The 114,630-nt window shown below is 45.8% G+C and overlaps 1 protein-coding gene, 2 long non-coding RNA genes and 2 pseudogenes across 5 annotated transcripts; 4 read left to right on the top strand and 1 right to left on the bottom strand.

The window, feature by feature from the left end:
* The first annotated feature begins 4,573 nt into the window (after positions 1 to 4,573).
* LOC140844913 (UDP-glucuronosyltransferase 1-2 pseudogene) lies at positions 4,574 to 5,891 on the top strand (annotated as a pseudogene).
* Positions 5,892 to 10,348: 4,457 nt separating this feature from the next.
* LOC140844912 (UDP-glucuronosyltransferase 1A1 pseudogene) lies at positions 10,349 to 12,652 on the top strand (annotated as a pseudogene).
* Positions 12,653 to 29,307: 16,655 nt separating this feature from the next.
* Positions 29,308 to 41,109, top strand: LOC108386962 (UDP-glucuronosyltransferase 1A1-like). Its single transcript, XM_073217959.1, has 5 exons — positions 29,308 to 30,449; positions 37,198 to 37,329; positions 37,963 to 38,050; positions 38,337 to 38,556; positions 40,797 to 41,109. The coding sequence occupies exons 1-5, from the start codon at positions 29,586 to 29,588 to the stop codon at positions 41,092 to 41,094; spliced, it is 1,602 nt and encodes a 533-aa protein (XP_073074060.1). The 5' UTR covers positions 29,308 to 29,585; the 3' UTR covers positions 41,095 to 41,109.
* Positions 40,469 to 101,965, bottom strand: LOC108401993 (uncharacterized). 2 transcript variants are annotated; one of them, XR_012123450.1, is made up of 6 exons: positions 101,758 to 101,965; positions 99,835 to 99,946; positions 59,515 to 62,197; positions 51,977 to 52,062; positions 50,893 to 50,965; positions 40,469 to 48,693 (listed from the first exon to the last, which is right to left on the bottom strand). It is a non-coding gene; the product is annotated as an uncharacterized lncRNA (long non-coding RNA). The 2 variants fall into 2 exon arrangements; XR_012123451.1 differs by having other exon boundaries at positions 40,469 to 41,042; positions 101,758 to 101,927.
* LOC140844920 (uncharacterized) lies at positions 81,295 to 93,000 on the top strand. Of its 2 annotated transcripts, XR_012123456.1 has the most exons (4): positions 81,295 to 83,361; positions 83,478 to 83,540; positions 89,700 to 89,841; positions 92,464 to 93,000. It is a non-coding gene; the product is annotated as an uncharacterized lncRNA (long non-coding RNA). The 2 variants fall into 2 exon arrangements; XR_012123455.1 differs by lacking the exon at positions 92,464 to 93,000 and having other exon boundaries at positions 89,700 to 90,457.
* Positions 101,966 to 114,630: the final 12,665 nt, after the last annotated feature.

Raw genomic sequence — 114,630 nt, 5'->3', positions numbered from 1 at the left:
ATGTCCACATCTGCAGTAATCACCGGCCAAAAGCTTGAGAAGTGCCGAAGGGCTGAGGCCTAAGTCACAAGCTCTATACCAAAGCTGGGAGTGGGGCCTCACCCCAAGAGCCTGTGAGAGTCCAGGAGGGGTTACTGGGATGAATCATTTCCTAATGGTTTTCCACACTGCACACAATTTACGATGTTTTGTATTTAGATGTCAGATTTTTCATTAATCGTTTATCTTATAAATCCGGTATCATACATAGTTCTCTGTGTCCTATTCAGAGTTTCAGTAAATGTGTGTGGATCCGCCCCTGCGTTCTCTGGCCCTCCTTTGGGCTGTCTGCTGCGAGCACCCCCTAGTGGACATTTCCGTGAACTGCCGTTTACATTTGCCCTGCCTCAATACAGCTGCATTTTTGATTCAAGCTCTCACCTTGTATAAATGGCATCTGAACAGGACTCCCTGGGTCCAGGTGGACCCCTTAAATCATTCCCTACTTCTCTGCAAGTGATGTACTTCAGAAACACAAACCTGGCTGCTATGCAACACCTCTTCAGTGACTGCCCCAGCCTTCAGCATGAACCCCAGGCGTCTGGTTTGGCATACAAGCTCCGTGTTGACTGTTCCCTAGTTATGGGTTGAATTGTGAGCTCTAACAAAAAAGATGCATTGAAGTCTTAACTCCCAGTACTTCAGGATGTGATGTATTTCAAAGCAGGTCTTTACAGAAGAAAAACCACATTAAAATGAGGTCATTAGGTTGGGCCCTAATCCAATATGACTTGTGTCCTTATAAAAAGGGGAAACTTGGATACGTTGACAGCTGTGCATGGAAGGAAGATAATGTGAAGTCACACAGGGAGAAGACAGCCACGTGACTGAAGGAGCACCGGGGACCGACAGCCAACACCAGGGGCTGGGAAAGGCATAAAAAGACTCTCCCCTCAGGGGTTCAGTGGGAGTGTGGCCCGCCTGACCCCTGACTTGGACTCTGCTCTTCAGAATGTGAGATGTATACATTTCTGTTGTTCTAAGTCCCCCAGTTCTGGACACAGTTACAGCCACCCTAGAGGAAGGGAACAACCCCTCTATCCTTTCAGTCTCCTGCTTCCTGCCCTTGCACACTGTACAAGTCTCCCAGGTCATATTTTTCTCTTACCATTATGAATGCTTCCTGCCATCTCCATGCCTCTATGCAGGGGTTGGCAGGGGACAGCAAAGCGCTTGGGAACAAATTTTAGCGGGGTGATATAATAGGTGAAAAAGCCATAAAAAATGGTTGTCGGTAAAGGTAGTCTCCCTCATGCGGTTCCCCACTCAGCTGTTATAAATGTCCTCTGGAGGAACGGGCTGGGGTCTTTCTACTGTGGTGCAGGAGGGATGCACGGAGGCAAATGGCTCTGCATCAGCGATCAGGAGAGACCTGCTGGCCGGCGGGGTCCAGTGCCCTCCATCGGAGCGGACCTTCCGGTGTCTCTTCCGTGGCTAAGGCACGCTTCCATCCGGTGCTCGGCCGGGCTCGGTTGTGTCCTTGGGGACTCTGAGAACAAGATGCAGTGGGCAGAGGTGTTTGACCTCTATTCCCAGTGGCCGGCATAGTGATGTTCTTTGCACTTCTATGTGCAGTTGCTGCCCTACCTTGGTAACCAGTGCCTGGTACTAGGCTCAGTTGTACAGTATAGAGAGCGCAGTGGCCACGGGCACTCATAATGGCAGGGTGGAAACACAGGGGCTTGTCAGCCCTGTTGTCCCAGGGTGGTGTGACTTCGCTATATCTAGGGGTGACTGAGGGGCTGGCCACTTTTTGCCTACATGGGGACAAATCGGATGTGGTCAGTGTCCCTGTGAATGGGAAGGACCTGTGCAGAGGTGAGGGCAGCAGCCTGAGACAGGGTGCTAAGAAGGGAAGGGAAATCCTGCTCTGGATCTCGGCTACCCTCACTCTCCCATTCCATCCACTGTTCCTTCCCCCCCTTCCATTTCTGCCTGCTTTTGATTGTTCTGTAGTGCCTTTGGAGAGCATGTTAAAAAAACCTTTTCCAAGAATTTATAATCGTATTTGTGGGAGCATTGCTTTGATGGGAGCTATTCCTTTATTACCAGAAGCCAGAAATGCTTCCTTGTGAATTTGAAAATATTTTTTGGTCTTGTTAAAAATCCCAGTGAGATTTTGTTTGGGCTTGCATGAATCTTGTAGTTTAATTTAAGACAAAAATCAAGGGCGTTACAATGTTAAATCTTTCCATCCTCTTCATTTATTCCATTTAGATTTGTATGTTTAATCAGAGCAGAGAAGGCACCGCCACCATGACCAGCCCCGTCGCTAGGCCGCATCTTCCTGCTGGCTTGTAGTATTTCTGTCGGGTTGGGTTGTAAACACGCGGCAAACATTCACAGTGAGGGACACTGGAGATGGTGCCCTGGGACACCGTCGGACAGGCGCCCACTGTACTTGCCGTTGTACGACAGAGACTTCCGAGTTCTTCACCAAACCAAAGGAAAAAAAGCCAGGAGCTGGGTGCTTCTGCCTCTAGGTATGGTGGTGTCTGGAAACGTGGGTGCTTCCCTTGCTAACGATAAGAAAAGCATCTTCCGCAGCAACGAACGTCACCTCCCACTCACCGTCACGCGAGCAGCTTCCCTCCTATACATTGAAGCCGCTTTGCATGGCTGTGTGTCTGAGTGAATTTGGGACTGAAAAAAATGGGATTTGGCCTGTGAGTAGGACAGAAACTGAGCCTTGGAAAAAACATACAGCTACGTGGCTGGGACAGAAAAAGCATCCAGAGCAAGAGAGTGGACAACTTGGTGTTGGAAAGCAGCTAAGGAAACCAGGATCTGGCCTCCCAGCCTACCGAGAATGGTCACACCGAATGCTCCCTGCACAGTGGCAGCTAGGGTCACGTGCGAGGTGCCCTGGCATGCACATATTTGCCCGGGGTGGGTTGGGGAGGGGCATCTGTTCTCAATGTGGATCCCTGATGGAGGTAACCTCCTCTCAAAGGGAAGCCTCAGCGTCTCCTGTCACGGGGGCCTGGGCCAGGACGTAGCTATGGCAGATGCTGGGGATACAGAACAGCACACTTGGTGAGAAAGACAGCCCGAGGAGCCCACCCACACCGTCCCTAGGTGCCCCGGACAAGGTGATGTCAGCTTCTTGCTGAGCACATGTGGAGTTGCTTTCTGGAGCAGGGCCAGCCTCATAGGCACACCACCCATGCCACTGCACAGGGCCCCACCCTCCAAAGGAACCCACAAATTTTATAGCTCTCCTTGTTCTGGAGGAGCCCGTCCTTATCAGGAGTTAGGACTGTAAATGACCTTGGAGGAAAGCCTGAGCATAAACTGCACGATGTAATAAAGGCCTGGGTAACCCAATCCCTAAACAGTAGCAGACTGGAACCATTAGCATCCAGGAGAAAAGAAATTCAGACAAGGCCCAATCTGAGGCCTGAGGACGTCTGCCTCCTGTCCCTGCTGAGCAGGGCCTGTGGGGAGGGGCTTTCTGGCCTTACTGCATTATTGCTAAGTGTTGTCTGGCCTAGTTCTTGCTTTAGATAACAGCACTTTGTTCTATGAGGTCAACATGGAGTTTTCAGCAAACCTTTGTGTGGTCCTCATCAAGCCTCTAGTTCAGGATTCCTCCACATATTTCCATACTGGAGAGCTGCCTCCAATGAGGCAGATTCTTCCCTGAACATCACAAGAGATGTCCTTGTATGGGAAAGGAACAAAACCAGGGAGCCAGCATCCCCCTCCCTATTTAAAGAAAGCTGTCTTAGCAAAGTTATATGTATTTTCTGGATGGGCTCCGTGTTACTTACCCATGAAAAGGGGTAAAGAGTTCTGGAGTTATAATTAAGTCACACAGAGCAGAGAGGTTATGGCTGGGAGGAGGGCCTTGGTGTCCCCTCTGAGCTCCTGCCCAGGCCCCCGTGACAGGAGACGCTGAGGCTTCCCTTTGAGAGGAGGTTACCTCCATCAGGGATCCACATTGAGAACAGATGCCCCTCCCCAACCCACCCCGGGCAAATATGTGCATGCCAGGGCACCTCGCACGTGACCCTAGCTGCCACTGTGCAGGGAGCATTCGGTGTGACCATTCTCGGTAGGCTGGGAGGCCAGATCCTGGTTTCCTTAGCTGCTTTCCAACACCAAGTTGTCCACTCTCTTGCTCTGGATGCTCTTTCTGTCCCAGCCACGGAGCTGTATGTTTTTCCCAAGGCTCAGTTTCTGTCCTACTCACAGGCCAAATCCTATTTTTCAGTCCCTTTAGAACATGGTTAAGAGAGAAGTGGGAGGTGATCAAACGAGACAGGTGTCCACAGCCTTGTTCTGGGAATTGGATGAAAAACAAGAGAGTGAACTAGAATGTTCCCCGAGAGAGCAGCAAAGTCAAATGAGTTTTCCAAGATAAGGCAGATTGATCTCTCTCTGGGTGGAAGCAGAAGGGCAGGGCCAGAGGGGAAAGGCTGGAATAGATTTATTCTGTAATGATTAATGTAAGGAGGGCACGCTGCCTTCCAATTACATGCAATTCTGCTAAGTGGCTCCAAGATAAAATGAAGACAAACAAAGTAAATGTAGGAGGCGCAGCCTGATCGGGGAAGTGAGCTGCTTTCGGCTTCCGCCGAGATGAACGCGGGACTCCAGGTTCCTGGGCCCGTGCTGGCGGGGGTGTTGCTCTTCCTGTGCGCTGGGCCCTGGGCCGAGGGCGGGAAGGTGCTGGTGTTCCCCGCGGAGGGCAGCCACTGGCTCAGCATGAAGAAGGCCGTGCAGGCGCTCCAGGCCAGAGGCCACCAAATAGTGGTCCTTGCGCCAGAGGTGAATATGCATATCAAGGGAGAGGACTTTTTCACCCTGAAGACCTATGCTGTCCCATACACCCAGGATGAATTTGATGACCTCTTCTTAAGCCAGCGTCAAATGGTTTTCGAAAGAGAACATTTTCTGAAGACATTTTGGAAATCTACAACAATAATGAAAAGTTTTAGTGAACTTATTTACAAATCTTGTAAGGATCTGCTGTATAACAAGGACTTGATCAGGCACCTGAATGACACTTCCTTTGATGTGGTTTTAACCGATCCTGTGTTCCCATGCGGGGCATTGCTGGCTGAGTACCTATCGATTCCTGCTGTGTATTTTTTGCGTGCCATTCCATGTGAATTAGATTTTGAGGGCACACAGTGCCCAAAGCCTTACTCATATATTCCTAGATTTTTAACACAAAATTCAGACCACATGACATTCCTGCAAAGGGTAAAGAACATGCTCTACCCTCTGGCTCTGATGCACATTTGCCAATTTTCTTATGGTCCTTATTCAAGTCTTGCTTCTGAAATTCTTCAAAGAGAGGTGTCGCTGGTGGATGTTCTCGGCTCTGCATCGGTGTGGCTGTTCAGAGCAGACTTTGTGTTCGACTACCCCAGGCCGATCATGCCAAACATGGCCTTCATTGGGGGCATAAACTGTGCCAACAGGAAGCCATTATCTCAGGTCTGTATCAGTTCCAATCAGTGTTCCAGGGGGAACACATTTTTTTTAAACCTTCCTTCCAGGGGCTTACTTATCTACCAATCTTTGTACAGATTTCTACTTTTTATTATCCTTCTAACAGTCTTTGAGAAGTTGTTAAAGTGCCTCCACTGGTGGAGTAAAGCTCTGCATTGGTCACCAAGCAAAATGAGAGGCACAAGGGAGGGCCAATGACAGGACCAACAAGCAAGGGTGTCATTCAACCAAGATCGTCCCTTTTGTAAAGGCACTGTCTTCGTGGCTGTGCACTCTTCTCCAGCTGTGCAGCTGCAGGGAAATTGAACTGGGAACTGATCGAGCGGGGTGTTTTGCTTGTGGGTGTTCATTAGGAGGATAGACGAACTAGCGCATTGCATTTGTTGACCTGATAGTTGTTAGCGGTCCTATCTCGGAAGGGACTAAGGTATGACCACAGGAGACACAAACACCCAAAGGAAGCGGAAGTTTCAGAGATCAAAAGCTAAGTGCAAGAGAGACCATGCTGGGGATGATGGGAGCTCTGTGATGGGAGAAAGAAATAATTGAGTCCAGTTTTCCAGAGATGAGCTGCGCTGACAAGACGTTTCCTGACCAAGAGTTGGTGTCTGGTGTGTAATATGGGGACGTCCCAGGGATGGACTGCGTATCAGATGGCTCTTCTCCTTGGGATGCTAAAGTCATCGAAGGAGAGTGGAAGGGCTTAGGGAAGAGATCACACTATGAGCCTGTAAACCCAGTCAAGGTGGAACAGTGATGAAATTAGTCTAAAAGGTGACGGGCTCCTTAGAAGGGGCTGATCATAGCACCAATCCCACCCAACCCCACCGTAAGCTTCCATGGGAGGAAATAGCGTCAGAGGCAGCTTTTACCCCTGAATACTTGGGTTTAATTGAAATAGGCCTTTTGGGAGCTGTTTTCTTTATCCACTGAGTTAGCCGTCTTTTTTTGCCTATTTATGCTGTGTTCACTTAGTACTAACTTTTGTGACTCTAGATCTTTTATAGTTTTTGTAGTTTTACTTCTGTATACCTCTTTTTATTAATGTGAATATTACTGCAAAGGACTCTAACATCACATTTCTTTTTGCCAAAGCCACAAGGAATCAATTGTACTTGGTTTTCTTTTTCCTTTATGCAATACATTTATTCACTTGTAAAATATATATGTTCTATTAGATTTATAAAAATTGAATAGGAAGTCATTTAAAGAGGAATTTTTGCTCTTTTAACTTTTTCTATGTGAATATATTATGTAGAGTTAACTGCATTGGTTCAAATGCTCACTCCCATTTTTCTAACCGAATGACCAGAATGGGCAGGTGACCTAATCATTTTAGCCTCAATATTGTCAATATGAACACACAATGAATATTATCTATTATGATTATTTAAAGGGTGCCCAGCAGGACAAGATATGTCATCTGGAGACCTTTAGATATGCTTATACCAGTTTTTTTGGAACATGAACATCATTTACACTTAAATTCTCAAGTATCATACACTACAGGTGAACTGTTATCATTTTCCACTAAACTCTTTCTCACTTTGGGATTTCGTCATTCCTTATCTTTTGGTTTGGTGTGCTCTTATGTGTGACTCCTCTAGTTTGTAGAAATTCTCTCCAAATAGGAAAGATCAAAGTTAGAGGCTTTTTACTCTGTTGATTTTTTAAATACACAAATTAAAAAAAATTTTTTTTCATTTCATTAAGTCTAATTTTCTTTATTATCTAATTTTCTTTATTATCTGTACTTTTGGTGTCATATTCAAGAAATCACTTGGGAAATTTAATGTCATGATTCTTCAACCTCTCTTTTCTTCTAGTTTTCTAGTTTTAGGTCTTATATTTAGGTCTTGCAGTGGCGGTCGATGTCGTCCCTTTTCTGGGCATCCGACAGCACCTCGTAGGCCTGCGCCGCTTGCATGAATCTCCTCTCGGCCGCCTCCTTGTTCCCAGGGTTTCCGTCGGGGAGCCACTTGGGCGCCAGTGTGCGGTCGGCCTTTCTGATGCTCTCCGGGGAGGCCCGGCGGGGCACGCCCAGCACCTGGTAGTGGTCCAGCATGTCGGCGGCCGGGGAGGCCCAGCGGCCACGCGCTCCACAAGGGCCGCATCCGGGCGGGCGTGAGCGCGACGCGGCCCGGCCGCCGGGGAAGGGCGCCCCTGTGGCGCAGCGCCCGCCTCCCTGGGTCAGGCCGCCTCCCGCAAGGCCGTAGCTGTGGATTTCTCCACTCCCGGCGGGGCGCTGTGTGTCGTCTACACGCAGGTGCGGAGGCCCCGCCCACCCTGGCTCCTCCCACTCGGGGCTCCTCCCACCCGGCGCAGCCATGATCTCCAAACAGGACTGGGAACAGATAGAGTGAGGGCTGCCTTAGAAAATGATTCTCTTGAAGGAGGCTTTATGTCAGGCTTACCCTGGGCGCTGCTGCAGGGAAGAGCCAGGGGAGGGAGTTCAATCTGATCCAGAGTTCAAGGACGGTCCTATCATTTGTCAAGGGCAGTTTTCCAACGTTTTGGCCCTGTGGACCCTTTTCCTTTTGTTTATGTGGGTTGTACCTACCAGTACTTACTCCGTTAGAAATTAGAACAATCAAAAACATTCACTAGGCAATTCCCTTACAATAAACCCATTTCACAGTGACTTCGGTTATATTTTTCCTGGGAAAATATTTTTCAGAACCGAAAAATTTAGTCAAGAGTGACTTCATTTTGCATTTTTTTCTGGCTTAATAGAAGAGAGCTGGATTCTTATATCTGTGTCTCCTTTCAATCTGTTGCTATATCCCATGTCATGTCCTAAACTGGGATACTTGTCTGTCCACTTAGGAGAGAATGAGAGTGAAAAGGCAAATATCACTATTACTGAAATAGTTTTGACCTTGCAAAATTCCCAGAAAAAATTCTTGGGTATCCCCGGTGCCCTGATCGATGTTTGGGAACTGCTGGTCTCGTATATCAAAATAATTCCAATTTGCAGGCCATGTTCATAGCGCCATGGGTCACTGGGGTACACTGGTTATTTCCAATAAACCGCTCTATCATGAGCAGTTTTTTTTTTTTGGCATTTGCTAATCTCTGACATCTACATATGGTGACAGAGACAGTATATACTGTGTATGTATCAAAGCAAAGAATATAGTGTGACATGTACGGCAACACCAGTAAAGGTCACTTAGTTCTAAGAGGAAGAAAGGGAAAGTGGCTCCAAACAAGTGCTGTAAATCCCCAGAACAAGCTGCTGCCGTGACCCTGAGAGACCCTCAGCCCTGGACGGGGCACTTCCTAAGCACATGGTAAGCAGCAGCAGGGAGCTGACTGGTCGCAGAGTCCACTGTGCGCAAAGCCAAGTGGGAAAGCGCAGAACCTGCTTGGGGAAGGTTAAGTGACCCCAAAGGACTGGAGGCAAAGGGGCAGAGGCAAGGGTCAAGCAAGTGGAGGGGCTGGAGAGGGGAAAGGCCTTGGACAGGAGGGCTGGAGTCCCGTCCAGGGAGTTTGGAGAGTCAGGTCCAGGAGTCTGAATTTCACTCTGGGCCCTAGGAAGCTGTTGACCAAGGTTTCAGGGGAGCGGGACGGGTGGGTCCACACAGGGTCAGCTGGTGCAGGGAATCAGGGGGATAGGGGTTGATGGTGTTAAAGGCTGAGATCTTGAAACAGGACCTTGGCAGCTGGGCCAGAGACAGTGGTAGAATGACCCAGATTCAGCACTTGCTTGCTTGGACATGGGGCCCAGAGCAAAGGGACAAGGGAAGTCACAAAGCACACAAAAGCGTTACTAGGTGTTTACTGTCTGCAGATCCTTGGACAGCACCTCGGCGCCCTCCTTGTAAGGCAGAGCTGTGACCCCAAAGTGCCCAGGTGCACAGAGGCCTCACAAAGTTTTACAACTCTGCATGAGGCAGGAAGGTCATAAACTCATTACCGTGGTGACTGTGTGTTTACAGCCTGTTTACTCTGTGTAATCTGCAGGTGAACTCTCATGACACTGAGGCTTCAGAGAGTCATCCCCCTTGGTGTTTAACTGGACTGTGAATTTCAGGACTGCAGATAAGAGCACACCAGTGAGAATCAGCGTTGCTTCCTCTCTTCTGCTCACCCAGCACGTTGGTCCTGGAGAATGGCCAGCTTGTGGGATGGGGTGGGGAGCTTCAGAATGCAGGTGTGGGGGCATATGCACGTATGTGCAGTGTGTGGAAGCACATGCAAGACAGGAGGACTGAGGAGGAAGGATAGTGGCACAGGGAAAAGGGACTCCACCTACATATTCTAAGTCCCAGGATGTTCCAGAATGAGACAGGCCCTCTGACCGTGCCCCCCAGGACATCAAAGCTTTAAAGTTAGCAGTTTCTCCACAACCCTCCTAACAGGTCCCCAATCACTGGGTGGCCAGTGATGTCCATGGTCAAAATATTTGGATCTGTGCTTTCATTCTAGGCTTGTAGAGAATGGCAATGAATCCCAAATGGAAAGTGAGATGCTCCATGTATTTCACCTGGGTGATGATGGTGGGGATCACAGTTTTGCTTTTGACTTGTAGCTGGTTGTAAATTTTGGCCCTGGCCTCAGTGCTACTGTCTGGGCCTTGCTGGAGGCCATGGGCAGTTACAGTGAAGGGCCGAGTCTCTAGGGTCTCTAGGCTCTGATACCCCGGGGCGGGATCTCAGCTCCACCACCTAGTAAGTGCAGGCCTCTGGCAAATTGCTTTGTCTCTCTGTGTCTTCATTTGTAAAATGGGAATAATAGCATTTCCCTTCACAGGGTGGTTTTAGGGGATTACAGAAGATTTGTTGTGAACCGCTTAGCACCGTCTTTGGCATAGAGTAAATGCTTACTAAGTACTTTTCCTCTTGTTTTTGCCCATTTTCCCCTTTGCTTCAGCCCATTTGGGAAATTCAGTCCCCAGAATTTCCCAAATGTTTTCTTTCCCCGGGTCTGTGTGACGAGTATAGTTTAACTTACTTTTGCTTGCTCATCTGTTTTACTTTCTTATTTACCAAGTGTTCTCTCCCTGCCTCTGTGAATGAACACAGCTCTGTCCTGGGAAAGGCCTTCTGAGCATGCGTACTCAGGTGGGCTTCCCCTCCCCTCATTTCCTTCCCATGTGTTTGTTAGTTTAAATTGTCAATCTGACTCTTGTGATGGAGCATGAGTTCTGAGAAGGAAGGGACTCATCTGTGATGGCCTCTGGTGGAGCCACCAGGCCCAGGGCTGTGCTGCACACAATATATATTTGTTGGCTGAATGAATAAAAAAAAATTGTTGCTCTGTTCGCACAGAGCCCTGAGTGCATTGCAGAGAAGGACGTTCGTAAAGGTTTCCATGGGCCAAAGGTGGGCTTCCAATGGCATGTTCTTTTCTTTCTAAAAGGCATATTCATATTTCTATTTCATTTCTGGAGAGGAAGTCTACTTTGTCCTTACATAGCCTTTTCTCTGCTTGGGCAACATTCTCTTGGTCCCTGGAAATAACGAATTTAATGGATTCAAAGATGCTGGAGATGCTTTGCCTTCTGTTCATTCATGAATGGGAGCTGAGGTTCTTTCATCTGAAAAATTTTTCCATCTGAATTATTCTTTTTGCCTATTAAGATATCCAGTGACGCTCTGCCCTCCTTATCTCTAAAAGAAATCTTCCTGTCATCTTCATCTGACAGCTACAGCCACGTGACACGGTCAAACAGTAACTTGGTGCATCGATTAGTGCTTGCGCCGTGGAAGTAGAACAGGGCACACCTCTGGGAGGCGAAAGGCTTGGTGACAGGGCAACATGGCGGCAGGATCCCAGGGTCCATGGCCGCTGGTCCTGGGCCTGCTGCTGTGCGTGCTTGGCCCCATTGTGTCCCAGGGTGGGAAGCTGTTGTTGGTCCCCATGGACGGCAGCCACTGGCTGAGCTTGCTTGGGGTCCTCCAGCAGCTGCAGGAGAGGGGACATGACATAGTCGTCACAGCGCCTGAGGCCTCCATGCACATTAAAGAAGGAGCGTTTTACACCTTGAATACGTACCCTGTGCCATACCAAAGGCAGGACCTGGAGGAGACTGTTACCAGTCTTGGGCACAACATTTTTGAGAACGAGCATTTCCTGTGGCGTGTGGTCAAAACATACAAGAGAATCAAAAAGGACTCTGCTCTCCTCCTTTCCGCCTGCTCCCATTTACTGCACAACAAGGAGCTGATGGCCTCCCTGGTGGAAAGCCGCTTCGATGTCGTGCTTACAGACCCTTTCCTTCCTTGCGGGCCCATTGTCGCCCAGTACTTGGCTCTGCCTGCTGTGTTCTTCTCAAATATCCTGCCGTGCGGCCTGGATTTTCAGGGTACCCAGTGTCCCAACCCTCCATCCTATGTGCCCAGGGCTCTGTCCCTGAACTCAGATAGCATGACCTTCCTGCAGAGGGTGAAGAACATGCTCATCGCCTTCTCAGAGAACTTGCTGTGCAATGTGGCTTATTCCCCGTATGAACCGCTTGCCTCACAAGTCCTTCAGCGAGATGTGACTGTCCAGGACCTTATGAGCTCTTCATCTATCTGGATTCTCAGAGGTGACTTTGTGAAGGATTACCCCAGGCCCGTGATGCCCAGTATGATTTTTGTTGGTGGGATCAACTGCAACAGCCATAATCCACTCTCTCGGGTGTGTATGTGAGTGGGATCTTTACAAGTTTATATTCTTGCAAGTATTTTGGAGAAACGAACTTGCCACAGATAAATGCTGAATGAGCAGGCTGAGACACTCTCAAGTGTTCTCTTTTGTTAATTTCTATCTTGCACGTCTCCTGGGTCTGATTTGTAATTTATATCTGTCTTTGGCATCATCTTCTGGGTTATTTCTTTGTATGGGACACATTGAGACAGTATCATTTGGGCATTTTACTTTGTGTGCTCCAGGAGATAGTAATCAGTTAAATGCCACAAGGGTTAAATGCTATAAGCACAGAGCGTTGGGACCAGGGTACCTTGCAGAAAACAAATATGTGCTGCTTGCACCTTGCCCTGGGTTAGGTCAGGCACGTGTGATTCCCACATTGTTGAAATAATTCTTTATTTATGTACATTTATAGATTCTGACAGGGAAATTTGCCTGTATGGTCCAGGTTTAAGCTCCAGTTTTTAGATATTCTGATAGAAAACTGGATCCTGCAGTATCTTGGGTTCTAATAACTAAATACCCAGACAGTCAAGTACTGACACTGGGCATGAGTCACACTCAATACAACAGTTACATGCTAATTTATTTCCCTACAGAATTTACAGTGCGCAAAAAGTAGCATTCACATCCTCTTCCAAATCTCAACACAGGTGACAGAGAATAGCAAGAGCGGCTTCTTTGGATGAGGAGTTGCAAAACGTTCTCTGTAGAAGTGATATTTCAGTGGGTATTCATTTGTTTATTCTTCAACTATTGCTGAAGGATCTGCTGGCATCCCCGGTGCTTTCCAGATGCCAGTCTGACTCCTAATAAGGATCTATCGTTACCCTGGGAGAACGTTGGATCTTCTTCCCAGGGTGTCTCCAGTGTGATTCGTGTTTTAAGTGATCATGAAAATGTCATGACAAGGAGAAACTTTGGGTGACAGGAAGTATACCAAGTGAGAAATCAGGCACTGGGTGGATGCCTCCACCAGACTGCTGCATGACCAGACCCTGTCCTTGGGGCTCTGAGTCCTCCCCTGTTTCATAGAGATCTGGTGGCCCCTGCGGATTCCCTGGCACTAAGATTCTGACCCCAGTGGCCTATTGGACAACTGTGTGGCTGGCGTGGTCTGCGTAAGGAAGAAGGAGGTGTTGATTTTCTGAAGGCAAAATGAGAAAACCTAATGCTATAGAAAACCATTAATGATTCTTGTTAAGATAGAGGAAAAGGAAGAGGTGAAAGATTACCCAACCAACGGGCACATCTCAGATCAAAGGGAAAAAGCTAGTCAGCATGGCCAAGCTGGAGAGGTGTTAAAGAGAAATATTTCTGGCATCATCATGGAGGACCCAAAAGAAAACAATTGTGTTTCACTTCCACTTTGAAATGTTAAACTTTGGAGATGGTTGTGCCTCCTAGAAATTCTATTCAACATAGAAGGGCTTGTCTGTAAGTGTGCATGTGTTGGAGGAGGTCACTGAGAGGGGCTGACCAACAGCCGATACATGAGCTGGACCTGGGCAGTCAGAGGCTCCTCTCTCCACCCCCTGAGTCTCTGTCCTTGGAATGTGTGCTTTACCTGCCGTTCCCACTGTGGGAGCTGTTCCGAGCACTTAGCCTTGAGAGAGAAGGTGTTGCTGGGAATGTCTGGGTAGTATACCTGACTGAGCCCAGCTAAGGCCTCTACATAAGATTAAGATTTGATGGGTGAGTTCGGGGATCTGCTGGTCTTGGGGCCACCCAAGCCAAGCCAAGTCAATTCTCTTGCTTATTAAAGCTGCTACCTATCAAACTGGAGAAGCCCGTCTCTTTCTTCAGTCTCTCCCAGGTTCTGTGCATGGGCAAATTCATAATCCAACACTGAGTTTTTAGAGTATACTCTATGTATTCTAGGTGCAATCTTTTTACCAATTATATGTGAAGTATTTTTCTCCTGTTTTGTGGGTTTCCTTTTCACTTTTTTAATGGTATCTTTGAAGCACAAAATTTTAAATTTTGATCAACAACAATCTATTCTTTCATCGTTGTGCTCTTGTTGTCATAGGTCAAGACTTTTGCATATGTTTCCTTGTAATATTTTGGTAGTTTTGGCTCTTATATTTAGGCCTATCATCAATTTTGGGTTAACTTTTGTGTATGGTATGAGATAAGGATATAGTTGTTTTAAAATTATTTTGCACATGGATAGCCACTTTTTTCAGTGCCATTTGTTGAAAAGACTCTTCTTTCCCCTTTGAATTATCTTGGGGCTCTTGTGGATAATCATTTGACTGTAAATGTGAGGGTTTATTTCTGAACATTCAATTCCAGAAATACAATTGATTTTGCATATTGATCTTGTATCTTGTAACCTTGCTGAAATTGTTTATTTCTTCTAAGTCTTTTTTTTTCAGTGGATTTCTTAGGACCATGTCATCTGCAAATAGAGATACTTGAATTTCCCCTTTACCATCTGGATGAGCTTATCTCTTCTTTTTGCCTGATCCCCTGTGCAGAACCTCCAGTACAACATTGAATAAGTGTAGGAAGGCAGGACATCCTTGTCTTGTCCCTGATCTTAGGGGGAGAGGATTCCAATGTCTCCCCAGTAAACATTCTGGGGAGGTTTTTTTTATAGATGCCAAGAATACTTGATTGAGGAAATGCCCATCTCTTTCTAGTTTGTTGAATGTTCTTATCATACAAGGTGCTGGATTTTGTCCAATACTTTTTGTCTGTTGATATAGATAAATGTATGTTGTTTGTCCTTTAATCTAATGATATGTATGTTACATGAATTATTTCAAGGTTGAAACCAACCTTGTGTTCCTGGGATAATCACTCTTGATCATAGTGTATAATCTCTGTCTGCTGTGGGATTTGGCTTGATACTATTTTGTTAAGGCCTTTAAAACATATATTGACTTATAAGGGGAATAAGGGGCCTTACGATGAGCACACATAATGAGGGTGAGGGGGCACGGGGAAGGCAGCATAGCACAGACAAGACAAGTAGTGTCTCTGCAGCATCTTAAGACACTGATGGACAGTGACTGTAATGGGGTATGTGTGGGGGTTTGATAATGGGGGGAATCTAGTAACCACATTGTTGCTCATGTAATGATATATTAATGATACCAAAACAAAAAAAATTAAATTAAAAAAGGTTTATATCAATGGCACCTTAATTACAAAAAAGGAAAAATATTACAATAAATAAAACAGAATTCTAGTAAAAAAAAGATTGGCCTGTAGTTTTAGTTTTTATGAGGCTCTTGTCTGGCCTTGGTATCAGAATATTATTGACATTAAAAATGGCCAGGAGGTACTTGAAAAGATGCTTAACATCACTAATCATCAGGGAAATGCAAATCAAAACCACAATGAGATATAACCTCAAACTTCTTAGGATGGCTGTTACAAGAGACAAGAGATAACAAGTGTTGAAGAAGATGCGGAGAAAAGGGAACCCTTGTGCACTGTTGGTGGGAAAGTAAATTGGTTCAGCTACTGTGGAAAACAGTATGGAGTTTCCTCAAAAAGTTAAAGGTAGAACTACCATATGATCCAACAATCCCACTTCTGAATATATATCCACAGGAAATGAAATCACGCCTCAGAGAGATATCTACACTCCCATGTTCATTGCAGCATTATTCATGATAGCCAAGATATACAAATAATCTATGACATATATATATTTAGTTTTCTCTCCTACCTCCCACAAACATGTTTAAGTTGCACCAAGGCCCAGCTCAGCTATTTTGGCCAGGAGGCCTCTTCTCCCAGGACTGATCACATGCCCATTGTGTCTGCACACACCTACTTTAGGACAGTGACCATGTCTTGGGCATCTTTGTATACTTAGCTAGTGCCTGGCTTGTGGGTGGCAGTCAGTATATTCTCTCTGAGCTGTTTTGAACACTAGGCTACATACTGTTCCCCGACTACCCCCAGTATGCTGTTCTTTGCTGAAGTTGATTCCTCTGCCTAAAATGTGTCCTTCTACAAACAAGTTGTTCTTTTATTCATGTGTCCCTAATGATGTATTCATGTCTTTAGTAGACCATATCTTGTTGCACTTATGTGATTTGTTTATTAAATTTCTCCTAAAGGCAGGGATAGATCTTGTATTCCTGTACAGTTGATTTTTGAACAGCATTGGTTTGAACTGTGCACGTCTCCTTATACATGGATTTTTTTCAATAAAAATATTGGAATAATTTTTAGAGGTTGTTAGCAATTAAAAAAAGATGTTCTTTTTTCTAGATTATGTTATTGTAATACAGTGTATAACACATATACAAAGTGTGTGTTGATAGACTATATATGTTATCAGTAAGGCTTTGGGTCAACAGTAATCTATTAATAATTGAGTTTTTGGGGAGTCAAAATTTATACAAGTATTTTTACTGTGTGGGGGGTCAGTGTCCCTAATCCCTGCATTGTTCAAGGGTCAATTGTACATCCTTTGTACCTAGCATGGTGCCTGTCACATATTTGTGGAGTTGAATAAATACAAAAGTGTCTGTGAGAAATACCATGTTTTTCGATTTTTAGAGACTAGAAAATAGAACACACAGAAAAGTATGAAAAATATATATGCACATTTTATTAAGCTAATATGAAGTGGGTATCCTGCGCCTTATAACAGTCAAGAAATAGCGCCAATATGCAGACATCTGCCCTGGGTACCTGCTCGCTATCACACCCTTCCTACCTACTCCAGCTTCTCTGAAGATTATTTCCTTACTTCTCTGTGGTTTTGCCATCTGGGCATCTCTAAATAACACAGATGAACTTTCCTTGTTTGGGTACTTTATGTAAATATAATCATGTTGTATTAATTTTTTTATCTTGCTTTATCTTGCTGTGTTTGAGAAATGCGTGTTGTGTGTTCTTGCAAGTTACGGTGCATAAGTTTTCAGTTCTGAATAGCAGTCCATCACATGAATACACTGGGATTTCATTCACACATTCTACTGTTTACGGACACTGGGTTGGATCCAGCTTTTGACAATAGTGGACAATGGTACAACGGCCATTTGTTTACATTGCATGGGTGTTGTTAGAGTATATAGCTAGGGGCAGAGCCACTGCGTTGTGGCGTATATATATCTTTGATTAAAAATCATAGTGAGCAACCTTTTCCAAAGTGGTTGTACATGTTTAAATCTTCATCCAACTTGTAGGACAGTTCCTGTTTGCTGACATCCTTGCCTTTGCTTAGCACTGTCAGATTTAAAAGTTTTTGCTGGTTCAGTAAGTGTGCAATGGTATCTCATAATTTTGCTCGGTATTTACCTGATCACTGAAGGTATTGTTTAACTATACAACTAACAATGTTGAGGATCTCTTCTTATGTTTATTGGTATATATGTTTTTGCTTATTCAAGTCTCGCCCATTGTTGTACTGGGTGGTCTGTCTGCTTGTAAGGGTTACTTACATAATCTGGATATGAGTTCTTTGGTGGTTATCAGGTGTTACAAATACATTCTCCTGCTCTGTGAGGTGCTGTTTATTTTTGTTTGAGCATAGTACAAAAAACATCTTTGAATATGCTTCATTGTGCCCCTTAGGGGGCTTTCCAGAGGGTCAATGCCAGGAAATGGACTTGCTTGGTCAACCACATTTTAAGTGTCAATAAATATTAATAAGTTATTCTCCCTCCAGCAATGTACATGTGCACCTTTTCTTCATATTCTTGCCCACACTTACTTTCAGACCTTAGGTTCTTGTCAGTCCAATAGGTGAGAAGTATCTCATTTATTTGAATTTGCATTTCTCTTGTTAATGGGTCATTTAAACATCTTCATATGGGTGTGTTTATTTTTATTAAATTGACCAGTGAATAAGAGAGCTGGACTTGACCCCACTCATTCAATAGGATCGATACAACCTATGATCACATTAGCTCTTTGGGCACCCCCATGATATTCTGGACTCAATGAATTTCTTGGAGGACTTTCTGTTGCTTGCAATTTTATTGACTCAAATATTGGGAAAATCTCAGGGGATATCTGGCTAGGTGCGGCTTGCTGTAGGGATCAAACCATGGCACCAAGATCCATTTTCCATCTCTGTTTCATGGGTCTGCTCTCCTGGTGATGACTGCCTTCTCAGGGCCTTGATCCCCCAGCAGCAGGAGCTCCAGCCTGAGTCCTTTATGCAGGATTCTGAAGAAAGTTTTCTGCCTTATTGCCTGATTAAGGCACATGTCCACATCTGCAGTAATCACCGGCCAAAAGCTTGAGAAGTGCCGAAGGGCTGAGGCCTAAGTCACAAGCTCTATACCAAAGCTGGGAGTGGGGCCTCACCCCAAGAGCCTGTGAGAGTCCAGGAGGGGTTACTGGGATGAATCATTTCCTAATGGTTTTCCACACTGCACACAATTTACGATGTTTTGTATTTAGATGTCAGATTTTTCATTAATCGTTTATCTTATAAATCCGGTATCATACATAGTTCTCTGTGTCCTATTCAGAGTTTCAGTAAATGTGTGTGGATCCGCCCCTGCGTTCTCTGGCCCTCCTTTGGGCTGTCTGCTGCGAGCACCCCCTAGTGGACATTTCCGTGAACTGCCGTTTACATTTGCCCTGCCTCAATACAGCTGCATTTTTGATTCAAGCTCTCACCTTGTATAAATGGCATCTGAACAGGACTCCCTGGGTCCAGGTGGACTCCTTAAATCATTCCCTACTTCTCTGCAAGTGATGTATTTCAGAAACACAAACCTGGATGCTATGCAACACCTCTTCAGTGACTGCCCCAGCCTTCAGAATGAACCCCAGGCGTCTGGTTTGGCATACAAGCTCGTGTTGACTGTTCCCTAGTTATGGGTTGAATTGTGAGCTCTAACAAAAAAGATGCATTGAAGTCTTAACTCCCAGTACTTCAGGATGTGATGTATTTCAAAGCAGGTCTTTACAGAAGAAAAACCACATTAAAATGAGGTCATTAGGTTGGGCCCTAATCCAATATGACTTGTGTCCTTATAAAAAGGGGAAACTTGGATACGTTGACAGCTGTGCATGGAAGGAAGATAATGTGAAGTCACACAGGGAGAAGACAGCCACGTGACTGAAGGAGCACCGGGGACCGACAGCCAACACCAGGGGCTGGGAAAGGCATAAAAAGACTCTCCCCTCAGGGGTTCAGTGGGAGTGTGGCCCGCCTGACCCCTGACTTGGACTCTGCTCTTCAGAATGTGAGATGTATACATTTCTGTTGTTCTAAGTCCCCCAGTTCTGGACACAGTTACAGCCACCCTAGAGGAAGGGAACAACCCCTCTATCCTTTCAGTCTCCTGCTTCCTGCCCTTGCACACTGTACAAGTCTCCCAGGTCATATTTTTCTCTTACCATTATGAATGCTTCCTGCCATCTCCATGCCTCTATGCAGGGGTTGGCAGGGGACAGCAAAGCGCTTGGGAACAAATTTTAGCGGGGTGATATAATAGGTGAAAAAGCCATAAAAAATGGTTGTCGGTAAAGGTAGTCTCCCTCATGCGGTTCCCCACTCAGCTGTTATAAATGTCCTCTGGAGGAACGGGCTGGGGTCTTTCTACTGTGGTGCAGGAGGGATGCACGGAGGCAAATGGCTCTGCATCAGCGATCAGGAGAGACCTGCTGGCCGGCGGGGTCCAGTGCCCTCCATCGGAGCGGACCTTCCGGTGTCTCTTCCGTGGCTAAGGCACGCTTCCATCCGGTGCTCGGCCGGGCTCGGTTGTGTCCTTGGGGACTCTGAGAACAAGATGCAGTGGGCAGAGGTGTTTGACCTCTATTCCCAGTGGCCGGCATAGTGATGTTCTTTGCACTTCTATGTGCAGTTGCTGCCCTACCTTGGTAACCAGTGCCTGGTACTAGGCTCAGTTGTACAGTATAGAGAGCGCAGTGGCCACGGGCACTCATAATGGCAGGGTGGAAACACAGGGGCTTGTCAGCCCTGTTGTCCCAGGGTGGTGTGACCTCGCTATATCTAGGGGTGACTGAGGGGCTGGCCACTTTTTGCCTACATGGGGACAAATCGGATGTGGTCAGTGTCCCTGTGAATGGGAAGGACCTGTGCAGAGGTGAGGGCAGCAGCCTGAGACAGGGTGCTAAGAAGGGAAGGGAAATCCTGCTCTGGATCTCGGCTACCCTCACTCTCCCATTCCATCCACTGTTCCTTCCCCCCCTTCCATTTCTGCCTGCTTTTGATTGTTCTGTAGTGCCTTTGGAGAGCATGTTAAAAAAACCTTTTGCAAGAATTTATAATCGTATTTGTGGGAGCATTGCTTTGATGGGAGCTATTCCTTTATTACCAGAAGCCAGAAATGCTTCCTTGTGAATTTGAAAATATTTTTTGGTCTTGTTAAAAATCCCAGTGAGATTTTGTTTGGGCTTGCATGAATCTTGTAGTTTAATTTAAGACAAAAATCAAGGGCGTTACAATGTTAAATCTTTCCATCCTCTTCATTTATTCCATTTAGATTTGTATCTTTAATCAGAGCAGAGAAGGCACCGCCACCATGACCAGCCCCGTCGCTAGGCCGCATCTTCCTGCTGGCTTGTAGTATTTCTGTCGGGTTGGGTTGTAAACACGCGGCAAACATTCACAGTGAGGGACACTGGAGATGGTGCCCTGGGACACCGTCGGACAGGCGCCCACTGTACTTGCCGTTGTACGACAGAGACTTCCGAGTTCTTCACCAAACCAAAGGAAAAAAAGCCAGGAGCTGGGTGCTTCTGCCTCTAGGTATGGTGGTGTCTGGAAACGTGGGTGCTTCCCTTGCTAACGATAAGAAAAGCATCTTCCGCAGCAACGAACGTCACCTCCCACTCACCGTCACGCGAGCAGCTTCCCTCCTATACATTGAAGCCGCTTTGCATGGCTGTGTGTCTGAGTGAATTTGGGACTGAAAAAAATGGGATTTGGCCTGTGAGTAGGACAGAAACTGAGCCTTGGAAAAAACATACAGCTACGTGGCTGGGACAGAAAGAGCATCCAGAGCAAGAGAGTGGACAACTTGGTGTTGGAAAGCAGCTAAGGAAACCAGGATCTGGCCTCCCAGCCTACCGAGAATGGTCACACCGAATGCTCCCTGCACAGTGGCAGCTAGGGTCACGTGCGAGGTGCCCTGGCATGCACATATTTGCCCGGGGTGGGTTGGGGAGGGGCATCTGTTCTCAATGTGGATCCCTGATGGAGGTAACCTCCTCTCAAAGGGAAGCCTCAGCGTCTCCTGTCACGGGGGCCTGGGCCAGGACGTAGCTATGGCAGATGCTGGGGATACAGAACAGCACACTTGGTGAGAAAGACAGCCCGAGGAGCCCACCCACACCGTCCCTGGGGTTCCCAGGACAAGGTGATGTCAGCATCTTGCTGAGCACATGTGGAGTTGCTTTCTGGAGCAGGGCCAGCCTCATAGGCACACCACCCATGCCACTGCACAGGGCCCCACCCTCCAAAGGAACCCACAAATTTTATAGCTCTCCTTGTTCTGGAGGAGCCCGTCCTTATCAGGAGTTAGGACTGTAAATGACCTTGGAGGAAAGCCTGAGCATAAACTGCACGATGTAATAAAGGCCTGGGTACCCCAATCCCTAAACAGTAGCAGACTGGAACCATTAGCATCCAGGAGAAAAGAAATTCAGACAAGGCCCAATCTGAGGCCTGAGGACGTCTGCCTCCTGTCCCCGCTGAGCAGGGCCTGTGGGGAGGGGCTTTCTGGCCTTACTGCATTATTGCTAAGTGTTGTCTGGCCTAGTTCTTGCTTTAGATAACAGCACTTTGTTCTATGAGGTCAACATGGAGTTTTCAGCAAACCTTTGTGTGGTCCTCATCAAGCCTCTAGTTCAGGATTCCTCCACATATTTCCATACTGGAGAGCTGCCTCCAATGAGGCAGATTCTTCCCTGAACATCACAAGAGATGTCCTTGTATGGGAAAGGAACAAAACCAGGGAGCCAGCATCCCCCTCCCTATTTGAAGAAAGCTGTCTTAGCAAAGTTATATGTATTTTCTGGATGGGCTCCGTGTTACTTACCCATGAAAGGGGGTAAAGAGTTCTGGAGTTATAATTAAGTCACACAGAGCAGAGAGGTTATGGCTGGGAGGAGGGCCTTGGTGTCCCCTCAGAGCTCCTGCCCAGGCCCCCGTGACAGGAGACGCTGAGGCTTCCCTTTGAGAGGAGGTTACCTCCATCAGGGATCCACATTGAGAACAGATGCCCCTCCCCAACCCACCCGGGCAAATATGTGCATGCCAGGGCACCTCCCACGTGACCCTAGCTGCCACTGTGCAGGGAGCATTCGGTGTGACCATTCTCGGTAGGCTGGGAGGCCAGATCCTGGTTTCCTTAGCTGCTTTCCAACACCAAGTTGTCCACTCTCTTGCTCTGGATGCTCTTTCTGTCCCAGCCACGGAGCTGTATGTTTTTCCCAAGGCTCAGTTTCTGTCCTACTCACAGGCCAAATCCTATTTTTCAGTCCCTTTAGAACATGGTTAAGAGAGAAGTGGGAGGTGATCAAACGAGACAGGTGTCCACAGCCTTGTTCTGGGAATTGGATGAAAAACAAGAGAGTGAACTAGAATGTTCCCCGAGAGAGCAGCAAAGTCAAATGAGTTTTCCAAGATAAGGCAGATTGATCTCTCTCTGGGTGGAAGCAGAAGGGCAGGGCCAGAGGGGAAAGGCTGGAATAGATTTATTCTGTAATGATTAATGTAAGGAGGGCACGCTGCCTTCCAATTACATGCAATTCTGCTAAGTGGCTCCAAGATAAAATGAAGACAAACAAAGTAAATGTAGGAGGCGCAGCCTGATCGGGGAAGTCAGCTGCTTTCGGCTTCCGCCGAGATGAACGCGGGACTCCAGGTTCCTGGGCCCGTGCTGGCTGGGGTGTTGCTCTTCCTGTGCGCTGGGCCCTGGGCCGAGGGCGGGAAGGTGCTGGTGTTCCCCGCGGAGGGCAGCCTCTGGCTCAGCATGAAGAAGGCCGTGCAGGCGCTCCAGGCCAGGGGCCACCAAATAGTGGTCCTTGCGCCAGAGGTGAATATGCATATCAAGGGAGAGGACTTTTTCACCCTGAAGACCTATGCTGTCCCATACACCCAGGATGAATTTGATGACCTCTTCTTAAGCCAGCGTCAAATGGTTTTCGAAAGAGAACATTTTCTGAAGACATTTTGGAAATCTACAACAATAATGAAAAGTTTTAGTGAACTTATTTACAAATCTTGTAAGGATCTGCTGTATAACAAGGACTTGATCAGGCACCTGAATGACACTTCCTTTGATGTGGTTTTAACCGATCCTGTGTTCCCATGCGGGGCATTGCTGGCTGAGTACCTATCGATTCCTGCTGTGTATTTTTTGCGTGCCATTCCATGTGAATTAGATTTTGAGGGCACACAGTGCCCAAAGCCTTACTCATATATTCCTAGATTTTTAACACAAAATTCAGACCACATGACATTCCTGCAAAGGGTAAAGAACATGCTCTACCCTCTGGCTCTGATGCACATTTGCCAATTTTCTTATGGTCCTTATTCAAGTCTTGCTTCTGAAATTCTTCAAAGAGAGGTGTCGCTGGTGGATGTTCTCGGCTCTGCATCGGTGTGGCTGTTCAGAGCAGACTTTGTGTTCGACTACCCCAGGCCGATCATGCCAAACATGGCCTTCATTGGGGGCATAAACTGTGCCAACAGGAAGCCATTATCTCAGGTCTGTATCAGTTCCAATCAGTGTTCCAGGGGGAACACATTTTTTTTAAACCTTCCTTCCAGGGGCTTACTTATCTACCAATCTTTGTACAGATTTCTACTTTTTATTATCCTTCTAACAGTCTTTGAGAAGTTGTTAAAGTGCCTCCACTGGTGGAGTAAAGCTCTGCATTGGTCACCAAGCAAAATGAGAGGCACAAGGGAGGGCCAATGACAGGACCAACAAGCAAGGGTGTCATTCAACCAAGATCGTCCCTTTTGTAAAGGCACTGTCTTCGTCGCTGTGCACTCTTCTCCAGCTGTGCAGCTGCAGGGAAATTGAACTGGGAAGTGATCGAGCGGGGTGTTTTGCTTGTGGGTGTTCATTAGGAGGATAGACGAACTAGCGCATTGCATTTGTTGACCTGATAGTTGTTAGCGGTCCTATCTCGGAAGGGACTAAGGTATGACCACAGGAGACACAAACACCCAAAGGAAGCGGAAGTTTCAGAGATCAAAAGCTAAGTGCAAGGGAGACCATGCTGGGGAAGATGGGAGCTCTGTGATGGGAGAAAGAAATAATTGAGTCCAGTTTTCCAGAGATGAGCTGCGCTGACAAGACGTTTTCTGACCAAGAGTTGGTGTCTGGTGTGTAATATGGGGACGTCCCAGGGATGGACTGCGTATCAGATGGCTCTTCTCCTTGGGATGCTAAAGTCATCGAAGGAGAGTGGAAGGGCTTAGGGAAGAGATCACACTATGAGCCTGTAAACCCAGTCAAGGTGGGAACAGTGATGAAATTAGTCTAAAAGGTGACGGGCTCCTTAGAAGGGGCTGATCATAGCACCAATCCCACCCAACCCCACCGTAAGCTTCCATGGGAGGAAATAGCGTCAGAGGCAGCTTTTACCCCTGAATACTTGGGTTTAATTGAAATAGGCCTTTTGGGAGCTGTTTTCTTTATCCACTGAGTTAGCCGTCTTTTTTTGCCTATTTATGCTGTGTTCACTTAGTACTAACTTTTGTGACTCTAGATCTTTTATAGTTTTTGTAGTTTTACTTCTGTATACCTCTTTTTATTAATGTGAATATTACTGCAAAGGACTCTAACATCACATTTCTTTTTGCCAAAGCCACAAGGAATCAATTGTACTTGGTTTTCTTTTTCCTTTATGCAATACATTTATTCACTTGTAAAATATATATGTTCTATTAGATTTATAAAAATTGAATAGGAAGTCATTTAAAGAGGAATTTTTGCTCTTTTAACTTTTTCTATGTGAATATATTATGTAGAGTTAACTGCATTGGTTCAAATGCTCACTCCCATTTTTCTAACCGAATGACCAGAATGGGCAGGTGACCTAATCATTTTAGCCTCAATATTGTCAATATGAACACACAATGAATATTATCTATTATGATTATTTAAAGGGTGCCCAGCAGGACAAGATATGTCATCTGGAGACCTTTAGATATGCTTATACCAGTTTTTTTGGAACATGAACATCATTTACACTTAAATTCTCAAGTATCATACACTGTAGGTGAACTGTTATCATTTTCCACTAAACTCTTTCTCACTTTGGGATTTCGTCATTCCTTATCTTTTGGTTTGGTGTGCTCTTATGTGTGACTCCTCTAGTTTGTAGAAATTCTCTCCAAATAGGAAAGATCAAAGTTAGAGGCTTTTTACTCTGTTGATTTTTTAAATACACAAATTAAAAAAAAATTTTTTTCATTTCATTAAGTCTAATTTTCTTTATTATCTAATTTTCTTTATTATCTGTACTTTTGGTGTCATATTCAAGAAATCACTTGGGAAATTTAATGTCATGATTCTTCAACCTCTCTTTTCTTCTAGTTTTCTAGTTTTAGGTCTTATATTTAGGTCTTGCAGTGGCGGTCGATGTCGTCCCTTTTCTGGGCATCCGACAGCACCTCGTAGGCCTGCGCCGCTTGCATGAATCTCCTCTCGGCCGCCTCCTTGTTCCCAGGGTTTCCGTCGGGGAGCCACTTGGGCGCCAGTGTGCGGTCGGCCTTCCTGATGCCCTCCGGCGAGGCCCGGCGGGGCACGCCCAGCACCTGGTAGTGGTCCAGCATGTCGGCGGCCGGGGAGGCCCAGCGGCCACGCGCTCCACAAGGGCCGCATCCGGGCGGGCGTGAGCGCGACGCGGCCCGGCCGCCGGGGAAGGGCGCCCCTGTGGCGCAGCGCCCGCCTCCCTGGGTCAGGCCGCCTCCCGCAAGGCCGTAGCTGCGGATTTCTCCACTCCCGGCGGGGCGCTGTGTGTCGTCTACACGCAGGAGCGGAGGCCCCGCCCACACTGACGCTACTCCCACCCGGGCTCCTCCCACCCGGCGCAGCCATGATCTCCAAACAGGACTGGGAACAGATAGAGTGAGGGCTGCCTTAGAAAATGATTCTCTTGAAGGAGGCTTTATGTCAGGCTTACCCTGGGCGCTGCTGCAGGGAAGAGCCAGGGGAGGGAGTTCGATCTGATCCAGAGTTCAAGGACGGTCCTATCATTTGTCAAGGGCAGTTTTCCAAAGTTTTGGCCCTGTGGACCCTTTTCCTTTTGTTTATGTGGGTTGTACCTATCAGTACTTACTCCGTTAGAAATTAGAACAATCAAAAACATTCACTAGGCAATTCCCTGACAATAAACCCATTTCACAGTGACTTCGGTTATATTTTTCCTGGGAAAATATTTTTCAGAACCGAAAAATTTAGTCAAGAGTGACTTCATTTTACATTTTTTTCTGGCTTAATAGAAGAGAGCTGGATTCTTATATCTGTGTCTCCTTTCAATCTGTTGCTATATCCCATGTCATGTCCTAAACTGGGATACTTGTCTGTCCACTTAGGAGAGAATGAGAGTAAAAAGGCAAATATCACTATTACTGAAATAGTTTTGACCTTGCAAAATTCCCAGAAAAAATTCTTGGGTATCCCCGGTGCCCTGATCGATGTTTGGGAACTGCTGGTCTTGTATATCAAAATAATTCCAATTTGCAGGTCATGTTCATAGCGCCATGGGTCAATGGGGTACAGTGGTTATTTCCAATAAACCGCTCTATCACGATCAGTTTATTTTTGGCATTTGCTAATCTCTGACATGTACATATGGTGACAGAGACAGTATATGCTGTGTATGTATCAAAGCAAAGAATATAGTGTGACATGTAAGGCAACACCAGTAAAGGTCACTTAGTTCTAAGAGGAAGAAAGGGAAAGTGGCCCCAAAAGAGTGCTGTAAATACCCAGAACAAGCTGCTGCCGTGACCCTGACAGACCCTCAGCCCTGGACGGGGCACTTCCTAAGCACATGGTAAGCAGCAGCAGGGAGCTGACTGGTCGCAGAGTCCACTGTGCGCAAAGCCAAGTGGGAAAGCGCAGAACCTGCTTGGGGAAGGTTAAGTGACCCCAAAGGACTGGAGGCAAAGGGGCAGAGGCAAGGGTCAAGCAAGTGGAGGGGCTGGAGAGGGGAAAGGCCTTGGACAGGAGGGCTGGAGTCCCGTCCAGGGAGTTTGGAGAGTCAGGTCCAGGAGTCTGAATTTCACTCTGAGCCCTAGGAAGCTGCTGACCAAGGTTTCAGGGGAGCTGGAGGGGTGGGTCCACACAGGGTCAGCTGGTGCAGGGAATCAGGGGGATAGGGGTTGATGGTGTTAAAGGCTGAGATCTTGAAACAGGACCTTGGCAGCTGGGCCAGAGACAGTGGTAGAATGACCCAGATTCAGCACTTGCTTGCTTGGACATGGGGCCCAGAGCAAAGGGAGAAGGGAAGTCACAAAGCACACAAAAGCGTTACTAGGTGTTTACTGTCTGCAGATCCTTGGACAGCACCTCGGCGCCCTCCTTGTAAGGCAGAGCTGTGACCCCAAAGTGCCCAGGTGCACAGAGGCCTCACAAAGTTTTACAACTCTGCGTGAGGCAGGAAGGTCATAAACTCATTACCGTGGTGACTGTGTGTTTACAGCCCGTTTACTCTGTGTAATCTGCAGGTGAACTCTCATGACACTGAGGCTTCAGAGAGTCATCCCCCTTGGTGTTTAACTGGACTGTGAATTTCAGGACTGCAGATAAGAGCACACCAGTGAGAATCAGCGTTGCTTCCTCTCTTCTGCTCACCCAGCACGTTGGTCCTGGAGAATGGCCAGCTTGTGGGATGGGGTGGGGAGCTTCAGAATGCAGGTGTGGGGGCATATGCACGTATGTGCAGTGTGTGGAAGCACATGCAAGACAGGAGGACTGAGGAGGAAGGACGGTGGCACAGGGAAAAGGGACTCCACCTACATATACTAAGTCCCAGGATGTTCCAGAATGAGACAGGCCCTCTGACCGTGCCCCCCAGGACATCAAAGCTTTAAAGTTAGCAGTTTCTCCACAACCCTCCTAACAGGTCCCCAATGACTGGGTGGCCAGTGATGTCCATGGTCAAAATATTTAGATCTGTGCTTTCATTCTAGGCTTGTAGAGAATGGCAATGAATCCCAAACGGAAAGTGAGATGCTCCATTTATTTCACCTGGGTGATGATGGTGGGGATCACAGTTTTGCTTTTGACTTGTAGCTGGTTGTAAATTTTGGCCCTGGCCTCAGTGCTACTGTCTGGGCCTTGCTGGAGGCTATGGGCAATTACAGTGAAGGGCCGAGTCTCTAGGGTCTCTAGGCTCTGATTCCCCGGGGCGGGATCTCAGCTCCACCACCTAGTAAGTGCAGGCCTCTGGCAAATTGCTTTGTCTTTCTGTGTCTTCATTTGTAAAATGGGAATAATAGCATTTCCCTTCACAGGGTGGTTTTAGGGGATTACAGAAGATTTGTTGTGAACCGCTTAGCACCATCTTTGGCATAGAGTAAATGCTTACTAAGTACTTTTCCTCTTGTTTTTGCCCATTTTCCCCTTTGCTTCAGCCCATTTGGGAAATTCAGTCCCCAGAATTTCCCAAATGTTTTCTTTCCCCGGGTCTGTGTGACGAGTATAGTTTAACTTACTTTTGCTTGCTCATCTGTTTTACTTTCTTATTTACCAAGTGTTCTCTCCCTGCCTCTGTGAATGAACACAGCTCTGTCCTGGGAAAGGCCTTCTGAGCATGCGTACTCAGGTGGGCTTCCCCTCCCCTCATTTCCTTCCCATGTGTTTGTTAGTTTAAATTGTCAATCTGACTCGTGATGGAGCGTGAGTTCTGAGAAGGAAGGGACTCATCTGTGATGGCCTCTGGTGGAGCCTCCAGGCCCAGGGATGTGCTGCACTCAATAAATATTTGTTGGCTGAATGAATAAAAAAAAATTGTTGCTCTGTTCGGGCAGAGCCCTGAGTGCATTGCAGAGAAGGACGTTCGTAATGGTTTCCATGGGCCAAAGGTGGGCTTGTAATGCCATGTTCTTTTCTTTCCAAAAGGCATATTCAGCTTTCTATTTCATTTCTGGAGAGGAAGTCTACTTTGTCCCTACATAGCCTTTTTTCTGCTTGGGCAACATTCTCTTGGTCCCTGGAAATAATGAATTTAATGGATTCAAAGATGCTGGGGATGCTTTGCCTTCTGTTCATTCAAGAATGGGAGCTGAGGTTTTTTCATCTGAAAAATTTTTCCATCTGAATTATTCTTTTTGCCTATTAAGCAACCCAGTGAAGCTCTGCCCTCCTTATCTCTAAAAGAAATCTTCCTGTCATCTTCATCTGACAGCTACAGCCAAATGACACGGTCAAACAGTAACTTAGTGCATCGATTAGTGCTTGCGCCGTGGAAGTAGAACAGGGCACACCTCTGGGAGGCGAAAGGCTTGGTGACAGGGCACCATGGCAACAGGATCCCAGGGTCCATGGCCGCTGGTCCTGGTCCTGCTGCTGTGTGCGCTTGGCCCCATTGTGTCCCAGGGTGGAAAGCTGTTGTTGGTCCCCATGGACGGCAGCCACTGGCTGAGCTTGCTTGGGGTCCTCCAGCAGCTGCAGGAGAGGGGACATGACATAGTCGTCACAGCGCCTGAGGCCTCCATGCACATTAAAGAAGGAGCGTTTTACACCTTGAAGACGTACCCTGTGCCATACCAAAGGCAGGACCTGGAGGAGACTGTTACCAGTCTTGGGCACGACATTTTTGAGAACGAGCCTTTCCTGTGGGGTGTGGTCAAAACATACAAGAGAATCAAAAAGGACTCTGCTCTCCTCCTGTCCGCCTGCTCCCATTTACTGCACAACAAGGAGCTGATGGCCTCCCTGGTGGAAAGCCGCTTCGATGTCGTGCTTACAGACCCTTTCCTTCCTTGCGGGCCCATTGTCACCCAGTACTTGGCTCTGCCTGCTGTGTTCTTCTCAAATGCCCTGCCGTGCGGCCTGGATTTTCAGGGTACCCAGTGTCCCAACCCTCCATCCTATGTGCCCAGGGCTCTGTCCCTGAACTCAGATCGCATGACCTTCCTGCAGAGGGTGAAGAACATGCTCATCGCCTTCTCAGAGAACTTGCTGTGCAATGTGGCTTATTCCCCGTATGAACCGCTTGCCTCACAAGTCCTTCAGCGAGATGTGACTGTCCAGGACCTTATGAGCTCTTCATCTATCTGGATTCTCAGAGGTGACTTTGTGAAGGATTACCCCAGGCCCGTGATGCCCAATATGATTTTTGTTGGTGGGATCAACTGCAACAGCCATAATCCACTCTCTCGGGTGTGTATGTCAGTGGGATCTTTATAAGTTTATATTCGTGCAAGTATTTTGGAGAGATGAACTTGCCACAGATAAATGCTGAATGAGCAGGCTGAGACATTCTTTCGTTAATTTCTATCTTGCACGTCTCCTGGGTCTGATTTGTAATTTATATCTGTCTTTGGCATCATCTTCTGGGTTATTTCTTTGTACTGGACATATTGAGACAGTATCGTTTGGGCATTTTACTTTGTGTGCTCCAGGAGATAGTAATCAGTTAATTGACACATGGATTAAATGCTATAAGCACAGAGCATTGGGTCCAGGGTTCCTTGCAAAAAACAAATATGTGCTGCTTGCACCTTGCCCTGGGTTGGGTCAGGCACGTGAGTTTTCCAGATTCTTGAAATAATTCTTTATTTATAGACATTTATAGATTCTGTCAGGGAAATTTGCCTTTATGTTTGAGGTTTAAGCTCCAGGTTTTAAATATTCTGATAGGAAGCTTGATCCTACAGTATCTTCTGATCTAATAACTATATAACCACAGTCAAGTACTGACACTGGGCATGAGTCACACTCAGTAATAACGGTTATATGTTAATTTATTTCCCTACAAAATTTAAAGTGCGCAAAATGCAGCATTCACATCCTCTTCCAAATCTCAACACAGGTGACAGAGAATAGCAGAAGCGGCTTCTTCGGATGAGGAGTTGCAAAAGGTTCTCTGTAGAAGTGATATTTCAGTGGGTATTCATTTGTTTATTCTTCAACTATTGCTGAAGGATCTGCTGGCATCCCCGGTGGTTTCCAGATGCCAGTCTGACTCCTAATAAGGATCTATCGTTACCCTGGGAGAACGTTGGATCTTCTTCCCAGGGTGTCTCCAGTGTGATTTGTGTTTTAAGTGATCATGAAAATGTCATGACAAGGAGAAACCTCGGGTGACAGGAAGTATGCCAAGTGAGAAATCAGGCACTGGGTGGATGCCTCCACTAGACTGCTGCATGACCAGACCCTGTCCTTGGGGCTCTGAGTCCTCCCCTGTTTCATAGAGATCTGGTGGCCCCTGCGGATTCCCCGGCACTAAGATTCTGACCCCAGTGGCCTATTGGACAACTGTGTGGCTGGGGTGGTCTGGTTAAGAAAGAAGGAGGTGTTGGTTTCCTGAAGGCAAAATGAGAAAACCTAATGTTATAGAAAACCATTAATGATTCTTGGTAAGGTAGAGGAAAAGGAAGAGGTGAAAGATTACCCAACCAACGGGCGCATCTCAGATCAATGGGAAAAAGCTAGTCAGCATGGCCAAGGTGGAGAGGTGTTAAAGAGAAGTATTTCTGGCATCATTATGCAGGACCCAAAAGAAAAGAATTGTTTCCCTTCCACTTGGAAATACAAAAATTTGGAGATGGGCATGCCTACTGGAAATTCTATTCAACATAGAAGGGCTTCTCTGTAAGTCTGCAGGAACATCTCCAGTTACACTGGCCTTCTTTCTATTCCAGGGACATTCCCAAGTCTTTCCCAGCTCAGGACCCTTGAGCGTGTTGTTCCCTGTTTCTGGGATGCTGTTGCCTGAATTTGTTAGGTGTGTCTTATTTTTCAGGTCAGCTGTAATGTCACTTCTTCAGGGAGCACTTGTCTCTGAGACTGCATCCCGTGCTATTTCCTTTGTAACACATCAAATACTGCCATCATTTCATTGTCATAATTGCTTATTGACCATGTCCTGCATAAACGCAGAGGCAGGTACCGCTTCTGCTGGGCACTGAATCCTTATGGGTTTCATATATTTGGTGTCCCATAAATGCCAGCATCTAAGGCATAAATTCAGCAAATATTTGTTAAATGAATAAATGAAAATAGTAGTCATTGGGTAGGTAGCAATCCCCAAGAGTTCTTTATACTCCTACAGTTATAGACAAATATATGTATATGCACAGAATTTTGGCTGCTTGTTTTACAAAAGCAGTAATAATGTATCCCCAGTGCTCACGTATCAGAATGTCATAGATATTGCTCCAGTTCTACAAATTAACTTTTGTAACTGCTCCATATTATTTTATGATATTTGTGTTCCACAAGTTATTGTGTTAGCCATCAACTCTAGTTCCCAAGGAGGAACAGTGAAATTTGTACCCAGGGTTTTCTGTTGTTTCTTCAAATATTACCCTAACAAAGATAAAATATTCTATAATTTTCTTCAGGTTCTATACCTTTCTTATAAATTTTTCTTAAGTGTTTTATTGTTTTTTTGAGGGTCACTCTTATGAATGTGATATTTTTTCCATTTCTCTCTCCAGCAGGCTATCCAGTCATGATCCAGCCATCTGTCCAAATTATTGATTTTCATCATTTTAAAAAGCTAGCATGCCATCTTTGGTCCATAACCAAAATTTGTTTTTTTTCTCTTCTGAAGTCATACCACATATTGGTTTTAGTGAATCCACTAGAATCTGTAAAAAACAGTTGAATAATCTTGGCAACTGTGAGAATTCCTGTCTTGCTCCTAATTTTAATGGAAATAGATTTCATTTTATCCTTCTGCATTTAGGTTGTCATTGATTTTTTGGCAAATAGTCTATTTACTTAAATTAGTTCCTTCACTTTGGGATGTTTAATGGAGGCGGCTGCAGCACTATCATCTATTTTTCTTGATAATCACATTTTTTTGGTATCATTTATTGATACATTTTTCCCCCCTGTATTTGTCTAAGCAGTGAAGAGAGTGGGCCCCGTGCTGGCTGAAGCCCTGGGCGGCGCAAGCAAGCTGAGGCGTGAGGGTGTCTTTGTAAATTGTACCCGACAGTAGCCCTCTTTGTCCTACTTAATATTTAGTGTGAAATGCCACTTTTTCATAATAACATCATGATTCCTGTGCTGTCATTTTTTTGTTTACATTTTTCTCTAGTACGTCTTCAGTCCTCCTCTGTCTTCAAGCTTTTTGCCTTCTTTTTAAACGTCACCAAGCTGAAATTTTTAACCTGGCCAGGCAGATTCCTTTAACAGGTGATTTTTTTCCTGTTTGCACTTAATTTATTTATTATCTGATTGTAACTCTTTCAGTTTATTTTTATTTTGCGTTATCATTTTCCGTTTTCCTGATTTTTGCTGGTTTGCCAAGTTGCTATTTATTTTCTTTTTTCCTTTTTTGTTAATGAAAGAATGCTAGTCTACACTTCAGTGCCTCTAGGGGAGATTGTCCCATTCCTGACATTCTTGGTAAAGTCTTTATTTGATAAGCTCTTTAAAGACAGTCCATAGTGAGAGCAGAGCCTGGGCATGTCTTCTGGATGCCTGAAAGACAGAAGTTGGCAGAACAGCTTTGAGAGGAAAGGAACAAGATTTGGAATTCCCAGATGGCATTCCCTGCCCAGGGGGAGACCGTCTCTGTAACAAGTAGAGACTCGGAGATGACATCCACGCACCCATGTGGCGTCTGAGGAAAAGAGTCGAGCAGATCAATGGGAACAGAGACTTGATGACGAGGGGAAAGACTGACCACTAAGCTTGCAATCTTGCAGGGGGCCCTGACCGCATTATATGATGATGCAACATGCTCCCAACATGCCAAGGGCCTACGAGAAGGATTCTTGAAAGACAAAAGACTTTTAGAAAGGGATAATGTAACGCAAGTCTGGAACTAAAAATACTAAACTCTCAGCAAAAGATAGGACCCATGTGAAAAGCCCCACTGGAGAGGGTGATTGTGTTCGCGTCCAGAGGTGGCCTTTGTTTTTCTGGATGGAGATAAGAGGTGGAGATCAAGGGTTATTTTCAGTTAGCAGGTTGCTTCACTCTTTGGTTGTTCCAGAGTCTGTGAAGTCAGGGCAAGGCTTAGGGGACGCTTTACCAAGTACGGGGCGCACGTCACTATTACCGAGTCCTGAAGAGCTGGTGAGGGATAGGCTTCGGCCGTGATAACACAGTCTCTGCAGCTGGCCCCTTGGTGATCTGTAGGTGAACTCCCTGTCATGTCACTTAAACTTAGCCAAGTCTTGCTATTTAACTTTAGCTGCTTCTGGGTCCCGTTTTGTGTTAACCACACCCTTTGGGTGGCTGAGTGTGTGTGGGGGAGGCTGTTCAAGGAGAGCAATTAAGAGTTGGCCCTTTCGAGACAAGGTTAAAGTAGGAGTGGGTTTCATGGAGAGAAGGTCCTGGGAAATTAGGAAACCTCAGGAGAAAGTGCTTAAAGGATGCTTGGATAGGGGCTGTCTCTCGCCAAGAAAGAAGCATGTGGTACAGATCCTAGGAAAGACCTTGGGAAAACCACCCTCAGGATATTCTTGCTGCAGATCAGAAAGGCAGCATAGTCGGGGTGGGGGTGATGCTGGCCTCCCTGACCTTTCAGATGAGCCCAGTGGGAAAGGCCAAGACACTGCCGCTAGGAGCCAGAGGCCTCGAAGACAGCCTCGTGCTGGTGCGGACGGATAGACAGTGGGCTCCCCAGCATTTGGGCTTTACTGGTCACGCCCAGGATCAAGCTTGTCAGATCTCTCTTAAAAGCGTGTGTGCTGAGCCCTGTTGAGACTCCCAGGTCTCACATCCGGGGCTCCAGGTGTTCTGATTTGCTCAGGACTCTTCAGGTTGTAACCCCAAGACTCCCATATCCCGGGAAATCCCTCAGTGCTGGGCAAAGCCTACCATCTTATGTCATCTCTAGTGTCCTTGGCATTCTTTGGAAGCACGTAAAACCATTTGAGAGACTCCTGGGTAGTTAATTAGATCGCCACAAACCCACGGTTGGGGGAACATTGCCATACTTACACTTTGCTCTAGTTCCTCTACGTGGAATTGCCCCTGTGAGCCTGCAGGTGTGTGTTTCCTGAAGACCAAAGTACTCTGAGTTGTCTTTCAGGGTTGGGCGCAGATTAGGCTGAGCTAAGTCCATTGTCCAGGGTTGAATCAAGGTGCTTCTTGGCTCTCTTCCTGGGGACACGCACAGCACTCTTATCTTCAGGCTCCCCGGTTTCAGTGCTGTAGCTAATGCTGCTGACCTTCCGATTGAATTATCTTTTTGTTGCATCCTTTCAGAGCTTTTGACATCTTCCTTTAAAGTGGATTCCTTCTTATTTTAGGGATGAGCCCTTGATAGGTTGTAATCTGTAATCTGTATTTCCCAGCTGGGATTCCTGCCATCTGTTTGTCACCACGACACAGACGCCGACCAAAATCCCATCCTCTCGCTTCACCCAAGGGAACCACAGATTGTTCATTTTCCAGTAACTGTATGATTCATTATTAACTAGAAAATCACTCACAGTTTATACTTAAATACACCTAAACTCATTTGATTAAAAAAAATTCCTCCTTGTTAAGAAACATGAGCTTTATCAGCAGTGGGAAGGACTCGGAAGCAACCCAGCCCCAGTGTTCTATGAGGCTGCCTTTAATGCAGTAAGGCGACAAGCTGGTGTAATCGTGGTGGGCTTGTCATGCAGCCCTGTCTCTGTTCTTCATTCCTTATTCCCTGGGTCATCTGGCCCAGAAGTTTCTTTACAAACAAGTCCCATTGCTTTGTCTTGAGCTTCCTCCTTAAGTAGCCAAGGATACAATGCCCATAGGCACTCAGCCTTATAGCTCAATCTTCCTTGGATGATAGTGGTAGACATGTTGCTAGAAGGAATCTGCTTCTGGGGCAGGACATGAGCATCCTGTGCATTCATACAAGGGGTGGGTTGAGACTCAGTGCCTGTCTAGCCTTCCTACCAAGGGCTTTGGAAGTCAGGGTTTACTATGTACTTGACTCTCTCTGAACTGCACAGAAGGGGCTCAGATCATTGACACACACTTGGCAAGAGTTTCTGCCCCCCATTTCATATCTTTCATACCTAGGAAGGAATAATTTGCTTTTTACAGTACATTATGGAACCAGCAAAGAAAGATTCAAATATATTTCTGTACTTTCTTCTTTCTAAGGCAAGAAAGCTGACTTACGTTCTTTAGAGAGCTCTTCTCCAGGAAAGGTGGAAAAATACAACGTTGGGTGGTTTAATTTCAGCCCTGGGTTGATGTGAAAATGCTCTTTAATCATCCAAGTGGACTGGCTGTCCAAGAAGACTGTACTACCTGCTTCAAAGAAGCAGCTGTCAAAGGTCATCTTTACTATTGGTGGTTTTCCCTTAATCATGAGCCTAAGCCTTAACACTGTAACTTGGTGCTTTGACTGCATTCATTGTGTCAACACAAAAGGAATATTCCAGAAGCTTTGAAAAGTAATACAGATCTTTGCTGTAGATTTTCTTAAGGTTCAGTGCAGGAGTTTTAGAGTCCATAGAAAAGTGTTCTGAAATCCTCTTCGGACCGCGTCCCTCTCCCCCAAGGGTTCCTTCGGTGGGAGCTGCTCATAGGTGCTCTCCTCTCGCACGCTGCTCACTGCCCGCCCGCCCTCCTTCCTCACGGCCTTCTGCGTTCTCTTTTATCCTTCATCCCCAAAGCTTTTTCCTTTCCCAGCCACCTCAAGCCCGGGGGAAGCAGATGTGGTCTTATCTCTGATGGCTTTCCTTTTGGAGAATCAGCACATTACCTGGGTTCTGTGTCTCCAAGACCACAAGAGACAGCCCTGTGAGCGAGAAGCCTTTCTCCTTTGGAAGGGCGGGAGGAAGGGGGAAACTGTGGCACACACCAGTGCTTTGTGTCTCTACCACACACACACACTTAGCCCTATAGTCAAACTCTTAAGAGGAAGATACCTGATTCAGAGCTTAGTGTATGCAGTCACCAAAGAATACATGAAAAGATTAACTGGAAATTTATCTTTTGGCCCTAGGAATTTGAAGCCTATATTAACGCTTCTGGAGAACATGGGATTGTGGTTTTCTCTTTGGGCTCAATGATCTCAGAGATTCCAGAGAAGAAAGCCATGGAAATTGCTGATGGTTTGGGCAAAATACCTCAGACAGTAAGGAGATTTCCTTATATCTACCTTCACAAGAGTTCTAAGCCCAGACTCCCAGTTTCTAATTAATTCTATTAGATAGACTTTTGATTTGGTTTCCCTGCCATTCCCAGTTATTAATCCAAAGTTCTTCTTTTTGATATTTCACTCTCAGACGCACTGCTAAACCATGGTCCACTTTACTCAGAGGAGGTTTGGAGTCCAAAGAACGTGTCCTGAAATCCTCCTTGGACAGCTTTCCTCTCCCCCAAGCGTCCCCATTTTCTCTAAGAGACGCAGGTGTATCAAGGAGAACTTACTTTAAGAAGACTATGAATTGGAAGGTGTTTCTTCATATTGCGTAGGCGGATTTCTCCAAAGGGCTGTGTGTTAGGACACTGAATTCATTTTTTAGAGTTCTGCTTTTATAGTTCTATAACCACCCATCTTTCCCTTGAAGTGCAGAAAAGTGCAACACCATGAATATACAGCTTGATGAATTTTCACAAATTTACAGAACGTTACCAGTCCCCAAAGCCTTCTTAGTCACCACACTTCCCACCCCTTCCAAGGTTATATGCATTCAGAGGACTCCATTTTCTAGATACTATAGCAGATTTTTCTATGCTCTTTAAGCTCTGTTCTTGTCTCTGCAAGGTCCTGTGGCGGTATACTGGACCTCGGCCATCGAATCTTGCAAATAATACAATTCTTGTCAAGTGGCTGCCCCAAAATGATCTACTTGGTAAGTGGGGAGGATATGAGGTGTGGGTCAAAGCAAGGTTAAATTAAGAAAGCAGTATAGGCATGGCTGCTCTAAAGGATTGCTTTGCTAGAAGATATTATGGCCAGCGTATCCCACGTTGCTTTTTACCTAGTGGACAACTCAACCCACATTTTCTTCTGCAAACTTCTGCAAGGGCCACATTTGGACAGCACTGAGTCCTTAGAGATCTTTGAAGACCTAGATGAGGTCAGATTGTGAAGCTCAGTGACTTGACCACTGGCGCCCTGCCCTGTTTGCTTCCCAGGTCACCAGAAGACACGGGCTTTTATCACGCACTCCGGCTCCCACGGCATATACGAAGGGATATGCAATGGCGTCCCCATGGTGATGCTGCCCTTGTTTGCGGACCAGATGGACAATGCAAAGCGCATGGAGACCCGGGGGGCTGGGGTGACCTTGAATGTCCTGGAAATGACGTCTGAAGATTTAACAAATGCCCTGAAAACTGTCATCAATGACAAAAGGTAAGAGAGAATATGCAGAGGAATACTGCCTGTATTTTGGCCATGGAATTCACAATAAATATTCAACTGAAAAAGCAAATATGTAAAAATATAATTTACAAGTAAGATGATAGGGGTTATTAGTCATTTTATAAAAGGATGCTTTAATTCTGACAGAATGTACCACTGACAGCAATGATTTTAAATATTAATCTCCTTGGTGGATTTAAAAGTTCGATTTATAACAAAACAGTGTCACCATAATAGATATCTGATTAAATTCCCGCAAAGAGAAAACTATCCCATTACAAGAGGCACCGTGTCCACAAGATAAACACAAATCAGGTGCTTAGAAGTACGGCTTTCCCATCACTGAAACCTGTAAGAAACTTGGTCCATGGTGGTTTATAAATGAGGGGGTGGATTATATGGTATTACAAAGGTTTATAATAAAAGCAAAGACAAGTTTGTTCAAATGATGCTCTGAAAATGATTCAAAAGGCAAAGCCATCAGATCAAAGGATCTCCATGAAATGTGTTGTTACTGTCAACGTCACTAAGGCTGATCAAAATCTTATGGTAAGAAGTGGTGGCTGGGGTAGACTTCATCCAACAGTAATGTGTTTGTGTGTGTGTGTGTGTGTGTTGGGGAGGGTGTCAGCAGCCTTCACCTATAGTTGCTTCATTTTGAAAGACACAACAGGACAGATGTGAAGACACGAGTGTGTTCAGATGTGAGGAGACACTACATGTTGGGGACACACCGAGCCTGGACAAGGGAAGATGGGAAGAAAGGGTGGTGCTCACGTGGGTGTGGTGCCAATGCATAAAAAAGAAAAGTCCACATAAGTCTGGGTAAAGGTCTGGTAACCATCTGCCCAGCGCTGAGTGTGAGGTTCTTATCCTCTCAGCCCAGCTGGCCTCTTCTGGCGGCACAGCTTGCAAGCGTCAGGCTCCGTGGCTCACATTGAAGACGATTCAAACTTGTCTTCTCTCCACGTGCTGATGAAACTTGAGGTTTCTTGAGGTTTACGTTAGTAGTATAATTTTGAGCTTTTGCTTGGTGGTATAGACAACTGCTTGTAACCCAAAAATGACTTGGTAGAAGTTCTGTACTGCATTACTATCTTTTAAAGACATGAATCCATCAGTTATCAACTAATGACTAACTTCACCTATTCGTTTGTGAGCCAGCCCTATCTAATTGTGAATCTCCATGTTCCCAACACTCTAAGCTGGGACTATACCTACAGAAAATAGAGAGAAATAATGGATAAATTCAACATCAGATAAGCAAGCAGGCCATAACAGGTGCTCAATAAATATTGAATGAATGAGGGAAAGTTCCAAGAAAATCTTGTTTATAAGAAGATTTATATAAAAGGGAGATGTTTAAGAGGATTTATGGCCAAGTATTAATATTTCATTATAATAACATGTCCAAGTAAGATGATGGACATGTTTAAGGACAGCAATGATCAGAATTATTCCTGTATAAAAATGTCTTATTTTCTCTTTCTTTCTCTTTCTCTTTTTGTTTTCCTTCTCCTCTTTCTTCTCTTGCATCCACACTAACGGGGGGAAGCATCTCACCCATGTGGGATCTGGGGATTCTGATTTAGCCATCAGCACTGGCCAGAAACAACAACAACCCAGAAATCATCTTGCGTAACAGACCGCATAGGCACAGCTTCACGCTGCATGTCACACTTGGATAGTTCGGTGTTTCAACAACTGAATTGAAAGTGTACAGCACCTTGGAGAAGGCACTTAAAAATGGCTTTTACTTTGACTAAATGAGACTGTTTCCAACTACCAGCAGGAAACCATTCATAATTTGTGCCATGACCTTTTCCTTTATTTATTTATCTTATTACAAAGAATGCAAAGTCTATTTTACTACAAAAATATCACTAAAAAGAAAAGAAGAAAGTAGGAAGCAAATTTCAAATAATTTAATATTCTAATTTTGGATTCCAGTTTTCTACTTTCTTTTGGTTTTGTTTTAGCGATAAGGAATATTGTGTGTGTGTGTGTGTGTGTGTGTGTGTGTGTGTGTGTGTGTGTGTGTGTGTGTGTGTGTGTGTGTGTGTGTGTGTGTGTTTGAGGGCTTGGGTGTTCTTTCCTGACTGTAATAGAAATACATCTCCTCTACCAAGTTTCTAAAATCTGGTTCCGTTCTTAACTGGAAGCAGGCACATAGGGTGGGCGGTTCACTCCCGTGGGGGTTCCGCACATTCACATGCTGTCTTGCTGTTTAGCTATAAGAAGAGCATCATGAACCTCTCCAGCCTTCACAAGGACCGCCCCATGGAGCCGCTGGACCTGGCTGTGTTCTGGGTGGAGTTCGTGATGAGGCACAAGGGGGCGCCGCACCTGCGCCCCGCGGCCCACGACCTCACCTGGTACCAGTACCACTCTTTGGACGTGATGGGCTTCCTTCTGGCCATTGTGCTGGCAGTTGTCTTCATCACATACAAATGCTGTGCTTTCGGCTGCCGGAAGTGCTTTGGGAAGAAAGCGCGGGTTAAGAAACCTCACAAATCTAAGGCACACTGAGAAGTGGGTGGGAAATGGGGTGACCCAAACTTGCAAAGAGAGCCAGTGTTCAATTCATGTGATTATGAAAGGAATATTCAGCCATTCTAACATTCCTTTTTCACTTTATCAGGAGTGTTCTCCCTAGGATTTTGTATAACGTGTTTTTAGTGGCCAAGAAATATCTGTCTACTGCATGGATACACTAGGATTTATTTAATTGCTACTTCTGGGTGGATTCACTTTTATTTTCTTTTATATAAAAGGCCTCAATGAATAGCTTAGCTAGGTCTCAACACATATTCATAAAGACATCCATGGGAAAGGGCTTTATAACACAATCAAATAGCTCCCAGGTGGCATTAATTTCCCTGCAACTTGCAGGTAGACAAAGGGCAGGCTAGGAGGGGCTCTAAAAGCCAGAGCCCGCAGGAGAGAAATGCAGGTGCAGAAATGCAGGTACCCCAGAGTGTATTTTAAAATAAAACTATTGAATTGGCAGTCACACCTGAAGGCAGAGATATGTGAATATGAGTTAGGCTCCATTGGGGATCTCTGATCTGGACTACACCTGTCATCTTTCAAATGACTTGCTGAGAGAGAGGGTTGGACAGGCCACCTTCACTCTCCACTACTTTTCTTTCTCAGAAATAGGGACTGGTTTGGGAGCCCAGGTCTCAGAGATGGTCCCCCAGCTGCTGCTGAAACCACAGTTCTAATATTGTCATCTGACTTCTGTAGATGGTTGTGATCAATTCCTTCACCGATAATGGCAGCTTAACTTATGTTCATGCTTCACAGATGTCACTTGGTGTATTTAAAAAAGGAAATGTTTATTCTTATAGGGCATAGTGCTTGAAATAAAGCAAGGACGTAATTCCTTTATTTCAATAAATGAAAGTCTTTCAAGAACTTGTGTAATGTCTGACTTTTAGGGGAGAAGAATGGTGCACAAAATTGATGGGTGGCATCCTTGAAAGGATAATCATTGCTTGTGCCAAATGGATCTAAATTTGTTAAGTAGTGTCCGGCAAGTTTTATTTTCTGTGATATTTTCCACAATGAATGACATATGAATTCTTAAAAATTATATTTCTAAGGTGTACTTGTCTTCACTGTTGTTGCATTTATTTGTTGTTAAATTATGTGTTCTAATTATAAAGGTAGTGCATGATTATGACAGAAAATTTGAACACTATAGAGGTGCATGCATACACACACCAGAAAATAAAACTCTCCGGTAGTCACATTTCCCCAAAATACTGAACAGTCACCACTTTGGCAAATCCACATACATATAAAACATTGCAACTATAGCAAACACATCCAGTGCCTTTTTCTTCCCTTCTAACATTCCTTTTTCACTTTATCAGGAGTGTTCTCCCTATGTTTTTGTATAATGTGTTTTTAGTGGACAAGAAGTATCTGTCTACTGCATGGATACACTAGGGTTTATTTAATTGCTACTTCTGGGTGGATTCACTTTTATTTTCTTTTATATAAAAGGCGTCACTGAATAGCTTAGCTGGGTCTCAACACATATTCATAAAGACATCCATGGGAAAGGGCTTTATAACACAATCAAATAGCTCCCAGGTGGCATTAATTTCCCTGCAACTTGCAGGTAGACAAAGGGCAGGCTAGGAGGGGCTCTAAAAGCCAGAGCCCGCAGGAGAGAAATGCAGGTGCAGTGGCAGAGATGGGCCCTTGGGTGTGAAGGGGATCTGAGTGCGGCACCACAGCGCTGCTTCCCTGGGCAAATGGTTTGAGATATCCCCAGACTGCGTCCAGAGAGGTTCTATCAGTGTGAGAGAGCCACGTCCCTACACCCTCTTCAGTACAAATATCTTGAAAAAACTATCAGTTTGATAGGTGAAAAGTGGGATCCTCTTGTAAATTTTCTTCCTCTTCTTCTTACTATTGGAGATTGTATTTTTCCTTCAAACTGATGAGCCACTTGTCTTTTCTGTTTGGAGAGTCCCCTTCGCCTGTGTTCCTACAGGGGCAGCCGCCGAGGCCTCGTTAAGACTGCTCATTCCATTCATGAGGATGTGCTTCCGGCAGCCTGGACTTTCTCTACCTGCTCTTTGCCTTTCATTTCGTTCACACCTTGGCTTGTTTGCTGCTTTGTGTTACATACAGACATTTTCAATGTGTAGGCTTCAAACCGGAGCTGGGGTCCCGTGGATAGCTAGGTTCCTGACCGCAGCCCGTCATTCCTTTCCTAGGCTTCCGTTGGACACAGCTGTTCACCCCAGATCCCTCCCCATCTGAGTTCTTCAATGACTCGTGGACCGTGTCCGCCTCCTTCAGGGCCCTTCCCTGTCCACCCAGGGACCGTGTCCTGGCCTCTCTGCCCGCGGCTCCTTGCCGCCCCTACCTCTCAAGGGCCCTGGGCTGCTCTGACCTCCCACCAGCCCCTGCTCCTCTGCACCTTTGTGTTTCTAGCCCCTACGCCCTCTTGTTCAAAAGCAAGAAAACCAACTCAGGATACTAAGCAAAGAAGGGTCTTCTTGTAAGGTGACAGGCTAAGGTAGGACGTGAGGCTCACGGCCAAGCCTCTGTGGTGCTGGGTGGAGCCTCTGGCCTCTTCCGGTCTCTGCACGTCCTGCATCTGGCGTCCTCCACCCTCTTCTCTTGGCCTTCCCTGCTCCTCACTTCCCTGAGCCCTGGGCACTAAGGTCCCACAGGACCCACGGAAGATAGACTGGATTCTCGCCTACCCAGAGTTCTGAATTCCTGGGAGGAAAACGCTGATTGGTCCAGCTGTCTCCGCCTTGTCCAATCAGGAGTGTTGTGGGCGGGACTACACAGGAACACATTTACCCCAGGACCCTTAACTGTAGCCCCAGGGGTCAGGGAAGAACTCGAGAGAAGCCCCCAAATGTGTCCTGCACATACGTACATTATTTCCATTTTGTCCTCTTTCTGCCTTGGCTCACTCATGCATTTTAGCTCTCAGGTTTCTACAGACACAGTGTTTTCTCATTTTCAAGGTAGTTCCCATAGAAGCAGAGGTGGGGAGCTCTGCAGAGTGACAGCACATAGAAGTGGCTGATTCCATGAATGGATCGTATGTGAGGCAAATATTATTGTCATAATCTCAAAAACACAGGAAAGTATTTTCCTTTTGGAAAACGAAGCAGAGCCCACTTCTTCCTCCTTGACCTCATCGTCTTAGCGTCCTCTCCACATAAGGTGTTCAGGGGCACCTCACCTTTTGCCACGGCTTGTGCGCTCACTGTGTGTAAGTGGCCCCTCTCCCCACCCCTCCCGAGAGCCATCCCTTCCCAGTGTGACCTTGCAGCTCTTCTCATCAAAAGGAAGGATCTATTTCCCCACCTGTTGAGGCCCCGATGGCCTGTGACCTCAGCTGATGAAATGTGGCCGAGGGGACTGGTGCTACTCCATGTCTAGGCCTCAGGAGGCCTTCGTGTTTCTCTTGCTCTCTTGGAAGCCCGCGCAGCTGCTATAGGAACAGCCTGGGTCAGCCCTGCTGCACACAGGAGGCGTGCGTCCCTGTCACCTCAGTCACTCCAGCTAATAGCCTGCCAAGTGCCAGACACTTGGGGGAAGCCAGCCTTCACCCAGCCCACCAGCTGACTACAGATGCATGAGTGACCCCAGTTGTGCTTGGCTGAACGTGGCCCGGATCAACAGTGTCAGCTAAGTGAGCCAGAGTTCATGAACAGTAATTAATGGTTGTTTGAGTCATTAAGCTTTGAGGTGGCTTGTTACTCAACGATGGTTAACTGCTATATTCACTCCTGGCCCTAAATCCACACTATTTCACGTGCTGGGTCTTTGGAAGTTCAGAGGGACACCAGGGTCTACACACCCTTATATTCACCGCAGCATGGATAGGCCATTCCTAGCTGCACACAGCAAGCACACAGCCAGCGGCTGGGGAATTGCAAATATGTCCCTTGAATCATCTTTGAGAGAGAAAAGCAGGCCCAGATGGGACAGGAGCAGGTAGGGCAGAGGGGCCCTGGGAGCAGGGGCGTGTAATAACTGTCTTCTTGTGTCCGTCCCATCTGGGTCAGTATGTCTCCAAAGGGAAGAGAGAGGAATGATTCATGACATGTGGGGCGGAGCAAAGATGGGAACCACCCAGATCCCTGGATGTTAGAAACCGGCCACGGAGAGTAACGAGCCCCTGGTGCTACAGGTGTGCAAGCAGAGGCCGAGGAACTCCCTCCTGGCAGGATGCGCAAACTTCAAGTGGGAACTTTAACTAAGCCGTCTTGGAGCAAGTGGCTCTGAGCCCTGAAATGCATGGAAAGGTTTCCAAAGGCCAATCCTTCATTGCTCGATCTGATCTGCCGATCTGGACCGTCTCTCAGCCACAGGGGGAGTCCTTTGAGTCCCACCTTGGTTCAGGGAACCAGGGTCCTGCCTTCTTGTCTGTCCTTGAGGTTCTTTATCTCCCAAGTACTCTGCCAGTGGGAACCCGCTTCCCCACTCCGTAAGCCACCGAGTCCTTCGGGAGGTGGAGGCCTGTCCCCAGGACCCATCACCCCCACCTCCAGCTGCACTGCCACCGCCTCCCACTGTGGGCTCCTATGACTACATCGCCAGGGGGCTTGGATGTGACTCACCCGACTCCCACCACTTCCCTTTCCAGGCAGGCCACCCTACTTCACCACACATGTGGTAACAAAATGTTTAATGACAACAATGTGGGGTGCTTACTGCAGGGCCCTGTGCATTCAAGGCCCTCAGCTGACACAGACTCAGGGAGGCAGTTGGATCTCAGAGATCCAAGCGCCTGGGACTCAACAGTGATGATTCTGATGAACCCCCTCCAACCTGCCAGGAGACCCATTCCTTGTCTGAGTTATGAGTGAGGAGCCCACTGTCACTCTGACAACCCATCCTGCCACTGTCACATTCCTATTGATGTGTATTCGGTGAAGAACAGGGCTTTTTCTCATGGTGTATTTTTGTTCCATCCAGGAAAGGACTCTGAGTAAAGGTTAGTATTTAGGTCACAGAGTGGATGTTTTAAGGATTTCCAGAAGGGGAAAGTGGAGGATGGTGAAGGGCCCTAGGACTGAGTTTGAGGGTTGAGGAATTTGGGACAGGAGAAGAAAGGATCTGGGGGCTCTTAATCCTCCATCCTGACAGCTGAGTTGTTGCTTGTCAACCTTTAAGAAGCTGCTGATACTGTGAGAGCCCCTGGAGGGGAAAGGTGGGAGGTGACGAGGTAGCTTTCTCATCGATCATTCATTTCCAGTGTCTGGAAGAGGAGGGGGGAGGTCCTTCTTAACCGAGTGCATCAGTTAGCTATTGCTGTGCAACAGATTACCATGCACATAGTGGCTTACAACAATACCCATCCATTATCTTACAGTTTCCCTAAGTCAGGAGTCTGGGGTCTCACGGGCTGCACTCAAGGTGTCAGCTGGGCCACCTCCTTTCTGGAGCTCAGTTCTCTTCCAAGCTTCTGTGGTCGTTGGCAGGGTCCAGTTCTCCCTGTGATTGTAGGACTGAGATCCTCCATTCCTTGTCACGTGGCTCCCTACATAGGTAGTTTACGTCATGGCTGATCACTTTTCAAGACCAGCAGAACGTCTCTCTCCAGTCTTCAAAGGTGGAGTCTTGTCTGACATACTGAGGTCACGGCGGTGGCTCCCCATCAGCTCTGCCCTAGTCCATTGGTTCTCACCACGTCTTAGGCTCTGTCCACCCTCAAGGGGAGGCAATTATACAGGGCATGACTCATTGGGGTCCTCTTAGGGTGTGACAACACACCAGGTACTTTACAAATACTGTTTATCTCAAAAGAGCTTGAGGAAGAGATGGAAGAAACAGCAGTAGACTCAAATGGGGACCTGGCAGAGGCAGCAGAGGACCTGGGACCTCTGGAACGATGACAGAGGTGAGTCACCCCTTCCCCACATTCCTGCCCCATCTGGGCCACCAACTCCTTGAGGGCAAGTCCTAGCCATCAACTGAGGTCTCAGTGCCTCCACCTGTACAGTGGACAGGAAGGTCCACGACCAATCACACCTCCGGCACAGCTAGAGCTGCACAGGGGTCAGGGCGGACCGGGCACAGCAGCACTTCCTGTGATGCTCATCTCAGCCCCGCACCTGCGCCACCTTTCCCTCAGGTACTTTCCAACAAGTCACAAACCTCCTCGACATCATGGACAGCGAGTCAACAGACAGGCACAGCTGGGGCTGGTTCTGACACGCGGAAAGCACTGGCCTCTGCGATCATCACGGAGAAGGCACTACGAAGCCCTCTGTGATGAATGCTCTCATCCGCTGCCTGCAGGTGCCCGAGGTAGGGCCTCCTCACCTTCAGCTGTGCCTCTGGGACAGGCCACGGGGCTCCTCGCGTCCATCCTGTCAGCACACGAGTGACTATCACAGGCACCAGGCTTGGTGCTGGGGTACAGAGATGGGCAACACCAGGAGTTTCCATCTTTCTGAGGAACAACTGGGGCCTGGGGCTTTCTCAATTTCGAAGCTCCTCTATATTCTGATCCAGTGGGCTTGGGAGCCATCTTCCCAGGGCATGTGAGCCGAGTTACAAGGATAATGAGCAGGAGTGAAGTAGGTGGACATGGAGCAGCAAAGACACCCAGACCCAGAGCACAGAGATGCGTGGCCAGTGAGACTTCTTAGCTGTGGTAGGGCGCTGGGCCAGAGGGCGGTGAAGGGGGGACTGGACGCGTAATGGAACTGGGGTGGGCCTTGCGTGGCTGGGCCGAGTGTGGCCAGGAGCATCAGCACCCCCTAGAGGACTTCTTAGAATGCGGACTGCTGCTGGGCTCCAGCCCGAGAGGTTCTGGCTCAGTAGGTCCGTGGTGGGACCTGAGAACCGTTTATTCTGTCTGTAGTTGTTCTTTACTGCTGATCACAAGTCCTTTGCTGGGCATATGTAATGCCAGTATCTTCTCTCAGTGTCCATCTCATTTTTTCCCTCTCCTAAGAGTGCCTTTTGAAGAAAAGAGGTCCTTAACTTTAATAAAGTTCAATTTATAGGTTTTTGGCTATAAGGTCAACAATGCCCTTTCTGTCCTGTCTCAGAAATCTTTGACTACTCCAAAGTCATGACGATGTCCTCTTCTGTTTCCTTCTAAGTGTGTTTACATTACGTGTCACAGATGGATCCGCAATGTATCCAGGGTGATTTTCATCTTTGGTACAAGAGAGCAGTCGAGATCCATTTTCCCCTATGATCCCCTAATTGATCCAGTAAAATTTATTGAAGAGTTTATTAACCTCCCAATTCCTTGTTTGCCATGTCACTTTTATCACAAATCAAATGACTGTCTACGTGTGGTCTGTTTCTGGACTTCATTCTACTCCATCAGTCTGTCTGTCTGTCCTTTCCTGTACCCAACTACACCCTCTTCATTACAGCTGCGTAGCTGGTGAAGCTGGCAGTTGGTCACCTAGTGATCTTGCCTCGCCTGTCCTTGCTGAGCAGCAGGGCTGGCAGGTCCTTGCACCATGCATCTGAAGACCTTTGGGGATTTTAAGGAAGAAGTGGATTTTTCAAGATTTGAATTTTTGAAAGTTGGTCTGGGTCACAGTGCAGCATAGAAGGGTGGTCAGACCGGGTGGGCAGCTGTCGCTGAAGTCATGAAAGTTGTGACAGTAGCTGTGGGAAGAACGGGTTACCTGGAGTTACAAGGAGTCCGGCCCCACTCTCCCCACCCTGTGCTCCCTGCTCTCTCTACCCCAGCTGCTCTGGCTTTGTCTCAGCCCCACTTGCTTCCATGCTCCTACCTGCCACTGGGCCTTTGCACATGTGATTCCATCTGCCTGACATTCTCTACCCATTTGAGTGTGCATTTGAACACATGACTTATTACAAATGTTTTTAAGTGGAAGTTCCCACAGCAGGAAGCATAAAATAAGCTCAGTCAGCTTCAATGTATATAGGTTTGTTTTCATTTGGCTGTTAATGTCTTATTTGACAAGTTTCCTAGTCATCACATTGGTTAGATATAAGAAATAAGGCTGTATAAAATAAGACAAATATGAGTGAATTTAGGATAGTATACAAGTAAGAGGAGAGTCTAGTATCTTTTAGATTGTAGCATGTATACCACGAATTCACAGAATATACACACTACTAGTTTCATGAACTCCAGGAACCTACAGGCCATGCATTTCAGCTTTCTATGCGGCAACAACACAAAACCTCCCCATAAAGGCCTTAGAACCCTACGGACTCTATGGCCGAGCCTGACTTCTTACTGCGGATGACATTCAAGGAAAAGAAAAAACTACTTCCACACACAGATCAAATAGGGTTTCCTTCTTTAATTAAATTAAAGCAACTACTGAGAGTCACAGAAGGAAAGAATTCTGAAGACTAATCAGTCTTCTGCTCCCAAACTCCTCACACACTGCACACAGCCTTATTATACATAATGCATCCTTCCATGATAAAATAAAATCAGCAACTGCATAGTAGTTCAAAGCCTCTGGATAACTTAGGACTATGATGATAAACTACCCAGAAGAATTAGATGGAAAAATCTAGGTAAAGGAATGTAATTTAGTGAGGCCTCGGCTAAGAGAAAGTGTAAGAGGGAAAAGGATGAATCGTGATTCCCGTCTCAGTGTCGTCTTCACAACAAAGGTCTGTGAAGACTTTATTTCGATAGGAATTTCATAGGGAAAAAGACAGTATACGAAAAAGCCTAAATAATGTGTAACCAAATTGACACAAATGATAATCAGAAGTCAAATATAGGGTATTGTTACTGAATGACTGGACAAGAAAGGGATTGGAGCTTTGAGAATGATGCATCAAATGGATCCCATGAACTGAGCAGTATTGTGAAAATAAAACAAATGAAAACACCTCACAAAAATCATACCTCACACCAAAGAAAAACCATGTCCTATAACTTCCACTCAGATTAACTGTGGTAATTTTGTCCTATAAAACAATCACCTCTTCAAAAGGAAAACATAGTGAGAAGTTTGATAATCTAACTCAATTAAAATATTATTGGAGAATTATCTTGCTTTCTTATCTTTCTCAAAACTTAGAATACCAAAATGTAACAGTCAAATATACAGGCAAAATGACCCTACAATTAAGATAATTGTTGGTACCAAGTGTTGTTTTTATGTTCTGCAATAAAACAGTCTCCCAGACATTTAATAGTATGTCACTTGGTAAGTGAAAGTGTCCACAAAGTAACAGCAGTGAGAAGACCTAAAAATTATGCTAGTGAAGAGTCTGGCTGAAAGACAAAGATATGGATCATTTTGATCCAACACTAATTTTATTCCAAGTTCCTACAGAGCTGAATATAATGCTGACACCACCACACAAAAATTCATTGAGTTGGCAATAGGCAAAGCATGATGTCAGCCTCCAATACCACCACCCACATTACCACACAGCATGAACGTCCAATGCTTGAACTTCTTAGACTTTATGGCTAACATTACAGTAAAAACAAAAACCTTAGGCATGAGGCATCATTAGACATAGATGAGTTTAGTTTGGCATGGTTTGGCTCACATTAGTCTAGTACTTAAACAAATTACAGAAAAAACATGAAAAAATGCAAGCTTAAACATTACAATTTCCTAAATGTGCTACATTCTGCACCAAACAGACCCATATAAATAAGTCTTAGTCAACTCCAACTAATATTCAAGTAAATAACACCACTTACCCCTACCCCCTGCACACCCACAAAATGCGGGCTGACAGGAGACACGGACACACACACGCACACACCCATGTGGTCAGTCCTTACCTTCATGGCATACGGGCTGACGGGAGACATGGACACACACACACACACACACCCATGTGGTCAGTCCTCACCTTCATGGCAGGGGTTTCTTCAAGCAATCGTCGAGCTCGTCTCTGGCTTTTTAACAGCGCGTCTCTGGTGCCCCTGCAGAGAATACAGTGTGTAGCCAAGAAAAGCATTTCTCTTAGACTCACATCAAATGAAAAATTTCTTCATTTCTTTGAAAAAGGTACAATAAATCTCTAAATAACACTCTGTCATCCTGTACTGTCCTCAACAAACTCTATTCCATCAACAAACTCAAGTTTTTGGCAAAAAGAAGCATTCTCCCAGCATTATATTAATGACTATTAACATTAACAATTTGCCTTCTATTCCGTAATAGGATGGCCAAATGACATTTTTTAATTAACAGATTAATAACACTTTGTTTTAACATTATACAAATTTCATAAGCTATAATTAAAGGTGGAATTAAATTTTATTAAATGAAAACTTGTTCTCTGGAATTACTGGAATTTCTAAGTTAAAAATCTGATTATACTGGAGAGGAAGGCTATCTCCTGAATATTTATTAAGAAGGAACAAGAAGTTCATCAGGAATAAAACACATCTTAAAGCATAAAAACTATAAATAGCATATTTATCCTCTAATACCAGTGAAACTAAAATTACACAGTACATTTTAAAAAAAATTAGGTTGAACATGTTTTCATAAGCACTTCCACAAGACACTGAGAATTTCAAATTAGTCACCAATTCAAGGAATAAAGTGATATAAAATCTTTGTAACTGATCCAAAGTATTAGTACATTTGTTAAACTATAGCAACATCTTAAAGTAACTGATAATAACATAAAACACATAAACAACCCCAAAGGGCTTTCATTCCAAAATGGCAGAAAGGAGAGTTTGGGAAAAAATCAGAAGAATTCATCACATATTTTAAAGTAAATAAGGTCCAAACCATAGAATGGCATGCTGACACAGCACATTTTATCTCACTCACATCCTTTCCACACATAAAACAAAGTGCTGCCTGAGTTAAGATATTTAATTTTTCCTCTAGGTCCCACCCTTCACTTTTGTAAATACTGAATCAAAACAACTTCCCACATTTTATTAGTCCCAGGACCATTAGTTTAAGTGACTTACTTTTTGGACTCCAGTCTGCTCACACTCCTGACAAGTTTTCAGATAAAAACTCGGATTCTCTTCACTTCTTTTCTCATCTTCACGACCTGTGAGGAATAAGGCCAAAATTAGGGAGGCTCTTAATTCAAGAAGAAACATACTTTGTTTTGAGTCTTATTATAGATCACCAATTGAACCAAATTTTTGTTTAACTACATTCAGTTTGATGAAATCAAACCTCTTCCATAATCAGCAAAGGAATAAATCAACATTCTAAAAACATGTCTGAGGATTTAAGAGAAATAAGTTGTGATTTTTAAAAAGGTCACAGCATTCCCTGTGGTTAGTATATGACATCACCAGCACATCCTATTCCCGGATCATCATAAACGATGAGTTCCCTGAGGTCAGAGACCATCATGTTCATCTTCGTGTCCTTGTGCTTTAAAACAGAACTTCACCCATAATGGGGGACATTTAATTTCCTGAAGGAGTGTTTGTAACAACAATAACAAATATGTCAAAGATTGCATTGTATTTATTTATAGAGCACCTCCGCATTTATTTTTGGTAATATATTATCTCAAGCATAACTTTAAAAGAAACACCAAAAACACAAGGACATATACACACCAGATACATGCTTTCAATCATCCCATTAGAGAACAATGTTGAACTCTCGAACAAAAAACAGAACTATTGCCAAAGAGATGGAGACATTATAATGATAAAGAACTCCGTATTACGGCAGTGCTTACTACGAGAAGGGATGCTATCACTTTGAGTTTATGTTCCTCTGTCATTGTTAGGAGCCATACATCTTATAATTCTTCCTGTGATGTCCTTCTCCTTCTCCACTTGAGGAACTACATAAACTTCAGTTCAGATATAATCTCTCCTGTGAAACCTTCAATGATTTCTTCAGCTAAAACATAACCTGTTCTTCCTTGAGGTTCCCACCATACTTCAAAGGTAGGATCTCACTGGACTGTCACTAACTGCACATGTAAGGCCGCTTCTTCTATAGTCTGACCTCAGAGGACAGGGCCTTGCAGTATTTATACAGTGTTTTCTGTGCCTTGCAAGAGAGCCTGGCACACACAAGCCCTCCAATTCTTCTCACCAAAATAGTATTATCAACCTCATCCTGTTTCTTCAAGGCTCTTGGATTTAGCCTTAACAGCTCCTCTTACCTCCCATTAGTATCATTCATCCCTTATCCACTGAAGACATTGGCAACCAATTTACAATTTCTCTCCCTCCTACGTTTTGCCATCACTCTGGGTGAGGTGGATGTCCACTTGAATAACCCATCTGATATTACATCCTCACTTCTTTCTTCCTCTTTTCTAATGACCTAATCTTTTCCATCTTAGCCACCCACAAGTCCAAGGTCACACTGTAGCCCTTGTCATCACTAATAATGACTCAATTTCTAAAATCATGAATTCAAATACTCCACAATGAGATGACAACTTCCATCAGCTTGCTTATTCAACTTCATCCACCACAACCGTCTGTCACTTCACTGAAACCGCCAGTTCACTGACCCCTTTCACCTTCTTGCAAATAGTTAGGCCTTTTCATTTTCCTTTTATCCAGTTTGTGTACATGATCAACACTTGCCAATACCTTAAACTCCCTCTGGTTAATCCTGGATGAAAGCAACATTCTGAGTCTTTTCTCACAGCACTCCAGTAGGCAGGAAATACTTGACATTCTACAATAAATCCCCCAGGGCTAACCTTGACTGGCCTCTCTACACTTCCTAGCAACTCTACTGTACTTTCTTGGTCAATACACTCCACAACGACTATTTTAAACCTTCGTGTGCTTTCCTAAAACGTCTGAACTTCGTCCTCTTTTTTTCAATTTCATGGAGAAAATAAATATCAGATAGGAACCATCATTTTTTATTACCACAAATACAAATTTGCTTGCATCCTCATCCTCTATTAATAAATAAAGTTATAAGAAATACCCCTACACATATGTCAGGTTAGTCTCCTAATTGTGTTTTGGGAGCCCATCCTTTTCTGCCTGCCTAGAACCCTTTCTATAGATTACTCCTTTCCTCTAGCATTGTCAATCTCCTTAAATGGTTGTTTCATGGTGATTTTTAATCATGCCAGGATCATTTTCACTAAAGATACAACAAAACATCCATACTACAAAGTTGACTGGGTGCACCCTCTCTCTTCAACTGCCTCAGAGCTAAGCTTTTCAAGAGTTCAAACTATTTCATGCATTCCACATAATTCCAGTTTCCCTTCCCAATGGTCCACTTAAAGCTATCACAAAATTCGACAGGAATTTTTCAGACTTCATTTACTTGACATGTGGGCAGCACTGGACACTGCTGCCTGCCTCCTCCTCCTTGAAACGCTCGGTCCTCGGTTTCCAGGACAGATCACTCCCCTTGTTTTCCTCCTTCCTCTCTACATGCTCTGTCTTGGTTTTCTAAGGCTCACAGACCTCTAATCAGTCGTGAGTTCAAGGCCAACTCTTCTTTTCACAATATACTTTTGAACCCTAAAGATGTACATGTATATATTGTTTTAATTTGCCACCTAACCAAAGATGACTCAAAAATTTCTACCTTTGTCTGAGATCTTTCTTTTAGTCCAGATGTAACTATACAACTGCCTACCTGGTATTTCCTCCTGAGTGTGTTTAAAATTATTTCCAACTCACACTTGTCCCTCCCCAGTTATCCACAATTCGGTCATAATACATTATTTAACATGCAGATTCGATGTCACACTTTTACTTAACTCTCCCCAGTGGTTTCCACTTGCCCTTAGGATAGTCACATGGGCCTTTTTTATTCCTTCATACTCGCCAGGATCACATCTACCTCCAAGTCTTTACACTTGCAATATTCTCTGGTATGAATGCTCTTTCTCACTAAGTTAGCTTGTAAACATCTTATCCCTCTGATGTTGGCTCAACTGTCATTTCTCAGGGAAATATTGTCTGGCCTCCTGGAGAAGGTAAAACATTCCATTTATGAACACTTACAGTGCTGCTAGAACTTATCATGACTGTTAGTTTTAGTTTAATTTAGTTTAATTTTACTTTTAATCTAATTGTTTAATGTGTCTTCCTTCCAGTAGGTTATAAATTCCATGAAGGTCAAGTATCCATCTGGTTTTACTCAACACTGAATCTTACCACCTAACACAGTGGATGACATAGCAACTGTTCAATAAATATTTGTTAAATCAACAACCAGAAAGTTTGCAGTACTCACGTGTTCACTCACTGTTTCAAGTGCAGAGTATATACTAACAGAATGCGGAGTAATCAGGTTTCTATCCAACTAGGTATGTTAACCTCTTTAGAATTTGTTTCAAAGTTAGATCCACTTAGAAAAAATCACACTCTAAAGAGTCTCTTCAGTAAATGTTGTTGGGAAAATTGGATAGCTACATGCAAAAGAATGAAACCGGACCACTGTCTTACACCACATCCAAAAATAAACTCAAAATGGATTAAACACCTAAATATAAAACCTGAAGCTATAAAACATAGCTTTTATAGAACCAGAAGAAAACATAGGCAGAAAGCTCTTGAACATTCACATTAGTAATTTTTGGGGGGATGTGTCTCCCAGGCAAGGGAACCAAAAGCAAAAATAAACAAGTGGGACTATTTCAAACTAAAAAGCTTCTGCACAGCAAAGGAAACCACCAACAAAATGCAAAGGCAGCCTACTGTATGGGAGAATATATCTGCAAATTATATATCCAATACAGGGCTAATAAACAAAATATATAAAAAAAACTCATACAACTCAACTCCAGAAAAATAATAAGTAATCCAATTAAAAAGTGTGCACTGTACCCAGACATTTTTCCTAAGAAGGCATATAGATGGCCAACAGACTTGAAAAGACAGTCAACATCACTAAACGTCAAGAAAATGCATATCAAAATCACAATGAGATACTTCACACCAGTCTATCACTGTTAGAAACGTGAAAAAGTATGATTTTGACGGGGGGGAAGGAAGGAAAGAGAAATAAAGTGAGCGGGAGAAAACTGTGGTATAATAATGGAAATCCGATGTGCTGACAGAGAAGAAATAAAATGAAAGAGAAACGACAGGAAAAAATATGAAGACAGAACTGAAGGACAAATTTGTAGGTCATCACTAAGACTGACAAGCCCAAGCTGAGCCCTCCAACCAGCAAAAGAACGCACTTAATATAACCTATGAGGGCAGCAGGAGGAGTGAGGACTTGCGCACAGGAGTGCCCAGCACAGCTGCCCGAAGGGAGGCATCACCGAGACCCCAGTCGTGCGGATGCCCTCAGGTAGCCTGGGAATGTCACCTGCATCACCTCTTCGGTGGACAATGACACAAAAAGGGAACCACAAAGAGCAAAAGCTGGCAGTGTCCAACTCAAGGAGATTCCACGAAGAGTTCCCCTGCTCAGACTTCAGAAATCCAATTTGTAGGAATAACTCAATAATGGGGACAGATGTGTCATAACTAAACACTGAATCATGCAACTAAAACAAAACCCTTTCTGTGGTTCTACCTGCCACAGCAGCTAATGTAGGTCAAAGGAAAGGAAAATAATGTGTTTTACAAGGTGAATGCTCCTATCTACAGTAGATATATTTCTTAATAAACCACCTTTCTCATGTACGTAGACTTCTATAAGCTTATGGTCAATATGAATTTGCTTCTGAGAGAATGACCTATACTTGTGGGGTGACACAATGTCCGATCTACAAAGCTGAGAGCAAACGTAAAGGTAAACTCTGCTGTGAACCGACCCTCAGTCGGCTGTCAGCCAGCCATCTAGCGGGCCTCCTCTGGTGATGCCCTGACTGCCCTGCATTTTCATTAGCCTGCAACAAAGCGCCAGGGTTCTTCGGAAACAATGACTCCAAGAGCTACTACTCTCCTAGGGAAGCTTGCAGTACGAAGAAAACTGAGCTATTAAGGATCATCAAAATAATGCCTCGAGTTTTCATTCAACAGATAAGCACTGAGGATATGATCAGTTAAGCAAAAATTTACTGACATGCAGAGGGCATAAGAAATCTCTCTCACGTGCACACACACAGAGCAATGACCAGAAGTGCTAAATAAATGGTGCAACAAGAGCTTATAAAAGGGGTAAATGAAAGTCAAGAAAGGTTTCCCTGAAAAAGTGAAAAGTAAAGTACAAGTATGAAATGAAATGCAAGAATGAGCGGAAAAAGAGCTTCAGGTCTAAGGAACACCATGTGTGAAGGATCTACAGGGTGCTGTGCAGGACAACAGAAGGCGGCCAGCGCAGCTGAAGCACAGAGACTGCGTAGAACGTGGTATACGTGACACAAGGGGAGAGACTGGCCTTATTTAGACTGCTCCTCACCAAAACCAAGGGAGCCACCACCTAGGTTTCAAGAAAGCGGTGGGGGGAGGTCACATGATCAGATTTATGTTTTGAAGACAGCTCGCCAGCTGCACTGGACAGATCAGATCAGAGGTAGTGAAGGGTCAGGGAAAACAGCTGGGAGCTGGTGGGAGACGCAACCTAGACTAGGCTGAGGGTGCTGAGTAAACAGTAATGCAGAGATCTGAAAGATAAGAGTGGATTTGAACTCTTTTTCAGATACATCTTTTTCCCTTTAAGTTAATTCTTTTGCCAATTTTCTATGACACATTCTCTTTAATTTTCATGAGCTATTTTATACTAATGACAGCTGTTTATGTCATATTGCTGTATTTCTTTTTTCTAATTGGTTATCCTATTTTTTTCCTTTGGCATGTTCTTCAGTTTTTCTATAGATGTATCCATATTTTCTTCCCTTTGTAGTTTTTCTTTCATTTATTTTCAATTTCAACACCTTCCCTCCTCTCCACTTTATTCTGTCTTTTTTCCCCTCATCTTCACACTAGAACATAAAAAATTTGCTTCGGTGTAGGATGTGTATAGTTCATTCAGACACCCAGCAAACACGCACAGAGCACCTACGGGGTAGCGGAGAGACATCCACACAAAAGAGAAACAGGCACAAGTGTTCCCGAAGCAGAAAGCGCTCTGGCTGCGCACAGAACTGACACCTCGCCCAGACTGAGGAGAATGAGTCAAGACCCCCTGAAGGTCAGATGTTAACTGTTCTGAAGGGGCCTGGAAACTAAGAGCAAGGAGAAAGAGCCGTAAATGAAGAGTGGTGAATGACCACCGCTCCGACTCTCGGAGTCATTTCAGAATCGAAGAGGAAGCTCACTGGTGTTTCCCAGGAATTCCCAGGACATCACGCCAGGCGAGGTCTCAGACTGCCTCCGAGGTAATCAGTAACGGGGAAAGCCCACCAGATGTTCTCCCGAACTAGCACAAGCTTAATGTATGCTTATGAATATGTACTAAATGCCCTCACAGTTTCCCTTTTCAATATATTTAATATGAAATCTAGGCTTAAAACCTAGCAGCAAAGCAATAACGTATTTCAGTTTTATTTCCTACTTCACCCCACAAGTTCCCATCACTGGAGAGTTATCTATCCCCACACCTGCCAAGGGGCTTCCCACTCCCACCTCTTCTCTGCTTATTCCAGTCCCTCTGCCTGGAACGCCCTCTTCCCTTCCCCAATCACCAACTGCGGTTCCCGTGTAAGATCCTTAAAAAACAGGAACAAACATCACTCACCTCATTTTGCTCTGGGCATTGCTCTGCATCACAGGTGGGTGCGTCCTGCCCTTTCCTATCGGCGGGCGGCTCGCCTGACCACTGGAGTGCGTCCCACGCAACCACATAACGTGCGAGCAGTGACTTACTCACGGGCAGACACCTTCAAACCCGCTGAATAAAGACAACAAAAAACTTCCCTCGCTGCAGCTGTGACACCCTCGTGTGACCCTTGCTCCCCCAGATGACTTTAGGTCTTCAGACGACCTCGGACTCCCTTGAAGAGAAGCGGAAAGTGGAAGGACGACGGGCGCAGAAAGGTCGGCCTGCTGATATGGACACGATACGGTGGAGGTGAGGAGAGCAAATGCCCGATTTGGGGCTGGATTTACTGAAGAGAAAGAGAAGTGGACACAGCACGCACCAACAGCTTTCTCTTAAGATTTCGGGGAGAATGGAGGGAAGACATGCGGCAGCGAACACACAGTCATAAGCGACACGGTCTCCTGCAGGAGCAGCCGCGGGTCCCGAACTCCCCACGGGTCTCCATCCCGCCCCCCCTTCCGGCGGCCAGGAAACGCGGGCAACGCGGGGAGGCAGCGCGCCTCACGGACTCCGGTCAGCACGGCTCTCACGGCCTTGGGGGGCAAGCGCCACGGGCTGCGTGCACAGACAAGGGCACCGGGTGCAGGGCCTGAATCATCTCCCCAGAGCCCCCCACACGGACACCCACGGGCCGCGCGGCCAGACACACGCCCCTCGTGCGGCCGCCTGAGCCGAGGGGGGCGTTCCCACCGCCGCCCTGCGCGCCCCGGGACGCCCGGCCCCAGCCGCGCTCCCCGCCCTCCGCGCCAGACCGCGCGCCCGCCGGAGGGACGCAGGGGGGCCGTTCCGAGGCCCGAAAAGGTCCCCGGACCGCGGCACTTACCTCGCTGCTGAGGCTCGGAGTCGCCGGCCGGGCCACGACCGGGTCAGGACGGGCGGCCGCCGCCGCCGGCACGTGATCCGCGGCGGCCGGACGGCGGCTGGTGGCCACGCCTCCGTACGGCAAGCCCTTCCGTCCAAAACACTCAAAAATAGCTATTTTTGTCGTGAATATGCAAAAATAAACCCTCTGGTTTAAATATAGAACTTCATGTTTTATCCTTAAGTATTTAAGAAAAAGTTACAAATTCTGTCTCTGCAGTGGGATCTGTGTATCTGAAGGCTGAGGTCTAGGTTTAGTCTAAATTGTATTGCTAATAATTTGAATGTAATTAATTATTATTAAGATCAGAGGTATTTTACAGCATTAAATTCTTTCCTTCCTATGAACAGATACTAATTTCAAAATACTTATTTACTTCCTCTTATATGAGGCGTTTTGCTCAGAGCTCATTTAATTAAACTCTATTTAATCTTCCATTAAATCATATTATAAGGAAACATGCTGGGGTACTGGGACTAGACCAACCCTGGAGCAAAGTTTATCTAGAGTCTATTGATTGAATTTGGGATTGAGTTGCCAGCTGAATCTTCATCTTCTCTGAGCCAAACATATGAGGGGATTCCGCATTTGATCTCTGAGTTTTATTCTTTACTAGTTAGATGTAGGATTGAATGCCCTTCATAATGCACCTTTTTAAGGACCTACGTTTCCTTCAGCTATAGGCTCTGCATCTTGTCTTCCTCGCTTTTCTAGACCATAGCTCTCCATCACACTTGGGGTGCTATTATGTTTCCTTTTCCTTAGATGTAACCACTTATCCTATCCGATCCTACAGCCTCTGCCCTTTATCTGGACCAACTGTCCTGTTCCATGGTCTGCTTTTCTGCTACGTTTGTTGTGTCGGATCCATACCGTCCAAATATAAGTTGCTGTCTGAATTCCCTACTGTTAAATAGAGCTCCCTTGGATGTAAAAGAACTTGCATTTGTCACTGGCCTCCAGCTCTCGCTCCACCTCTCTGAAGTCATTTTCATTAAACTATTCTTTTTACCGGCCCTGCTCCTGTCATCACGTTGGGTCTTGTTCGCTTTCTTGAGCCCCATGCTGCTAACCAATATAATGTCCTGGTGAAATCCTTCTAACCGTCTGGGTTTTACACTATGCCAGACTGTAACTACAATGGGAAAATATGTTCCCAACCTGGGCAAATAACCTTTAAAGCCAAAATCAGCCAAAGGGAGAAATAAAGTGGGAGGAACCCATTTCTTGCTTACAAGCAGTTATCTACTTCTGCTTGCCCATGTCTCTCTCTTGCAACCCGGTGCAGGAGGGGCCCCACCAAACCTCTCGGGTCCAGATCTGCCTTTGCTCCCCCTTGTAATCACTTACTGATGTGGAGATGGACTACTTCTCTCCACCCCTTGGAAACACCTACTGTTTTGGAGATGTACTAAGGCCAGGCGAGATAATGTGGAAATAGTGCACATGGAGATTCTGGAAATATTGCAATTTTACCCACACAGACTTAAAATACAACTCAGATAAATACATTAAATTTCCACATTTCAGTATCTTGTACGTCAGTTGTTTTTAAATCTATCTGTGCCCATATAGGGTTATGTATACCTTTAAGAATCTAATGAGAATTTTGGACACTCTTAAGAAAAAAGTACGTGGAGAATTTATTTTGCATTTGGTTCCATGTGCTGGGAAGGAAAGGACTCGGCTCGGTGTTGCACGGAAGTCAGATACAGAGAGAAGAGAGACCAAAGTCAAGAAAGCAGAGTCAGTTTTAATGCAGAGCGGGCCTGCCTAAAATTAGACAGGCAGGTGTGGATGCTCATTCTGAGGCTTCTTTTAGGCAGTTTTGGCAGGGCAGAGAGGTCCTTGATTGACAGCTGTCAGCTCTCTAGGCTTGTTCTGATTGGTGAAATGGGGACAGGGGCTGTGCTGTGCCTGTGCCTCTCAGGTTTCTTATCTGGGGGGACTCTGGACATTTCCTGAGTCACCCCTGGACCCTGTGGCTTCGTCCGATTAACTCTGAGTCATTTCTGGCTTTCTGGTTCTATTTGATCAACTCCCTGAGTCATCTCTGGGGGGCCCTTTCTCCTTTCCATCCCTGTGTTTCTGCCTAACACATGGATCCTCTGAAGCCCATCAATACATCCTTAAAAAATCATAAATCAGTTTTGTGTCAAATGTCCAGAGACCACCTTCATTAGAAACACTTGAAATGTGGTTTAAAACTGCAGTTTCTTTAACTCTGTCAGAGACCTACCATTTCAATATTTCTAAAGTGGGAAATCATTATGTTTGACCAGCAATCCTGACACTCTTACATCTATGAGGCTTAACAAGTTGCTGTTGTAGGTCCTGGAGTAGGAACCATTTTGGCATGTTGGGCACGGATGGATCTTAGACACAAGGTTTGGAAAAATGTAGATAATAAATCTCCCAGAAATCAGAAGCAAGTCTAGAACTGACATTATTAGCAGTGGAACAAACTTGAATATAATGCAGGATCCATCATATCTACAGAACTCATGCTGACCTCGGTGAAACTCCCAGGGAAATCCATTGTGAAAAAGACTTGAACGTAGATTATGAGGTTCCAAGTAATTTGGCTCCTCTAAATACTTAGCATTTCCCTTTATGGTTCAGATTCAGTTTTCCATTACTCAACCTGAAAAGAAGATAATGAGAAAAGTCAAGGGTCAAGTAATTGTATCACCACCATAGAGAGGCAATGTGATTATTTAGCAATTACAGGAGAAAAGACAGGTCTCTGCTCTGGCTCGCCAGGGCCACCCTGACTACTCGCAGAACTCGCGCACTTTATACGGACCTTTCTTGCCCTTGCATCTTATCTATAAAATGAGAGAATGGGTGTCCAGTGTCCCTTCCAAGTCTAACTTTTAGACTATAGGGGACACTTAGCTTAACATTTATTTCTGCAATAATGATTCACCAAGCACTCAATAAATTTTGGAACTATTAAAAACGAGAAAGGTATAATTTTCACTTTATTCCTACCTTTGTAGATAAACATTTATTAATTTTGAAAGCTGAGATATCTCTTTTTTTGCCATGTGATCTAATTTTAAAAAGCCTTCTAATCATCTTATTATTTATATATAGAGTTGTTTGAATGGCTCATCAGATCGAACCGTTAATATTGTTATTCAAGTTTAGAATATATTTTAGTGGCCAACACTAAGTAATCCGTGGGATTCATAATGCTCTTCATTCTCTGATGTATTTTGATTGTTTGCTGTCTTCTGCAAAATGACAGCTCCATGGAAGCAGGAGGCAGGAGATTCCATATGCTCTGCTCACCACCGTACCTCTAGTGCTTAGAGGGATTCCCGGCACACAGTGGGTGTTTAATACATACTGGCAGATGAATGACTCAGTAATACATTTATTCCTACTTAAAGCTGAATGTATCACATTTTCTCAGAAAATGAGTTTACTATTCAAGTGCTAAATATCCTGCGATGTTTCCTTTGGACAAACACCAAAGGCACATTTGAGGGAAAACTAGAAACACACAGAAATATGCTCTATTACTCCCTCTGGATAAGAATAGCACCTCCTGATACAATGAAACATAACATCCTCTTAACTCTTTGCTTCATTAAAGAGGCAGTGGCCACCATAGGCCTTCCCATCAGAGCCACAGACTGGCTGGTAGGCAGATGGACAGTTGGTATGTCCAGTTGGGTTCTCGTTGCTGGTACTGCCAGTCTACAGTAATGTTTAAGACCATTAGCTGAGTATGGGAAACTTAATCTAATACTGATATTGTAATAAAATTAATTATTGATTAAGCATGGTGTTAAATCAATCATTCTGCTGGCCCTTTGTATTTTTATTTAATCCATGCAACCATGTTGAAAGGAAAGGATATTGTGCCCTATTGTATAGTCTCAGGCACACAGGGCATTTAAGTGACAAGCCCACAATGTGAGGATTCCATACCCAGGCTGGGATCCAGACCCTGAGTTACCTGACGCTGGGGCCCCTGCTCTGACTACACGCCAGGCTGCGGCCACTTTAACTTTGTAGACAAGCCTTTCCCCACCTGAGGAAGCAATAATTCAGGAAAAGTCACATACACGTACAAATACAAAACACAAATGGCCATAATTTTTTGAGCCTTTCTTATCTCAAATCCCATGAAAGAAAATGAATCAGGAGGTAGAATTTTGCAGAGTTCAGCTGAGCAGTACTTGAAGCATTTTCTCAGAATCGAGTTATAGAATGACAAAAGCCTGTGAGCATTAAGAAGCTTTGACTAGCAGATGAGGACAGAGACACTACACGGGAGGGTGAGGACCTTCGACAGAGGGCTCAGCGCTCGTAGGACGGAGGAAGATGAACAGGTCTCTTGGTCTTTTCCACTGGTTCTAGGTAACTGTGCTTTTCACACCAATCCATTACTTTCACTCACACATACTCTGTGAAATGGACAGGGTTGGCATCCCTGTTTCAGAAAAGAATATACAACTGAGAAATTTTAAGTGACAATCTAAACACTCAGAAACCTGCTGGTGGTGACATTAAGGTGTGGACGGTATGAGTGTCCCTGGGAGATTACTGCTTCCTGCCAGCCTCGACAGAGACCAGGAGGGACACGCATACTTCATTTGAAAGCGTGTTGAGGAATGGGAAGGTATGAGTTTAAAGACTCAGTTTCTGTTAAGATAATGTGATGTAGGAAGTGTTCTTGAAAACTGTATTGGATGTAATAAGTGTAGTGTCTAGGGTCGTTGTTAAATGGATTTAGGAGTCTGCTGGTTGGGAGAAAGACTGGCAAGGGAGGCCGTGCCCAGCAGGACTGAGAAGGGAAGAGATGAGCCATGCATGTGCACATGTTTGCAGTGATGACTTCCGAATATCACTTGTTCGCTCATCTGACAAATAGCTCACGAGAATCTATTATATACCTGCCTTGTTCTAAGATCTGGGGATATCATTTGAAAAGAAATGCCACTTTCTTTAAGGAGTTCATGATACAATGGAATAAACAAATCAATTACAGAGTGATATGACACAGTCTACACCAAAGGATATCTTTAGATTTTCCGATCTGAAAAGATACATCCACCCCTATGTTTATTGCTGCACTATTTACAGTGGCCAAGATATGGAAGGAACTGAAGTGTCCTTAATAGATGAACGGATAAAGAGGTGGTACATACACACAATGGACTATTACTCAGACACAGAAAATAAAGAAATCCTGCCATTTGCAGCAACATGGATGGACCTAGAGAGTATTATGCTAAGTAAAAGAAGCCAGGCAAAAAAAGACAAATAGCATATGATTTCACATATATATGTGGAATCTAAAAACAGAACAAAATGAACAAAACAGCAATAAACTCACAGACAGAGAAGTGACTGGTGGTCACCATGGGGGAGGCGTTTGGGTGGATGGGTGAAAGAGGTGAAAGGGATAGAGGCACAAAGTCCCAATCATAATATAAATTAGTCACAAGGATGAAAGTACAGCATAGGAAATACAGTCAATAGTTCTGTAACCTCTTTTTATGTTGACATAGTAAGTACACTGGTTGGGGTGAGCATTTAATAATGTATATAACTGTTGAATCACTATGCTGTACAACTGAAACCAATATTATATATCAACTAGAGTTCAAAAAATAAAAATATAAAAAGAGTTAAAAAACATGTGAGAACTAAATGCAAAGTGTGATCCTAGATTAGGGAAAATGCTTTACAGAGACGTTATTGGGACAGCTGGAAAATTCTTACTATGGATATGTTATACAATAACAATATATAAAAATGATAAATTCCTCTAATTCACAATAATATTGTGGTTTTGAAGAAAATGTCCATGTGCTTAAGTCATCCCTCAAGGGTTTGGAAATGAAAGGCTATGGGCTCTCTAACTTACCCTCAGTTGATTCACAAAAAAAGCTGATAAACAGGTAGACGGATAGATGATAGATAAAACAAATGTAGCCAGTTGTTAACAATTGATGAATCTAGATGAAGATACATGTGGGTATTTATTATATATATTTTTCAACTTTTCTGTAGGTTATAAACTTTCCAAAATAGAGTTTAAAAATCATAGAAAACAAGATAAATTTTCAAAAATCCAAAGAAAAAAAGACTCAATAGAAAAGTGAACAAAAGTTATTGGAAAAATGACTGATAAATATTTAAAAGTGAGATTCCATGTCATTAGTCAAGAGAGACAAAAATAACAGTAGAATACACTGAGTTGATGTAGAATACTATACAGCAATGAAAAGAACCAAATAGTTGCTAATCTTTGTAATGCAGCTGAAGCTCAAAATCCTAACAGTGAGTGGAAAAAAAAACAGACTATAAAAGTATATAGTGTGTGATTTCTTTTACATAAAGTGAAAAGATAAAAGCTCATTTATGGAGTCAGAAATCAGAGAGCATAGTACATAATCCAGCAATTCCACTTCTGGGCATATATCTGAAGAAAACAAAAACACTAATTCAAAAAGACATACGTACTGTCATTATTCACAATATCCAAAATATGGAAACGACCTAAGTGTCCCCCAGTGGATGAATGGATTAAAAAATGTGGTATATATATACAGTGGAATATTTTTCCTTTAGAAGGAAAGAAATTCTGTCATTTGTGATGATGTATATAAACCTGGAGGACCTCATGCTTAGGGAAATAATCCAGGCACAGAAAGACAAGCACTGCATAATTTCACTTACAATGTGGAAACTTAAAACATCTAACTCATAGTAGCAGAGATTAGAATGGTAGTTGCCAGGGGCTGGAGGGGTGGAAATGGGGAGATGTTGGTCAAAGGGTACAGAGCTTCAGCTACGCAGGATAAATAAATTCTGAAGGTCTAATGTACAGCATCGGGACATAACTCAGTTAATGGTACTAGATTGCATATTTGAAATATGCTAAGAGAGTAGATCTTACATGTTCTCACACACAAAGAAGAAATAACTTTCTGAGATGATACATATATTTATTAGTTTGATTGTGGTAATAATTTCACAGTGGATACAGTATAAAAATATCAGATTCAATACCATAAATATGTACAGTTCTTATTTGTCAATTCTATCACACAATAAAGCTGGAAAAAAAGAAATCAGGGGCACATGGGGACTTTTAGGGTGCTGGTAGTGTTCAGATTGCTACTCTGGGTACCAGATACACCAGTGAGTTCACATTGCTAAAGTCCATAAAGATTTGCACTTATTATCTGTTTTTTTCTGTATGTTATAATTCATTTAAAAAATACAAATACAATAGTCCTATACTAGAAGGAAAAACTCATATGAAAAAGCTTTTGTTTCAAACTCAAAAGAAGAAAAGTAAGCCGCTTGCCAGCTGACTTCACTCTCACTCTTTCCTGAAGTACCAACTGGATAATCCCTGTTATTAGCTCTGGGATTGTGAAAAGTGAGTCACGCTGATTCATGAAGCATAGTTTTGAGAGGAGCTTTGAGTAATTCCCACATGACTAGGAGCCTGGAGTTAATCACTGACTATTAAAGCACTGCAAGTGTTTGAATTAGTAGCCAACAAAATAAAACAAAACTTACTAAGACATGTTTTTGAACAGAAAATGGATACCTTGGACGTGCGTTCCAGACAAAACAAGTGTGTCATCCTGCTGCATCGGGCAGGAGTTCCACCGAGCACGTGAGAGTGGCCAGTGCAGCTGTACAGACAGCACCAGGCCGCCACACACTGGAATCTAGAACTTCAGTCTTGAGATTCATAATTGCCATACAATGGATTACTTTTTTGAAAACTCTATTATGAGTATCCTATAATTTGATTTTGCCCCTCAGCTTTGGTAGCTACTGACAGCAGAATGGAAATATTCGTTTGTCACCAAAGCAGTGCTATTAACCCAAAAAGAAGACAAAGTAGACCTTAAGAACGCATTCTGCAAAAATAAAGCTGCCAACCCAGTCTTGCCATTGTATTCTGCAGTTGGAGAAATGAAGGCTTAGAAACACTGTCCAGGAAGATCTCCTGAATGTTAGGGTCCAGGCTTCCGAGGCGTCTCCAGAGAACAAACTACACAGGCATAGAGATGTAAATTCAAGCAAAGTCTTTATTCAGCCAGCTAGCTGGGGTCCAAGTCAGCCCGATGCAGCGGGTCTCAGCAAGGACCCCGAGCACTCAGAGCCAAGGGTTTATATAGCAATTTCAAAGCACTTAACTCATAGCAATTTTCTATAACTATACATTATTCTTGCAAGACATATATCCTGGGGTTAAGCAAGGGCAGGGTAAGACTACTCCTCAATGGTTAGGGAGATTCTGCACGATAAGCATGGAATGTTTGTTTCTTCCTGCTGTGTGAGTGAATGAGACTGCGTCTCAGCATTAGCACCTGAACAGCACTCACTCTTTCCCTAACAAAGGCTATTAGCCGGTTTAAGATACAGGGACCTAAAGTGAGAAGCAGTATAAAAATAAGCAAGGGCCCTGCCAGGGTGGATATCAGGGTTGTAAACCATGGGGATTTAGTAAACTAGGATTCAAATAGCCCTTGGCTGGCCTCTCGCTCTCTCTTCCTTTGATCTGGTTTCTCTCTAAGTTTAGACATTGAATCTCTTACTATTCCGGAATGGTCTGCTGTTAAGGTTTAGCTAAGTTTTATTAGTTCTTTTTCCTGACTCTTAATGCTCTCTGCACTCCTTTACATTTCCCCCCTTTTCTTGATTAGACTGTGGAATCTTCCACAGCGGCATCTGGGTCCTGATACCTTTGACGAAGGACTAAGAGTTGGACAGTGTCAATTCTTTCCTGCACAAACTTAACAAGCCTGTTAATTATGCACGGGCTAATCGTAAACAGCAACAGCAGGATGACGAGCGGCCCCGCAACGACCGAGAGAAGGGTAGCAAACCAAGGCTTGTATTTGAACCAAGACTCAAACTAGCTTTCGCTACTTTCATATTCTTTATGCCTCTTTTCTAAATCTTTTTTCAGTTTGGCCAAGGAATCTCTGACTGCACCTGTTTTGTCTACATAGAAACAGCACTCTTCTCTTAAGGCTGCGCATAACCCACCTTCCTTTAAGAACAAGAGGTCCAGGCCTCTTCGGTTCTGTAGGACCACCTCGGACAAGGAGGTGAGGGATTGCTCTAGGTCTGATATTGTCTGTCGGAGTTGTTCTAGGTCTCTGTCGATTGCCAGCCTCAGGGCTGTGAGCCCCTTTTCTCGAGTTACAAGGGCTGCAACCCCCGTGCTTGCCCCTGCCATCCCTAGGGTGAAGACGGTCCCAATGGTCAGGGCGGTAACAACCTCCCTCTTGCTCCGGTGGGGGCTCAGCCTTTCTTCCCAATAAGAAAAGAGAGATTCATGAGAATGATACATTAGGCGAGGTAGAAGGGCCACCAGCACACAAAACTCACTGTTAGCATTGAACACAGAGGTGGATAGGGCCGGAGTGAGGCCTGTCTTTGAGCAGAGCCACCAGCCCGAGGAGGGTATAATCCACTTTCCCTGCTCTCACGTAGTGTTATTATAGGAGGAGCATAACTGGCTCTGGGTCGTCGGGACTGTGCCTACACACGTACCAACGACTGAGACTTGAGCGATTGTAAGTCCCCACGGTCTCCCGTCCCAGTAAGTGGGATGGGAGTTGTTGATAGTGTAGGAGCCATTTATCCCAATTGCCTCATAGAAGGGGGGTGAACCTGGGTAGCATAGCCAACAGGGATCGGTGAGGGAGGAAGTGGTGTGGTGAAGAGTCTCTACAACTGCCTGCACCATTTCCCACATGGGATTATCTAACCCGGAGGGGGTGCGCTGGGCCCATAACCCAGAGGTTGATGGACTCGGTCCTCTCTTGGGCTCTGGAGCAAGCGTTCTGGTCGGCATTTTCTCATCCTTTTTGCTCAGGCCCTTGTCCTGGATTGAAGGTTTCTGGGGATTTATAACCGAGTAGGGACCTACGGCAGCGGTGGGAGTTGACACGGTTAATTTAATGATGAGGGTCGAGCCAGCATGCCCCCCATATTTATAATACACCATTCCCCACGCTAGTCCATTTATCCAGCGCGATACCTCAGTGTTTTTGCCCGTCTCGGTGAATTGAACTCTTACCCAATCCTGGTCCGTTTTGTCATAAGCCTTGGTTTTGTAAAGGGTCATAGGCTGGTGACGAGGGATGCCCTTGTTGACATAAGTAAATTTGACAGAATCGATTTTTGTAACTGTCTATCTCCAATCCCCATCGTTTGAGGTTACACAGTCCCAGCTGGCACAAAAGAAGTCATGCCCCCCCCTCACAGTGCCTTCCTTTACCTGTTCCTGGGCAAGCATAAAACCCATGGGAGCGAGCCAAATTTGGAGGGATGGATCGGTAAACGGGGTTGATCTGTCGAAAGCAGAAATACAGGTCAGGCCACCAGGTTCCGATTGGCGCACTGTGTTGTGTGGAGTTGATGACTTCCCCATTGTCGCTATCAATCAGCATCCAGGTCAGGTTCCTTGGTTGATGGGGGTTGGTGCCTCTGATCCCCACAGATGTGGCTCCCGTGAAGATCCATACTAAGGAGCTTATTAGCAGGATCTCTTTCATCTTCGGCTTAAGTGTAGTTTTAGGGGATTGGCAGGATGCTGCTGCACCTTCCACTTTTCCTTACGGGACCCTGGGTCTTTATGAGGCAGGACTTTCCGAACGTGGGTGTGGTGTACCCAGGGAGCGATACCATCAACCTTGAGAGCAGTGGGGGTGGTAAACAATACAACATAAGGTCTTTTCCACCTGGGCTCGAGAGTCTTCACTTGATGTCTTTTGACCCATACTATATCCCCTGGGACTATGCCATGTTCCGGGCTCGGAATTTTCCCGCCCTCATAATATGCTCTGATCAGGGGCCAGATTTCTTGCTGCACTTTAGCAAGAACTTGCAACACATTCAGATAGTCAGGGGCCGGGTCCTCTGCATCGGGAAGCTGCACTCGTCGAGTTATAGGTGGAGGGGCCCCATACATTATCTCAAATGGAGTTAAACTATGTACATAGGGGGAGTTCCGAGCGCGGAAGATGGCTAAGGGAAGGAGAGTCACCCAGTCCCCACCAGTCTCCAATACCAATTTAGAAAGGGTCTTTTTCAAGGTCCGATTCATTCTCTCTACCTGCCCAGAGCTTTGTGGGTTATAAGCACAATGTAACTTCCAATCTATTCCCAAAGCTAGGGCTAGTCCTTGCAGGACTTTGCTAACGAAAGCCGGGCCATTATCGGAACCTATTGCTTCAGGGACCCCATATCTGGGGATGATTTCTTCAATTAATCTTTTTGCTACTACCTGGCTAGTCTCATGCTTGGTTGGAAAGGCCTCCACCCACCCAGAGAAAGTATCTACCATAACTAGCAAATACTTGTATCCATACTTCCCTGGTTTTATTTCGGTGAAGTCTATTTCCCAATTCCTCCCTGGAGCCCTCCCCCTTTCCCGGGTACCTGCTGGGTGCAGCCCTCTTGGGGCTGGTCTTAGCATTGCACAGCTACTGCATTCTTTCATGATCTGGCGAGTCACCTCATTCTGGTGGGGAAACACTAACTGCGCAGACTGGAAAAGGCTGAGCAGTTTTTTTCCACCTAGATGGGTGGACTTATGCAGATTAGCAAGCAGGTACTGTCCTAATGCTTCTGGCAAGATCAATCTACCCTCCTGGTCCCTACCCCAATGTCCCTCTCCAAACACTTCCCCCGGAACTTGTTTCCTAATCCACTCAAGATCTTGAGGGGAATACTCAGGTTTGGGCGGCAGTGCGGGCAGTTCAGGTATGGGTATTTCGAGGGCCGCAAGCACAAGAGAGTCCAAGAGGGCTGCCCTCTTAGCTTCTGCATCTGCATGGCTGTTGCCGATGGCCTCGGGTGTCTTCTTTGATTGGTGGCCCGGTACATGTATAACTGCTACCGCTTTAGGTTTTTCAACAGCAGCTAATAGTCTTTGGACTTCTTGCAGATTCCTCAGTTCCTTCCCTTCCGCGGAACGGAATCTTCTTTCTCGGTAGATGGCACCATGGACATGGACAGTGCCAAAGGCGTATCTGCTATCTGTGTAAACGTTGGCCCGCTTTCCTTCTGCTCTTTCCAGGGCCTCAGCGAGAGCAATAAGTTCCGCCTTCTGTGCTGAGGTGCCAGGGGGCAGAGCTGTGCTCCAGACAACTTCCCCATCGTGGGTTACTACTGCTGCCCCTGCTCTCCTGACCCCCTCCTGCAGAAAGCTGCTCCCATCCGTATACCAATTTAGTTCACAGTTCAGTAACGGTGTGTCTTTCAGGTCTGCTCGCACCTGGATAATTTCGGAAAGGATATCTCTACAGTCATGGATGGGGGTCGTCAGATCTGGGTCTGGCAGAAGGGTGGCAGGATTTAGGGTTACCGGGTCAGAGAAGGCGATTCGGGGAGAATCTAGTAGGAGCCCTTGATAGTGGGTGAGTCTTGTGTTCGTCATCCATTTTCCCGGAGGATGCTTGAGGATCCCCTCCACGGTATGTGGGGCTGTTATTCTCAGATTTTGGCCAAAAGTCAGCTTGTCTGCCTCTTTTACCAGTAGAGCGATGGCTGCTAGGATACGCAGACAAGGTGGCCACCCGGAGGCCACTGGGTCTAGCCGCTTGGACAAATAAGCCACAGGTCTCTTCCACGGGCCCAGCTTCTGAGCCAGAACTCCTTTAGCCACTCCCTTCTTTTCATCTACAAACAGGATAAAGGGTTTTTCTGGGTCTGGCAGAGGTAGGGCGGGGGCCCGGAGGAGAGCTTCTTTTAGTCTGTCAAATGCCTCTTGTTGTTCCTGCGTCCATTGCCAGCCCAGCCCTTCTTTGGTTGCTTCATATAGTGGTCGGGCTATTTCTGCGTACCCTGGAATCCAGAGCCTGCAAAACCCGGCTGAGCCAAGAAATTCTCTCACTCCCGGGGGTGAGGAAGGGACGGGGATAGCCAGGACAGTTTGCTTCATGGCCTGCGTTAGCCACCTGGCCCCATTAGATATTGTGTACCCCAAGTAGACTACTGACCTCTGACAGATGTGGGCTTTCTTGGCGCTGGCTCGATATCCCAGTTCACCTAGTTCAGCCAGCAAGTTCCCCGTGGCTTCTTCGCACTCTTCACGGGTTTCTGTGGCCAGCAACAGGTCATCTACATACTGCAACAACGTCACGTGGGGGTGGCTCCTGCGAAAGGGCTCCAAGTCCTGCTTAGGGCTTCATTGAATAAGGTGGGAGAGTTCTTGAAGCCCTGAGGCAGTCTAGTCCAGGTAAGCTGCCCTTTTCTTCCTCCCCCTGGCTCTTGCCACTCAAAGGCAAACAAAGGCTGACTAACTTCAGAGAGTGGAATACTAAAGAAGGCATCTTTCAGGTCCAGAGTAGTATACCACACATGCATGGGTGGCAGGTGGCTGAGTAGGGTGTAAGGGTTGGGCACTGTAGGATGGATGTCTTCTACCCTCTCATTGACTTTCCGCAAGTCTTGCACTGGCCTATAATCTTTACTGCCAGGCTTCCTCACTGGAAGCAGAGGCGTATTCCATGCAGATTGGCAGGTCTTAAGGATTCCTGTCTCTAACAGTCTATGGATATGGGGTGCTATCCCTTTCCTAGCCTCTTCTGGCATTGGATATTGCCGGACCCGGATGGGTAGAGCTGCGGCTTTGAGTTGAACAACGACCGGGGATAGGTGTTTAGCGAGACCAATTCCTCCGGTCTCGACCCATGCGGAAGGGAACTTCTGTACTCAAGAGTCTATCTCTCCCCAGCCCCCCTTTTCTTGATCCGCCTGAAACAGACGATGTTCATCGGCCAGGGAAAGAGTTAACACATGCTCCGGTTGTACGGGCTGCCCTTCTTTGTCCATGATTTTTATCCCTTCGGGTTCAAAATGAATGCAAGCCCCGACCTTGGTTAATAAGTCTCTGCCCAGCAACGGTGCGGGGCTTTCGGGTACAACCAGGAATGAGTGAGAGACCTGATGCCTTCCTAGGTCCACTTTTCTGTTAGTAGTCCAGGCACATTTCCTGGACCCTGTCGCTCCCTGGACTATACTTGTGCGTCCTGGGTTTAGGGGGCCGTGGGCCTGGTTGAGAACTGAATACTGTGCCCCCGTATCTACCATAAACCCAATGGGAGTCCCCTCCACACACAGGGTTACCCAGGACTCGGGGAGGGGTGCCGAGCCCCGTCCCCATCAATCCTCCTCTCCTAGGTGCAGGGTCTTAACAGGGTTCCCTCTCCCTTGTTCCCTCCTTTGGGGGCACTCCCTCTTCCAATGTCCATATTTCTTACACAGGGCGCACTGATCTTGTCCTAGTCGGGATTGACGGGGTCCTGTTCCTTGAGGTGGCCTAGGGCCTTCCTTCACCCCGGCCAGGAATATCCTGGCCATCTCCTCCCTCTGCTTCTTGTTCTCCCTTTTCTGAAATTCTCTGTCTTCCTTCCTATTTTTCTCCTGCATTACCCATTTCTCTTTCCTCAGCCTTTCTTCTCTATCTTCCGGAGTTTCTCTAGCATTGAAGACCTTCTCTGCCTGCTGCAGCAGCTCTCTAATAGAGATCTCCCCTAGGTCCTCTCGCTTGTGGAGTTTTCTCCAGATATCGGGGGCTGCCTGGCTGATGAATGAGAGGACTACAGCTGACCTATGTTCCTCTGCTTCCGGGTTTATGGGGGTGTACTGCCGGTAAGCATCAAACAGCCTTTCCAGATACACAGCTGGGCTTTCCATTTCCCCCTGAACAATAGTTTTTACCTTAGCCAAGTTAGTGGGCCGTCTGGCGGCCGCATGGAGACCGGTCATCAGAGTCTGGCGGTAGACCCGGAGACGCTCCCTACCTTCTGCAGTTCCGAAGTCCCAATCTGGGCACGTAAGTGGGAACGCCTCGTTGATGATGGGCTGGAGGGTAGTGGGTCTTCCATTTTCTCCGAGGACATTTTTCCTGGCTTCATTGAGGATACGCTCTCGTTCTTCCATTGTGAAGAGAGTGCGGAGTAATTGCTGGCAGTCGTCCCATATGGGACGATGGGTAAACATAATGGACTCCACTAGGCCTATAAGACACTTGGGGTCCTCTGAGAAGGGAGGGTTCTGAGTCCTCCAATTATAGAGGTCACTAGATGAAAAGGGCCAATATTGATATTGCTGAGCAATGCCGGTACCGATGGCGCGCACAGGCAGAACCGGCACTGCTCCTTCTGAGGTGGAGGAGGGAGCCTCCCCTTCTTGTTCCCTGGCCCCTCGAGACCTTAGCTGCATTCCTCCAGTTCTACCTGGCGCCCAGCATGGGGCCAGGGCGGGGGAGTGTGAGGAAGCTCTTTCCGGCCTCCCGCATCCCTCTGCTGAAGAATCTGGGGAATCTGCGGCCGCCTGGTTCCTGCTGGGTTCCCCAGCCTCGTTTTCTATCCTCCCGGCAGCTTCACCCCCCTCCTCCGCATACGGGGGTGGCTGCTCAATCGGCAGAAGGGGGTAGAGAAGAGAACTGTCGGGGAGGACAGGCGGTGCACTTGGGCGCACAGGATTTCTGGCCCTGCGATCAGAGGGCCTTGATTTTTCCTGGGCAACTAGGACGGAGGTCTTTTGTGGGTCAGTATGAGGTTTCTCCACCAAAAAGGGCTCCAACCAGGAAGGGGGATTCTCGGCCAAATTTTCCCAGACAAGAATATAGGGAAGTTGGTCAGGGTGGCCCTCAGGACCTGGCCGGGAGATAATGGCTTTGATCTTGCCAATAAGGTCCAAAGAAAGAGACCCCTGGGCCGGCCAGCCTACTCCGAAGGAAGGCCACTCGACTGAGCAAAAGGTGTTGAGCTTACCCTTCTTGATGCCAAGGCTCATACTTAAGGCCTGTTCCTTGACCTTGGGGAAATGGGAGAGGATCAGACTCTTAGGAGTAGCCTGAGTCTGACCCATGGTGAGAAAGAAGAAGAAAAAGAATATGAGGGAGACAAAGGCGAAGGATGAAGATGCCACTTCAAACAAAATGACTGTTGTATGTGCTTCTGAACGGGTGCCTGTCGTTGCACAGTTTTTCTTCCATGGGGGGGGACGTGAATTTATCTGGGATTCGCGGCTGTGACCCCCTTATCCTGTCAGGGGAGTCTTCTAGCAGCGGGCGCCCTAATCGCTCTTAATTGCCCGACCCGTGCCCACGGGGAATGATGTAGTGGCAGAAAGGAGGAACGGAGAGAGCAGGAGAACCTTAGAACAAGGAAACTTAAAATGAGAAGTGCAAAAAGAAATATAAACCAAAACCAAAACACCGTAAAACAATCAATGATAACACCAAACACACACACCACATCTGACCGCACTCGTTCGGACCGGTCCTTCTCTCACTCTGGTGCGCACCACATTCACCACTTTCAGGGTCCTCAAAAACTCTCGTAATTCTCCCAAAGGGCGTCCACTCGGACTGCCGCAGGGTGACGAGCTCTATCTTTTCCTCCTCGGGCGCCAGTTTTCTGCCGATCGGATTTGCCTTCCTAAGGCCGAGTCACTTGGACCCTAGGGCCAGGATTGGTTACCTGGACTTTTACCCAGGGTCGCTAACCTGGGGGCCGGGACTACCAGCCCGGACTTCCTCACTCGGGACCACTAACCTGAGACCATACACGGGATGGCGACTCCCGCTTTATAATGGATTTATGCAGACACGAGGGGGCGACCCTCGAATTACACTGCCCCGTCCGGACAATTAGACCTTGCCTCCAGCTGTCCTTTGTTCTCAGGGAAGCCGCTCGAATCCCGGACGAGCCCCCAAATGTTAGGGTCCAGGCTTCCGAGGCTTCTCCAGAGAACAAACTACACAGGCATAGAGATGTAAATTCAAGCAAAGTCTTTATTCAGTCAGCTAGCTGGGGTCCAAGTCAGCCCGATGCAGCGGGTCTCAACAAGGACCCCGAGCACTCAGAGCCAAGGGTTTATATAGCAATTTCAAAGCACTTAACTCATAGCAATTTTCTATAACTATACATTATTCTTGCAAGACATATATCCTGGGGTTAAGCAAGGGCAGGGTAAGACTACTCCTCAATGGTTAGGGAGGTTCTGCACGATAAGCTTGGTATATAAGATTAACTGACTAAGGTTAGCTGACCAAGGGTCACAGCTGCCCACCACCCGGTGCTCATGATTAACTTGTTTTTCAAGGCCTTACCCAGGCCCAGGGTTTTTTGTTTTTGTTTTTGTTTTTTTTCCCTCTGAGTCACACTCTCAGAAAATGGTTTCTAGGTTTCTAAGATGGCTATGCTTATGCTAATTTACTAATCTTACTAATGCTTAGATTCTACCTTTCCCCACTTTCCTTTGACCATTCCAATCATGGAATGTTTGTTTCTTCCTGCTGTGTGAGTGAATGAGACTGCGTCTCAGCATTAGCACCTGAACAGCACTCACTCTTTCCCTAACAAAGGCTATTAGCCGGTTTAAGATACAGGGACCTAAAGTGAGAAGCAGTATAAAAATAAGCAAGGGCCCTGCCAGGGTGGATATCAGGGTTGTAAACCATGGGGATTTAGTAAACTAGGACTCAAATAGCCCTTGGCTGGCCTCTCGCTCTCTCTTCCTTTGATCTGGTTTCTCTCTAAGTTTAGACATTGAATCTCTTACTATTCCGGAATGGTCTGCTGTTAAGGTTTAGCTAAGTTTTATTAGTTCTTTTTCCTGACTCTTAATGCTCTCTGCACTCCTTTACACTGAAAGTCTTACTGAGCACTTGGGTGGGTTCCCATGGTTTGGGGTCCCTCCATGTCGGAATCTCGGTTGGCCAGTACACCCAGAGCTACTCAGCTCCATCCTAACCAAATGCAGCAAAATGTGGAGTGTGATACCTTTATGGTCATCCTGGCAGCAAGTGTATACGAGATGGCAAAATGTAAGCAGAAAGTGACTTTGTGAGCCTGGAACCAGTCAAAAAGGAACTCCCTGGGCGTTCTGAATGACTGGAAATAAAAGGAAGAAAACATCTAGCAGAGAACAGAGCTCAGATGTGTGGGGGCACCATTCAGGGGGGATGGGTTTGGACCTTGGTTCTGCCTCATTCTGATCGCTTGACCTTCAGTGAATCACTTGATCTCCTTGAACCTCAGGTTCCTGATCTGTAAGACGTGGAGGTCGGGACCTGCTTTGGGATGACGGGGAAGATTAAGGAAGTGGTACATGTGACAACACTGTACACACATAAAATACGATCATTTCTCTCTGATCTACCCCGGCCACTTCTCAGGTCCTGAAGGTCTCACTGGGAGGCTGAGTCCTGCAAAGATCCCGACCCGTCCTTAGCTGGGCATATACCTCTTCCGGAGGGTGGTATGAATTGAGCCAGTGTTGTTCCTATGAACAGGATTCCCTCCAGGGCATCACAGCCCCTGAGGGTCTGGCATTTCCCCAGTGCTTCCTGTTGCTATTGCAGTTGACGTAACAGGCCTTCTACACGGGTCCTGGATTTATTTCCCAGTGTCCTTGTCCAGTTGGTTTAGCTGATTCCCATTACTCTGGCAGGTGCTGATGTTGTACAGCTCACCACTTCCTTCTCCCTAGGGTTCTGCTAGGCTGTGGGCTTCTGCCCAAGGCTGAACCTCTAGAAACAGACACAGTAATTCCTGCAGTGTGGCTTGAAGTGCCCTAAAGGTCAACATCATCTCTACTCAAGTCCAGACTCGCTAAGTACCAGGTAAGTGTGGCCTTAGTTCTGAATAATCATCAGTGACAGCGCACAACAGCAGGTGTTTACTCAGCGCCTGAGTCTGTGGGCCGGCGGAGGGATAGCGAGAGGGGTAGGCAGCCCAGGCCTAGCTTGGCTGGAGGTGGCTCTGCCCCACTTGTCCCTCCTCCTCCTCCTAGGAGCAGCAGGCCACCTTGGTCATATATCCCCATGGGCCACGGCAAAAGTGCTGGAGGCACAAGCAGACCTACACATGCGCATTTCACGCCCGCTGCATCCAGTCAGCTGACATCCCGTTAGCCAAAGCAGATCACACAGTTGAGCACCTCATGAAGCTGTGGGGAAGTCGCCCTGCCCATAGTGGGGGGCACTGAAAAGTCACATGGCAAAGAGCATGGATCCTGGGAACAGAGTACTCTGGCTTATTCTTATCTTCCCCAGAGGCTGGTTGAGATGTTCTCCTGCTGGCTTTGTCTAGTACCACATTTAGTCAATTTAATTTAATCCCAGTTGATTAAATCTCATCATTTAATCCCTGCTGCCCTTGACAAAGATTCTTTGCTTGACCAAACTTCCATCAGGAAATTCGGTCAACCTATTTGTTCACTTCCCTGTAAAATCTGGTTTTAGCAAGAACCCTGCTAAGGCAGTTTGACCAGAAGCCCCCTCCTCTGGAGATCTGATCGCCCTCAATCTCTGATCAGGATCCTCATCTGCCACCTGCCAGCTGACGTCTGATCACTCTAGCCTGTCTTCCATGAACCGTTAGTTTGGTTTAGGCAGGTCCCCCTTTACTCTTGGTGCTTCCGCTCAGTCATTCTCCATCCGCTGATCCCCGCCCTGGCCCTGCCTGTACCGTCCCACTTGCCCCTGCTGGACTCCGCGAGGAGCCCAGTCTCTTTCCCCCACGTAAAATCCCACTGCAGCAGCCACCATACTTATCACGAAGTCCCTGGAGAGTCTGCCCACCATCTTTGACAAGTATCACAATTATTATTTTCTTTATCAACCCTATTCTTCCCCTGTTGTTCTATATTGCCATTGGTCACTTCCACTTATGCTCACCTCTCTTCTCAGAGACTTCCACGCTCGCCCATCTAAGTGAGGTTCTCCTATTTCCCTCTCTCACAGTGCTCTGAAGTTTTCCTTCTTAGTACTTATTTTTGAGAGTGAAAGGAAGTAAACTCTGGCATCATAAATACTGAGAGCCTGCAAAGACGTGAGTATTCTTTGGTCCAAGTTTCTTGCTTTAATCTGAGGTGTATAATCTGAGGCTCTGAGTGTAACCCGTGCTCACAGGCTGGTTAGCAGTGGTCCAGAAAACATCTCTGTGGACAGAGGCCATAGTTGTCCTAAACTGGCCAAATCATGCAATGAAAAACATGGGCGGCCAACGAGCATGTGAGGAAAATAATATTCTACTTGCACTAGTAGAAATGCAAAGTAAAAAGGAATGTAAAGGAAAAAATGAGAAGTAAAATGTGCATATGTAATTTTACGAATATATATATATTTTTTTTAAATTCTATTCGCAATGATTGTCCCAAACACTTACTAAAACAACAGCACATTTGGAGCTTAATAGAAAGCATTAACTAATACTATGAATCAGTAGTGAAGCCAGCATAGTTTTTTGGTTAGTTGTTTTTTATTTCTATTTTGTAATGGGAAGATTAGTGTCAGTTCATGAGCAATGCTTCTTCCCAATGACTAGTTTGAAAAACTGAACCGAGCATAGCATTCAGAGAATCAACTGACAGGAAACAGGAAACAATCCACTGTCGCTAAGAAACGCCATCCTTAAAAGAGCAGCAACTTTCTCACGCACATCAGAAAGCAAGTCCAGATATTCCAACGTCTGAACCAGCAAGCCAGCTCCCCGGCGAGGAATGCAGTCAGCAGTGGAAGTGGGGACGTGCACTGAGGGAGAAACAGGGAGTAAAGGAATCAGGAGAGGAACAAGATCCTAAAAGCTGACTTGGGAAACCTGTTGAATAAAATGGGTACAAATTCACAGACTATCTAAAGATGAAGCTACTGGTCCTCTTGGAGCCACAGCGCCTGGAAACACTGGCTTTCGAAAGTCACGGGGCAGACTCGACTACGGAGTAATGGGACAGCAATTCCTGTTGCCCTTGAAGGACAGGGCTGGCTGCACAGATGCTCAGGGGTGTTTGCTGGGACCTTTGTGCCCACTCTCACTTTCACAGAGGCCCAGCAGGAGGGGACGTGTCCCTTCCAGGGAAAGGGTACCCTTCTGCACAGGGAAATGAGAGCTGGGAGAGGCAGAAAGAAACCTATCTGCCTTGTGGTTAAGTCCACCAAGACTCCTGGAATTGGCAGGTCTTTCATATATACCAATAAAGAGTCAGATCTCAAAGCTTGAGGTTTGGACAGATGCATAAGAAGGAGCCAAGCTTAGCAGAGAGATCAGACAGCTTAGCAAAAAGAAGTCAGACATCATGGCGCTGACGGTGAGCCAGGGCAGGCTGGGCCCCCCAGGAGAGAATTCTGGAGCCTAGAGGAGAGGCGAGCAGGTCCTCCTGGCTGGCTGTGAACCTCCTTGGCCCCCCAGCTCCACCGCACCACAGGACGGAGGGCTGGAAGGACACCCTCGGGCCATCGTCCCAGTGCATCCCTGTCTGTGCGCACGGGTGGTGAATTCTAGGTGGGCGTCACATCAGCTTGGCTCTGTTATTCTTAAGCCAGTCTTTTTGTATCTTCCTGAAGATATCTAGAGTTCAGAAAAGGACTCCTTCGGTGCTGTTATGTATAAATAGATGGATTGGGTGGACCGTACTTCCTAGCTATCATCACCATTTATTTCCTGGCCTCAAGTGCACAAACCTGTGATCAGCCTCCAGGTGCTGCCTCAGCTTGCTGGGAGGGAGGGAGGCAGGGAGGAAGGTGAGAAGGAGGGAAGGAGGCAAGGAGGGAGGGAGGGAGGGAAGGAGGGAAGGAGGGAAGGTGGGGAGGGGGGAAGGGGGAGAGGGGGAGAGGGGGGAAGGGGGAAGGGAGGGGGGAGGGAGGGAGGGGAGAGAAAGAAAAAAATAGCAAGACCGAATTGAGAGGGGTGTGTGTGTGTGTGTGTGTGTGTGTGTGTTGGGCTGTCATTCTTACAATTACCAATACAGCGTCCCTGGGGTCCTTCCCCACCACCCAGCACACCCACCCTAGGAAACGCCTCCAGGCAGAGTCCTGCAGAGCTGGTTTTGACAACTACAAAAGACCTCTAAGCTCATTTCCCCTTTATCTGTGGAATGCATCTGCAGCCGTAAATTCCCTTCAACAAAGATACTTTCAAAGTATTTTTGAAATGCTTTTAACTGCTCATGATGTTGAAATACGTAAATCCTTAACAATCAGCATCAAAATACTAACTCTGTAGATTTACAAAGCTAAATTCTCTGAGGTCGTTGTGACAGAAGTAATGCGTGTGTGCGGGTCACGTCTCAGAGCCCCGAACGGTGAGTACACTTCACTCCTCTCAGTTTGGGACGGAGCACCGCCTTCTGCCGGGTCCCTGTCTCCTACCCCCACCCCACCCACCTCTCTCCTGAGGGCTGCCCGTGTTCAGTTCTCCAAGCACCCACCGCGCTCCTGAAATTCTGCACACTGGGCACATCCATAATGATGGCAAAACACAGTGGCCCTCAAATCTGTGTATTTAACCTCCTACTTTCCTTCCTTGTCCTTCGATTGTAGGCAGCTGCCCACCTGAGCATCCCCTGTGTGCCCTGCACATCAAAAAATATGCGTCAGGCTTCAGATTGCAAGTCGCTGCCCGGGCCACGCTTTTCAAAACCGCTTCCACCTCCGTTTCCCGCCCTGGTCAATAGCGCCTAGGAACCGGGCAGTCGTACCTGGACCGCCTGTCTCCGCCCCGCTCCCCGCAGCTCATCAGCGCCCCCTCCTGATGTTCACCCATCCCTTCTTCTCCACTCCCGAGGCCACCACCTGAGACCAGGCCAACACCCTCCCTTGTCGGGACTGATTTAAAGGCGCTGTTAGGTCTGAGGTCTTCAACCTCATCCCTTCCCTTTCGATCTCTCCTCCCAGCTCCTCCCAGCCCCTCCCAGGTACATTTTCAAAACGTCGTGTGCTTCGCTTCAATCCCTCGCTTACAGCCCCCCCGGCCGCCACCCGCGCGGAGGCTCTGCTCCCCTCCGTCCTCTCGTCTGCGACGGTCCTTCCAGGCTCATCTCCTGCTGCTCCCGGACCTGCAGACTCTCCAGCCAACCTGAAATGCACGGGGCTCCTGAACAACGGACGTTCTTTCCTGTCTCTGTTCCTTCGCATATGCTGGTCCTGCTCCCCCGTTCCCTTCCCGTCCTCGCTAAGCCTCCCCTCAGGGCAGCCTTTCCCGATCTCTGAAGGCTCCCTTCTCGGTGCCCCCCACTATTAGCAATTATTTCAACTTACTGTGATTATTTTGCTTATGTGTTTGTTTCCCTCGCAGAGTGTGAGCCCCGGTGTCGGCATTAGCACAGTCCCTAGTATGTGGCATATGCCTAATGAATGTTTATGACATGAGCGCATGCCCGCCTAGCGGTTTCATATTAATTGCCATATTACCCACTTCATGGGGAAAGCAACAGAGAGACCTAAGAATTAGGTGCATGCCTAATAATTCAGAGAAGACCAAATGTCAGTCTAATAAATAAATAAAATTAAGCCAACCAAGCATCCTTGTACCAGGCTGAATAGTGTCCCCCGAAAATTCATACCTACTCAGAAGCTCAGAATATGACCTCATTTCGAAATAGGGTTGTTGTGGATATACTTAAAATGAGGTCATACTGGATCAGTGTGGGCCCTTAATCCAATATCTGGCATCCTTATAGGAAGAGGAGAGACACAGACACATGCGTAGAATGCAGTGTGACGACAGAGGCAGAGACTAGGGTGGTTCACCTACACGCCAAGGAATACCTAGGCTTGTGGGCAACCCTGGGAGCTGGGGGAGGCCCTGGGCAGAGTCTGCCCTAGAGCCTTCAGCACGAGTGTGGCCTTGCTGAGACCTGGACTCCACGCATCTGACCTCCAGAACTGTAAGAGATCCAGTTCCACTGTTTGAGCCAGACAGTTTGTGGTGCTTGGTTTCAGCAGCCCTGGAAATGAATGAACCATCCTGGCCTGAGATCAAGCAACCCCGTAACGCTGAGAGGAGTGAGGTAACGGATGCCCATGAGTTAGCGCATCGCTTTGCAGTGGGAAGCAAAGCACGTCACCTAGCAGTTGATCAGCATGAAACGTGATGTGCTAACTCAGCTTCCCCTTCCTTCCACAGGCGCCCCCAGAGTAAGCATGGTGACGGACAGCACATAACAGAAATCACCGGTGACTGATAAAGGTGGTGGCAAAGATCGTGGGCCAAGGCCAGAGCTACTTCCCATTTTCTCCTCTTCTGATTCGTCTCTCAAACAATTTGGTCCTATAACCAACCTTGAGGTTCTAAGTGATCCACGGGCCACTCAGTTCTAAATCCGGGCATTCTCAGACACAGGATGGGTCAGAGTCACGGAAAATGGCAAGGCTAAAAGAGAGGTGGGGAGGAAAGGGCAGCAGGTCAAAGCAGTGAGAGGTGCCCAGGACTGGGGAAGGAAAGGGGGCGCATCCCGGAGCCCCGGGGGGCAGGCTTTCAGGGACCTCACTAATGAGGAGGCACCCTGGAGGATGACTCAGCAGCTCACTGCCCAGCTCTATTGTTTTCCAGTAGCTGGAAAACTGACTGTTCTTGAAGAAATGCCACATGGTTTTTCAAAAATGATTATCTTTACTTTGTAATATGTACTGATGTGGACAGGGCAAGATTTTCCTTTACCTTCTGTTTCCAAAGGGGACAGTGGTGAGCGGAAAGCTTCGAAGAAACGAATCGTCCTTGTAGGCTTTGTCTTTGAGTCTGAACGCTCTGGCGGTGACTTGGCCATTTTTGGGTTCTTTTATTCTCCCACCTCTATTTTCAGTGAAGTCTTACATGGTGGGGAAAATCCACCTGCAGTTTGGGTTGGTGATGCATTGAATCAGTAGATTCATTTGGAGAGACATGATCTTCACAACATTAAGTTACCTGCATGAGAACATGGAATTTGTTTCCTTTCCCCCAGATTATTTTCTATGTCCTTTATTCAAGTTTGGTTCTTAGAAATAGTCTAGGGTATTCTTGGTTAATTCCTCAATACTCAAATGTTTTGATGCTTTTGCAAATGTTTTCTTATTTCTTATTTTACATTCTAGTTTTTTGCTGTTATTGATGACCTACATTGATTTTTTTAACTAAACTCTAATTGGCAAATCTATAGAACTATTAATTCTAATAGTTAATCTGTTAATTGCACTGTTTTCATTTTCTAAGTAGACAATGACATCATCCTCAAAGAATGATAGCTTTATGTTGTTTCACCTACCAATCTGTTATTCCTCTTTCTTCAGTTTGGGCCAGGAATTCCAGTTTTATGGTACATATTTGCATTGGCAGCACACATCCTTGTGTTGCTCACAAACTTAAAGAGAATGCAGCTGAAGGGTTGTTATTAAGTATATTTGCCATGGGTTTATAGTGTATGACCTTTATCCAGTGAGGACATTCCTTTCTCTTGAAGGTCTGCAAGGGTCTAATCTTATCAAATCCTTTTTCATCACATTGGAGATAATCGTGTGATCGTCCTCTCTGAGTGGATGAATGTGGCGAATTACCCTGATTCTTGTCCTGATTTGAAACGTCCTTGTACCCAGAGCAACCCTCCTCCATTGTGATGCGTTAGTTTTTGATGCACTCTTGGACGTGGGTGGCGAGCATATTCACTGAGGGTTTTGTTTCTATATTCATAGTGCGATGAGCCCGTGGTTTTCCCTTCCGGGGTCGTCCTATCTCGTTTGAGGATCGATTACAGAGGACTTAGAAAAGCAGTGGTAGGCTGTTTCTTCTGCTTTCTGGAACAACTTCCAGAATATAGATATTAACGATTCCTTGACATTTTGGTAGAACTCATTCATGAAGCCATCTGGAGTTGAGTTTAGGGGAGAAGTAAGGTCTTTAATGTCAATTTCAGCATCTCTGATATTAACGGTCTATTCAAGTTCTATTTCTTCTTGCCCCTGTTTGACTTTTTCTTTATCCTGGGGAAGCATCTAACGTAAGTTCTCATGTTTTTAAATGTATACATGTTCATATTTTTTTATTGTTTTAAAAACTGTTAGACTGTAGTTACTTGTTTTTCACTCTTTATTTTGGTTATTTGGGTCTTTTCTTTTTATCCCCCCTGTATCAGCCTTGAGGGAGATTTGTTTATTGTAATAATCTTTTCAAAGAATCGGCTTTGGTTCTGTGAATCACCTCTGTGGTTCTGTTACTGTGTTATTCTCCGTTTGACCGGCTTCTGCCCTTATCTGTATTACCCCCCTCTGTTATGTGTTTTGGGGGTCCTTCTGTTAGTCTTTTTTCAACTTCTTGAGTTGAAAACTTCATCAATTTATTTTTCACTTGCGGTTTCCTGACATGCATTTAAAGTGACGAATGTCTCTTTAGATAATGTCCAAAGGTGGCCTCCGGATATTTTTCCCATGGTTATTCATTTCTTCACTGCAGGCTGAGACACTTTAGCTCAAAAGCTCTCTCCTGCCAGACTCAAAGTGTATATTCCCAGTAATTTTAAAAACTAGCTCAAAGAAGCAAATTTTTTTTTTCGTTTGATTTTTATACTTGATTTATATGTGGATCCCACATTTCTGCCTTTATTATTATTATTATTTTTATTTTTAATAAAATGCTGAAGTGGTAGGTAGATGCAAGATAAAGGTAGAAAACATAGTTTAGTGTTGTAAGAGAGCAATTGTAGATGATCAGGTGTGTGCCTGTAGACTAAGTGTTAATCCAAGCTAGACAAGGGTATTAAAACATCCACGGATGCAGAAGATTTCTCTCAAAACAGGGGGGGGTGAGGTTCTAAGCCTCACCACTGTTGATCCCCAATTTCTCACCTGATGGCCCCTCTGCGACTGTGCCTGTCTTAGGTTGTTCCTCCCTTGAGGAATCTTACCCGTCTCTGGCTAACCAGTCATCTTCTGGGGCCATACAGGGAAATGTAAAGTTGGTAAGTGAGAGAGAAGCCATATTGTTTGAAAAGGTTAGCTTTTTACTTCTTTGCAGATTTATGCCCTGTGGCTTCTATGCCCAGCATTTGTCTTGAGGTATCTTTACCACTTGGAGGAATTATCATACTCGGTAAATTCGATATGAGGCACGAATTCTATTTAAAGGTTGTAATTAGGAAGGAAGAAGAAAAGCTATAGAGGTAGCAGATGGAAGAAAACATGGGAGGATTGATTATTTTTTTGACATATCTTCTTGTAGAGTAATTTAAGCATGTATAGGTTTTAAACTACTAATTAAATTGCACAGACACTTTAACATAATAGGAATACAATTACATAACCAAAGCATATCTATAATTACCAGCCATCTCCAGTGAAGCCAGTTAGGCACCCTAGGCATTTGTGAGAATTTGTCTATGATATGATGGATATTGTCCAACTGTACTTGAACAGTCTGAGAGAAATCAGACAAATTAAAACAACCCATTCCTGGGAACTGTTCACATCCCATATGTTCTTTTAACAGCAGATAGTCTGTAGTCGTAAGATTTTGGAGCGCTACAACTTGCACTTCTCCTAATTCTTGGTTGAGTTCCAACAGTACAGATCCAGTCAAATTTGTTGTTTTACTGAAAGCACAGGCCAGCTTAGATATCTCCTTCTTCATTCCAATGGTAAGTCCAGGAACCAGTGGGATGGATGCACCTACAACTGCAGCATCGCCTGGATCTTTGTTGAGGTTTTTTGATGATCATCTTCTGGTATGACTCTTCCAGAGAGTGCTGATGTTGGAAGTTCTTCATATCGTATCTTAGTTCATTTTCTGGGTAGCCAAATTAGGCTTTGATCCTCTGTATAAACAAAAACAGACCCTTTGCCCTCACATTGATATGCCCTTTATACCATTGTGTAGAACTCATTGGAGGTCACCACACAGGAACTGCTTTTTTTTTTTTAAGAGAAAAGAATATTATCAGAAAAGTGTACCTCCATAGCCAATCATCTGACACCCAGTTAGTCCATTTTTGGGTTCTATGATTCCGCTGCTGTTTTGTTCCTTCAGTTTTTCCTTTGTTCTTATACTCCACAGATGAGTGAAGTCATTTGGTATTTCTCTTTCTCCGCTTGGCTTATTTCACTGAGCATAATACCCTCGAGGTCCATCGATGTTGCTGCAAATGGTAGGATTTGCCCTCTTCTTATGGCTGAGTAGTATTCCATTGGGCATATGTACCACACCTTCTTTATCCATTCATCTACCGATGGACATTTAGGTTGCTTCCAATTCTTGGCTATTGTAAATAGTGCTGCGATAAACATAGGAGTGCATCTGTCTTTCTCAAACTTGATTGCTGCGTTCTTAGGGTAAATTCCTAGGAGTGGAATTCCTGGGTCAAATGGTAGGTCTGTTTTGAGCATTTTGATGAACCTTCACACTGCTTTCCACAATGGTTGAACTAATTTACATTCCCACCAGCAGTGTAGGAGGGTTCCCTTTTCTGCACAGCCTCACAGTTGTTGTTTGTCTTTTGGATGACAGCCATCCTTACTGGTGTGAGGTGATATCTCATTGTAGTTTTAATTTGCATTTCTCTGATAATTAGCGATGTGGAGCATCTTTTCATGTGTCTGTTGGCCATCTGTATTTCTTTTTTGGAGAACTGTCTGTTCAGTTCCTCTGCCCATTTTTTAATTGGATTATTTGTTTTTTGTTTGTTGAGGCATGCGAGCTCTTTATATATTTTGGACGTCAAGCTTTTATCGGATCTGTCATTTACAAATATATTCTCCCATGCTGTAGGGTTCCTTTTTGTTCTATTGATGGTCTTTTGCTGTACAGAAGCTTTTCAGCTTAATATAGTCCCACTTGTTCATTTTTGCTGTTGTTTTCCTTGCCCAGGGAGATATGTTCAAGAAGAGGTCACTCATGTTTACGTCTAAAAGGTTTTTGCCTATGTTTTTTTCTAAGAGTTTTATGGTTTCATGACTTACATTCAGGTCTTTGATCCATTTTGAATTTACTTTTGTGTATGGGGTTAGACAATGGTCCAGTTTCATTCTCCTACATGTAGCTGTCCAGTTTTGCCAGCACCATCAGTTGAAGAGACTGTCATTTCACCATCGTATGTCCATGGCTCCTTTATCAAATACTAATTGACTATATATGTTTGGGTTCATGTCTGGAGTCTCTAATCTGTTCCACTGGTCTGTGGCTCTGTTCTTGTGCCAGTACCAGATTGTCTTGATTACTATGGCTTTGTAGTAGAGCTTGAAGTTGGGGAGTGAGATCCCCCTACTTTATTATTCTTTCTCAGGATTGCCTTGGCTATTCGGGGTCTTTGGTGTTTCCATATGAATTTTTGAATCAAAAAAACAAATTTGTAACCACTTAGAACGTGCCCCCTTTTGCACATCCTGTGGAACTTGACCCCTGGGCTGTTACCTATGGAAAAGACAGAGCCTTGTCCTTTTTATAAGGCCCTAAGCCCCTGCTGACTGTCAGAGCTCTCGGCCCCTGAGACTGTCTGCCATCACCTAGGCGAGGACGGTCTCTCTCAGATGCTCCTCCCCAGAATTACCCTGCTGCCCTTCTGAGGACGAGCCCATCAAATATGCAAACCTGTCAAAGCATCGCAAGGTAAAACCTGTGTGTGCTACTGCCACCTTGTGGCCATATCTTTTTCCCAGCTCGGCCCCCAAATCCCTTGAACCCTCCGCACTGGCAGACACTGGAACCAACGGTCCAGGTAGCAGATTTCCGTTTCTGCAGTGAAGTGGTGGGGAGTGACTGTCAGGCCAATGTCTTAAGCAGAACTTAAGAAACTGTCCTCTACCCGGTCCTCCTGTTGGCTGCCTCGGACCACCTTCCACTCCAGGCTGAGGCTTCCCCGGGCCCCAGGCACAGGTGAGGCAGCAGCATCTCCCAGGGCCTTCTCTGCTTTCCTCGATGATGGTGGAAACATGGCGTAATTCTTGGCTCACTTGCTTTTGCCAGTTAACTAAGTTTCTTTTCTCTATTATCAAAGTACTATCGGGTTTGTTTGTTTGTTTAGGTTGGAAACTAAAAAAAAAGTAAAAGAAAGAAAAAATTGCAAATATGTTCATTACCAAAGATAAGCATGGTCAGCAGTTGGATGCATTTCCTTCCCATCTTTTCTTTCTATTCATTTTTTGTCTTCTCATTATTAAGATCATGTGGCACATTTGAAATTGTGCATCATGACATTTAAGTCTAATTATTCCTGTTTATAAAGGAATTGCATGCTCATCACAGAAAAAGCTGCTTCTCGGTGGTTTATTGACTGTTCTCATCTTAAAAATATCCAAAGATTTGGGCCCATGATTATGAGTTTTGAGGATGCAGAAAAAATTACCACTCCAGTTTTTGGCACTGAAAATGGTCATTTTGTTGTTCTAGGCAACCATGCTCTTGTGGCAGGAGAAGGAAAGGCTTTTTGTTTAGCTGTTCTCCCATCACAACCACATAAAACTCGGCCGTGCCAAGAAGGGCCAGAAGAGAACAGCAAGACTCCAGCTGAGCTAAGGGGCGAGTAGGAGCGGTGAGTCCCCACTGTTTCTCTGACCCAGGACCGGAGGCATCCCCTCCACTTGCGATATCTTGGTGCCGTGTGGCTAACATCTTTGGCAGGACCCTGAGAAGGGCGGGGGAAGCCACAGGAAGGACCAAACGTACCGTTCCCCTCAGACCAGGAGAAAGAGGTCAGAAAGTGGGTCACCTTACAGAACACACGCTCTGTGCCTGGAGGGAGAGCCTGCCCCAGGAATATCATCAGCCACCTGGAATTCTGTGGGTCCCTGGATGCCTGCACCCCCCAGTGACTTACTGGAGGCGGCCTGGACAGGTTTACAAGACCTGACTGCGCAAACCTCAATTCCATGTAATTTGGAATTGGCTATAATGGTAGTATTTACATCACAGAAATTGGCAAATGCTATGAATCAGGGTTTTTTCCCCTCACTCCAAAAAGCCAATTGTTACTCATTTATGAGAAAGCCACTGCCTTTGATGCTCTGAAACAACAAAGTATAGGAAAAATAATAAATCCCATTGTGGTTGACAGGCCTGCCTTTTATATGCACGGACTACAACACCCAGGCTGCAGCACTCCACCGAGAGCCCACCCCACTTCCTGGTCTGTGTGGGTCTGGGGTGGGAAGAAAGGGGGGCATGGGGCCCTGGGGAGGAGCACACCGACTCTCAACAGCAGCTGCCATACAGTAAGGGTTGCCAAATTACCTGCTTGGTGAGAACGTGTCATTTGCTTTCTTTTTTGCTGTCTCTCTCCCATGTCTTTATCAGTTCATGGATTAATATTTTGGTACGTGCCCTGTACCAGTCACTGTTCTCTGTACCTGGAATGCAGTGATGGGCCACACAGACAAGGTCCCTGCCTTCACACAGCTTTTGTCCCAAAGGGGGGAACTGTCAGTAAACACCCAAATAAATGAACAGGAGAACAAAAGGCTAAAAATAAAGCTCAGTGAGATAGCAGAGAGGGGAGGGCAGCTTGTCCAGGAGGGCAGCTGGGGAGGTTGAGATATGGCAACAGGTTCAGTGTGATGATCAGTGACACCTGTCAGTACCCTAATCAGAAAAACAACAATGGTAAAAGGCACACCTCCATGAACTTCTGAGAAATCATGAGACTTTCTGAATCTACTGGAAACATTACCAGGAGCACAAAGGGAAATGAGGTGTTTTAAGAAAGGCCACATTGGGAGCTTATTGTCCAGACCATTAGTATGTGCGGCTGGAAAGATTCAACCATGGCCCTGCCAGGGGACAGGAATTCATCTCCCAAGCATTTCAGAAAACATTTTCCACCCTTATTTTTTTTATTTGATGCATTTTTCTGGAGCAAAAAGACTCACAGAAATAAAGAGCATAGGATCAAAATTTCCTTCCAGCTCCACGCTTCCCAGCCCTAAAACGACCACCGAATATGTGACTAGGACCGATCTCTGGGTGGCCCGGGACCTGAGGGAAATGCCCTCACCCGCGTCGGGAGGTTCAGAGGCAGCCTCCGTTCCAGGCTCTACCCCGAGCTTCTGGCGGCTGCTGGAGCCCTCCGTGTGCCCAGGCTGCGGCTTCGTCACCCCCTTTCTGCCTCCACTTGTCCCAGGGTGTCTCCCTGCGGGTCTGGTTCCAAATTTCCTTCTTTCAAGGCCATCAGTCACTGGATTAGGACCCACCCCAGTCTGGCACAACTTCATTTTAAGCTGATTATATCTCCCGATAAGGTTTCCAAATAAGGTCACTTTCACGGGTTCTGGGTAGACTTCCCTTTGTAGGTTGAGGTGGTGAGGGGCACTGTGCAACCCAGCCCACAGCCCACCGCAGGAGGACTGTGGAGGGGCCGGCCCTGGCCGCGGGAGAGCCACGTGGTCTGGGGGAGCCATTCCCAGCCTCCGGCGTCCCATCCTCCCTCCACGGTGATTGGTACAAGAATCAGCAAGACACGGTCCCCTGCGGCTGCTTCCAAGGTGAATGAATGACCCCAGCTGGTCCCAGGGAAGGGAAGGAAGCCAGGACTTGTAGTCCCCAGCTGTTGTGTGTTTAATTTCTTACTTTTTTCAGTAATGCTTTTAATTTTTAAAAATACACGTTTATAGTAGGAAATACAGAAAAGTGCCAAGATTAGAAGATTACTTCTAATTTTGACAACCAGAAGTAGTCAACATAATAAGGTACCTCCTTCCTCCAATCTCACGCAATACATACACGCTGGGTTTTGGGGGCTTCACTGAGATAGAGCTGACAAAGAACATTATGTAAGTTTAAGGTGTACTTCATATAAGTCAATTTTTTTCAAATATTGACATAGATACAAATATATGTAAGCAGATGCAGAGTAAATGTTCTGTAATAGCACATTTATTAATCTTTGGAGAAAGGAGTTGAACTGGGAGTCATGGTGAAAAGGGCTTTCAGATTGACTATTTGCCTTTAGGATAATGTAATAATGTACTATATGGTGAACTTTTAAAATAACTTCAGAAAAGCAAGAAAGATATGAGCAAAACTGAATAGGTAAATCGTGAGACATATGCAGTGTGTGGAGCACACTCACACAGTCGTTGCTCAAGGTCTGTTTCAAACGTCCCGTCTCTACAACCTCTTTTTTGACCCATTCGACCAAACCTATTCTTCTTTTCCTCAGACCCCACAGCGTCCCACCTTCCCCCGGACCCTGGTCATACCATTTCGACGCTCTGCAGGCCGCCCGTTTCCTGAGGGTCAGACTGTTTCTTCGCTGCTGTAGTTACCGCACGCTCCCCTCGTGCCCGAGCACAGCACCTCACACGTAAAAGTTATTACTTAATTATCTATTGACCTGGACTTTGAAATTACCCCCGGATGGAATCCAGTAATCATTACTGGTTCTCGCCTTTTAATAAATATTCTTTTCTTTCCAAGAATACAATCAATACCACTTTACAGGGCAAATTTTTATGTCTCCTGCTGCTGAGCTCAGCTGGTTGGGGCTCTGTGCTCACAAGCCCGTGATTGTGGATTAGCCCTAGTCCTCCGTCCCGTGGCCACACACTGCACCCGTGGTTCCAGCCGGCCGTGACCGAAATGCCAGCTGTGCCCAGTAATGACTATCACATGGGAAAGCTGGAGAGATCGGTCTAGAACTGCCCTCAGTCCTCTGGGTAAAGAGGTCTATTTACCTACCGGTGCTCCATCAGCGCTGTTCCCGCTCCTGCCTGCCTTTCTCATTTGCTTGTAAACCTCATTCGTCTCTGTATCTGCTTCAGTGCCTGGCATTATATAGTGTATGTGGTCAGTGATTACTGCATTGAATTTTGCTAAGAGCGAGTGTTTTGCTAGTTGTGTATTACCGTAATACCTGACACTCAGGTGGAAAAGCAGTCAGGGAACTAATGCTTCCATGAGCTGTCCCTGTCACAGTGGCTGTGGCAGGCTCCCACAGAAAAATGAGACAAACCGAGTATAAGGTCAAGGACACCTGGATAATAAAAGATTCAAGTAATGTTTAAACTAATTTAGAACTAAGCCTATAAAACTTATTGTTGTGATATAAAACCACCTAGTTTTCCAAATCCAGCTAATCTTAGCTTATAACAGTGTATCTCTACCGTCAATGACCCAAAGACCATCACAGGGTCAATACGGTGGTCGCAAGTCTTAGGAGCACAGGTCATCGCATTTGAATTGTGCTATAATTCCCTTTGGGTTTGCTTAACCGTTGCCTGAAATTACAAGACTATAAAGTTGAGAAGCTTTGTGTCAATGAGATGCGAGAGGCAGATTCAAGGAGGAACAGGGACGGTTTTAATGCCACCTTAATGAATGGTATGGAAATACAGGTGACTTCATTCATAGGACTTGGCAAAACCAAATATGGGAAGACAAGTTGTGTTCTGATTTTTCGTTGGTTCCAGCATAGGAACGTGATCCCATCCACGTAGAGGGAAGATCTCAAACATTAAATTAACCCCCAGATCCCAATGCCCAACGACCCATTCCATATTCCTTCCAAGTCCCACAATCATCCTAAATCTAAAATCAAATTTACCATCTTTCCTGAAAAATCTGTTATGGTAGGCAGAACAATGGCTTCCCCCAAAATGTCCCCATCCTAATCCCCCCAGAACGGTTTGCCTTACATGGCAAGAGGGACTCTGCAGATGTGACTCAGCTGAGGATCTGGAGATGGAGAGATTATCCTGGGGTATCGGGGTGGTCCAGACATAATCACAAGGTCCTTGTAAGATGGGGCTGGAGGGTGAGAGGCAGATGCAGATTAGAGAGATGGAGAGCTGTGAGCCCAGGAGGGTGGCAGCCTCTAGAAGCTGGAAACAGCCAAGAAATGGATTCTCTAGAGCCTCCAGAAGGAATTGCAGCCCTGCCATCCTATTTTATTAGACTTCTGACCTCCAGAACTGTAAGAGAATAAATTTGTGTTGCTTTAAGCCACTAAATTGGTGGCAATTTGTTACAGTAGCCATAGAAAACATACATCTGTCAGACTCCTTATAGGTCAGAAAACCTGCAAGTAACAGATGACTCATTCAGAAAAGGTAGCTGCAGTTTAATAAAGGAGCTGTTTTCAAGATGTGGCACGGTTGAAAAATACAACAAGGAGAGGTGACGCATCTCTGCATGGGCGACATCAGGCAGCCGTTACTCTGAAGACTGGCTTAAGGGGCAAGGGAGAATTCCGGGCACCCAGAGAGGGCTGCAGGACCTGCACCCAGGCATAGAACTGCCCTGGGAATAAATGCCCTCGTGGCTCCTTCCTCCCGCCCTCTGAATGCGGCTGTGCTTCCAGATGGCTAAGCCTGACCAGAAGCCACAGGACAGGAAGCCCAATAGAACCATCCGTAGATATCAGCCCTGCGGGGCACAGGAGGAAGGGGAAAAGTGGAAGGACACCTGGCTTTCTTCTACATTCTGGATCTGGGAGAACGGTGCCGCCATCACCTAACCATTCCCTCTGGTGACCTGGAGTGACCTTGGTCTCCTCCTTTCATCCCCCACTCCCAACCCAGATTCTGCTCTTTCATGCAGAGTCGGGGTTCTGGGATTCTCGGGATCCCTCACACGTCAGAGTGCCCCTGCCCAGTTGCATCCTGCACGCTGCCCGTCAGTAACCTCTGGCATGGATGGAGAGGGCTCTTCTCACTCATTTCTTCATAGCATTCCTACACTGTCCCTAAACAATGTAGATCACTCTTTTGCATGCTTTAATCTTTATTTAAAATATGATAAAATAATATCTTACTGAATATAGCAGAGTAATTTGCTTGTTGTTGCATAATTTTTATTTTTTTATAATTGCATAAGTTTCATTTATGAAGTCCATCATAAACACATGAAAATCTATGCATGTATTTGTAGGAATATATTCACAAGGGGCAGATCTACTTACTTTATTTTCATGGCTGTGCAGAACCTCATTGTGAATTATAAGGAGTGATATTTATCATGATGCCCTTAGAAGAGAATGAATTTGCTTCTCAAAGCGTTTACAAAAACAAGAACAAAAACCCCAGAAAATTTCCAAAATCATTGTCATCAGAAACAAAAGGAAGAGCACCGTTAAGCAGCAGGAGAGTGAGGTTATCGCCACAGATCTCCACTTTACCAAACTTTGCATAACTCAGTTGCATTCCTAAGATTTTACTTTTTCGCTAAAGACGCACTATAATTCTTCACTTGAGAAAACTCACATTTATCCCCACTGCTTGGAAAGTTTATGGGGTGATGAATTTGAGATATGGGAGCACTACATAGCAGAATATTAACTGGCTATGTTGCCAGAATTCAGAGAAATTTGAACAATATAGCTAAGGCAAGGAAAATAATTCTATGAAGAAAATAAGCTGAATTTATAGGCCTCTCTCCTTATTTCATTCAAGAACATGGCAGTTTAAAATGACCCATGGTTTTCCTGGTTATAAAATAGTATAATGCATTGTACAAATTTTAGAAAATACATAAAAGTATTAAAGTAAAAAATATACTCTCCAAACTGGTATTATATAATTCCTTCAAAAACTTTTCTATGAATACATTTGCTTGAGATAGGGGGCTCATTCTATCTGTTAAATTTTGTTTCATTTGGCTATTTTTATATGACATTGTAATAAGTATGTTCCCATGTCAACAAAAAATATGCATAATTTTAAGTCAGTGGCGATATGAGAAATGGCTTAATAAATGAAGTTGGTACAATTTATTGACCAGTTGGAAAAGAAAAGAAAATGCAATCACTAGAATTCTCTCCTTAGTCCAAAATAAAGGCTAGATTATAAAAAAGTTAAGTATTAAAAAGAAAAACATAAAAGCACTAGAATATAGTTTTAGACAAATATTTATAATTGGAAAGTGGGGAAGCAATTTCTGAGCAAGTCACAATACCAAAACCTTTAAATAAAGAATAAAATATGACTATATATACACATTAACTTCTTTGTGAAAAGAAATCATAAGCAAAGTTGAAAGAGAACATGACAGAGAGGGATAAAATATTTGTAGCCTATCTGGCAGATAAGGGTCAATATGTAAGGAATACTTAAAACAAAAATAGTTAAATGACATAAGGAGTCAGTTCACAATAGGATAACTGCAAATGCTCAGAATGAAGTGGTTTGACTTCACTAATAATCAAAGGAAGACAACTAAAGAAATGCAAACACTTGCTACCAGATTGTCAGTGGTTGATAACATTGATTAAAACCAGTGTTGATAATTGCATTGTAAAATGCTCAAGCTAATCACCGCTCACATTTCATTGGCCGAAGTGAGTCACATGACCACATCTAACTTGAAATGGGCAGGAAAGTCCAATCTTACTATGTCCAGAATGAGAGAAGGTCAGCAAATTTATCAGTAGCCCCAATGACATCATTCTAAGCATGGGAATAATTGCAAGATCTTTATTTTCATGTCTGTATGTTTTAATACCGTTATTCTTACAATTAGCATATATTTTTAAAAAGTTAATAAAATAGCTTTATAAGCATCATTAAGGATATTTTTCTAATCATCCAATATGTGGCTTCATCATAATTAGTAACTCATTACCTGATCTTGGACCTTTGTGTTTTTATGAAGCTTTGGCTGTTCTACACAACACTACCATAAATATTTTATCACGAATAGCTTAACTTGCATTTCATTAGGATAGATTTCCATCAGCAGAATTTGTGGATCAAATGGCAAGAACATTTTCTGACTCCTTTTTCTCTGACCTTTCATATGACAAAATATAAACTACATGAAATAAAATAGAGGAAAACAAAGACAGCAAGAAAACTGATATCTGGAAAACTTTCCCATACTGGCACTTTGTTGGTTGATATTCGTATTTTGCAGAGCAGTGTAGTTTTATGAACTTTATGGCAATTTTATGAGACTCCATGAGAGGGGAAGTAAGACTTAGTTAACTAGCTTCTACCTTAACTAAGAGATCAGGGCGTTTACACAGGAATCAGCTGGCCCCTCACACGTTAAACACATACATAACTTTGGGCACTTATTTAACCTCCCCTTAAGTAATTAAGTTATTTATTAACTACAAAACAAGAGATAAAAAAACTACTCCCGGGAGACAGTTTTGGTAGCCCCAAATGCAGGGGGCGGAGTGTGGTACCTATACTGACATCTAGTGGGCAGAGGCCGGAGACACAGCCAAACCTAAACGCACAGGCAGCCCCCACCACCACACAGTGATGTAAAATAAATATTTTGAAGTGGGGTGTTAACAAGTATTAAGGACCATCTGACAGGATTGTTCCAGTGCTTTTGTTGGTAAATTAATAATGTTGGCTTAGAAAACTGTTACCTAGGATAGAGAGGAAAATGGAGCTCTGCTGGACAGAGAAAGAGAATCAATAAATTGATTAAGGCACATTGTGTGCTGTTCAGAGCAACCTCCTTCTTCCTCCCCACTCCTCTCCACAGCCCAGGGGAGGGAACCTACTCAGGATAAAAGCTCTGGACAGGGAAAAAGACGGTGGGTGTGAGGTCTGCAGGTTTCCAGACTCATCCTTGAACAAAGGTAGAAGTCAGTGGCTTTGGGCTGGGGTGGGTTTACTCCCAGGAGACATGGCAGTCCCAAATGCAGGGGGCGGGGTGTGATACCTATACTGACATCTAGTGGGCGGAGGCCAGAGACACAGCCGAACCTCCTAAACGCACAGGCAGCCCCCACCACAAAGAATTATCTGGTCCAAATTTTTAATAGTGCCAAGGCTGAGAAAATTTGCTCTAAATTGATGTGCTCTATCATTTAATTCTGTTTTTCTCTATTTAGTCATGTCTCTTTTACTTTTAGACACCCATCCAAATAAGTTTACAATTTTTATTAGATGTCAAGGTTGACTATGTTTTCTAATTGGTGATAGCACTGAAGGTCTTTACTGGTACTGAAATTTTTGAAAAATTTTAGAAGTTAAATAAAAACCAAGTAAAAATTTTTAAAGGATGTCTTGGTTAATAAAAGGAATAAATTTGTGGTTACAATCTATTCAGAAAATAACATCCATGGAAATACTGTGTATCAAAAACCATAGAATTTGGAGAAAGCTATCTCAGGGTATACAGTTTATGTTGTAAAAACTTTTATCACTTGGAAAAGAAGAAAGAGAGAAATGTCAACAAACTTAGGATTTATCTTAGAAACCTAGATAAGGGAAGGGGAAGCAAACCCCAAGAGAAAGAAAATAATGAAGACAGAACTAGAAATTCATAAATTACAAAAATAATAAAAGTGTTAACTAAATCCAAAATTCATTTGAAACGGCCATGGCAATATACCAGTTTACCAAACTTAGATACCCTAAGATAACCTCGATAAAGTTAAATTTCCAGGTCCCCCTACCTCCCACATTCAAAGCCCAGATAATCGGGAATACGCGCAGAAATCTGCGTTCTTAGCAAGCATTCTAGGTGCCTCTTATAATTGGGCAACTTCAGGAGACATTGAAAGTAGCCAATCTTTAACAAGGCTAATCAAGAAAAAGGAGAGGAAATCCAAATATGGAATATTAAGAATGTAAGAGGATTCAGCACCACATTTGTGGAAAAAACTTTAAAAGTATGAAAGAATGAAATGTCACCTATTACAGGAAAATCCTTCTATTACGATTCTGACCTTTGCTGCTATTGCCATTCTAACGATAGATAGTTCAAATCTGAATTTGTCTTCGTGTCACTTATTTATCCCTACACGTCTCTCATTTATTTACCTAGTTAACTTCCCTTTCCTCATTAATCTTTGCAGACTTCCCCTCCGAGAATTTTGGAGCATCTAATCTCAACCTCCCTGCTTCCACTGACTCTTTTTTCCTTTTCATTCAGTGGCTGCCTTTTTCATCAGAAAGCGTTCTTTCCTGTTCTTCTATCACTCTCTGCAGCTGCAATACCCACTAAGGACCCAGGTGCCGGGGTCTCCCAGCTCTCCCTCCAGCTCACTAAGCCTCCTGCGCGGGCAGGAACTGGGGTCAGAGTGAGGACGGCGTTTGCTCTGAGTCCTGAGATGGATCTCCCTTTGGAACCATCATCTCTCTTCAAAAGTGCAGTTGTCTTTCTTAGCCTGCTTATATCATGCACAGGGGTTCCGACTTCATCTGGGGGCCCTGGCTGTGCAGCTGACTTCTGGAAGAGATGGGAGGAGCTGTGCAGGACCCGCTGAAAGCGTCCAAGCCCAGGTCAGGGAGAAAGGAAGACTGAGCCTCTCTGTGCTCAATCATTTCCCTTAACATCCTGAATGAGCTTCCTCACCGGAAGACCTTAAAGATCACTGGCATCTCAGACTCTCAAAACGATCGACTTACTCACGTGAGGATCAGAAAAGATTATTCGTGGACCACTATTCTGGGTGGACTGGTGTCTTGCAAAAATCCATGTCTATCTTGAATCGGTGAATGTGACCTTATTTGGAAACCACGTCTTTGCAGAGGTAGTCAAGTAAAGATGAGGTCATACTGGGCCAGGGTGGGCCCTAACCCAGTGGCTGGTGTGCTATAAGAAGAGAGAAATCTGGACACAAACTCACCGCGGGAAGGAGACCACGTGACAACAGCCAGAGACTAAAATGCAGCCACACGTCTTCATTACACAGAGCCGAGCCAGGGAATTGCTGACAGCCATCAGGAACGGTTGACCCACTAGGAAGAGAAAAAAAATGATTGACCAAGTTCGGAAGAGGCAAAGGAGGGGCCTTCCCTAGATCCTCTGGAGGGAGTGTGGCCCTGCCAGCACCTTGAGCTCACACGTCTGGACTTCAGAGCTCTAACAGTAAACTTCTGTGGTGTAAGCAGTCCACTTTTGGGTATTTTGTTATGGCAGCCCTAGCAAACTAATAGAGATGCCCTTAGCCTAGTACCTGGCAAATGTTTAGCACAAAATCAATATGTACATGTTTTTGTTAGCCTAGCAAACTGTGGGAAATACAGTAGGCACTCAATAAATGTTAAAACATCTCATTGAAATGTATTTTAAGAATATATTTCTAAATAAAGACTTTATGCAGAAAAGCATTTATACTAATATGGTATTTAATGTAAAAAAATTTTTAAACAATGTAAAATCCAAGATTAGCATTAATAATAATTAAGTAGATTATGATATGCTCATATGGCCAAACCACGCAAAGTAATTTAAAACACTTGTAAAGACTTTAATAACATTTCTGAATATAACTGTAACATGGAATAAGTTATTCTGATCTCAAAATGTTTTATTAACAAACAAAATAAGTTATGGTGGAATTAAATGAAATAATATAACTATATTAAGTTAATTAATATTCAAATATGTACAAAAGGTTGGAATAGTTATGGGTCATTGAGAATGCCTGTTTTTGTTTTTTGCATCTTCTTTTCATTTACATTTGCCATAGTGATTTGTACTATATTTATAATAAACAGAAGCTTTACCTTTAAAAAACAATTCAGGTAGCAAAATAAAAACATCTAAGTTATAGCATTTAACTCCTCTGTTCCTTATACTGTACACAGCTTTTGCAGACTAGAGCAACATGCTTCTGTCTGGTAGCAGCGTTGACAAAATGAATTGCTTGGGGCCAGGCTGATATCTGCAGCATGAAGAAAAATCATTAGCTGGCTTGAGAAGTCATTGCACCTGGAAGGGAGCTGTGTCCCTGTGCAATGACTGACCAAGGTCGGCCTGAGCTGGAAAACACAGGAAGTGCGAAGTCAATCAGGAAGTCCCATTGGAATGCTCATGGTGGGCATTCAACACTTTCTTTCTGAAAAGAAATTGAGTCAGGGAATTCTAGAGTTCAATCGTGGTCCTACCCAGAGAATGAATCTTCTCCTGACAAAGCTGGTTGGGCATTGCGAGAACATAACTGGTGGACTCCCAATAAGCGCAACGTATTCACGTCCTTATGTAGCTCCTTCCCTTCAATTTGCTGTGGCCCAGTGACCCCTTTCCACCGGAAGAAGGTGTGGATGTGACTCTGCCAGTTCAAATCCTAAACTTAACATGTCCTAGCAACTTCTCTTCTGTCTATTGAAGCCAGCTACCATGTGAGAAGCCTGACCTCCCAGTGGCCACCATTCTGGGAAGAGCTGGCCTAGCCTGTGCAGAGGCCATGTGGAGGAGGACAGGGGCGTCCAGCCAACAGCTGCAGCTGAACTTCTAGATGACAGCCAGTCCCAGCCTGCCAGCCCTGAGCGAGACCATCTACAAAAGTGATCCTCTGAACCACCTAGATGGTGCCCCACGAACTGTCCTTAGTCAGCTCTGCAGGACTGCAGAATCCTGAGCACACCAGTCAAATGGTGGTTGTTTCAGCCACTAAATTCTGGGACAGTTAGTTGTACAGAATAGATACCCAAAGCTGGCATCTACTGTCACTCCCACACTTCTAGGAACAAAAGTGTGCTTCATAAAGAAATCCATTCCACTTTCTAATAGCAACAATTAGTAGAGCATTGTTTTCTTTATTTACCCAAATTCTGCCTTCCTGCCACTCACATCTCCTCTGCAGAGTGTGTCTGTGGCAGCTCTTCCAGCTTCTTCAGACAGTCGCGGTGTTCATTCCCTCCGCCACTAGCAGGAGCACAGCCCACACCCAAGCTGCACGCACACGTCTCCTTGTCTTAGAGGTAAGCATTTCCAGCTCCTTCAAGTCCTGATTCTCTCCTTAAAAGGCTCAAACTCTTACTGGTAAACCAGATGTCCCATGGAAGCACAGGCAGAGCCCAGATTACTTGTGTAATAAAGCAATACAGTCTGAGTGTCCCTGGGCTAAGTCAAACATGCTTTTCCTACACATCCAGTTTGTCCCATGGTTAGCAGGTATGTGTACACATATGTAGGATTATTTATGCCCTGGCCCTAAAATATTTCTGAGAGCATGGAGACAGAATCACTCTGACAGCACCGTGATTTGAGTAAGCCGAATAAACAACGGGCCTTGCACGCATCTGGGAGACAGTGGGTGGGATGGACAGCGGTGTCTCCCGCAGCTACCGAATGTAAGCAGCTACATCTTCTCTTTATCTTTAACAGAACACCTGTGTTTCAACTCACAGTTGCTCAGAAATATTTTTCACAGCAATTTACTGGTTAGAAAAAAATACATGAATTAATATCTACATCTTCGCTGCACATGTGACCAGTAAAGAAGACGGGTGACATTGTCAGCTGTTTATGGCAGAGGACTGTCTTCGGGTTATTCGTGCTGTTCTTCAAAGGCCTGGCCTCCAAGACCAGGCTGTCCTTATGCAGACAAGAATTTCACTAATCTGCACAGTCTGTTTCCGAGTTACTGCTGAACCAGACCATGGTGCTGGGAATTCAGGGCTCGATACAACGTCACGATCTGTGCCGGCGCGACCTGACGGCCATGTGGAGCTCTGCGTGTGCCGTGAGCTGACCGAGCGGTCGGGTGGATGCAGCCCGGCAGAGGGTGTTTCTTTGGTCCCTGTCAGGGTAAGACTGTGCCAACTGAAGCAGGACTGCACGTCAGCTGTTCAGAGTCCAGGTGAGCCAGGATGACGTGCAGGGGCAGAGTGAGTGCACACCACTGCCCCAGAGAGATTTTCCCCCCAACTTTGCAGAATTGTTGTATTCCGCAGAAGGGTCAGTGTGGGAAAGATACACGGGTCAGAAGGCTGGGTCTGTCCCTACAACTCTGTCACTCCCCTGTATTTATTTCAACTGAGTTACTAAATCTCTCCGTGAATTAACCTCATCATTTATGAAACTAAAATAAACACTGTACGGAATTGGGGGGAGCACTGGCAAGCTCTCTGCTCCACATGCTTCAAATAATGAAGTGTCGTATAAACGTAAGGGTCGCTGAGTGTCCGTGTAGATACTTTTTAGTGTACTAGACCTCTCCGAGTTCCAGGGACTTCACCTTTGCTCCACCTTGTCACTGGTACGAACAGCCCCAGCAGAGAGCTCTAACCCTCTGTCGGGGTTTCCTGGAGGGGCTCCCCGGTGGGTGAGTAGTTATCGGTTGCCTCTGAGTATTAGCTTCTCCATCGTGCAGCACACACACCTCCAGCAATGGCTTTTACTCTTCATACCCTGATGAGTTCCACCGTGTTTGACCTCCATCCTGGCTGAGCACCCACCCTGACACATGGGACTGGCCAGCCTCGTCTCCAAGGGGATGGCGCACAGGCACCTCAAGCTCAGCATATCCTTGACCTCAGACTTCTGGTCTTCCCCCAGTTCAGGGGCTCCTCCAGTTAGGGTTGCCAGAAAAAAATGCAGGACCTTCAGTTACATTTGACTTACATTTGAGTTTTATATAAACCACACTGAATAACCTTTTAGCATAAATCAGTACCATGTGATATTTGGGACATATACAGTACTTAAAAGTTATTTGGTTTATATCCATGTGATCAGATACACAACAAATAACTTTTTACTCTAAGTGTGTCTCATAATATCATATGGGATGTACTTATGAAAATTATTTACTGTTTATGTAAACTTCAGATGTAACTGGGTGTGCTGTATTTTACTTGCCCAGTAACAAGCCCACCTCCAGTGTTCTCAGGCGTGTGAGGCAACGAGGGCTGCATTATCTACTCTAAATATTCCCTTAGCTCCCATTGTCTCTGGGACAAGCCTCAGACCGGGCTGAAGTCCCCCAGGATCTGCTGCCTTCTCCTCTCTCAGGGCCTCTTCATGCCCAACCCGTGCACCAACCAGGCCCACTGGACTCTGTGCCTCCCAGGTGCTGGCTTACTTACCTCTGGAAGGTGAACACGCTCATCTCCAGATCTGCATCTGACAGCACTTACCCATTCCTGAGCTATGCTGAACTACCCTCCATAAACTGCTCGGAGCCCCCAGGGGAGGGATCCCAGCTTGGGACTGCATTCCTGCTGCACCTGCCAATTTTGCATGTGACTCTAAGCGTGCACATCTTCATTCGCATTGTGGCCACCTGGGGAAACGTGAAGGTGCATCCAGTCTTAGGCTGCCACTGGCCTGGGACAGTTCCTTCCTGGCCCTTGGATTGCGGCTGTGTGGACTGCCATTAGGACTGGATGAACGTCAAGTGGTGAGACTCAAGAAGAGGCAGAGGGTGTGATGGCCAAGCCCATGGAGTCTCAGGTCCTCAGTACATCACATACTCCCTGCATAACGGTGGGCAAGTCCCTTAGGAGCACCTCTGGCCTCAGCGTTCTCATCCGTAATTGGAAATGTTAGGGGCCCCTATCTCTTAAGGTTGTAGTGATGATTAAATGAGCTTGTGTGTGTAAAACAACCACCATACTGCCTGGCAAGCCATACATGGTGACTTTCAGGTTTATATCACTTCCCATTTTTCTCATTCTGATCACACCGTATTTTATTTAACTGTTAACTTTCCGTCCCTCACTTAGTTGCAAAGATCTTGGCAGATAGAGATGTCCACTCACCTTTGTCCCTGGAGCCTGGGGGACAGAACATGTAGAAAGTGCTCAGTAAATGTTTATCCTAGTCACTGAGGTGGCTGCTGAAGTGTGCTTGGGGGATATTAACTCTGCCCTGCAGATTACAGAACAGGTTTTCAGAGAAAGTGGCATTTAAGTGGCATCTTGAGGGATGAAGGGAGCTTTCCAGGCAGTATTGGGTGATCAGAAGACCAGGAGGAGGACATTCGGGTCGTGAGCAAAGCTCCCTGGGCACGGCCACCCATGTGGGGTCTCGGGAGGCGGGTAGGAAGCCCCGGGAGTGGCCGTTGGAGACCTCGGGTGTCCACGTGCAGAATGGCCATGGATGTCCTGCAGGCATGAGCCAGGCCCTGAGGGGTCCGAGGCGTGTCGGGGAAGTCAGCCGGGCCAGATGAGGAGGTGGGGTGGAGGGAGGCCAGCATGGAAATGGGAAGAGCTACGGGGCTGCAGCCCAAGAGGAGAATCCGACTCGCCAGGCCAGGGAAAGGAGCCCGTGCTGGACTGTAGGATGCACCCCCGGGAGGGAGCCTGCCCCACAGAACGGCACCCCCTGCAGGGAAGTGGACGGCCTGACAGTGAGAGCAGTGTGGGCATGGATTTTAAAAGGAACTGAGGGAGGGACGCTGAGCCTGGGCCCTGGCCTGTGACCTCCGTGGGTCTCTGGGTCACCAACTTTGTCCACCAGTGCAGTTTGCAGTAAGATTCATAAGGCCTCACTCCCAGACCTTTCTTAGCTCCTGACCTATTGGTTGTGGTTCAGGGGCTGCAAGGAGAGTCAAAAGAGCAAGAGGGGTGATGCTTGGGGAAAACAGAGAGATGAGATAGGCTTCAGAGGAGACTTAACGTCTCTGCCTCCTCCTACATCCACAGTGTGCACAGCATGAGTCACCTGAGAAGGGGCCCAGGCCTCGGGTGGAGGAGGGGTCCCCGGCTGCTGCATGTGGACCCTGTGTCCCCCTCGTTCTGGGTCCTGTTACAGCTCCGATCTCCTTTACCCCAGCAGCAGCCTCTGAGCCGATTGCTCTCAGCGCATCTCAGAGATGAGAAGGCAAGGGCTCTGAAAGGCCGTGGGACTCCTAAGGGGCAGAGACAGGATTCAAGCTCAGGCCAATTGCTGCACTAACCCCGTAGGCAAGGGCTGCTTTGATGCCCCTCTGTCCAGGCTCTCAGAAGCTAGAGGTTTCGCTCAACACCGCCCCTGGACACTCTTCCCCTCAGGCAATCAGAGACCCAATAGGCCTTCAAGTCCCCTGGCTCCTTCGCCATTTATAGTCCCCTCTACAGAGAAATCCACACGGACATGGCCAAGGTCATAGGACGGTCGCCATGGAGTCTGAGCGCATTCCTGACTGGTGAACAAGATCTGGCCCATAGCCGATCCCACTCCTGGGTGCAGGTGGGTGCTCAGAAAGGCAAGCTGCCTTTGGCTCCCTATAGCTTTTATTCTGGATGCTGGATTGCACCGTCCTGTCTTCATTGGTCGTCTCCCCTTTTGTCCTGAGATTCAGGCTTCCGGGGTGGACTTCCAGGACAGGTGACCAACTGTGCTCAGAAGCTGGAGGTTTTAAATAAGACGGGAGAAGAAATGGGCTCCATAAGGCAGCTGTTAGCCACCGTCACTGCATTATTCATGCAAAAGCGATGAACGTTTTCTTCTCTAATCCTAATGAAACCCAGTCTCAGTAAGAACCTTGGGATCCATAAATGTGGCTGCAGAGCAGATTCATAATAACGCCGAAGGACGTGCAAAGACAGGCGCTCCTTCTGTGCGTGTGGTCGTCATTCCAGAGAAACAGGGCTTCAGTTGTCAGGGGAAAAGGAGAAACTGTTTAGAGATGAGCAGATGCAAATGTAAATAGTAACTCAAAGATAAATGGAAATGGCCGACCCGTGCAGCATAGAATGTTTCAGGGGGAAATCACAGCTCAGGTCCAGGAAGATCAGGTAAGAATATGATACTGCATGTAGTTGTATTTCACGCTGGTCCTCACTGAGAAAGCTTGACTTTATGTCTCCTTCCCTAGTCTTTGGTTTCCTCTGGCCAGCCTTAATTTCAGGTTATTTCTATGTGGACCTTGAAGTAAGTCCCCTTTTCAGTCATCCCACGAGCCTGACTGTAGTCCAGGTGTCTGGAGCTCCGCTGTTTACCTCCCTCTGCTTCCCAGGCCCCTCCAGGACCCCCTGGCTGGACACACGTCACATCCTGCCTCTCGAGACTGCCTGCCTTCCTGACCTGGAGCCCAGTTTGCCAATCTGCTCCTACTCCCACTCCACACAAGCAGACAGGCGTGCGTGCATGTGCACACACCCACAATGTACCCAGAACACATACACAACACACGTACACACACAGCACCCACATCATACACACACACACACACACACACACACACACATATCTTTCTTTGCTCCCCTAAGATGGTAACATGTCCTAATGTCTCATTTCTCCCTTTGCCTAGTTCTGCCCCTGAGACCTGGTATGACTCACCCTGGCTTGCGGATTAGCAGAAATTCTTCAGACCCACTGGGCTGACTCGTCATGCAACTGTGAACTGGGTCCTGTGTCCAGCTGGGGATGTGGGAAGCTGGCAGTCAGGCTCATTGCTCTGAGCAGTGGAGACATTAATCTAGAGTGATTTGAGCAGTCTGAACAGAGACCCCCCCTACTCAAATACAACTCACCTAATGCTTGTTGTCAGGTCTGAAATTGTACCATTAATGAATCACTGCATTGGGATTTTAAATAAAGAACAACACTTTGTGTGCATAAGATACAAATTTTAATGTTTATTTGTAGGAATTCCAACAACACGCTCTGGATTGCCCTGTCAGATCCAGCGGCTCCATCACTTGGCGGGCTCCGTTTGCTGTTGGGGGTGCCGTCTGCACGCCCATGGAAAGATAGGGCAGGACTGGGGGCCACTTCCTCACCAACATGCATCCATTGCTCCTGAACACAGAGGGCAGATATTTTCCTGGCCGCTGAGGGCTTGCACAGCCTAGAACCCAGGTGAGTGGGATTCAGTTCCCCCAAGGAAACAGCTGACAACATCTGAAACATGCAGGAGCTCCTTTGGACTCTGCGTACTCAAATCACTTGTCAAAGACGTTTTCGGGACCCCGGAGAGCACAGGGTGGTCCTCAGATGTGTCACAGTCACCAGGGTGGGGGAAACATGTGGGGTCTCCATCCCGTCAGAACAGGAGAGGCACAGAACCCAGCATTTGGGGTCAGAAAGAACCGGGGTGGATTCACTCAGCCTCTCAGTGCTGTATGATCTTGAATAAGTAACTTCATCTCTCCACAGATTCAGTTGTCTTGTCTGTAAAAAGGGGACAAAAATACATGTCAGAGTTCCTCTGCTAAATCCAGTCTGTGGGACGCAAGCCTCACTGGCATTCAGTAAATGGGGCCACATTCCTCTTACCGGCAGAGGTGGTCAGTCATCGTTCTTACTTCAGTAAGTTTTCTGAATCATTTTAATTAAAAACTCCCCAAACGGGTTGTCTTAGGGAACGGATGGTTTTCAGTGGGCAGGTGGGCTGAGCTGCAGGGTCCAGAAGGCCTCACTCGCCCAGCATGGCGGCGCCCTGGAGACCGGCACGGCTGGGCCTCTCTTCTGTGTGGCCTCAGTGTCTCTCCACGTGGTCAGGATGCGTGGAGCTGGCGACCTGGACTCCAAGAACCCTTGGTCCCAGGGCAGGAGATCGAAGCCGCCCTTTCCTGAAGGCCTTAACTGGACACCAGGGCCAGGTCACCTTCTCCATGTTCCGGGGTCGAAGCATCACAGAGTCACTGAGTGTAACTGGATCCAAGCGGAGGGACCACAGGCCACCCCTCAAAGGGAAGCGTGTCGAGGGGCTGGGGGCCTTCTTTAATCTGTCCCCATCCTTTGCCTTCTTCAGGCCTTTGGCTAAATGTCACTTCTTCACCAAGGCCTGCCACCCTGTTTTGAATTGTTGTCTCCCTCCATGCCCCGCACTCCTTAACCCCTCCGTGATTTACTCTCTCCAGAAAGTGGTGACCAGCTAATATGGTACATCCCACCTATTTGTGTGTTTATTTGCCCATCTCACCTTGCAGAATATAGGCTGCATAAGGGCATGTATTCTTGTCCATGGTGTCCCGTGCTGCAGCCCCTTACCTACAGCGGTGCTGGGCACATAGCCAGCCCATGAATAGTTGTGGTTAATCGCTGTCTGGAAGCAGGTGATCCTCCTTCTGACTTATCAGAAGGTCAATAAGAACCTTAAGCTACAGCACAAAGCCTGTCATTCACCTCACTTCATCTTGTCACATAGGCATTTTATCGTCTCACACATCAACAAGTGGGGTGAGCACAGCACAGTGTAGTAAGGTATTTTGAGGAGCAGAGAGAGACCACATTCACATAACTTTTATTACAGTATATTGTTATCATTGTTCTGTTTCATTATTACTTATTATTGTTAATCCATTACTGTGCCTAATTTATAAATTAAACTTTGTCATAGGTATGTGTGTCTAAGGAAAACATAAAGGTTGATACTATCCAGTTTCAGGCATCCACAGAAGGTCTTGGAATGGATCCCCCTTGACTAAGGAGGGGCCACTGTATTTGAACCTAAAAGGATACACACACACACACACACACACACACACACACACACACACACATATATATATTTCCCCTCACTCCTTTATAAATACACATATATGTGTATTCATATATATCTAAAACACATGGTGCTCTATCTTACTATTTTCAAAAGAAGTAATATCAGTTGCATAAGACTAAACTTTTGCACATGAGATTTTGGCCAAAAGCCATTTTGGAAAAACAAATTCTGAATCTTCTTGGGCTAATTACCGCCAAGTGTCTTTGACAGTTGCTCTTCTCGGGGGTTTACGCACAGTAGCCCTGGCTCACCCCCGTCCCTTCAGTTCGGAGGCACATGGCACCACAATGGGCAAGCTGGTCATGCAGAGCAGGAGCCCAGTATCCGATTTCTGCAGCTGTTTTTGCACCATGCCCAGAGTCATGCCAGAAAGCTCCTCTTAGCTGTTAGTTATTATTATTAATCTCTCTCAAACTAAAGTTGGACTTCGGGGTGAAAACGTGTTTTATCCATCAATGTCTGAACAGCCCAGTTGATCTGGGACAGATAAAAATCTATTTTTATCTTGATTCTGGGGGGAAGAAATTGTCTTTTAGAAGTATGCCCAGGTAATACACGAATGCGTGTACTGAAATAGCTTCTTACTGTAAAGACGGAGAGATGTATCAGTGCACCGAGGGGAGTGCAGACTCATCTCCCTTCCTCTGCCGCGTTCTGTCCTGGGCTTACCCACTGCCAAGGTATAGTTTACGTCTTTCCAAAGCCACTCTGGCGCATACACACCCTTTTAAAAGGATACTTCTTGCTTTGAGATGATTATAGATTCACATGCTGCTGTAAGATCCTGTACGGTTCCCCCACGGCAGCGTAACTATATGTTGCAATAAATACAGTGAAACATCACACCAGGAAATTGATGTTGATCTTATTCAGATTTTATCAGTTGACCTACATTCATTTGTATGTGTATTTAGTTCTATGTAGTTTTGCAGTGTACGTAAATTTGATAACCACCAAAATAAAGGTACACAGCCGTCCACACACACTATCTGAGCTCTTTATTGAAGTACAATGTAAATTTAGAAAAGTGCCCAGGAGTGGACAGCTAGATAAATTTTCACAGATGGAAACTCACCCATGTAGGCAGCACAGAGAGACCAAGAAATGAAACATTACCAGCACCCCAGACAGTATTTTCTTTCTCCCACCAGGCAGTGTTCACTAAGGGTACCCGGAGACCTGACTTCTAACAGCCTTTTTCTAAAAAACAGAAATGGAACCCGATGACATACTTACTCCCTTTTGTGTATAGCTCAGTTCATTTAATATTATGTTCATGAGATTTTAACAATCATCTTGCATGGAGGTTATTTGCTTAAAAAGTGAGTAGTAAATTCACGCTGTGAATATACTATAATTTATTGATCTATTATTCTGTTGTTGCTGAGCATGTGTTTATTCTGTTAACATTTCTAACAAGTTTCCGGGTGATGCTCTTGCTGCTGATCTGAAGGCAACACTTTGAGAACTGCTGGATGTTAGCCTTTGGGGGCTGGTAGCACAGGAGTTCTTCATAGAAAGCTTTACTTTATATTATTTACGAGACAAAATTCAGTTGCATTGCCATCAACAGGAATCATTTTCATTGTTATGGAGGAAATATTCACATGGTTATCAGATTCCTACAACCGAGAGTCTATCCCTGCAGAGCAGCAACACGGCCAGGAGGTCAGAGGCACACAGTCCCGCAGGCCTGTTAGTCCCAGAGCGGCTACCAGACAGCACCAGGCGCTCTCTGGAAGGCCGCCAGGGCCTGTTTTATGCCAGGTTCCAAGTCTTTGGCAACTTTTCTCATGTGACCATAACTATTCTCTAAACATTAATCTGATCACAGATAAGGCTGGTCTTATAATTTGCCTGACTGTTTACATAGGTGTTAATTGAGCATGTAGGCCTCCTTGAGTTCGTTTGAAAATCTAGAACATGCATTTCCAGTGGGGGTGATACTGCCCCAAAGTGGGTAAAATTGGAACTCTGAAGCAAAGCTTACTTTTTTACAAATAAAGCACAAAGATGTACACAACACATAAACAGATGCCTCCTATATCGTGGCATCATTGGCTGGGGGCGGGAGTGATTAGGAAAGAATATCTGAGGAGGCTCCTTAGGGAACACTCCAAAAAGCAAGAGGTTGAGAAATACTGGTCTAGACCCGTGCCGGGCTGAACAACTAAGGCCACACAACTCTCTCCCTCCCAGGAGTTTTCATGAGGAGTCCTGATTGCAGCTTCACACGCCTCTGTTACTTGCTGTATCAAGGCTAGGAAAGCAGGCCAACACACTCTGACCCCAATTTCAGCAGCAGAGTAAGTATAAATTTGGGTGAATCCCTCTCTTCTTGAAGTCCCCCAATTTGTTAAGGTCTTTAGACTGTTGGGAAATGACCTCCATACACCTGAGGGAAGAGGCCATTCTCCCAGAAGGCTTTGCAGCCAACAGCCTGCATGTAATTTCCTGAAGAGTGGCTCGTCATGCTGATGGAATTAGAGTCATTCTCAAAGAAAGCTCTCTGAGTGAGGCCTGGGTTGTACCATCAACTTGTCCAATCCTATCCTAAAAAGGTGATTAAAAATGGTGGTAATTGCTATTTAGGAATAAAAATAGAGTGAGAAGCATATTTCCTGGTCTTAAGTGCTCCCTCACTAGGACAAAGGGCAGGGGAAAACCTGCTTTCTTGGACACTCAAGAGGGCCAGTGCCACGTTTGTGGAGGACCTTGCATGCTAACCATTTGACACCTGCCTTGCTAAATACACTATACTGTAAACAGGAGAGGGAACAGATTTGCAGCCCACACCGACAGGGCCAGTCGGATAACACAGCTGGGAGGAAGGGAGGGATAGGTGTTGGGATGGGGGAGTCAGGGTCTGAGTCTTGGGTGGTTTGAGGACAATGAGCACACCTGCCAGGTTCTTAGACTGATTCCAACGTGTGTGGGGTTTTTGCCACACCACCAAGCGATTCTCTGCCAGGTGTCCTGCAATTCAACTCCGTTCTGACATTACCTGGGGGTGGTGTCAGATCCCTCAGGGTGAGGGCTCAGCCCCACCAGGCGCCCCCACACCCTATGATCACCTTCAGATGCCATTTGCAAACCCAGGTTGTACCCTGTGTTTCTGACTAACTGGCTACAGAGGTTCCCATGATCTCTCCTTGGGGTCAATTAATTTGCTCCAGTGGCTCTCAGAACTCAAAGAAACATTTTACTTAGTAAGGTCCTAGTTCATCACAAAGGGCGGTGACTCAGGCACAACCAGTCAGAAGACGTGCCCAGGGCTCGGTGTGGGGAAGGGGCACGCTCCTGTGCTGCTGGGGGCCACGCCCGCCCCTGAGTCTCCACTGGTCACCGACCTGAAAGCTTCCAAACTCCTTCTTTTTGGGTTTTTACAGGGGCTTCATTACATAGGCATGAACTGATTAAATTCAGCTTCCAGCCCGGCTCCTCTCCCAGGAGGTGGTGGTGGGAGGGGTCGAACATTCCAGCCCTGCAGTCCCAAGGCTGGCTCTCCTGGGACCTCCCTCCACCCTCAGGTGCCCAGAGTGAACGTAAAGGTGTTAACAAAGGCACTTTCACCGCTCTCCTTACTCAGGAAATGTCAAGAGTTTAAGGAGCTCTGTGCCAGAAACGGACAAAAACCAAACACATATTCTTATAAACCACAGAATCCCAGGTACAAAGGACGAGGACCAGTGGAAGGGAGAAGATGGTGGACAGTCCCCTTGGCCCGCCTGCCCAGTCCCAGATTTTCCTGCCCACTGTACTTGTTTCCACCCAGCGCAAAGCCAACGTTTACAGCATCCTCCAGGAGGTCGTCCAGCAGGAGGGGGAGCTGGGGGGCCGTGCGTCCAGAGGCTGGTCACCATCACCTCCAAGGAGATGAGGGAGGTCCTGGAAGTAGCAGAGCCCTGGGCTCCACCGGGACGCTGTCCCTGCCAACCCAGGGGCCTGGCCGTGGGTGGCACAGCCTGGGATACCCAAGGCCCTTGCCCAAGAGTAGGCTGAGCCCCATGGAGACCAGTGGGGCAGGAGCAGGCCTGGGCAGGAGGGTTTTCATGTGGCCCAGCTGATGGTAGTGCCATGCGCCCCTCTCTGTCCCTTGCAGATGGAAGGCTGCGTGGAGGCAGTGGTGGCCAGCCACACCCTGGTGGCTCTGTCCCAAATGCACTTTAGCTTGGTCATGTATGAGCTTCAGCTCCACCTCAGGCCCCTGAACCTCACTGATGAATTCGTCATCATCACCCTGGCAAAGCTGGCCACTGGCAATGGTGGGAGGCCTGGAGGCTGGCGGTGTCCCCTCCTGACCTCTGCCTCTTGCTGTCTCTGTCGTTGTCTTTGTCCTCCAAGCCCTACTTCTTACCATTTCCCTCTTTTCTTATCTTCCCCTGGCATCCTTTCTCTTCATCCCTGGGCGTCTCTCTCACCTGTTACAATTCTCTCTCTGCTCCTGCCCCCCATCTCTGCATGGCTGTGTGGGGTCAGGGTGAGGGCAGGGGACCTCATTGCTGCAGGGACCTCACTGGAGGAGTGATATTCCAACTGTGGCCTGAAGGATGAGATGATGGTGTCTGTGTGAAGAACTGAACTAAGGAGGACATTCCACACTGAATGTGCAAAGGCCCTGAGGCAGGAGAAATCTTGGCTTCTCTGAAGAACTGAGGGGTCACTGTGATTGGGTTTAGGCAGTGAGGTGGGGATGGTGTAAAGTGAGGCTGGTGAGTTAGGCCGGGCCTAGGGGGCATGGCAGAGTGTGGACTTTATTTGGGAGCAGCAGAAAGCTATAGAGGGTTTCAAGCTGCAGAGTTGCGTGATAAAATAGGTTCCAGGAGGCCATTCCAGCTGTTGTGAAGGGACAGGAGACATGTACCTGTGAGGTGGTGCCCTGGGCCAGGTGCATTTGGTGAGCAGAGGACAGATGTGAGGCATCGAGGGACTTGCTGATGAACCGTGTAGAGGAGGTGGAAGACGGCAGAGGAGGAACTGAGAGCGGCTCCCAGGTTCTGGGTTTGAGCAACTCGGCACAGGGTGGGTTCATTTCCTGAGATGGGAAACACTGGGACAGAATGAACTAGGGGCTCAGATCAGAATTTCTTGTGTGTGTATTGAGCTCACATGCCTGTGGGATGTCCAGATGGAGAAGTCATGTGGGCAGCTGATGTGCGGATGCAGTTCAGAGGGCAGGTCTGGCTTGACCTATGCAGGTGGTGTTGAAAGACATTAACACCCAGTGATGAAGGCAGAGAGGAGATGGCCAGCACCCAC

The sequence above is a fragment of the Manis javanica genome, chromosome 12 (assembly GCF_040802235.1).
Source record: "Manis javanica isolate MJ-LG chromosome 12, MJ_LKY, whole genome shotgun sequence".
Classification (NCBI taxonomy): domain Eukaryota; kingdom Metazoa; phylum Chordata; class Mammalia; order Pholidota; family Manidae; genus Manis; species Manis javanica.
This window is presented reverse-complemented; position numbering and strand designations above follow the sequence as displayed.

What these genes read in the sequence shown, in the direction of transcription:
- LOC108386962 (XM_073217959.1), top strand. Translation starts at nt 29,586, where the DNA reads ATGGCAACAGGATCCCAGGGTCCATGGCCGCTGGTCCTGGTCCTGCTG. An exon ending in TGGGCAAAATACCTCAGACA is followed by an intron (nt 37,330 to 37,962) that starts GTAAGGAGATTT and finishes TGTCTCTGCAAG; the next exon opens with GTCCTGTGGCGGTATACTGG. An exon ending in ACTGTCATCAATGACAAAAG is followed by an intron (nt 38,557 to 40,796) that starts GTAAGAGAGAAT and finishes CTTGCTGTTTAG; the next exon opens with CTATAAGAAGAGCATCATGA.